Source organism: Anser anser (assembly GCF_964211835.1).
Source record: "Anser anser genome assembly, chromosome: 4".
Taxonomy (NCBI): Eukaryota; Metazoa; Chordata; class Aves; order Anseriformes; family Anatidae; genus Anser; species Anser anser.
This window is the reverse complement of record NC_139724.1, coordinates 45164978-45286873: the sequence shown is the minus strand read 5'-3', so window position 1 is coordinate 45286873 and position 121896 is coordinate 45164978. Positions and strand designations below refer to the sequence as shown.

The window sequence follows — 121896 nt, the reverse complement described above, 5'->3', positions numbered from 1 at the left end:
TTATTTCAATGCCTTTGCAAGTTGATGGGAATGGAAATACCTGTTCTAAACACAGAAATGACACACAATCTAACTGATATCTCTGTCTTTGTATAGCTCAAAAGGCTGTTTGCATGGGAACTTAAAATCAGATGGACTACTTCTGAGTTATCAGGAACGCGCACAGGACACCTCATGGGGCTCATGGCACAGAAGTCTCAGTTCCTTCCTTCAGGTGGGTCCCAGCAGGTTCTGGTACCTGCCTCACCAAAAGCCTGAAGGAAAGACACAACCTCACAACTAGGTTATCAGGCAGCATCTGCTGAACAGCCATTCACCATGATTTTCAGAAACATTCTCATAGTCTATACATGTTTAGATTTTGTTTAGAGACCCAGGTTTTATTCTTAGATTGGAGGTTACACAACAGTGCTTGAATGCATTACAGTGGGATTCTTCATCAGAATTGTTTGGAAATAAAAAGCTGTTTTTACTGAGAAGTTAAACCCAAGAAATATTTATACTAAAACTATATTGACACAAATAAGTACACTGCAGAAAAAAAATGAAAACAAAACCAAAACAAAACAAAACAAAAAAACAACGTGATTATGTTTTCCATACAGTTTTTGAGCCAAATCAACAGGAGAGCTGGCCTGGAGTCAGAGTAGAAATAGGTACCTTGTACCTGGCTTAGCATCAGTGGTACCCTGATCACAATTACACAAATGTGTTAAAACAGTGAAACTCATTTCCTTTTTACCACACAGCCAGGGAAAATACTACATAATTCAGGATGGTTCATCAAGAAATCATTCCCAAGAATCAAATAAAAACAACTATAATTCTCAAACAGAAAATATCACAACACTATTGGGCTGGAAACTCTTGAATTCAAACCAGATGCGACTCCCTTCCAAATCCCCAGCAATAGCTGCATCTCTTAACATAAGGCTTTTTAACAGATTCTCATAGCCAGCACAAACAGCATCTTCAGAACAAAGGGCAGTAACACTTCCCAGCAGAGTTTAACTGGATCCTGAGGATCACTAGCCTGAACGATCTGCTTTCCTATTGTCCACGCAGGCATTTCACCAGGCATAAATAACATACACCAAAGAGATAAGGAGCTAGGGGCAAAAACACAGAACAATACAGAATAATGAAGTTGCATGATGGGCTTGCAGACTTCGGTATATGCTTCTCCAGGTCAGAGGCTGTCAGTGATGGGCTCCTTTCTCTGAGGACGAATCTGCAAAAGTAAATGAATACAAAAGGTTTTGACATTGAGAAATACAACCCATTTATGATTAATTTCCCTATATTCACTCTCCCTCCCCCCTCTCTTGAAGCCAATACTGCACATCCTTAAAGCCTGTCATCAGCCCAACAGAATGACAGTAAGTATGAAGCAGCAGAAGAGTGCAGGGACATCTTACAATGCACTGGTAGTCTCTGCCTCTTAACTTCGATCTAGTCATGAAGATTCTTGATACAGAGCAAACAGTATGGGTCTAATCATAACCTACAGCCCCCATGTAAAACATTTCTAGACCTCCAGAAAGAACAGGTGACATTCAGCAGTGCTCATTAGGTATGCATTAGCAGTAGGTGTACCCAGGAGAGTACGTAAGTATGACAGAGGGAAGAACTAAGCAGTACTACAACTGTTAAGTAGGTGTCTGTGGTTCAGATACGTGTTTGATAGTAACTCACTCAAGCTAGGAAAACAAAATATGATTGAAGAAAGGAAATATACTATGGCCAATGTAACACATACTTCCTTCCTGATGTTTCAAAAGATTCTTGAAATGCTGTGACATGTTGCTGGTAGCACACACACCGGCACTCACAGTACTTCGCTTACAAGAGAAACATTAGGCGTGAAATACTTCCATCAGGGACCTGAATTTGCCTGGGAGAATTGCTCTGCAGCTACTACGCAGTAACCCCATCCTTCACTTCTGAACACACAGGGCTAACAATACCCAAATGTATAGGAAAGAAAACTTGATCCGAAAGGTCCACATTTGTAACAAGCCGCAGTACTATGTGAACTGGTGATTTTTGTTACACTTTTCCTTACAGGTAGTTTCAGAGCTAAAATTCATGTTGTTATCTGTTCACAAAAGCCAGGAAGAGCAACAATTAGCAGACTGGTTATTTGTGCATCATTAAGGTATACGTGGATAAAAGCTTCACACCAGATGTCGGAATTCACGTCACAATATAATTTTTTGAATGAAAACAAGAAGACTGGGATATTCATACACCGAAGGCAGCAATACAGTGGGGATGTCCTTCGATTATTATTATGATCCAACACAGAGTTCCCACGAGCAAAAAGTCTCTCTCCCCTGAAACAACATTTTGTGGTACCCAGCAGGTGTCAGAGCCCAGAACGCTTCACACTTAAAACACAGTTCTGTGTGTTTTAAACAAAGCAAGATCTAGATAAATCCTGGTAAGTTGTTTGACAGAAATAAAATGATTAAATCATGCTGCTGCTAAGATTATATATCCTGTTCCTCCTCACATGAGATGCTTCTGCCTGAAAACTAAAATCTCTGATCTCTATCTCAAGTTGACTTTTTTAAAGCAATCCATTTTTTCTTAAGTTTTTCTTTTTTTTTTTTTTTTTTAAGGAACTTCTCATGTTACTGGGGTTAAAAATTATATGCATACAAAGTGGCATTTCTTTAAATTGCACTAGCAAAAATCAAGTTGTATCCATAGAAATCCTGGAAATAATCACATATGCATTCCCAGTGGGATGGCAAGCTACTAATTAAATATCTGCCATGACTAGTTGGGAGCAGATATTTCCTAATGTAATGTGTGCACTGAAGATGGGCTAAATACCAAAAATGTTTAGGGTTTGGTTTTTTTTCTTCCAGGAAAATTAAGATGTCAGTTATTTTTTTTTTCTGTTTGGTTTTCATTGAAGATCTCCACAAATTATTTTCCAGTTTTACATTTTCCCCTCCCTACAGATGTCATTATTTTCAGTGGAAAACCCCACACTTCCCCCTCTTCTTCCAATTAGCTGTAATTATAACAACATTAGCCGCAAAGTGGGTACCTTGAGGGCAAAAATCTGGAAAGCAGCAGAGCGTGGAAAGGAAAAAGAGATGATATTATAATGAAAGTGGACACATCACGCTGCTTCATCTGCTCATCTGGGCATCCCCAGGGCTTTACAGGTTGATTTCTGCTTTTCCTAGGCACGCCAAGATGAGGCGGTGACCAGCTGCTCTTTCTTGCCTGTCTCACCGCCTCCAGAGCTACCCCTTGAACCGAGAGGCAGGAGAAGCACCCCGTTTTGGCTTCTCCCTGTGCCTGACGTAACTGGATCCAAAACTAAAATGTACAGTTCAGGAGAAAGAAACCCAGTAGTTGTATCAAATGTTCGGAAAGGAGTAACTGGGGTTCTTAAACACGTGTACCGAGACTCTTTCTGCCAAGAAAACAAATACGGTAAGATTGATTTTGGAAGTGAAAAAGACAAGACATGCCAGTAGTTGCAGCATGTAAAAGGGTTCTTGCTCTGAGTAGGCTTTCTGCAATAAACCTCTTTTCCAGAGAATTTTCATTAAAAAAAATGGGTTCAGGGAAAATCTCCAAAATCAATTTTTTTTTCCAACTGTCTTTTCAATTTTGTGCAGTTGGATAGGGAAGTCAACACTGCTTGCCAAATAAAGTGACATTAAGTACACTTGCTGGAATTCTTTCTGCCTTGCTCCTTAAAAAGGAAAAGGGAAAAAAAAAAAAAGTGGACACTAGCTCCAGCAACGCTGAGTGACAGAGCACAGAGAGATTTAGGAGCTAATGTCCCTCCAAAGGCAGTGCAGCTGGCAGAACAAGGCTAAACAGGAAGGATTTGAGCACATTTTAGGAGCAGGCTTTCCACAGAGGAAAATACCTGGGGAAGGACCGGCCCAGAGCAGACAGGAGGAGTTAACCTCTCGGAAATACATCTCTGGTACAATGAAACGCCTCCCCTCTTCCTTAACCTCTACCCACCTCCCACTGCTTCCCGTTACACGCTGCCCCTCTCCTTGTTGTGGCCTTCAAGCAAACACCTTTGTGGTTTTGGAAGTCAGGCGATTTCTCCTCACCTGGCCCCACAGACCAGCAGTGGCCCCCCAAGGACTCCCCAGCCTCGCCTGCAGAGCATGGCTGGGCACATGGCTGGTCCTGCCCATCTCTTCTCCTCACCTACTTCAGCTGGAGTATTTAATGTTTGTGAGGATATGAAGAAACATTTATGCCCACAGACAGACAAGCTGAGCTCTGGTACGAGTTATCAGAGTTTTCCAGTGGTTTAACAAGAGTTGCAACATGAAACTTGCTGATGCAAACAGGAAGAACAAGCTAGTAAAATCAGATCAATAAACTTGAATACAGCCCACACTCTCCTCTTTGCAACCGCCTGTTGGATATTTCTGGATTCAGTCTGAACCCCAGTGGTGGAGAACTGACCTCTTGACAAGACAGCCCCACGGAAGAGCGGGAAGAGAGGAACCAGGTCAAGCCCTCACCTCCCTGCGGCCACACAGAGGGCACACGGCTACATCCCGCAGCGCAGCCTGGCATGAAAACCACTCCAGCCCATGGGCATGCCTTTAGTACCTACTGCGTGGAACACATCCCCTCACTGAACACATAATCAAAACTAAAAACCTTTTCTCAACCTTTTGAAAATTATATATTATGCGGTTAATAAATCTTCACTGTCCCATGCAACCCCTGGCAGGTCAAAGCGTCTCCGAGCTCCCATGCTTACCAGTGCACTGTTTAACTTATGAAGCCCATCAAAACTGTTTCTAAGGTCCCAAAGCCACTATGGTCTGAATGGTTCTTTGTTAATATTTAAGTAAACTCCCTACAGCCAGAGATGTGTTTTTATAAAACAAGTTGAGCAGTCAACACAAAGTAACCCAAAGATTATTCAAAAAAAAAAACATTAAATAAATGATTTACAACAGCACAGATCTCTCTACCTTTGCTGCAAGTATTTGTGAGAGAGTCATTTTGTGGCAGCTTTGTGCCACAATACAAGTATTTCTGATCCACTAGACAGGCAGCTTTTAAAGAGACCAAAGCCAAACTAAACCACCTTTTTGTTTGTTTGTTTGTTTTTGTAGAGAACTACAATTATTATCAGTCAGGATAGTTATTAGATTTCCTTACAAGACAGGACCACTTTCTTCTTATCTTACGTACATAGTTGATAACCCTCATTGGTGCTCAAAAATGCTTTCCTTTTTCTGGAATACTCTCTTGCAAGCCAATTTATCCCAAGAAGCTCTTCCTCCTGTTTCTGGTTTTCCTACAAGAATTCTCATTTCTTTCAGGTCAGCAAAGCAAGAACAGTTCAATTACAGTTTACCTCATTTGGGCTTCCTCCTCCTATCCCATATCATCATTTCCCCTTAAATTCTGAGGTCTCAAGTCTTCTATTCTACTCTCCCTTTCTCAGCTGGGAGTCCAAATTTTAGTTATTTGTCTCTAAAGATTTCAGTTTCCCCTGATTCATTTCCTCATCCAGGAGATGCACATATGTTGTATCTTGCTACTTTAAGAGCTCTTTAGAGCCAGTTAGCATAGTTGGAAATGTTCTTTGCTTCATTGCCTTGTCCTTTGAGACTGACTATAATTTTCTTTGGGGGAGCATTAACTTCTATTAAAGAAGGTATTTCAAAAATAACTGTGGGGAACCATGGACAAATAAAAAAAAAAAGGATTAAGTAATTTAAATTGTGACTACTGAATCAAAAATATAAACAAAGGCCAAATATTATCCACAGTAGCTATTTCTGGACCACAATGTCTACAACCATTAGGGTATTTTATTTATTTATTTATTTTTACTTATTAAGGTGTATAGAGGAGTAAAAAATTTAAGTAAACACAATCATAAATGCATACCAAGATTACTAGTTGTGTTTGGTCACCTCCACATTACATGCACACACTCTGACCATCACACTGTCGTGTGCTATGTGAACAAAGACAGGGGTAAGATGCCCGAGCATGTTGTTATATGAGGCTCTGAACTGAATTCAAAGGCATGCTAACGCCATTTCAAGGCTGAGGACTGGTCTGCCAAGCCATGGCACCTGCTTCTGGGAATAACCGTCTCTATAGGGTAACTTCATGGTACTGCAAGGGCTATGGACCCTTCTTTTGCATCCACGCTAAATCCTTAAATGGCCCATAGACACTTAGCTGCAAAATGCAGAGAGACGTGACTTCAATTGCAGGAAGCAGGTGAAGGTGCTTGGAGCAGCTCCAAGGTGCATTCACCAAAGAAGCAAAGCATGTCACTGAACCTCACTTAGCTCCCACACTTCTGAAAGAGGGAGCTGATGCAGTCCTGCTTAGATAATAAGTAATGTTCACTGCTTCAAACTCTGAACAAACAGGTTGTTGGGTTTTTTTGGAAAAAAATGTATTTCATAGATTAGCAGTGGAATATTAAAATTATAACTAAAAATCATTAAAATATATTCATCAACATTTATCACACAATCTTCACAAACTTCACTTACACCTGTAAAAATTCCCCACACCGATGTTAGCATAACATCATCACAACACCACCACGGATGGACAACTTACACACGCTCCACCCCTCATCCCTTCACCACATTAAAACAACGCAAATTTGCCACAATTATTTCACTCTTTGACAACACTTCGCTTTGGTTCCACTTTGACCATAAAGCTAAACCACAAGGATTTCATTTAGATAATTACAATATCTTACTACAGTGGAACGAACACCTCTTGTTCATTCTCGTTTCGGAAAGGCTTAGTGGGAAAAGGGTAGAACATTGAGGCGTGCGGTTTTTGGCTGGTTGGTGGTGGTTGTTGTTTTGCCCTTTTCCTCTCGTCCTTCCTGTATTTTGATGAAATCATTTCCAGGCTAATTAGAAGGGTTTCATACTGAAAGTGCCAGATCCAAACTACCACACCACTGTGAATGTTCAGTGCCGGAGACAACACTGCTTCTCAGGCCTGTCTGTAAGTGATTCTCTGTCAACTAAAAAAACTTAGATGTGTGAGGAAAATAACAGACCGGTGTAGAAACCTTGGAAAACAGAGGATTGGATGGAGAGAAAATAGTAGGAAAGCTCTGTGGCGTTTTTATTATTATTATTTTAAACATATTTCAGCAATTATTCTTTCCCTATATCTATGGAAATAGATGTGATCTTTATAAGTAGAAACACAAACTAGGCAAGAGAGATGCAACAGCCCTTTAAGAAAGCCTTCTCTGAACAGCGCAGCAGCTAAGAAAAGTGCTGTCAGTCACAACTACAGAAATGGCTACATGAGAACCAGAAGACAGGCCATTACAGCTTCTTCCTTCCCATGGTGGTTACAGAAGAATCTGGAGAACCCAGAGAACCCAAATCAGGTGCCTAAAGCTAATGCATTCCTCCCCACAAGGGAGGAAAGAGAGAAGAAAGCACAATCTAGGTACAGCTATACAAAACCAAACACACACAAAAAATACCCTATGAATTCCTCCTTGGTGTCATATGCCTTTGCAGTCCCAATGACTTTATAGAAAACTAGATATCGAGTCTTTTGTCACAATTCTGGTTAGAGTCAGTGTAGAGACTCTCAGATTTGAGATTTTTTTTTTGACAGCATGTCATAGAAAACAACAGGTTTCTGATTCATTTTGTTTGTGTTCAGCTCTAATGCTACAACCTGTAATACATACCTTGTAATACATACCTTGTACTTATTCCTGTATGAAAAAATACTCAATACCAGAGGGAAATTTCTTCAGGTAGGGAAAGCTATGGGGTTTGCCCTAGAAACATCAATCTACCAAAACAGCATTTCTGAAGAAAACTGCCTCACACTATAAGTGGCTGCATGGGTGTTCAGAGTTTTTCTATAAAGAAACGCTAGCTCAGAAGAGATAAGATTTATTGGTCAGTTTATCACCTAATGAGGATATGAAAGCTGAGAAATGAGACTTGGGAATGCTGCCACACATACTAACTCATTTAAACTCACCCTTGCAATTTGCATTAGTCCAAAACAGAACAAAGAAATTGGAACAACATTAAGAATACTTTCTTCATGTATTCCTGGAGTTTCTGTCTTTAAAACCTTTCTTAAAATAAATGACTTGAAAATAGATTTAATATAGGTGACTACAACACATAAATCCTGGCTAGTGCATTTTAAATGATTGTAGAAGGTGGACTTCTCTGTGATCAATAGCTAATAAAAAAATCTCTATTTTATTATCAAAGATAAAAAGAGTAAGAGCCTGGAAGACATACAGACGTATACTATGCTCTACACAACATGATGATGGTACTAGCTGAGAATTCCTGTTGATGGTCACTAAAAGAGAAAGGGAAGAAAAAAGTCTGAGTTTCCTAAACACTGTTCCACTGTGGAGGAGGTATTCGGATGTTCTGGACAAGGAACAGTAATAGACAAAGCATGGATTTAAAAACTTTTTTTTTTCAGGGAGACAGAAGTCAAGTTACTATAATTAAGCAGTGCGAAAGAATTCGCTTTTCTTCATATTCCATAAGTGTACTGCCCTGGACCACAGCTGCAGTTGGTGGCTGGACTTGTTTCATACACTGGTATAAACATCCTCTCAGTATTCTCTGGTGCAATAAATCACTCCGAGTTTAAGTGGGAGGAACTACAAAATTAATCTCCTGGCCTCTCTTGCAGTCACAGCTCTACTTTCCCTACAACCACATCAGAACCCTCCAAGCAGTTGCCATGTATCTATGGGAAGCTCATCCTCCATTTTGGCAAGCTACGTTCCCACCCTACCCTCTCTTTTCTGCAAATGTGGAGGACAACAAACAACGGAAGAGTTCCTCTGTAGCCATCTTCTTCTAGTTACAAAACAGCTTTTGGTGAGGACTCCCTCCCACCCCATGTGGTGTCCACTTGCACCGTGACATGGCACCCAGATGGAGCACACATGCTCCCGCAGCACACACGAGTGAACCTTGCTTGTCCCCTTGCGCTGCACAGGATGATGTATTATTCCTCTGAGATGGCATCGCTACAAATGAGCCACGAGACATAAGAACAGAGCAAAACACAAAACTTTATGTGCCATCATCCCTGACTACTTTTGAGAAAAAAGGTGTGGCTTTGGGAAATTTCTGAAGACGACATGAAGGGACAGATTCCCACCCAGAATAACATCCCTTATTCTTTGTGCTCTCTGGCATCTGTCTTTTGAGCAGTCTGAACCTAGTACTTTAAACCACCAAGGAATTTTGCATGATTTCAAATCCGGGTACAAATACTAAGTGCTTTTTCTGGTTTCCAGCAGATAGCTTGCACCGACACTTCAGCAAGTAATTAATTTTGTCCATTTAAACAGTCTTATTTTCAGACCTGGCACTGTGAACTACCAAGGCGGATCAAGAACAGCAACAGGCATTTTGCCTTTAAAGTGAAATGACATCCTAAAACCTGCACTTTGTTACCAAGGGCTTCTAAAACCTGCTCCAGCCCAGCCCGCAGGTTCAGCCCATCATTAAATTTAGTCTTAGAGCAACAGAAGCTCTAAGGACAACTCTAAGGATATCTATTCTTTAGGACTCTTACTAGGCAGTTAATGAGGTAAATGTACGATCCCTTAATGTGCAATAGAGATATTTTACAAATTGCAATGAAGCTGAAAGCTCTAACGCAGATTGTATTACATTAGAAACCTCACCTGTGTTGCACATACACCAGCCTCAGCCCTCTAAGGCAAAGCTGTCACATAAACCCTCAACAGATAAATAGGCAGGTTTACTATATAACCCTCAAAGGCCCTTATTTTAAAAAATACATTTAAAATATGCTCTGTACAGCTGTTGTCTTACCATTTGCCTTGTGCTGCACATCTGGCGGAAACTGGTCAGGAACATACCACTGATAGTCTGGCTGCACAGAACAATAAAACATTATTACAGCAATATAGACTTCATAGACACTTCAAACAAAGGAACAGTGGCATGTTAAAAACATAATTGTGCTGTGAAGCTTTTTCTTAGTCATACAAAAGTAGTTTACAAAAATTTTATATTTAGCTTTATGTTTCCACTGATTGAGTCTTTCAGCTTGCTTCCTTTTTTGCAACATGGTTTAAATGCTGAACTGATTTAAAATATTGGTGTAAGCCTTTCTAGATCCCCCAAATCAAAACAAAAATTAAAAGAAACAAATCAGGTTTTAAAAGGGCTTTGTAGTACGCTACTGCTAAAATGGACCAGAAAATAATAGCAGAGATCACATTTTTAACTGGTTCTATCTTCTGTACTTAGGAAGCCCAGGGAAACCTGGCACACACGCCGACCTAACAGGTAAAGCTGTTCCAGTTTCGGTATGGGTAAACATAGTTTTTTGCGTGACAGGAATATCCTTTGAGTCAAGTTCTCTCCCTTCTCCCTTTCCACAGATTAGCATTTGTGTTGCAATTACATTAGCTGTTATCAAATAACTTATTGAAAATATTGTGGGATGGAAAGGTTCCCCATCTTCCTTCTAAGAGGATGTATTGGGAAGGTTATGTCCATGCAGGCATAGTTTTGTCCAGGGAAATCCTTTATGGCAAGCAACAGCAAGGAAGAAAGAAATATTGCAGCATAGTTTATACCATACACTGTGGTAAATAAGTAGCACATTGCCACTAAAGAAACAATTTTGGGACCAGACATTTCAGTTGAAGCTCTATTAAACCATCAATTTGGTTTGAGTACTACATGCAAGCTCATCAAATTCCAGGTAATTACTGCCTCAAATTAGTTAAACGGGTAAAACGATTCTTGTTTTGCAGAAATTGCTCTTGACAAAACCCTGAGTAGTCCCAAGGAGACTCTTACACACTTCAACTTGTAGAAAAGAAATTTCATTGACTTCTAAAGAAGTTCTGCCTAAATTAAGGCAGCAGGATGAAGCTGTAGATACAGAAACCAGATTTAACTTTTATGTATGCTGTCATTTGCAGTTACATAGCAGTAATTGCTATCCTACACTGTTAGAAAAAAGGAACTATCCTATCTTCACTTAAATAATAATGTCCACATGAATTACTAACTAATTCTGTGTTTGTGGGCAAACAAAACACACTTTGATACAAAGCAGACTGTGCTTTGCTTTATGCAGTTTTTCCACTGATGGCTTAAAATACACTTATTTGCATTGCTCTTCTGAGTTTCTATTGAATTTTCTGTTCTCTGATCCACTCTTCTTTTTCACAGATACACAATGCAAAGCTGAATGAATTTCAGAGACAAGAGATGTATTTCATGTCAGACTAAACAAAAACACTTCTACTGACAATGTAAAAGGAACGAAAAGGTGCAAGATATAAAAAGATTGAAAAAGCAAAAGCACAGACTAAACACACAGGATTACGTATGTTAACTCAGGACACTCATTAAATTCTAACACCTTTCTTCATTGCTAACAAATTGCTCAGGGAGTTATCAAAAGCTCAGAGCAGCAACACTGCACTCTCACAGGCAAAGAATTTCAAAGAAAACTCAGAATGAAACTGGGAGTTACAAAGCAACCAGTCAGACTGACCCCAGTGCTCCAGCAGGAATGGCAAAGTTGTAAACCCAGTGATCCCTTGCAGAATTAGAAACCCAGATGATGAAAGTTCAGGGAGAAGAGCCAAAATAATCTGGGACAGAGTCCAAATTGCACTGAAAAACATTCTGCGATACTTCCAACTCTCATAAACAAGCAGATAAGCACACTCATGGACTATAGAAATGACTCGTTTGACCACAGCTTTTCAAATGGATTTCTGCAGTCGAAAAGCCTTATACGTGTCTTGCAGAAACTAAGCTGTAATTTCACAAATAATGAACATCTTTTGATAGGCAACAGCTTTATAGGCAGAAATGACATTCACCAGTGAGAATAAATTTAAACATGGTTTTGAACAAGCACAGCCTACTTGTTAGATAACCCACAGCATTTCAAAAATGTCATTCTCTGAAGCAGTATTTTTCTTGAAATAGATAACTCATCCTGACTTAACCTGCCCTAAGGCAAAGGATTCCTCTGTATGCCAAGGAAGACAGGACCTTGTCGTGTGCCAGGAAAAAATTAAAGTTTCCCACTGTGTTATCCACGCTCAGATATAACTTCCACTTATGCTCTTTTTTTTTTCCTTCTTCCAACACACAGGCTTGCTTGGGAAAATTGCATTCCTAAAGCATTCTGTCTGAGTGCCTCACCCGTAGTAAACCTCACTCCTCATATAATCCCATTTCACATCAGAGTACCAGAAGGAAGATACTACTCAGCACAAGCAACACAATCTGGGGCTTCGCCCTTAGCGTTGAACAGCAGCGCTGTACACCCTGCCACTAGCTTGTCAGCGTGTGGGAACGTGTACGGGGAACGTGCGATTGTGCAGCCTGCCTACAGGGGTACTGCCTGGCGGGAGGACGGTTGTATTATCTGTGAATACAGAAACCGTAAGTGAAGCACGAAAGTAATTCTCCAGTAATAGAGCCAGAGACAGAAATACTCAGGGTAGGACACGGAAATAAGACATTAGTCAACAAGCTTTCTTCAGCTGAATAGAGGGAAGAGAACAGAATAATGCCAACTGCAACTAGATACCCAATTGTGTCACTGTCATTTACTTTGTATGCCCAGAACTGGGCTCCAGCTAGAAAAGGCTCTGCATTTACATGTATGTAAATTAATCTAAGAAACCAACAAGAATCCAATCGAACAACTTTATTTTTTTAATTAGAGAATGACCAGAAGCATCATGGAAAACAAATATATAATCTCTTTTTCATGTGGTTTTATAGATGAATAGTGTTTGCCAAAATAAATTTAAAATATATAAGAGTATATACTTAAAGTATAACTTATCAACCATATATTTAAATTGCTGCATTTTTTCCTCTGTGCACAGATTTCAGTGGATTATGCTTCGATTGAGACATGGCAGCACTCTGTGCAGTTCAGTACCAAAGACTCAGGAACAGCAAAGAAGAAAAGAACAAGCTTATAACAGAAAATCAGCATCTGGGGGAAGACAAACGTGGAAGAGAGACTGTACAGAGACCACCAGAAAGTCTCTTCCAGATCTAGGGGTAATTCTAAAACCAGTAAAAAATCTTGACCTGGCACCAAAACAAGCCAAAAAACAACAGATTTAGTTACTGATGAGGACAACAGTGTGATAGCACCACGTTAATTCTTCTGTGGTCATCACGCTGTGATAAAATCAGTGCCCCTGTGAAACGGGAGAAGGTGGGAACCTTACTGAGTGCTGTTGCTGTTCTTGTGCCCTGCGAGACATTGGATGTACTCGAGGATCTTGATAGTGAAGAACCAACCCACAGTTCCCATAATTAACGCATGGGGAGAGAAAGAGTGGAGGTGGGTAGCTGGGCCTCTCAGACTGTACCGGGAGGTCTTTTGTCTGTCAAAAATTAAGCAAAGCAAGAAAAAAAATGCATTACTAAGCAGGATATGACAACCAACAGAATATCCGCATACAAATTCATTGGTGAAAAGCAACAGGGAAGAAAATCCCCTCTGTCAGCATGGGTAACAATGAAGTTTAGCTTCTTCAGACTGTTCATGATTAAAAAAGTATTTAAGAAATTTGACTTTTGCCATGCCAGAGTCTTGACACCTTTTATGTTGAAAGTATCTTTTTTCAATATATGGCAAGCATATTTCTGCGTGCTTTCCATATTCAAGAGATTTTCATTACCCATTAGTAACATTCAATACTTTGAAGCAGAACTACATGTGGACAGGCATTTGCATAACAAGAAAAATAAATAATATTGGTAAAGGACCAAAGTCTATGGTCTTGAGATTTGGTTGTGCCTTTTCTTAGGCTTTCTGCGTCCCAGTAGAATTAATGGGAATTTGCCTAAGGACAGAACAAGGAGGAATGAAAGATGAGTCAGAACTAAATAATTTGACTTAAGAAAATAAACTAATAAATACACTGCATGGCTCCTCTCATATTTAAAGTACTTCATAAGCTTGTTTAATCACATCCCAAAGCAGGAAGAGACAAACAAGCCGCTCCCAAGTGTAAGCTCCCAGTGTCCCAACCACTCAGCAGCGGCTGCCTGCGTGTGTACCAGTGCCTCAGAAATTCCCTGTGATAAAGGCTACATGAAAAAGGAGGAATTGCAGGGGAAAATACTGTGGAACATCTGATGCACTGCAAATTCACACCCTACTGGTCTCTCTCATCCATCCATAGCCACAGATAACTCGTGGAATGGATTTGGGCCAGCAGATGAAGCTGAACACACAGGATAGCTTAAAGCCTGGTACTGAGCCTCCGTATATAGGTGAGCCTCAGGTACAACTCCACTAGCCTCCATCTCCTGTCTCAACTAGAATACACCAGCAAGTCCCAGCATCTGTCCTGCAGATGATAGCCAGTTATGTACGGCACCAATCCCCTGTCAAGGGTTCAAGATCTCTATGTTGCGAGAGTAAGTGCCCTTCTTCCTCCCTCCCAAGAGGGTAGGAGGAGGAAGAACGGACATGCTCGTTCTCCCAACATAAACAGCTTGAACCCTTCAGCCCCTCCTGTCACATCTAATGGCACTGGTTTTGGTGGCTGACAAGCAGAGGCAGAGACTGGGAGCATAAGAAATGGAGATAGTTCCTCACTGCTCCCGAGGGCCAGCATTTCATTTACATCTAACAACAAGGCACAGGTAAATGGAAACATACCTGCTGCTGTAACTGCTTTTCTAGTTTTTCTTTTCCCTTCACACAGGTTTTAATCTGAAAATAAATGAAATATTCACCCTGATAAATCAAATCCTTAAAAATCGCATCCAAAGCTGTTCCTGTCACTGCAATGCAGGGGCATATCACATAGAGCTTGTACCACCTGTAGGGCGCACAGTATGCATGCACTGCAGATAAATTGTTGCTCCTGGTCCAGAGAGGCTGGGGAGGAGTGGGAGAGGCCTGTTAGCCCCATTTATAGTCCCTCTGCTCACTGCCACTGCTGTGAGAGGTTCTCACAGCATCCACTGACTGACCAGTCAGGGCCATACAAGAAGTTTGGGGTTTTATGCTCTCTAGATGGAGCAAAAATATATAGGAAGATGTCTTTGATTACAAACACATCTACAAATGTGTCCTACACACACACCTTATTGAACCACCCAGGAGTGGGCTACTGGGTAGGGGAAATATAACTAAAAGTTATTTCACGCAAAGTAACAGATTGTCCCAGGTATTTCTGTATGCCTGGGATGGCCTGAATGGCAAATCACAGCATTCACTCTGGCACTGCTAGGTTTTGTTTGGTTGGTGGGTTTTTACACCTGCATGAAATGTTTCCAAGCACCTACAAAAGTACAGGTTAGCCTCAGGCACAACCGCAGCAGTGCCCTAGCATCAGTCAAGATGCCCAACCTGTGCTCCTCTACAACTGAAACTGGTGGCAGTGAGGAACACTGGACAGGCACCTTGCCTCTGACGTTATTGCAAGATCTTGCTAGTAATGATGAATGGCTTGGCTGAAAATAAGGCAACACCGCAGTTTCTGTTTCAAAACAAAGTTGGGGAGAACAATAAATCATCACAGAACATTTTGGTAATCAGCCATTCTTTTAAGACATTGCACAACTTTGTCAAGACAGGAAACCTCAAAATTTCATAATTTTTAAAGGGAGTTGAGAAAGCTCAAAATTTTGCATGCCATGACTTTGCTTTGGCTTCCTGAATGTCTGTGAACAGAATACTGACACTACTCTGAAGAGATAAAAAGGATGTTGCAACAAGAAATTATTCCAGAGGCTGCTCAGCTAATTTGGATGGAGACTTTTTTTTTTTCCTCAGTGATATTAATATTATTCTGTAATTCCATAGCAGAGGTCAGGATTCATTACAGACGCTTTTTATTTCAAAAGCTGGTTTGATGTTACAATTCTCATATCAAGTGCCAGTGAAACAATCAAGAGTCCTCTGGATTTGTTTTTGATTCCCCCCCCTCCATTTTAAGATATGTTTGAAGAGATCTTGCAATAAACACTCCCTTCATGTACTTAATTTGGAAGTTGTCTCTAATCATTTCTCATCTTCTTACTGCATTACTTCAGAATGATTTCATCCCAGGTGGTGACCTCACATAAAATCCAATGTCAATTAATGGAAGCCAGAAAGCCTTGGATTGTGTGGAGAGTGAGAAAATAAAAATAAAATACACATGTGCTGGCAATAGTGACTTTCTTTTGACTCATACCTGAGAGTTTAGTTTATTCAGTTGAGACTGTAATCTCTCGTTAATCTTCTGCAATGCTTCTTTTTCCTCATTAAGTCTTTCTCTGTCAGATCGCTCCTTTCTGAAGTCTTCTTCATATATTTGTACCTGCAATCATGACTATGTGAATTTCAGCAGAGCCACAACAGAAATTTTAATCCACTTTGTTGTATAGTTGCTTTTTAAACAACGGCCAAGCAGTGGGATGCATTCCAAAAGAATCCCTCTTTACAGTCCTGCAACCAAAAGATTTTCCCTCGCTTTTTTTTTTAAATGAACAGTACAAAATGACAATTCCACAGTGGCGTATCAATTGAAACAGTCCACAGCTTCACTGTTTGTAAATAGTCATAATTAAAAGGCTTACTGGGGAATATCCATTTTAACAATTATAAATAAGATACAAAATACTAAAGACATGGATCTTTTTAAGGGATAAACAGTAGTAGAGCAAACATTCTATGATTTTTTTTCCAGTTTTCTTTTCAATTACAAACATCTTTTACTCCCTCCGGTATCTCAGATGCAAGCAGTTAGCATTCTGGTGGAGACCCGAGGTGTTCACACAGCACAAAAAAATGACTTCTATCACACTGTCTGACAGAAGATTATCATTTTATCCAACCTAACGATGAGCAACTGTGATCAAAGAACATCCTGCCTTTTTCATAGCCCACTGAATACCACATGACAAGCTTAGCCTTGAGCCTACCTTGTTTTATGCCTTTGCAGTTGCCTGCAGATTTACCTTTTCTGATGGTCTAACTCTAACAAGAGTGTGGCCCAAAGGATTAAGCTGTGCGAGTAAGTGATAGTATTTAGAGCCACGGCCATATATTTATGACCGTAAGACTTGAACTAGTCAGGACAGTCAAGGAGTTTACACCTTGGCTGAAACACTGTGGAAAGAAACCTATAGTTCTTCAGCTAATGGGCAGGTACCCACCTTGTATGAAGCTGAAGGTTGGTGGCACATTCACTGACAGATAAGGTTGGATTAGATGATCTTAGAGGTCTTTTCCAACCTGAATGGTTCTATTATTCTATAACAACAAAAGCGCACTGGAGTGGGAACTATCATCAGAGCTTTCAGGAGTCCTTTCAGTTGGTCACTAAAGCCTGCCGACAGTCTACTTCCAAAGAATTTGGTTGCTGTGCCTCATGCTCTGCCCCTAGTGTAGACCCAGTTTTGTTTTTTGCTGGCAGCAGTATTATGACTACACGGAAGAAGAAATGTTAATATCTCAGGGAAACAAAAAAAAAAGTCAATGCAGGGCTCTATAAATTTGTATGACCTGCCTGTTGCAGCTAATTTTTGCAAGTTTTTTTTTGGATCTGACGGTCCCCCACTAGATATAACCCCCTTCCTGAATAACAGTGTGTAAAATGAACAAAGGCTTTCTGTGTGGCCGCGTGAAGTCTCAGCTCACAGCCTGTGCCTGAAGAAGGCACGAGCACTACTGACCCTCCAAAACAGAGGCAAAGCAGTCGTTTGCAGACATGTAGCTCTCTTGGACCCCTGTCCACCTATACGCACTTCTTCTTAGTGTTCCCTCATTTCTTCTCTCCTACTTCACTCTCTGCTGTCTCACCTCCCTACTGCTCCCCAGCTGTACAATTTGTTGAAGCTGCAAGGGAGCAAACTTTGTCACAGTTTTGTCATTATATTCTCTTGTCCTGAGAAATAGGGGGACATCTCCCAAGGCATGAATGCCTTTAACTCTTCTGTAGTAGCCAGGGATGGCCTGGTGACCGCCAAGCTCTGGTGAGGCTCTGTCACATTGTGTGTCCCAGGGGTCCCTCCTCCAAACAGTTAGAGCCTTCTGCTCCATTTCGTGCAGAAGGAAGTTTGGACTCAGTGCACTGATTTATACAACTAGAAAAATACAATCATAAAACGGTTGCCCCATGAGAATTCTGAAGGAAAGAAAAAAAAAAGAAAAAAGGTTTACTCTATTTTATTGTGTAGAATGAAATAACTCATTACTGTACAATCAAGTGCAGGATTTTATTCTCCAGCATGTGGCAAGCATTACATTAGAGAGCAAAATCTGGCTCTGCTGTCAAACGTGACAGAAACAAGTATTTTACTCCCATTGAATAAAATTCCCATTCTGATCACATCCATTTGTGTGTCAATAATGTTAGCCCTAACACTGTCCAGGATGACAGACCAAAATTGTTAGATTATCTGAGAAGTATCATGCTTTTAAACAGATTCTTTCATACGTAGAGTGCACAAAGCACTTGAATTGCTCAAAATGAAGATAAAAAAAATACGATTGTCTGTAGTGATTGGTATGCAGGTTATAGATTCAAATGTCTCGCACCACACTTTGAACAACTACAATACCATCACTAATTTTCCAAGACCAGCATTCTCTAGACAATTCATTAAACTTTCAACTTCTACGATATAAGGAGCAGAAGACACAAGCAACAAATTCATCAGTAACTCATGAAGTTTGGCATTCTCTCCGGAGGAAATTCAGTCCCTAGCAGGGAGCTGGCAGGACGCCTCCAAAAATCACAAGAGCCATTCTGCAGCTTGAAATCCTACACAAGAGCTTGCTCCAGTCTTTCGCAAGGAGTGAATTTCACTTTATGGACACTGCTGTGATGACAGCATCTTAGGAAACACCAATTTGAATGGACTACAACTCTTCCGTTCAAAAGTACTATATAGCAAGTCAGCCAGGCACTGTTCTTGGGAGAGAAGGCAAAATCGTGTGGCATGAAATTCAAGCCAGGCTTGCTTCCAGCCATTCTCACCTGCTGCCGGAGAACTTCAAGTTGGGTTCTCATGTCCTCAAGGCTGTTCTTGTCAACCCCCTCTGAAGGAGTCCCAGGAACAGATTGGTGCTTCTTTTGCAGTACATCCTTAAGGGCCTGCAACGTAAAACATCATAGTTACTGTACTGAGATCCACCACATCAGAAAGATTTATTTCTGTGTAAGTGTCCTCTTTAAGTAGAGTCACAGGCTTTTTTCATTCATTCATTTTTCATTCATTTGCAGTTGCTTCAATTATATACAGTGAATATTACGAATAACATCTATGTATGCCTAAGTCCAAATTTCCAAAGTGCCCACACTAGATCCATGAATTTGAGATGGTGTAGTTTAGAAGACTGTGCTTTTACTTAAACTATAACCGACAACTAGCTGTGGAAATCACAGCTGCAAATCTCATTCAGAAATGCCATTTTCCTTGTGCAAATCAGAATTCGAGAAAAACCAAGACCAGTGTCAAAAGACCAAACAACCCAAGAATGTTAAAGTAGCATTCGACTATGCCTATAAATGTTCCTATAGTAAAGTCGGACTGAAACACTTTTTGCACCACGAGTACAAATTTCTTCAGCTGGAACCAAAGTGAATACTCACATCGAGACGAAGTTATGTAGTCTCTATAACTTGTCACTAGAGGGAGTTATGTATACACACACTACACTGAGAATGCTCTTATACTATTTTTCAGTCAAATTCTGCTACATTTCTTTGCAGATTTTATTTATTTAATAGTGTTCCACAGCTGTCCCTTGGACTGGAATAGTTCTTAAAGCATTCTTACCACTTTCTGTCTATAACCACACTTACACATTTCTTATTTACTCTACCACAAACGCTCACATTTCAATTTCAGTGCTTTTCTGCATCTCTCACAGAACATATGGACTCAGCTAATTTCCTCCACTTTAGAAGGTTCCCTTCTTGCTAGTGGTCCCCAGCTCCCCCTGACTGGCCACGCACCACTTGTGTTGTAAGAGAAGGGAGAAAATAACTTAGAGAGGGAAAAGGGAGAAGGGGAAAAAGACAAGCAGGAAAAAAGAGCACCTAAGAAACCCAAGGATTAGTATTATGGACCTCATCTTCCATGAAGTATCAAAAAGGGGAGGAAAAATAGCACTTCCAACAAGGAACACAGAAGAGAAAAATCTGGTGAGCTACTGTCCCTAAGAACAGTGCAGAAGAGGTATACTATTGACAAAGTTTGTATTCCACGTCATAAGGCCATACCTAAATATGGGAGGATGTAGATACAAATAGATCACTGACTAATCTTCCTTTTGTCCCTTCCAGCCACTGCTGATCTCTTTTACAATATGACACTTCAGTGCTCTACACAAATAGCAAAACAAATAATAAAAACAAGTTTCACATCAGCTTTTAGGTTGGGAGTGGAGGGTCAGAAGACACAAGTGTCAGTGAAGTTTTTGTTATCATGATTCTAGGCAGTGAGCTGCAAGGTATCGTGAGCTGTATGTTACAAAAAAGTTGTAAGAGCTTCTTTCATTATAAAAATGGGCACAAGCAGAAAGGTAATACACAGTGATGCTGTGAGCAAGACTAAAAACTGTATTACCCAAGAAGGAGGATAATACAGCTCTGTGGCAATGGCAGGATGGCCACCAGCAAGGAACAAGTGAAAATGAGAAAGACCTCGCAGCTCACTGAGTTAAACTCAGCTTAACTTCACACAGTGTTAAATAATGTTCATTTAGAAATACTGAAAACTGAAACCTGAAATTGCAAGACAAGTAGCACAGAGTTTTTCTTACATATATATATATTTATGTATTTTTTTTAATCGAAAAGGAAACTGTATAAACTATATTACTGAAAGACAACCCACTTGGTTTTCAAAGTTATGAGAAGGATGTGGTCCATGCAACTAGCAATCCCTTAATCTAACCACACGAGTGTGCCAGGTTTGGGAAGAAATTTTGAAGAGAAAAGCCTTACAGACATGAGAAATGGGATGAAGTAAAGCAGAGTTTAACCTGATAATCTTTCATTTAAAAAAAAATAATAATTTTAAACAGATTTTCTTAATGGGGAAATTACAGCCTATCAGTCCGTGTTTGAATGACACAACTGAGATGGTGCTGAAGCAAAGTTATCAATTAAGTCAGAGAGAAATTTGTCTAGTACTTGAACTATAAGGCAAACAAGGAAACTGCAACAGGAAAGCCAACAGTCTTGGGATATGGCATTCCAAACTATTGCAACAACACTTTCATATGGCAAACATCAAAGTAGGATCAGAACAAGATCTACATTTTGGGTACTCTGGATGACCAGATCAATGCTGGATGAAGCTGGAAGTAAACAAGTTAATGTACTTAAAAACAAGTAGTAATATCTTCCATAATCTGGGAATTAAGCATCTTAAAATGACTGATATGCAAAACCATGCATATTAGCAAGCAGTTATATATTTAAGGGAACAAAAAACTTGGGTCAGTTTAGCTACTGTCCTGTACTGAAAATATGCTTGCTCCACATTGATATAGGTAAAGAGCAAGGGTAACAGCAGGAGTGAAGCAGATTTTTTTGATACTGCTATCGAAAAAAAAAAAGTATATCATCTGGCCAAAATAAATTAAATAAATAATTGAATAAAATTAAATGGATTAGATGAAATAAATAAAACAAATTAAATATTAAATAAATTAAATAAAAAAATTAAACCCAACTGAACTGGATGAAAGTGTCTAATAAAAGAAGGGTTACAGCTCCAGAACAGCTTTCCAACCGAAGTAACGCAGAAGGAGTTTAAAGTATTTTTGAGGTTAAAGTATTTTTAAGGTAGAAGTTTGATTTAGGAAAATTTGTAAGCACTTGAAGTCACTGAAACTGCAATAACAGGGCTACTAGACTTATAAGGGCACAGTCTTACATGCATTCATGAGATCTGAAGGATGCAATTACACAGGAAATCAGTAAAGCAACACTCATGTGAGAAGCTATGTTGCATAAAACTGATGTTTCATTTAAAAGTATGGTTTATTCACCTACATCTTAGTTCCAACAACACTGTAAGATTCTAAAAATAAAATAAAATACAAACAAGATATGTAATGAAAGTTACAGAAGTTTTTGAGCAAGTCTTGCCAACGCATTTCAGAATGAGCTAGAGATCATAAATTGCCAGATATTTTAATATGGCAACATTACTTTTTTGCCCTGACTTTCACACATTCTGGTCCTCCAATTTATGCTTCACTTAAAGATATACAGCAATGGTTACTGCAGTGCATTTCCTCAGGAAGCATTTGTGGTTCACCATGAAATACAGAATTGTTAGAAAACACCCACTGCTTTATGTGATCTTTTGATTAAACAAAGTTACATTTATTACTTTCCCTCAGTTAAAAAAAAAAAAAAATCCCGAGCTATTTTATGGCAATTTCCTCAATGAGATATACACACACACACGCACACCTACAAATATATATACACACTCATGTATGTATGCATGCATATAAGAAGACTGAAGCATATGTCTTGTGAAGAGAAGCCATTCTCAGACAGAACATATGTAAAACAACAGTTTTTAAACTGTCTGATTTTTTTTTTTATCATAGTGTTCCACTGGATGTGCATGAAAACAGCTTTGTGCCATTTCCCCTTTCCCTTTTGTTTTAAGGAGGGGAAACCTAGAAAGAACATAATTATGATAGAGAGAAGTTTCACAGAAGAAGCCAAAGATTTTCTTAATTTTCTTCTTTACAGTGCAAATCCTACAACCTGCCAAGAGCAGCATGAACAGGTATTAGCTAAATTCAGTTCTTGCTTCTTCCCCCAGCTCTCTGAATCTATGATCTATAGATTAGCAGTGATCGTTAAGTTTGCTACCATGGACAGATTGCTCACCCAAGGAGTGAAAATAAAGTCATCAGGTAGTGTTAGTGCTTAACATCAGAGACCCTAGAATTAAAGGGAGAAGTCCTAGTCTCTGGCTCAACTCTTGCTCATACCTTATTAAGACGACTTATTTCACACTCATAGTGTTCTTGTTTTCTTATCATTGAGGCGTTCTTCTGCTTCAGGAGCTTGTTCTCTTCCTTCATGTCATGCAGGACTTCACTGAGAACCTTTGTTTCTTTCTGGGATGCAAAATACAGAGAAATGCAGATGGAACCATTTTTCAAAAACAATTTTCAAATAATCTGCTGCCTGGCAGATGTGCTGAATTTTTGGCGTCCCAAACACAGCTGGGAAGGAAAGCAACAGGAAGACGGATGGTTAGGAAAACCCAGATATGATAAAGTCTGTTGAAATTGTTTTGACCACTCACCATATGATGAGATAGAGGCAACATACCAGAATAAATTCCTGCTCTCTTTAATCTGCAGTTGCATAAAGGCATGAAAAAGCTGGCAGGCCAAGGCAAATGGAAGTGTACAAATGACCATCCCAACCCTGCATTAGTTGCATCTACTCAATGCAACACCAGGGCTAGAAGCAGCTGGAGTCCTAGCCACCCCCAATATCATACAACATTGGAGACAAAACCACATCTCTGAATCATTCATCGTGATGGCTTTTCCCACTACTCAAGAGACTGAGGCAGGCCTCAGCCTGCTCAAGAATTACCAAGCTACCAACTGAGGCTTGAAACCCACTTTTTTTTTTTAAGCCCCATCACAGTTGTTGTCTTGAGCTCAACCCTTCTTAGTGTGTGCCTACACTGCTTCCATCCCAGCAACCACCATGAAGATGTTCCTATTTGCAACAGGACTAATACTAGTCTTTCAAGATGTTATTATACAAATTAGTAGGACAGATTTGCCAAATTAAGTTTGATTCACTTCTCCTATTGCTTTCAGCACAGCTATTTTCAATTTACAATGAGGGAAGCTAAGATTCAGATCAGAGCCTGAAGTAACTGGCATTGTGTAAGCCTCCCTCCTTTCTCTCCAGGGTAATGCATTCCTGGCTAGCTTGCTTTTGTCGAATTGTCTTAGAGAAAGCTGTTTAGATATTTGAAACAGAGTGACTGTTCTACGACAACAACAAAAAACCTCAAATATTCCTCTGCAGCTGCTTTATGTGATAAAGAAATGAGATCCAACAATCACACACACACGACACCGTACGCACGCTTTCTTTCTGTGCAACAGCCCTATCTCTGTGCAGCCAGCTACTAGGTATTTTCCCTCTGGGCTCACGAGAAGTGAATCACTGTGCACATCAAGCCACTGAAAAACACCCCTGAGAAACTGTCCCATATGCAGGAGGTAGCCTTATTTTCCTTTGTTCTAGACTACTTGGAACATTTCTGTAAGGAACTCTCTCAGGGGTTAACTCAAGTTGGCATGTCTCTGTATGCCTTAAGATATTAAAAAACAAACACACACTAAAATCCTTGTAGGTTTTTAGCTATATTCTGCTCTTTGCCATCCCCTTTTCCGCTCTCCTAGCACACATTCTCCTTCTCCGAAGCGGACAGCTTGGGGAATACAGACATTTATAATGAACCCAAACACAGTTTGTTTGGGTTTTTGAACCATCTGAATTCTTAGTCTTATTGCTTCTTATTCAACACTTAATCTTAGGTTTTATGGCTTCTTTACCATAAGTCTTTGATTACCATCTATGGGCACACAGTTGAGCCCAGAGAGAACAAAATAATTTAAATCTCCAAAACAGCCAGTTTTCATCTGTGGGCCATGGAGGACACGCAAACAGATAACTTTTAATTCACAACATTGTCAGTGTGACAGTCATACCTTCAGACGCACCAAAAAAGAAAAATAGCCCCATCAGACAAAGATGCTTTGCTGTTGCTGGTTTTCCCATATGGCTCATGGAAGCTACTCTGAATAAATAAATTTAAAAGGTCCTGTCAGGCTGCTGGATTAGATAAGCAATTAGAAAACAAACACCTTATTACTGTGCTCTGGCAATAACCTTCTGCAGCCTATGCCAGCTCCATGGCAATAGGGAGTGAAGAAGAACATTAAAAAAAAAAACCTGTTGCTATCTTCTAAGAAAATAAAATATAGAGAAAGATACATATATAATACTATATATATTTATATATATAAAAAATATAAAATAAATGCAAGTATGAAGAAAGTTAGATGCTGTAGAAAAAAATACAAAGCCCTACAAAATTAATCGTGATACATCTGTCAGCCTAGGTCCCTTCGGCATGCTGAACTTTAAAGCAACAGACCTACTCGTGTGTTTTCAAGCTGAACAATTTTAAGCATTTCTCTGATTTGTCCCTTGGAACTGCTTTTTCTTCACCTAGCCATGTGGGCAGCACAGCATAACTTGATGTGGATATTACAATTTATGATGCTCATTCAAAATTCTCTACTTTTAGCAGCTACATCTGCAAAGGTGTAGATCTCCTGCATCCTTGCAGGGCATCCAACAAGTAAAGAAGTTCAAAAGAAATAGAAGCACTTAGTGGCTGCCATATAATTTTTAGAGAAACTGCTGTTCTAAAGCTGGTATGCCAGGCAGGTTGACCTGTCCCCGTAAGAGATTTTTAGAGTATGTAGTTACCTTGTTCATTATTCTCGTATGTAGAAAAACAATTTGCGAGTGTACTGCTCATCGTTACCTTTCCAAAGAGTTACCTATTTTTCACAGCTATCATTTATTAAAAAGGTTGACAGTAAACATCTTAGTAATATGAACAGGAAGATGGATTGTCTAGCATTGACTGTATATTGAGGGCAAATACAGGCCGTGATTAAACAAGTTCATGACGTGGTTTGCTTTGAAGCATGTAAATAGGCCTATTCGTTGGAAACCAAGCACATGTTTACCCATGTTGTAATAGTTAAGCAAGTAAGACAAATGTTCTGCCTATGAAAATAAAAGTTAAGGGCTTTACACTTTTTTTTTCCTACAGCAGCTATCGTATATTTTATCTGAGAATGGAAGTGATGTGATTGCCACTTGTCTTCAGGTTTGTTTCACATTATCAAGTTTCCCATGAGAAAGGAGAACCTTGCCTTCAGCTGTCAGAGCAGCAGTCAGAAGCTCTTACAAGAGGTTATGAAGTGTGTGTTACCATGAAACAGAATGAGAATAGTTACTGTTCACTCTCTGGTGCTTGCCAGATGGGGCAAAGACAACCTTTTCTGTATATTTGGTATAACTTTGCTGATCACTTTGGTTGGTGGGTTTACTTTGGTGGGAATTTAGCTTCAGGGATCTGACTTTTTATTGTTGAGCATTTTATACGATATCTGCAGCTTTTCCGTTTAAAATTGTGGTAGCATTTTCTTTCTCTGACACAAAGAAATTCACCCTAAAAAGAATATTCAGGAAGAAAATATCTGAACTATGCACATCAATCTGCTCTTTATTCCTTCTCACACACACTACTGCTGTGTGGTCTGACAATTTCTACAGAAATGACTGCCTCACAATGCATAGTTCTCTGATCAAAGAGAAGATCAGCCACTGCTTTGGGCACAATATTGATGAGAACCCAGCACCACCATCTACTGGGTCTGCAACAGCCCATGCTGTGCACTTAGTAGAAGAGAGAGGAAAGACACTGGGTGACAGTGCACCCTCCTACCATTTCCTGTGACGGCCTGTCTCTGCCCAGGACTTGCAGCCTCTCCTTTTCTGGAGGATGCCGATGTCTCTCTTCCTCCAGCTCACTGACTCTCCTCTCTGACGTGTCCAGTTTTGTCTTCATTTCTGCCAGCTGAAAAGCAAATAATGTACCATGGTGGGCTGACGGTGCATCCTGAAAGGCACAGCACCCCAAAGGTGCTCCCAAATCCTTTCAACTCTCAGCAGATTAGTGTAAAGGCATGGATCTGGTTGGGTGTAAAGTGCCCAATCACTTACTCCTCCCCCCAAACCCTGCTGCTCTGTTTGTAGGGGAGACTCTTAATGATTTAGGGCAATTTCTCTCATGGTGTTAACTCAGTTGGCTCTAGCACTGATTTTGCTGCCAAAGCACAGCTACCATGGGGCTGTTCCTGCATATGAACTCTCCATTTTTAATGTTCTTTTTCTTTCCCTTTGCAACATGGACTGCCTCGGCACTAGTATGCTTCCAAAGCAATCTAGCCAGAGGCATAAAACTGTCCCATATTAAATGAGGAAGAGACATTTGAATTCTCTTTGCAAAAAAAAAGTCAAGGAAGAAATGATCCAGATCTCAGTAAAACTTACTGGAAAAAATTAGAGAGAAAATTTTCCTGATAAGCACATGAGACCACTTGGCAAACTTCCTTTTCATAGAAGGAAATAAGAGAAGTGTCGGTTTATGAACCAACTTAGTTTTTACAATACCAAGAAATATTTTAAGCAGCTAGCTTTGCTAGGCAGTTGATTATAATGTCTGCAGCTAATATGCCACAGAGCTGCAAACAATGAATGAAAGCTATGACAATGGCATCTTGTCAAAAAAAAAAAAAAGGTAAATAAGTATTTATTTACCATTTACTTTTTATATTATGAGTATTTTAATATAAAATTAATACTTTTGTGCGGAGCAGTTTCTCAAAGGCAAAAAGTCTCTCTTCTTACAGAAGGTGGCATTCATGGAAGACTTACCTGAGAGCTCCCCCATTACAGAGAGCCCTGGTGACTTTCTAGGCTTCCTAAGCCAGAATGAAAATTACCACAACAGATGGGACAACTAACAGACGTGTGACAAAGTGGATCAGTGGCTGGACACACCAGACACTGCAGGCTAATTTTCAGGTCATTCTGCTCTGAAGTCTGACCTTGTGGAAGGCATGAATACCTCTGCTGTCATGTCCACCCATGGTTCCCTACTAATTTAGACACAGCTTGCTTGTCTATTCTCTGCTTATTTGTCCCACTGAAGACTGCAAATACATAAACTTCACTTTTATGTAATGTGATTTTATTTTATTTAGGTATTTTACCTCTGTAAATGAAAGACAGAAGACAAAGTAAATATGATGATTGTGCCCACATGCCCACTCAAGGTACTACCACTACAGCTATGGCTGTTTGGTTTTTAAGCACAGACTTAATCATCAGATAGCATTCATATTCGAATAGAAGCAGTTAACATTGTTACCTGTTCTTCATAAAGCTGTTTCATAGTTCTAAATTGATGATCCCATTGTTTGTTCACCTCTAGAAGCTGTAATTATCAGGAAGAAACAGTAAATAACCCTCATTTCAACACTGTCAATATATAAGAGACTGATTCTCTAGCTATGAGTGTTCACAACCTCTTTGTTATCTGGACAGTCCATTTCAAGAAAAAGTAAACAGAAAATCCGGTGAGCTTTATGGCTCATGTGCCATTTCTATGTTATTTCAGCTAAGGCAGATGAATGTTCAGGAAGTAACATTCAAGAAAGATGCAAATATAAAATAAACTATAGGTGAATCATTTGCAACACTGTACAAATCCCAAACTGCAATTCCTAAATGGCTAAGGACGTTTTTGTTAGTTTGCTTTAAGTTACATAAGCATATTTGCAATTAGAAGGTCACCAGCTTCAAAACAGTGAATTGAAGACGCCTATCAACTGCAATTACAGCTGGGTGCAAACCCTGCTTGCCTTTTTCAGTACCACTAAACTGAGCAAACGTATGCATGGAAAACAGGGAAGATTGGCAAACACCATGCATAAAATTGGTATGAGTGAAGTCAATGTGTGTGCATTTTTATTGGAGAAGGCCAAATAGGTTTCCCAGAAGTGTTTTGATTTGTAGGATGCATGGTGACTCTTTAGGATGCTCAGAAATAGAATAGCTTCCAGTTTGCTGATACCTGTGGTAGAACTCCAGTTGCTACTACTTACAGTTATTCCTTGGCCTTTACCACAGTGATCATTATGAAAGTTTGCCCTTTGTGACATATAAATCTCCACTCTTATGGATTTATAACTGTGTTACAATATTTGGTCAACATTTGTTTTTAGGAACAGTTCTCCAAATGTAACTGCCTAGATATAGGAACTATAGGAACTAATTTAAACACAAGTTTAAGTGCTTGCATGCTTCAGGCTGTGAAGAAATGAGAAGTGGAAATTCTCCAGATAGAAATTTCCTCAAAAGAATGGGGGATGAGATTTCCAGAGAAGAAACAGAGCTCTTGCTGCACTGCCTGATGAAACCAATTGCTGCTTAAATACAGCGTAAATAATATTCAATGATTTCTTGCCATGGAAATGTTACTGAACTTGTAATGTCTATCTTAGGTTATAGCTGTAAAGGTTAAGGGTAGGTAAACTTAAGATTACCTCTCGTCTCTGTCTTTCCAGTGAGAGAATCTGTTGTTTCAGAGGATTGGCTAATAGAGTCTTCTTTTTGGTCAGTACTATGTGCTTCGACTAGACAAAAAAAAAGTTCAAAAATGAATACTTCTAGCATCCCCTCTTCAAGTCATGATTATCATATAAAACTCCCATCCACCCTGCCACCTGCAATGTAAAGAAAGTGACATAGCAACATTTTCTTATAGTGTATTTGCTATCAGTATCTTAACACCTGCCGACAGCAGATTCTGAAGCGTACATCTGCTTTAACCCTGCTTAGCCTGTGTTTCAGAGCCATTATGCAAACGGGTGGTGAAATAAACGAAATTAGGTCTCATTGCACCATCTGAGGTATAGAACACAAAACAGGCTTTTAATTATCTTACAGATGGTAATACAACTAAATAGTAAAAGCGCAAAAGTTGAGCATAAGTTAAAGTGGGCATAAGTAATTCCCTTCGTTTACAAGAACTAGAATAATTAGTAGTTTTGCGCCCGGTAAGTGTTTGCAGGCCTGCAGCAATAATCTTTAGCACAATGGGTTCAAAACAAGCAATACAGAAAATGAATAGGCTATTTGGAGCAATTAGGAAAATCGGTCCAATCTGCAATTGTTTGATTTAACTTGGAGTTTTGTCCATGAAGGACAACAGCAGCTAAGCCCTCGTTTTTGTAATGGCAATGACAAATATCATAATTTCCAAGAAGTTTCCACGAATTCTCATGAAGACAAACATGTGATATACATATATATATAAAAAGAGAACTGGCTTGGATAAAAAGCACACGTTCATAAAAATCCATTTGGTCAGATACGTGGTCAGGGATATTTTTTTTCTCCCTAGTCTGAATTCTAACCAATACATGAGAAAATGGGGAATAAAAGTGTGAGCACTTCTAACGTCTTATGTCTCCTGAAATTAATTTATTTTCTTCAACTAGAGAATTTAATGCCAACAATAATGAAGAAGATCACAGAATATTTCTACTGTGTCTTTTCATATGCATAAATCCTGGGCATGTATTCACCCCCAACCAGTCCTGCAAAGCTCTAATGTTGGAGCACTCAATTTCCATGTCAGAAAAGAATCCCTCTTCCTGTAGAAGTTCATCAACATGTTTAAATTAAAGTATCTGAAAAAATTACATGGTAGTCAGTGGAATTAGTCATGTGTTCAGGATCTGGGCCTTAGGCATATATTTAGGTGCAGAAAGAGTCTATTAAAATCAATATGACAACTCACAAATCTAAAAGTTACAAATACATTCAGCAAATTGGTTTGAATGCTGCTCAGAGTTGCTGGGTCACTAAAATGAACCACTTTCTACCTTTTGTGTAATAACAAATCAAAGTGACCAGATTACTTCTGGGTGGGAGGAAGAAGGGGGGAGGGGGGAGGAAGACTTTCTAAGAATTTCATATCTAAAAATATGTATTATTTCCTCTACTTTAAAGCAGCATAAATCATTCAGATGATTCTACTGGAACACACAAATGAGCCTATAACTGTCCATCTATAAAGTGACATGTACCTGCACCAGGTGAAGCCATGTCTGCTACACAAACAGCACATCAGAGGAGAGCCAAAACATTCACTTACTTCGCGCAGGTCTGCTGGAGCTTCCATTTCACTCACATCTGCCCACGTGCATCCAAGACGGCCTTGAGCATTTGTTTCACTGCGGGTCTTTGAAAGAGACAGCAATGAAACAGGTATTTTACGTCCCTTAAAGGAGTGGAGGGAAATGCACAAAGACGCAGAAGATACACAAGTGCTGCCCGTGGAAGCAGCAGAGACTAAAACCTAGGTGGTGGAATTCTGATTTTAACCTTTTCCTCCTTCCTAGCTGGGGCTTCCCAGAATGGTTCAAGCACACTGCCTATGACTAATACGCCAGGCAAGGCAGCACTCTGTGTACTCTAGATGCAAATTGCAGTCGACTGGCCAGTTTGCCCCTGAGAGAGGAAGTTGCATGTGTAAGGGAAGGAAGGGTACATTTTTCAGTAAATAAGACAACAGGGTTTTCTATCCCTGTTTCCAGTTGTAGCAAAGCACTTATGTAAGTATGGCAAGTATTAACTGACAGTAAGACAGCGTGAACTGCCATGACAGAAAAAGTTAGTGTAGTGAGTCATGCTTCGAAAAGAGCAATAGATAAGCTATGACAAAGAGGACACCCCTACAAAAGCCAGGATGTCTAGGGGAACACTGTAACTGGAAAACCGATTTACTTTCCTTGAAGAAGAGCTGCACAAAAATGCAGAATGCCACATTTTGTTCTTCTCTTAAGGACCTAGTACTTGCCATTCTAGTCACTTACCCTACCTGATCATGGACCTAGCTTTAAGGTGCTCAAGTCTTAATGCTTCAAACTTATGTCTTCGTTCCCCATTTGGAAAAAGAGGCTAAAGTTGCCAAGTTAAACTCACGGGAAAGATTAACAATTAAAAGGCGTCCACAGACTTTTCACATCCAAAATGAAGAGAAAAAAAGAAAAGCATGAAGCATTTCTGTCTTCAGCCATGGAATTCTGAATAGCGATGGATTTGAGAAGGAAACTTGAAAGAAAAATAATTTTCCGTATTGTGGAAAGATCCCTGGGTCTGAGGTCTTTTTTCAGTGAGGGCAGAAGTTGTTTACTTGCTCTTCAAGAAACAGAATTAAAGCTAGCTTGTGAAGTTTGACATACATAAATCTTCAGAAAATAACATAAACCTTCAGGAGATCTTTAGACAAACTAAAGTAATCCTGTGAAATGGTGGCATTTAATAGCCACATTCCAGATTTCTGGTTCACAATGTGTGACTAAGCAAATCCTGTTTTGCAAAAATAAAAAGCCCAGTTTGGAAGGAACCTACTGTTTTAAAATAATTGCACATGAAATATATCCTCCCCACTCTGTTGTTCTTCTTAATTGTTCTCTTTTATGGAGAGGCTGCAAAACTTGTGGGTTATAAAGAAAGAAGTTTAAAGACAGATTTTATTTTAGTAGAGGCATTTTAGATTCTACATGGGAGGCATTCTACCCATCAAGAAATAAAACGATTTCATCTGTACCTACACCAAAACCAGCCTTTGAATACATATCCCTTCCAGATGCAGCATTGGTTTAAAGAAGGGAAAAAAAAAAACAACTATCTAGGTATGGTAGATAATGCAGCAGCAATTCTGCATTTCTTGACATTTCTCCTGTGATTAATGTATGGTGAGAAACACATTCAGTTAAGTGTCATGCTGCCAAACAAACCTCTCCATCACCTAGGCAAAATTAAGTGAAACAGGGAGGACATCTTCTGGAAAACAGGCAGGCGATAAGGCCAACTTCTAACGAATGAACACATCACACTAAGTCAGAGAAAGTAGTGATAGTTAAACTGTACAATCCCTTTAGTGGGGAAGAAAGTGGAAACAATGCATTTTAAAAATGAGACTGAGTATTGTAATGGAGTTATCTAAAGTTGATGTCAAATCAAAGCTTATCCCTAAGGATTTTGAGGCTATGGGCAAAAGTAGGTAAAAGCCCTATCATACATGTGAGAAAACGGACCAACCGAGTGCTAAAGGTCATCCAGATGTTAGCGTCAGATTACAGAACAAATGACATCTCACCCACAACCTGTGGCTGTCACATCCGCTTCTGCAGCATCCATCAGCAGGGTGTCTGCATAATTTGGTGTTCTCACACACTAGAGAGTGGAAAACTACTTTCAGGACTGAAGTTACTGCATATGAAGAGTCAAGAGTCAGCTGCTGAAGGAGAGGCACTAGTCACGAGTGACATGAACACTACCTTTCACCTTCCCACAATATCCCACTGCCTCCTGCTATGCCTGCCACAGCCCTGTAGATGATAAACTCGTGGAAATAAGAGTCTGACTTGGTCTGCATAGCACTAACACTGTGCAACTAACTGATTCATTAAAACACAACCAGGAAACATCTGCATTTCATGTCTGCTCTCATGGGCAATGATTCTTAAGCCCGGACAACTTCCCTTACTGCAGTTCCTATGGTGAGCACAGCCCCATCCCCATTCCAGCAGCAGCCTAACTTTTGGGAGAAACAAAGTCTGAACCACTGCATTTATGGTCTGGCCTATAGGGTAAAACCAGCCCTGGTTACTGAGTTCTTTGACACACCACGCAGTGGGGTGCTATGTGAGGTGCAGTCCCCCACAGTGGGGACAGAAGAGCAAACTGAAAACACAGCCCTGCTTATGAGTCCTGACTGCCACCTGAGAGATGTTGGTGCTCAAATCATTCTGCAGAGAGGTTGAGGATTAAGTCCCTGAGATCACACAGTTGTTATCACTGATTAGTTCAAAACCTGGAAAGCTGGGTGGGCACTAGGACCCTAAGTCCTTAATTGTTAATACCTTAATGACCCTATTAACAACTACTGAGAGTAAATGATTATCTCTTGGACTGGAGGATTTGAAGCTTTCAGAGGCTATCATGGGATGTAGTACAGGGCTGTGATCTCAGAGGCTGCAGTAAATCTCAACTAATTCTCATTCTTTTCAAGTCCTCTTCAGCCACAATTAATGAAAATATGGCAAATGTTAATATTTTAATATTATTTTGTGAAAGGTATGGATTTCAGCTGAAGAAGCACCTTGATGAGAGCTGAAATCTGTATGGATTTTTGACTAGTTACATCCTGCATATCCACATTAAAAACAGTGACAAATTTTCTTGTACCATCTTGCTCTTAGCTATTGCTTTCCACTACAGGGATTTTATTCAATATGACAAAATAGAACTGACATCAATTACTCTTCAGTATGTAGCTAGGCAAACAGCGTTCATATGGATAATGCTAGTGCTCCTTCAGACAGTGCACAAAGTCAACTGCCTTTTAAGAGATTTATAGGAAATCCATCCAGCTCAAGGGCTAGAACATGCTGCTAAAGAGCAATGGCGCTGTTCAGTTGTGTGAGTAGCTTGGTGGGAGATAGGTATCTTGTTCCCTCCCTCGCAAGTGTTTTTCTGTTTCAGTTAGCACATAAGAACAGTACTATGCCATGGAAAGAGAAGAGTGTATCTGGAACCTGTAAGAACAGAAGAAAAGCCAATGAGTAGGGAACAAAAGTTCAAGCTCTTCAGAAGTGCTGGTCTTCTTCCAATGAAACCTGGGAGAGGTTGAAGTAAAGATGTTGTCTCTCTCTGGAGGGAGATGATTCTCACCCTCTACTCTGCATTCATGAGACCCCACCTGAAGTACTGTGTTCAACTTTGGGGTCCCCAGCACAAAAAGGACATGGACCTATCAGAGAGAGACCAGAAGATGGTCACAAGGATGACTGAAGGGCTGGAGCACCTCTCCTTGTGAAGACAGGTTGAGAAAGCTGGGGTTGTTCAGCTTGGACAAGGCCCCTGGAAGACCTTATATCAGCCTTCCAGTACCTAAACAGGGCCTACAAGAAATATGGAAAGGGATTCTCTCAGGGATTGTAGTGATAGGACAAGGGGGAATGGCTTTAAACTAAAAGATGGTGTATTTAGATTAGATCTAAGGAGGAAATTTTTCACTCAAAGGGTGGTGAGGCCCTGGCACAGGCTGCCCAGAGAAGCTGTGGATGCCCCATCCCTGGAGGTGTTCAATACCAGGCTGGATGGGGCTTTGAGCAACTTGTTCTGGTGGGAGGTGTCCCTGCCCATGGCAGCAGGGCTGGAATTAGATGATCTTTAAAGTTCCTTCCAACCCAAACCATTTTATGATTCTATGACATTCATTTTCTTTTGCTGAGTGAAAGCCACTAAATTTGTTTACCAGTCTACTGCTACACTATTAAGAACTTATTTACATGCTAACACTGCAGAAATCTGACACATGTATAACACCAGTCCTTGAAAGAAGGACTCTTCTGACAGCTATCAGACTTTGGAAGTAGAAAAAAGAATATTTTTAATGCATTTATAACAGGTTTGAAGTTGTTGAATCAAATATGCAATTGTAAATCGTTCAGAAAAGTCTAGTTCAAGAGCAGACTGTACATGCAGTCACAAAACTAAACGTAAGGAGACTGTTTACAAATCCAAGCAATCTTTTAGAACGCTCTTAAAGTTTTCCAGCCTGTAAAATATAACCAGACCATTTAAAGACTTGGGAGTAAAATCTGACCTAGTGCTACACAGCCACAGGAAGCTCAGAGATGGCAAAAAGACAGGTGAAGAGGGTGTCTGCAAAGTGTAGACAGGTCTGCGCAAAACACCTTGAAAGTAAATTTTGGAGGAAAACACAGACTTAGCACCGTTGTCCAAAAGCTTGCTAGGAGTTCTGCTGTTTGGTTAACACTGACACAAAAGCAGAGAAGATGCCCAGGGAGGATAGAAGCTGCCTGCTGTGCACAGAGGGAACGACGCTGGTGGGAGGATGTCCATCGGTGTGGATGAGGGAGCATGCTCCCCTGGAGAGACCTGGGCAGCTCCCGTAGCGGTGGACTCATACGGGACTTCAGAGGTGGGCAGGACACCCGACCACATACGTGCTGGGCACTGGCATGCAAACGAGCACTCTAACACTGCAGTAAAGGGTTTACAGGGGGAAATCTAGTCACTTGGAGTCCATGCAATTAAAAAACAGATTTTACTGTGGTGAAATCATTCCTACTTCAGCTATATGCAAAATCAAAATTCACTAAGTGTGATGATACAGCAGTGACAAACAGGTCAGCAAATGTTATAAATCCCAAACTAATGCTTACATGAATCTTAATTTCCCAGATTATTTCATCTCTTCCTCTGAAGTAAGTCTGTGTCATGCCATTTACTGGCCACACTCAAAAATCACCAGCAAACAGGCTGCAGGGAAGAGTCTCTGAGTGGAGAAATACAAACTTTGTAAACTCCTACAATATTTCTGCCTCCAACTTCTCCACAAATACATGTAAAACCAAATCACCACCAGCAGTGCATGGCGTCAAGTAACTTTTTACAATCTCCCTAAGATACAATTGTACAGACCTTTATCTAGCCAGGGTTCTTCATAGATTTTAGAGCACGTTTATAGGTAACGTGCACTCTTGTCATCTGTTTCTCACCCTTTACTTCTACTTCCACTCTTTCCCCAGAAAGTCACCTCCTTTGCACATTTCTTTTATCTATCTCAAACAAGAAAACAAAATGTTACGGCTCCTGCTGCTGGGCTGTGACACATAGCTGCAGCATCAGTCACCACTGAATACAAATCAACTTTTCCTCACCTTTGAGCACAGTTCAAGAAAACAAAGAAAACAACAGAGAGAACAAGCAGATTTTGCTTTCCAGAAGAGCAAGTGGAGTGCTGTAGCTTGAGAATTGATACAAGAATGATCATTTTCTTTCTTTGGACAGCTGATCAGGTCTGGCTCCTCCTAGAATGACTGACAGTTTCTCTTCTGCCTACGTGTACGGTAAAAATCCTTTCTTAATGTCCACACAAGCCATTCTTGTCCCTGGCTCACCCTGCTCTATCTCCATTATGATGGCAGATCAGAACATGATGAAATATACTAAGAAAACACTATATCGAGCAAACCTCCACCTGCAGGGAGCTTGAGTAAGCCTGAAACCTTCTGTAATGTCAGTGAATCATGATTTAAAACCTTTACATTCTCTGAAATAGCACGAGTTCTTAGTAGGACCTTTACCCTTCTTTTTCCCACCCCTCACACTCCAACACTCAATTTTCTCCTCCATCCTTCACAATCCTTTTTCTTTTCCTCCCTGTCCATACCCACATGCGAGCACATGAAGCTCATTATCCTAGGCATTTATGATTTTTGTCCATGCCACAGACAATGGTGACAAAATTAAACTACTCTTCCAAAATCATCGGGCAGCTCTCATCTTTGCGACAGACAGAGCTCGTCTTATCTTCCACTTCTGTTCACAGCTGTCTTATTTTAAAGACTGCAGTGAAGGGGAAAACACTTTTATGGCAAGCAGTTGGAGCACACTCAGGGAAGAAAGCTTCAGAAACTTCAGAGCATGGCTGCCAGGGATGGCTGGCAGCAAGCTGCGAGCCAGGAGCTCCTGCAGACAGACTGCTGTGAGTGACAGAAGTAAGCCCACCAGATATCCGGCACAGAAAAAAAGTCTTCCCAGGAAGCAAAAGGGACCAGGCAGGATTTGCTACCCCTTGAACTCACCTAGGTGACTCTCACAAGTGGCAGCACACAACCCCACCTGCAAAGGCAGAGTGAGCTGAACTGCTGAGAAGTCCTTTATTAATTTCTACTTGGTTTCTATGAAATTATGTCATTTCTACTAGCAGTGGCTTTGAAGTTCCTTCCCCCTCTTCCTCCTCTCCCTGTTTAAAAATAAGAATTATTTGTATTCTAAGAAGATCTGACATCTCTGAGTGTAAAAGGCTTGTAGTCATTTTGGGGATGCTTGCAATGAGATTGAAATCAGAGCCTTGGAACTCTGGCCAGCACTGAATCCTCTCAAAAGCATCAGCACCACCAGAAGTTAGAAGTTCTCATTTTTCAGAGAGTGCTGGATCTTTATTCTGGGAAAGGCTTTTGCTACAGTATTACAAAATAGGCACACACAAGATAACCAAAGCCACTTGTCACTTCTGAAAACTGGCTGTTCGGACACTGCGGTGAAACCAAGAACCACTAAGTTGCTTGCACTAAGTAAAAGCAAATTTTTCCCTGATGATGAGAAAATTGTAAAATCTCTTTTTTTGCTTCCTACCCTATCAGGTATCTGCCTGAAGATTTTTCAAATTTTGCTGTTCAGTTTCAGATTTGTAGAAGTCAGATTTACTCTGAGATGAACCTCAGTAAAAATTTGGCGGCTTTTGGAAAATCTGTTTGCTTACATTTTGGTCAAGCTTTCCTTTCGGCTTTGAAACATTTTCAGAAGTGCTCTGAAATCTGTTACTCTGCATTAAGCAAAACTGTATAAAACAAATGTTTTATTCCAGAAGCTGTTATTATACCAGCAGTGCTTCCTACATTATCCATTGCTTACCCTTTTCCGATTGCGGTTCACATGGTGAAATGGTAAAAAATGAGAAATCTTAGTCGAAGAATAACATCAGCTCCTAAACCAGAAGAAGAAACTAGAACTCTTCCTGTCTTGACCCAGTCCACGTGCTTCACCCAGACAAATGTGTTAAAAAGGGATTTTCCCTTGAATAAGCATGTCGGCCTCAACATTTTGCCTTGTTCAGTTAGGTACAAACTCTAACAGGAAAATACATGCAAATTTGAATGTGTTCCTTAATATGTGGGAGCCAGATAAAATTAGAGCAAGATGTGGCTTCAGAGTAAGTACAACATCACACAGCTTTCTGTTTCAGGATTTCCTTTATCCATTGTTTTCCATCATCACTAATGAGACTAACCACAAGGACATGGCTACTTAAGCATTTGCAAACTCAGGCCTGAAGATGAAAATCCAATTTCACGATACTATAATTGGATAACAATTTATACCAGTAGCAAACAGGCTATTTTGAGTTTTACAACATAGTCAGTGCAAGAACAGATAGTCCTTAGTTTTTTTTTTCCTTTCTCTCTTTGCACCCAAAACAGTTCAAATACTTGGAAGTCTGGTATTCTTGAGCTACAAACTGATCACGTAAAATATATAACCTCTGCCAATAATCCTTATTTTACTTTATGTTGACACACTGCTGAATTTAATTGCTGTTCTTCCTTTCCCATCTGATATTTTTAATCATCCCTCACTTCCCCCAGAAAACATCCTTCTTGTGTATAAAATCTTGATTAAGTCGTACATATACTGAAAACACTGTGCATGAGTACTTTTTAGTAACATCTGTATTTTGATGCATAACGTTCAGTCTAACTTATTTCAGTTGAATATAATCAGCTTTATATTTAAATTTGAAAATGAGATGCTGTTTTTATGTCATGAAACACATTTCTTTGATTTCTGATATTAAAACAGCAAGTTGCTTGATCCCTTTGGCCTTGAATTTCCCACTCTAAAAGGGAGAATAAGGAACTCTTTCCCTCCTGAGTCAGATAGGCAGTTTCACAGACTACAGCTTTGCAATCCTTGTTCACATATACTCCTGCTATACATTGCAGCAGTAAGTAAATGGTGTTGTAGAAGAAAAGGGGAATAAGCAAGTATATATGAATTAGAAATTGGTAATTGGTTTCGTCAGTAAAGATTTCATCATGTTTCTTTTTTTCTTTTTTGTCGGTAACTCAAACAAAAGTAAATACATTTCATTATAGTGAGAAGAGCTTAAATTAGTGTAAAATACTGATGCCATGCTAATGCCTCACCTCTTTTTTTCAGCTTAAAAAGAAAACAGTTTGTTCACCTAGGGAAAGTACATACAAGGACACAGGCACTCAGTCCCTTATATGAGAGCAATAGACCTTATGTGGGTGTCAGGGACCCCAGTACACCAAAAGGCTCTTGCAGCCTGCATGGACTTCATTGTCTCCTCACACTTTTTCCTCTCCAGGAGCAGGAAAACATAGCATCATGATAAGCCAGAATTAAACTCCTACAGATGAAGGAACCATACAGGGAAGGAAGTGCTGAGAATTAATTCTGTCCATTCTGCAGAGCCAGGTTTTCTCTCTCTGAGATATTTGCCTTTAAAACCACAATAAATATTTTTATGGAAAAAAAAATATTGGGAAAAAAAAAAAGGAAAGAAAGTCAAAGGAATTTGTTTACAGACACTTCCAGATAACACTTTCAAAACTGCTGTGAGCTCAAAAGGAAATGTCATTCTGCAGCATGCAATTCATACTCTTTACTCCAGGATAAATTAATTACAGAATGAAAATTAAAATGGCTCGCTTGCTCTGCCAAATAACTTCCTGATAGAATTCCCAACACTATAGTGAGGGATACACTCTTGTTTCATTATCATCTTTTTCCCAATTCCTATATAAAGAGCTTAGCACCCATTTTAAGTCTAGATCACCATCTCATTTCACAAACTGACATTTTCTGTTTCCTTTTTTAATACTATTTTAGAGTGTTCATAATCGAAAGGATAATAAATTTGTGTTTTGGAAAATAACATATTTAAAAAAACAATCTGGCACATGTACTCCTAATTTCTTATACTGAAGTTGCTGGAGCTTATCACAGTTGTCAAGCTGTCACTTGAAGTCCAAGTCAATAAGCACACAAGTGAAAACCTCTTTGACTTAAAAATACAAATAATAAATAGCCAACATATTCCTAGGGTGGAAATATCTTAAACTTTCTTCTTTAATCTATGTAAGCAACACACACACACATCTTCCAATGGGAAGTGCTTTAAATGCAAAAAGTATTAAATAAATAATACGGATAGAATACCACCATGATATTCTGAGGGAAACACTGAAACACCCTACAGAAGTGGCTGAGACAAGTACATCCTTTCTTTTCTCCCTCACAACCCCAAATCCGTTCCTGCATCTCCTATCAGAGAGGCTAACATGGGAACTGTGTGTTTCCACAGACCATTTGTAGCTTGCTGTTCTGACCAATAATTTCATAGCTTAGTGCTAGCCGATTCTGCTGTCAGATCTGTCTTCTGCTTCACCTTCTTATTCCATCGCTGGGGCTAGGAATCCCCATTCCTCCTCCTGGCTTCTCTTTCCCTGTCTCTAAACCCACTAGCCTGACCCTGTGGCATCTCCTTAGCTCCTAGCCCTGTGGCTTAGCTCCGTTTCTTGCCCTGAGGTCATGAGTCATTTTGGAAATGGCGGTTTACATGTGAAAAGAGCTATGTGTAATTCTGTATTTCATAGAAGAGAGTCATCTCTCCTTTACCGACTCATCAATTTCCTGTATCACGCAGAGGAGCACTGCCTTCAGAGATTTCCTTTTCCTCCTGGTGCAGTAACACAGGCAGGTAAGCGTGTTGTCCCTTCTCACAGGGTGCTGCCATTCACAGCTTCATCACTTCTCTCTTCCCACACCTCTATCTCCTTCCTTTCCCAGATTGCAGAAAAGAGGAATTTCCTTTTCACCTCCTATTGCATGATAAAAAGTAGCTTGCTGTTTCAGGGTAGAGGACCGAAACCTAGAACAAATTTCTGTCATGCTTATTAAGTGCTGCTACACTGCAAGCAACAAAGACCACCTTGGCAGGTGGCTTACAATTCTCCATTTATAATACCACAGAAACACAGGTTTAAGCTTGCATTTTTCTCCTTCAGTGCTTGCTTCTTATTTATCTAAATGCCTTTCTGGCCCTCCCAAAGATCTATCTTCCTCACATCTCTTCACATCCTCCATTAAATCAGAGCAATCAAACAGAGCAACCATAAGAAACATTAGTGCTGTTGGTGTGCAGTTTTGCACAGCTGGCTACACAGGATGGTACTTTGGATAATCAGCGGTTTTAGTTGACCTTTTAAAACACTATAAAAAGCATCTTCTCACTTTGTCTTCTTCATAGCAGAAAGTACTAGTATCAGAAAAATACATTGCAAATTCAGTTTATCATTTCAGAAATTAAAAAAAAAAAAATCCTGCATAACCAAGTCACACAGGGAATGTTGCCTGGATGTTCTCCCCTCACAGATAAACAATTGCAAAAGGAGTCTGTGTTTACCTTAAGGGAACATGAAGCTCTCTGATAGTTCGGACTTTCTTGGGCAACAGGTTCAGGGTCCTCATGTGATGTGAAAGTGCTACTCTTCTCTATCAGGTTTCTTATTTCAGCATCAAGCTCTTTACTTTCACACCTGCTTAGAAAGAAATAGCAATGTGATGCTTTGCAGAGGAACTTGAAGCGCAGAGAAAGTAAATTTGTCAGCTGTCATCTTAATGTGACAACAGACACAGCAGAGCTAGTCCTGCACTGAGCTCCTGCTACCTTCCTTCCTGGTGCATAGCGAGCACTCGAGCAGTCTCACACATGCAATCTGTAAGAGCTTGGTGGCAGAAATCCATTTAAAATATTTAAGCAAGCAGTCCTTATCAATTTTACTACCTTGTGTGTAGAAATCCTAGTCAACCCTTCCGGGGACTTTCTGAAGACTTCAATGCACCCTCATCCCCAACCACCCCCAGTTTCTAGAATGTTAAAATTCATTGATATCAAAAATGCTATCAAAATAGTTAGCTTGGTTTTAAACTCCAAAACTAGATGCTCAGTTAATGATTTATTTTTCACTGTACGCTTCATTTTCTATAGTATTTCATAATAGACACCTGACATGAATTTTCATTTTTTTTCCCCTGAAAGTTCCTATTAAAAACATTCATACCTTATAAAAATAGGTCTGTCCTGGATACTAAGATGATACTTGTTCTGTGGGAATACTGTTATCTTTCAGTCTCTGTTAAGGACACTCAGGACTTAAGTACACTTAATGGCATGCTCCAAATTTGCAGAAGTAGCTAGCAATTAGGGCTGACTCATTCAACACACCTGTAGTGGTGGAATGTGACTTTCAGGGCATAATCAAAACCAAACCGCCAAAACCCTAGACCCAACCTAAGTTTTCAAGAAACACTCATCTCTTTTGGTAATTTAGACTTCTATTTCCAAATCAGCTTAAAACAACTCTAAATGTATATAGTCCATGACCAGAAAGCCAACAGCAAGGCTCAGAAGTATTAGCAATCAGGAAGTAGCAATATTATATCTCAATTTAGGCAGAAAACACTAAGTTCTTCATTTGAACTACCAGACAATTGAAAGCAGTTAGAATTTACTGGTTAAATTTATCACAGTTCAGACAGACAATCCACAGGGATCGCACTGCAGGTTCTGAGGAAACTGCTGAGAAGCTAATAACAACATTATCCAATAAACAAACTCATCTATCCTAATCATAAGACTAAATAAGTGAAGTGAATTTTGTGCTGAGAGGATAAAACGACGCATTTTATTACACTTGCTATTTACTCACAGAGCCTTTAACAGAAATGTATTGCATTAAGCATGGATGCAAAGTCATCTGCAGAGGAATTACAGCAACATTCCAGCAGCAGGAAACAAGGACAAGGAAAACTCAAAAGGTTGGATTTGATTTGCTGCCCAGGAGCTGGACAAGCTGGAATTGCATTTGCAGAGTTGCCATGAACCCTGCCTGCACCATCAAGCACAGAAACTGAGACAGGATTATGCCGCGCGAGCCGGCAGCAAGTCGTTCTCAGTTTTAGTGCCCATCAAGCATCCTGCCTCTTCAAACTACCTTGTCTATGTGGAGCCACAGCATGGAAGGAAGAAAAGTTTTCATGGCAGGATATTTGGGTGTGTTTTGAGACTTACAGGACAGGAAATAGGACTTTTAGCCCTGTGAAAGGCCTTCATTCAGCAGAGCACATCACGTGAGTTTTCTTCTACAGAGAAAGATGCTTCCTCGTCCTAAGCTTTTTGTTGTTGTTTGTATTAAACCAACACGTTTGACAGAGTGAGTTCAAAGAAACAAAGCACCCAATTAAAAAGAGTACTGTATTTTGTCAGACCCCTTTGAAAGGGAATTACGGCCAGCTACAGGCACGCCGAGCAAGAGAAAGACTTCCTTGGTGCACGTTTTCATAAGCCTCATGGGCGTGCAGCAGGCTGCAGCTGCTCTGAAAGCCTGCGGTGGTTTCAAAGCCTCCGTGCTGTGGGGGCGGCGGACGAGCCCGTGTGGCACAGGCTCTGCATGGCAGCCTGTGGGGCTGGGCGTGCGAGCAAGGTCTGAGGCTGCTCAGCTTCCCTTTCACTTCTGGTTTGAGGGGATACGCAGGGCTTCAGGCACTCGCGGGACCAAGGAGCCACAAGTCTTGTCAACACAAATACTCATGAAACAAGAAGAAAACTCCGGAAGGAAAACAATGAAGCTTGAGAAGGAAATCCAGCCACCTTCTGTCTTGCTGAAAAACTGCAAAATCCTGGATAGTTCTACTTGCACTGGTCTTTTTTAATCAAATGTGTGCTGACCTTCTTGGACAGTAAGTTCTCAGGCATTGGCAAGACCAACAGCATGGCTTTGAGGCTTCACTTTTAAGGAGCTGTATAATGCCAACTCAGCAACATCAGTAACAGTCACCCTTTTCTCTCAGGCCTACTCCCCTGAAAAACAGCAGCTTCAGCTCATACAGACTCCTGCGCCTGACCTAGTGTGAGACCTGCTTTGCCCAACAGAGTTGGATATACTCTACACAGAGAACTGGGGGCTTCAAAGGCTTGGAAAGTTTCAGCACAGTAGCAGGCACCTGTGGTGCAGTTTTAGGAAAAGTGCATTAAATGATATTTGCATAGTAAGGGAGAAATTGCTGCAACTGCCCCCTTAGAAGCCCTAAAAATGTGGCAAGAGTAGGGGAGAGGTTAAGTAAAGCGAGGTTACTGCGCAGCATTGAGGGATTTAGGACATAGCTGTTAAAACCACAGGCTGATATTTTCAGAGTGAGCTGTCAGAACTTGAGTTTTTTATCTGCTTGGACAGCCAACCATCAGTGAGAGATAGCTGCTCTTCTCTTCTCTTGCTCCACACACCTCCTGTGTGAGATCAACAGAGGAGCCAACTTACTTAGCTGAGAGAAAAAACTCTCGCCTACGAGTGGATTCTCATAAAGACTATTCATTGCTCATTGCCCAGGGTTGCAGTCACATGTCCTGCTCCAAAGAGCTTAAATGTACAACACCATCCACTTTCCACCTTTAACTACCTCTCCACTGCAAATCACCATCCTTAACTGCTGGCACAACCCACACACCTGGCTGGGTCAAAGTAGTCAGCTTAAATCCTTTAAAGTGAAATAAAGCAGTTAGAATAAAACAACCGCTCAAGAGAAAGGAGCAGTTCCTAGGTGCAGCTCTGAAGAAAGTAAAAGACGAGCAGCAATCTCTGGCAGGAGTGCAGGAGTGAGCACCGAGGCAGGCTGCACTCATCTCTGCTGCTGGTTCAGCCACAGCGAGAGGAGATGTCTGACCACAGCCTCCTGAGATCAGAGCATGAATCAAGCTGGGAAATCCCCCGTAAAGTTGGTGGGATGGCTTTAAATATTTCTTTGCAGCCAGGAAGTGTTCATTGCTTTGCTCCCTGCAGTTTGTCTTACTTCAGGCTGTACCTGGTATTCACCTCGGGCTCTTCCCTTTCTGTCTCTGTGTTCTTCCCATGCTTAGCAGTATCTGGGCAAGAGAAGGAGCAAGAACCAGTAGTGCCAGTAAAAAAGAAAGAAAGGGAACCACAAAAGACTCCAACCCCTACAAATGGATTGCTGCTCTGTAATATCCACGTGCTTCAACATTGTCATGAACGTTGGAAAATTATTTTGCTGGCTAGGTTCCTCAGGGCTTTGGTTTTGCCCCCTCAGCTTTTAGACTGAGGTGTTTTGATCATATTTTAAAAGAATATTAGCCACTTTGATATTTAGAAGGGTACATTTATTGTGAGGTATGTAAAATGTTAATCATATCTGTAGTACAGTTCCATTTTACAGACCATACGTTCAGAGCACACAGATGATGAGTGCTTGAATATCTCTTTGTGATAACAGTGATTAGGAGCTACCACAGAAGACAATTCTTGATGATTACCTGAGCTTCCCCTGGTGAGCTCTAGAGGGCACACAGCATTTAACATCCACAGAAAGCAACTTCCAGAACTACTTTTGGTTTTGTGAAGTTCACAGACATGTTTCTGAACCATTACCATCCTTATTATGTTTCATCATTGCCAACATTTTCTAAAATTGGGTATTTTGGTTTTCACTAATTATGCTTTTTTAAGGAAAGAAAAAAATAACCTTTTGGAAAAGTCATTAAAATGAAACCCAGTCAAATTTTAGAGATGCATGCTTTGTGAAATCAATCATTAGAGAATATTAAAAATTTCATGCACTGATATAGGGCAAAGTATATCCCTTCTATGTGTAAAAACTTTCTTAAGTATAAAAATAGGAAGAAATAAAAATACACAATATCCTATTTACACATTGTACTACAATTAAAGCAGAAGCTAATTAAAAATTTAGAATATTAACTCTTTGTAAATTTTGACTGACTTCCTCAGTTTCCTCTGCTGAGATAATTAAAGCATTTGACGTGGAAGCAGCACCTACAGATGTAACAAAGGCAGCTGGTTGCTCAATGTAAATTTTAGCAGCTTGCAGGAAAAGGAGAGAGCACATCTGTGCTCATAATTTCCATATAATATATGAAAAGTAGTAGTCAACATCATTCTAGCTGTGTCCTCCAAGAATAAGAAATTCCTTAGGCCTGTTCTCTTCCTTTTGAAAATTGCCATACCCATTCAGGATTTCACTTGTTGAGATCAGCTATGCATCAGATTAAAGATATTTTCATTTCCCTTTTGTATCCACCTTGCTGCCTTTAAAGCTGCCTTTACTCTTTTTGCTCTATGATACATCTCTGTGCTATTTTAATTCCTAGGCTTTTGCTCTATGATACATCTTTATGCTATTTTAATTCCTAGGCTTTAACAGCTTTTTGTGGTTAATTATTTATAAATGGTTGCATACTTTTTATAGCAACTCAGTGTCTCAGCTGGGAGCCAGAATAAAAGTGTGACCAGCATATGCTTTGTACATGACTGGAACTAAAATTCCCATGTAGATCAATGTCATGCAGCTAAAAAAAAATAAACATGCTATTTTGTCCTCAAAGGGTTATGCTATGAAGCCGTGGTTATACGTGCACAGCGAGTTTTATTAAATTATGCGTTTAACAGCCAAAGCAAAAACCTATCTTTGGCCCAAAACTATCACTAAAGCCAGAGCACGTTATGGAACCAGAGAAGAAACGTGAGATGTGGAAACCAACAGCTCCCAGCAGAGCCAAGGGCATTTTGCAGTTAGGCTTCTCCAGGTCAAGAGAAGAAGCACGAGGCAGAACAACTCCACATTAACACACGTTTCCATTACAGAGCAGCAGCCATTTCCAGCTCCTGAAGGCCTGCTCCACGGTCTTTTGATCAGCCACACGCTTTGGGCTTGCCACAGCATAGATTCATGGCCAAGAAATAGCTGCTTATCCAACAGCTGGGTAGGAGCCCTGTGCAGAGTCCCAGCGGTGCTGTCGATACCATTTGTGAGCTCTTGGCTCTCCCTGCATTTCATTGGGAACCAGCAACAGCGGGCACACCTACAGCATGTCTCAGTGCATTTACTGCCAAATGCTAATTCAGTACTAAATGCATATAACTACTTAAAATAATAATTTCAAGGCTGGTTGCTGGAGTCATTCACCTGTGATTGGTGAAAGCACAAATATATACCATAAGCAATCGTGGAAAAAGGTTTTAAGCCAGGATTTACAGCCAGATGCCAACACCACGGAGTCATATTTTGACGGGAAATGAATTCCAGAGTCTAGGGGTTAAACACATGCTTCATCCCCTTGGGTGGGCATTTTGGACCTCAGATTCTTGCTTCGCTAAGCCTAAAGAGCAGATCCATAGAAAGAAGTCGATTTCTTCATTTGAATTAAGGAGGACAAACTGGTTCAGATAAATTTAAAAATCATTCCCTCCAGCAAAGGAAAGCCATTTCAGCTAATATTTCCCCAATTTATGATAAAGCACTTAATTCGTTTCAGAAAAAGGCCTTTACAATTTGAGAAAGAAGAGACCTGAGTTACATAATTTGTAATCTAACCCATGCTAGGAATATATTTGAAATGGGAATAGAAATCAGGCATATAATTTTTAAAGACTGTTTACTGCAGAACTAGGTTATTCTGCTATGTTGCATATGATTTTAAAGGGTTTTTGCTCTCTTAATTTGGTTTTGTATAATTCTTAGTTTTTTTTCCCTCTAAATACCTTAGGATTTTTATATTAAAATCTTACCCACCTAAGACTAACTGACAAAGAATTTCTGGTCTAACAAGCAATGGGATGAACAAAGTTTTGCCATGAAAACAACAAGTCTTTTGTTACAGATTTTTTTTTTCAGCCTCTTGAACTCTTGCAGCTTTTGTAAGCCGTTAACAAACCACCAGTTCCTGAGCTGACAAACAACATTTACAATCGTGCAGCTCCCTAAGAATCGGTGGTGCCTTTCCACTACTCAACACCCCGCGAGCCGATCTCCCGAGCCTAAACTCTGAGTGGAATCTGAGCCAGATCTCTTAAAACTGAACTGCATTAATTCTGCGTTCTGCCTCACACCCCCCATGGTAAGAGGTGGTTTATTAGTCACAAAGCATACTGCACCAGTGCAAACACAAAAAGAACACCTGCCTTTGTCAACTGCGTGGATATAATTTAAAAATAAAGAGGGAAAAAACCAACAAAAATAGCTTCTAGCAATAGCTTTTTTTCAAACTATTTCCAACTTCCTTTTTTTAACTCAAATTTTACCCCCTAAAAATCACCCAGTATTTTAAAAGCATAGCTGGAAACCCAGCCACCAGCAGCGGCTGAGACCCACCTAGCAGAACTGCACTGTCTCTAGAATGAGAGGTCCCAGATGCTGTGGAAAAAAAGTGCTGGCACTGTTACTCGGGAATTAAGTTTGAGATTAGAGATAATCTTGCCCCAGTCCCAAGAAGAGAGCTCCATAAGGCAAGGTGCATGATAGGGGGTTAAAACATGTACATACTGAGACTACAGCAGAGAAATGCTTAAACTTTCGCTCAAATCTGATGCAGCCAAAACATCTGCCTGTCACCCCATAAACATCCCTACACTTCTGTTCCCTTTACGACAAAGGAATGGAGCTTTTAAGGAACATTTAATAGCCAGCAGCTGTTTGGCTGTCAAATGCCACATCTGGAGAAGCTGTGCCGTTAATGTGAACAGAAACAATTATTCTTTAATAGTTTTGCTTAATTTTAAGAATTACACAAATCACAACAACAAAAGAGGTGCAGTGGAAACACATCTGGTTTCTCAGAAAAGAAGCCAAAAAAGGGCGCAGTGATTAATTAAAGCTGCATCTCTAGTTTGTTCTGTCTCACTGAAGGAAGAAGTAAGGCTACTGATATCCAGGTACTTAGTGCTTTTCCAGCCTTTGGCTATTCCCCTCAACAAATATGGGACGTGCAAAAAGATGGCAACTAGCTGGTTCACATCAAATGCCATTAGATGTCAGTTATCGCACAGCTCTGCGTCCCTCTGTGCGTGAAGGTTCCTGCTCTTTGGGACTGCATTTCAATAGTGCCTCCTCACTTCTGTACACCATAGCCTGCACATCAAGAAAAGAACATCATTCCCCTTTCACTTGGATCTTCTGCTTAATTACACTACCAAAACCATAATGAAATTTCTTCCTGATGGACAGAATTTGGGATGAGTTCAAACCCCTGGAAAGTCAATGAAATGATTTTCACTAATTTTGCTGGGCTTTAAACGAGCTGTGAGTGAGTTACTGCTTCTCCAAAGAGACAGTCATCTGTAACTGGAGCACCCAGACTCATCACCCAGGGCTCGTGCAACTGCGTGTGGATCACTGGTGCAAAGGGAATTGAGGTTTTGCCATGAAAATCAACAAAATGGAAAGCTCAGCCAAGCAGAGCCACCGACTAGCACATGCTTCCTGGAGCAGATGAATTCCTCCACTGACATGCACACATGCAGAAAGATGGTGGGAGATGGCAGGAAAGCATTGAAAGAAACAAAAACTAAGAGTTAACAACAAGAAGGAAGACAAATCTAAAGCAGAGCAAAAATAAAGAATGTTTTCAAGTGCCTGCACTTTTCTTATTAAGACCAATAGCCAGAAAAGCTTGAACCCCTTTTAGGACACTCTCCTAGCCCCAGCAGGCACCTTTTTGAAACAGTCACCCTCCCACAGCTCTTTCTAAGCTGGCTGCGCACTCCAGCGTGAGCACCAGGTGTCTATTCAGACCCTGCATGCGCTCATTTCTGTGGAAAGCTGCAATCCTGATGCAGTTATATGTTTGAGGTTTTTAACTGGTGCTTTACACCACTGATCTTTCTCTTCCTGAATCAGGCATCACCACAAACCAAACAAGACCTATGCACTGCCCCTTTTGCCTCCGAGCTCACCCTTGGGCAGGATGTGGATGCGTCACCAAGCCTCACAGATCTGGGTTCACAGCTGGGCTGCACCCTTGGAGGAAAACAAGTCCGTGATTCATTTGGGTCAGTTTCACCCCTGTGGACCTTCGCTATTGTCAGTTACCTACTAAGGGCGCAAGCAGAACAAACCGGAGAACACCATTAGGAAATTCAGCCAGGAAATTTAACTTACAGTAGCTGATGGAGGACAACCAGCCCTGTTAAGTCAAGCCAACTTCTTGCCTGTGGTAGCTGTTAGGCAGCCAAAATGAAACAGAGGAAGCTCGCTGCACAGCTGTCTGCATCGCAGATCCAGGGCTTGAACTGCCAGCAACTGGCACCTGGTCTCACCAGGGATGCCAGCACCAGGAGGGAGCCTTGACACCTCCCTCCCCTCACAGAGACATGCTAGATTCAAACTACACTAGCACCACAATGTCTTGAATAAATGGGAAATCCCAAGGGATTTCAATATCCAGTTATTTCTCAATAAACTAACTGGAACAAAAAATGCTCCTTTCAGGAAGAAAGAAGGGTAGAGTACTACTCTGTAAACTTCACAAAACAATCTACGCTTTCCTTAATTTTTTTTTCCTCTCTCACATACGCACATTATGCTTAATTCTAAAGCTATCTTTCAACCATTCTCAGCTACCTGGATTATTTATTTATTTATTTATTATTTGGTCAGAGTTTGTCTTACTGAATACAGCTGTTCATTGAAACATTCAGCATCATTTGTTGTCTTAAATCTCCTCATGACTCACCAACAGTCTTAGAAACGGGTCGTCACAGTCACAGACTCATTGAAAGCTGTTAGCAATATTGTGACCTCTCTATCTGTATAAAGTATCTCTCCTTCCTACAGTACCTCTTTTCCTGCCATTATCAGTAGAACTAGTATTACTCCACAAAGAAGCAACCAGCCCAAGGAGGCTGTGAAATCTCCATACTCAGAAATATTAAAAACTTGCCTAAGCAGGCTGAGCAACCTGACCTCAGCCCTGCTGGTCCAGGCGACCTCCGTGTCCCTTCCAACCCACACTATTCTGTGATCCTGCTCTTCTCAGTACAAAAAAATGCCTATGTTTCACTTGTTTAACCAGAACTGATACAGACCTCCGCAGGACAGATTAAAGTAGGGGAAAAAAATGTATTAGTCTGGGTCTCTGAAAGAGAAATTGACTGACAAATGCAGAAAATACTTGATTGTATAGTTCCAAAGCATAATGTAAATTAATTTAAAAATAAATAAATAAAGGGAGAAGCTTCTCCACATAGAGTTAAGATATTTTAATACCTTTCCATCTCACCACACTGATGGAGACACGATTCAAGGAGATCCTCTGCCTCTTTATTCTTCCTTTTGAGCTGCTCAGAGTGAATCTGTTAGAAACAGAGGGGAAAAAAAAGTACACTTAGAGGGAAACAAAAAGGTTAATAATCTAGGAAGAACAATTTAATTGCATGATCACAACAAGAAGAGATCATAAGATCTTGCCTGCATTCCTGTTTTCTTCTTCACATACAATAAATGGCTTACATGTAGGCCAGGAATCTACTTTCTCCTTCCCACCATCATCTCCTCTTAAATCCACCACTCTAGCAGGGACAGTTTTGCAAGGGCAGAAGGACTATCACTCTCCAGCTGTGGTAGCAGGAATCTCCCCAAGGAGCAAAGCTGTCAGTAGCCACAAAAATACTGGAAGTGTTGTGAAAGGCTTTTATTATTATTATTCATCCTAAAAGAACCAACTATTTTAAATACTCTAGAGTTCACATATGTCCTCAGATTGACCTGAAAATTCATATGCTTCGTGGAAGTGTACAGTAAGACTATTACTCCAAATTTAAGAGAATGAGTAGTGAGCCTGATACAGATCACTTGAAGAGAAAAGAAAAGGAAGCTCGTGTAAGTTATTGTGCACAAGTGCATTGTTCAAGAAGTATACAAGCTTCTAACAAGCTTCCCTCTCTTCAGGGCTAGTTACTGTCTAGCACTGCATTTCCAAAGAGAAGAAGGGGAAAAAAAAAAAAAAAAAACACCCTTCCCAGAGAAAAGGACACACATTGGGGTAACACTAAGTAGTTCATGTATAAATAATTCCTTCAGATGAGAACGTGAAATAAGCAAACTGTGTATGTTGTGAAGTACCATAACCTCTACATCACAAGCTGGAGAACAGATCGTACAGGGACTGAGCCAATGGCACAGGGACTGAGCCACTGCCACCTCACCCCCAGGAGCCATTCTGCTGCCTGTGCTGCAGGCCAGGGACAGCACTGGGTGAGTTTCTTCAGGATACGTGGGACACCCCATCAGAAAAGGAGTCCAGAAGTGTTATTATACACTTTAGATCAAAGTGTCAAAGCAATTGCATTATTATAGTTGTTGGAGTTAAAAAACTGGGAGATTAGAGCTTCCTCTTGACCTAAGAGATTTCATAACGCCTGGTGGAAGGATAACAACGTCACCACTGGAATAAAGCGGGAAGCGATCAAGAGTGGAACCTGCCATTTATAACCAAATAAGTTTTCAATTACAAGCCATTCTCTTTATTGGTAACATCAACTTAATGTGAAACCACAGCTGAACATTTTATAGAAACCATGCTGCTTCATCTACATGCAGAGCAGAAATGTAAAATAAAAGTTTGCCAGGAGAAGATCTGAGGTGTTTGGCATTCCACCCCTGCTTAATTCTCCTTTCCAGCAGACATTTCACACATTTTAAATGCATCTGGTAATCACTAATTACAAGGATCCTATTAAGAAAAAATGTAAATTCAGTTTCATATGCAACTTGATTGTCTGAGTTTTATGACTGTCTGTTTAATCATAACAAACACATGTTGAAGTATGGAAAGCTGTATTCATTTGATTTTAATGGGAGCTGCAGACATTCGGTACTAATAAGAATTAAGCCTTATTTCAGGATGCCTACACTTGGCGTTTAGGTGTCTAGCAAAATACCAATTTTGAAAAATGTTGACCTAGAATGAACACTCCCAACCTCCATCTAAAGAAAAAATAACACTAAACCAAATCTGGTCTGAAAAGGAAAAAATGAAAAATAAAAAAAATAAAAACACACAGAAAAACCCACCACCACCACCAGAATTCAGACCACTATTTCATCCCTAATGCATCCCACTGGGCTTAGACATTTCAGCATCCTCAGACCCATATGCCAAGTTACGCACAATATGACATCCCCCATGCTGAAAAAATAAGCCGTGTTAAAGCGATGCAGGTTAGAACTGACAATAAAGAGGATTCCTACACTGGTAATGTTTATGCAACAACAAGTGAAGAAAGCTTTGGGGAGGAAAAAAGTGAAAGATTCCTTGTGTGACTTGCTGGTTCTGCAGCAACAGATCAGTGCAGGGGGACGTGCTGGGGAGTGCTCTGGGCCCTGCGCTGGCTGCTCTGGGTTCTCTGTGGCCCTGCCCTGCAAAAGAGCTGTTAAAGCTGACAATTCCCAAATCAGTGCTTGGCCCAGCTGAAGACCCAGCTATCACAGAGCAGCAGTTCTCCAGAAGTCCTGCTGCCACCACCTGCTGGGGGCGGGGGGATCCCTCCTGCATGGCTTTGCAAAGTCCGTGGTACACATCTCCTGACTCTTAGTCATATGCAGATTTTGCTGCATGCCCCACAGCGCCGGGCACCCTGATTTAATGCATGTTTTCACAAGCGGGTCCAGCTACCAGAAGTCATTTCATTGCCATAGCACAGGAGTCCATCCTCCCTCTTCTGAACAGTCCAAGCTGTGGGGAAAAGCAGAGCTCCCTGCAGTGAGAGCTGGCGCGATGCACACAGCAGAGCATGGCCAACCAAGCAGCACTGCAGCACGGCCACCTGCTTTGATTTGCCTTTGCTATTCTCCAAACGAGTTTTGGAGACTGTGTTGATGCCACGTAACGGCATTGCCTTTCATTTCTTACGGCTTTGTGCTGAAACGTGTCAGTTCTGAAAGGCCTTTAATTCTTTTTTTCTTTTTTTTTTCCTTCAAATCATTTTTGATTCTTCACAACAACAAAAAAAAAATTACAGCAATGAATCCAACCTGTGTTGGCAGTGCAAACTGTGCTACATCTAAATCTACAGTTACAAACCGAACAAGAGGCATCCAGGTTATTGTACAAAACATGCACGTTTTCATAAAAACAATACAAGCTTTTACAACTACAGTATGCAATTTAATGCTGTAGTGTTTTTATTAGATCAGACAAATTGAAGCCAAGCTGGATAAAAATTCAGCTACTTCAAAGAATTAAGGCTACGTAGAAAATAGGGGGGGTTATAATGGTCATGTAAAGGATTGCTCAGAATTACATAAATTTTCTGCTTTCTGTCAAGGCTTTTAAGAACAGGAATGCTCTGAAGTAAAACAGGATTTGTTTTGCTCACAGATTTATGTGTTTTAGCAACAGTTGAAGATGTATAGTAAAAAGCATACAAAATTCCTTGGTGCTCTTCTACCAGACTTATCAGTGCTCCAGTGATAATCCAAGCCTTAAATGCTTCCTAAATATATGTGAACAGGACAAAAAAAAACTCTTTTTGGTTGGAGTACTAATTTGTATTAAAAACAAGGAAGTTTTCCACATGCAGAAAACATACTTGGAAAGAAAAAAAAACCTCCCCACAGAGCAACAAGAACATTAATTATTATAAAATACTAATTATATTAAAATAAAATAAAAAAGCCACGTAGGCACTCAAACTGAAGCTTCAAAATGTTATCCAAAGCCCATTTCAAAAACATCTGTATCGTGAACGTTAAACCTGCACTGCTCTCACTTTGCCTCCTGCCACATTCTTTTTCTTTCTCCAAATCCAGTGCTAGCTTAAGAGCATCCTATCTTCCTCAACCTTCACTCAATTTTCCCCAAACGCGTTTTGTAATTCACTTGTTCCTCTGTTGTGCCAAAGCAATATTTTGTGGGGATGCAGTGTAAGATGAATCTCAGAACTGAGCAAGCCTAAAGGCCTAAAGGCAGAAAAGGGAAAGAAGATTTTGTCAGGTTTCCCCACACACACACCCTATCCAATGATTCAATTTAACTAAACACCACCATAAACTGACATATTGTCACAATGGAGGGAGCAGAAAACAGCTAGTATGCCAGAAAAAAATGAAGTAAATACTAGCAAACTAGGCACAAGGAACAAACCCAAGAATAAGTTACCTTTCCACTGAAACCCATTTTTTGTAAAGCAAAAGATCCAAGACTAACCGTCACAGACAGGCCAAGTAAAATTACCTCATTTAAGTAATACCCAGATTGCAAAATAGCTCCAAAACAAAGTGGAACATATATAATCATAAATGCTGTTGATAAACAAGCCAGCAGGTTACACATTGTGTGTGGCTGTTGCGTAGGAGGAGTGGGGGGGAAGAAATGGATTATTACTGTAAATGTGATCAAAATGGAAGAGCAACCGAAGAAACAAATAAGCATTTGATGAAAAAGATCCTAAGCAACATATACTGAAACTAAATCGATACAGGAATAGAGCCTTCAGGATTTTTTCTTGACCGATAACTCTGAAAAAGTCAAAAATACAACATAATATTTCTGTGACATCGTCCTCCCTAGATAGTCCCAGGTTTAATACTCGTAAATAGCACTAGTGTTCAGTGCAGCCAGCCTTCAACCAGCTATTACATGTCTTCCTGCTTTTGCATCCACGCTCTTTGCTGAAAATGCAGCTTCAGTCATGTAAATGCAGCACAAGAAAACCCACAAAGACAGCAAGATCTGCCAGTCCTCTCCTCCCCCCGTTATTTCCTGATAGTGCTGAAACTTCAATATTAGACAGTTTCTAATCAAATATTTAAAATCTAAAATTGTAGTTGTGCAAAAAATAGAAAGTTGTTAGGTTCTTTAGCTGTCTTGCCCAATTAGATTCAGATAAAATGAAACTGGTACCTGCACTGTGTGATGCAGGGAGATTTAACACTGAATACTTAAAACTGATCTCCCCATTAAGTACAATTTTCCTTGGTTATGGTAGCAGTAGAGTCAGAAGAGCAAACATCCCCAAAAACCTAATTCACAAATGCCACAAATTTGTGATATCCAGAACTTGATAAACACTCTATTTAATTTCTTAAAGTAATCTCAAACTGTGCAACAACCGAAATAAATTAAGACCCCGAAACAACCGAAGGCTGTTGCAGTGGACCAGACTGAGGAATGAGGCAATTAAAGGCTGAACGCACTATTTCTACCCAGAACTAAAAGCCTGGTTTTCAGCACGACGTAGATGGGACTCTGGAGAGGCTCTGCACTGCAAGCTGTTTGGCTGCAGTCCAGGAAAGGCAAACGCACAGCGCAATCTCTGCATTCGCTGTCTCGTACGGGAGGTAGCAGGCTGGCTTTGCACAGATAGGCAGCATCTGCCATGCAGCTCTTTGGTCTTACAAGTGCTGGTCCTCCACAATAGGGTGTCTGAAAACGTTTCTATTGACACACACAAACTAGTTGAAGTGTTGGGTATAAATCCTGTTTTTAACTACATGACCTGGTTAGAAAAATCAATACATCACTTTTTTTCTTACGTTAAACCAGAAAGGAAAACATTTTACAGACAAGTTATTTCTTTGGAAATTTGTCCATTTAACAATTTCTAAACATCTTCAGATTTAGGTGTAGTTCACAAGATCTTCAAAGTGAGAAAAATATTCCCAGGTGAGTATAAACCCCTTCAAGTAGAAATCAATGGCACAAATATTACCGAAAGCAGCCAGGGTCATGCCCAGAGCACTTTAGCAAAGCTCAACATAAGTCATTCCACACAGACGTCTGCACAGATGAATCTACAGCACAGAAGACAATTTGAAAGGCCTCAAAACATACATTCCTTGCCAAAAATATTATGACTACAATTATAATGTGCAACAGTCACATAAGAAGTGACCAAGAGAAGTCAAATATCATCAAGTTGTCAAAGCCATGCACGACATACCTCAATGTTCTCAGTGCTTTCCTGGATTCCTACAGAGTCACCTTCTTCCCTCCCCTTCCATCACTGGAAACCATAGAAAGAAGAAAATACTGCTAACCTCTAATTATTACAAGGTTATGAATTGGTGTGTGTGTGTGTGTGTTAAGCTTTTCTGTTTTGGAGTGATTTACAACATACTAAGAAGTTGCTAGAAGATATATGATGATGTCTGCAACCAAAAACATTGCCTAAAAATCAAAATCTCAACATTTTTCTTCCTGTATTTGAAAACGAATTTTAACTTTCTGTTATTTGAGCCTCTCTGATATTTATATGCAGCCTATCACCGATTTTCAGATACTGCACATATTTCTCCTGAAAGTAAGAAAAATGAGAAGCCTCATTTCTTTACTGGAAAATGTTAGGTTTGACCAACTCCCATCATTGCACAAAGACCTGGGGGCAAAGGCAATGATACTTTGAATGTATTTATTGCCCAAAGTCTACGATGGGGAATCATTGTTAATAGAATATGAATTATTTTATTAAAGATGTACAAAATGCACTGATGAAATAAAATAAAGGCTTCAGCAATAAATGTATTTGATTTGTTTAAAGGTAATTTATCAAGAAATCACAGATCTGTCAAGCAGGGAACTCTGCCAAATATGAAGTTCTTCAGAAGAACACATATAAACCAGGCATATTTCATGCAAGAGCACTGCAGGAAGCCTTCCCAATGGTACTTTACTCCTGTTCTGTATCTAGCTTCAATTAGCATGACAAATTATTTGAGGGTGGGCAAGATGGGAAGGAAATACTTAGCTGTTTGTTAAATGTCAGCTCTAAATTATGCAGTGAAAGAAATCTTTTTCGTTATTATTCACTGTCAAAGTATGGACAGAAGTAATTCCAAGAGATAATATGCAGAAGTAGAAAGAAAAAATGCTGCAAGATAAAAGCAAAGATTAATAAATATTATATCCATCGATAGTGCCAGAGATGATTTTCTGAATAATTTTCAATGGATGTCTCCCAACAGTACAACTGTGATGTGAAGGGAAAGAGAAACAATGGAACTTCCTTGTGCAATCCAAGCCAAGAGAGAAAAGATTTAGGATCTATTAAGTCCAGCGACTTTGGAAACAGATCCGTGGAGTACAAATAGGTAACTTGCCACGTTAATAGACAGATCACTCCAAGGACAGGGTCCACGTGGCTGGGAGGGAAATGAGTTTCTGAGAAAAGTATTGAAGATACAGGCAGACCTACCACAAAAAGTTGTACAGCTGCAAGAGCAGAAGCTTAACACTGAGAAGGTAAGAATCTGATTCAGATGAGGAGCTCAGCTCAGATTTATATAAATTTCACACTGTCCACCTAAGCTTCAAAATCTCAGAACAAAATAAGAAAGAAAAAATGAGCCTATAGAAAACTAGGAACGATCTGACAAGCCCATTCCATTGCAAAAAAAAGCTTGGCACAGTTTGGCTGGCAGGAACACAAGTGCTAAACAGCTCTCAGAGACCTGTGAAATGCTTGTTTCTTTGTATACACTCTACTGTGCCCACACTTCTGAAAACGTGGTACTCTCACTGCTGGAAATTAGAACTCTGCCAGCAGTATGTCTTGGTGCACTAAGGATCCAGCAGCATGTGAAGGGAAGACGACCCTTTACGAAACTCTTTCCCTGGTCTTCTGAGTGGGTTGCTGTGAGCATTTTTTAGTTCTCATAGGTGTACTGACAACTTTTACTTTGGTTTGAGAAAGGGGAACTGGAGCAGAGAGTCCTACAGCTATCCTAGTGTAATGGTTGTGCAGGCCCTCTGGCAGCAAACACCGCTGGCTCTGAAGACAGAAGGGTTAATTCTCACTGCAACAGCTACAAGTACTGCAGCTTTATATTTTATCAGACAAGGAATTAAAACACAGAGAGAAAAAGCATGCGCGTAAGTTTGCTTTCTATTCCTTCTACACAAGCCTCAATAGTCCTCACAGCTCACTCTGTTTATGCCTATTAACCGAAAATGTACCGCTTGAAATTTCTAATGCTGTGACTCCAAGTATTCCTTATTCAGGGTTGAAATGCTTCAAAACTTTTTCTGGGATGCAGCATTGATGACAATTTACAGCAACATGGCAAGCAAAAACCACCCAGCCCAGAGCCCTGGACCACCCTCAAATGCTACATGGACTACAGAAAACAATTTGTAGCAGATGTGGATAAAGGGCCTTTCTGTTTCCTAATCACAGACCAAGCCAAGGGAATCCTGTGGCTGCTCATCAGGGTCGGTAGCACAGGGCACATCCCAAACTCTATAGAACAGGTAAAATTTCCTAAAGTTTCAGCAGAAATGTTACCCAAGGAAGAAGTGTGGGTCAAACCCAACAGATATGCACCAAATCTTTTTTTAACATTAGATTTACCCTAAAGTAATGGTTTGGCACAGCCCAAATGCTCTACATGGCAATAATGCTTTACTGTTTCTGTACCATTCACTGTCCAGCCTTGTACGAGAAAAGAGAGTACAAGAACTCTGCTATAGCAGAGTATAAATGTGCATAAAATCACATGATTTATACACAATTATGAAGAAAATAAGAAGTAAAAAAACCTCGTAGAATACCAGGTTTGGGATTTTAAATCTTTTTTGGTAGATGAAAAAGAGGCACATGATTTCATCCTGAGGCTAGGCAGGGACACAGCGGTGCCAGCTCCGAATGCAGCAGTTACTCACCATTGTCAGGCGAGGTGCTCATCTCCGTGTCTGCTAGGTTAGAAGGTACTAGTCTCAATAAAGGCTCTCTGAATCAAATGACAACTAAGCGGTTTGGAGGCAAATATATATCTATCTCAAGGTTTAACCTACACCCCAGGCTTAGGGAAACCCCTTTCTTAAAGTCATTCTAACGGTGGGGACGCATTCATATCTCACAAATAAACACAGCCCACGCAGCTCTACTTGAAAGCAGTGCTTGCAAGAGACCACAGAGGATTCCCTCTCGCTCTTCAGATTACCATGGAACAGTGACACAATGGTACGCCCACTCGCCAGCAAGAGGCATGCAGTGGGAAAAGCGGCGGTCTAGCACGGTGGAAAAGTTGTATCAGCTCAAAAGGTATATAGCACCAGTATTAATCTAGAAGTAGAATAATTTACTGTAAGGAGGAGATAGGTCAGGGACCCATTTCTAGGAATGCATTTTAATTAGAATTTATTCTAAAGGTTTCCCTGCAGAAATAGCGCTCGGTGCAGCCAGCCGCAGGCTCCTCATCAGCAGTGACATTCAGCTCTCTAGCCAGCCAACAAGCACCACGTTCATTATCGTATCTGATTTTCTCGCTGAGGAAGAGGGCGTAGAGAGGTGGAGACTGCACAAACGTCTTCCCCTCCGCCCAGACAAGAAGTGATGTAGCATTTTCAGGAGCACACTATTCATTTCAGGCTGTAGCCCATTGCACCTAGGAGCTCATTAATCAAGTTTCGCAGATGATAAAAATTAACACTGTCATTCTGTTATCTAGAAATGAAAGATTCATTATAAGTATGTTCAGAAAAGGTTCATCTTTAAGCATGACTTGTATTGGTTTCAGTTTTTACGACAACAAAACCTGCGCAGCCGTGCACCAAGGAGAGGATACCTTTCTAGCATTTTTAGGAGGCTGCTGTTGTCTTCTGCACTGGAGATACCAGTGATTTAACTGCCCTGGAAGCATTTTCATCCTCCTAGCAGAAATATCACAGTTGCTCAGCAGAGTAGGGTATATCTTTCTCTGTCAAACCATTTACCCTCTGCCTCTCACATGCACACACACAATAATCATTTGCAAATTCGTGTCCAATTCCCTGTTGAAACAAAACTATTTGCAGCAGGCATTTGCAACTATAGCAGAGGAGAACAACAGGCTAGGGTCAGGATGTGGGAGACCAAGGCTCAACTCTTTCTCCTGCCTGAAGGGAGTTTAACTGTGTTTGCACCTCCTGGATAAGTGTTTTAACTGCTGGAGTTAGAGCAATTTCTCTATTCTTTTGCAGTAACAGTCTTCACTGTGTGTGAAGTATTTGCTGTTGGTTTGTTGGGGAAAATGTTAATGACTTTAGCTTGACGGTTCAGACTTTCAGACTTTTGCCAGAGTTCAGCTTTACTGTCTATCTGGTTAAAAAAAAAATTTTTAAAAGCTCTAATATCTTCCTCCTCTCAGAACAGCAGCCTACTCACTCAGCTTTACATCAGCCCACTTTTTCTTGCTCTGATCACTAGTTTAGTTATATATAAGTGCTTATAAAAAGCAGAACAGCCTCCTCAGGGGAGGTTGAAAGCAACCCACCAGCAAAAGCTCAGTAGCAAGCCGTTAGAGCACTATCTTTGAGACAAATGACATGTACCCAGATCCTTCCAAGCAGCAAAAGAAATTGAAGCCAAGAGATACGCATCTGAGGAGAAATGCTTCTTCCACCAGCTAATGAAGTAACAAGGGAATAACATCTCTTCTTCCTCAGTAATGCCTTCACAAAAAATACAGCAAATCTAGCCTTCTACGTTTTTTGGCTTTCTCTGCACTAAAACACAGCTTTTGACTTTGGACTGACCAACATGCTTAATCGCTATGGGACTGGACATAGTTCAGTGGGTTGTTGTTGTCATTTTGTTGACATATGTCAGCTAAGCAACAATGATAGAGCTAAATTAAATCTTTCCATGTGTACTGTTCCTGCATTTAATATCCATCACCTGTTCAACTGCACTGCTGTGGTTTCTTCCAGAGAGACCAGGAGTAATCAGATCTCTTCTAGTCCAAGACCAGGTAAAGCTGGGACAGTTAAGCCTTAAAGATCAGGTGCCTTCTTATCTGGAAGGCTGAAAAAAAAATAGAAGTAGCCAAATATGCCACTCCTCAAAGAAAATGTAAAATGTTTACAAACATTTCTAAGTCATTCCAAAGAATCCAAGATGAAAATGTGGGCTTTTCCCATCCTGTTAATGCCAGTTTAGCAGCCACCTTGGCTCACACAGTCTGTTTCATTCTGAACTCTGAATAAACACTAGTGGCATGAACATAATGCCATTTTCACCACCACAAGGTAGGCACAACAAAATGTTTTGTGGAGGCAGAGAAAAGTAGTCAATGGAAAAATTGAAGGGGGAACCCTTTCTCTTAACCTCCAGTGGAAAATCATGGGGGTAAAGCAGAAATCACACATGCATCTTTTTACCTGACCTCCCTGCTCCCCCATTCAGAAGAGGAAAGCCCCTTTGGCTACATCATAACGTGCCTGAATAATAAAAAATTCATTGCTTCTCATGCATACCCAAGCCACTTATCTATAGAAAGTCCAGATTGGATGGCTGCCATTCAAATTATTTTATCGTCCACTAAAGAACTGTTCATGTAAGGGCTTTCCATATGGGAAAAATAAGGAAATGAGTTAGAGAAAATTTAATATAATGTAAAGACAGCAGCTTAAAGTACCGGATCCTAGGTGACTTGTAAAGGGCTTAATTGCCATGTAAGTATTATTGAGAAGACATCGCTACAAGGAAGAACAGAGATTGGAAAAAGAAAAAAAAATCAAAGTGCTCAAAACAGTTTAGAACTCTGCTATTCTGGAAAAGAAGCTGAATACAGATCTGCCATACAGGAAGTTTCTGAGACTTAGTTTTTAAGTTTATACTTTGATACCACACTTAGGGCATTAAGAACTCATCCTGCTGAACAAAGGCAGCTTGCTGTTGTCGACATCAATGTTACTCACTGGCTGTCTACAGCTGTCCTCCTCTTTTTGGTGCATGAATGAGAACCACTCCCACGCACTTACATTTTTGTCAAGCTAAAACACTCTTCTGCTTCACTCACAGAAATAGATTGGTTGCTATCATCATTTTTATTTGTATATTTTTTAAACAGACTCAGATGCCCCAAATCAAGAAGCAACAACACAAGGCAGTCAGTCCTAGCTGTCATGTTTTTGATGAAAACTCAGTTAATGGTGTGGGTGCATCTTGTCCACACTTGATACAGAGTTGAAATACATTTTTGTGCTCACAGAAGTGACCTTCCTGGAGAGGAACATACTGCTAGCCAGTTCTAACCTAAATGTTAGTGAACAGCTTTGATTTAGGTTTGGACTCTGTCGGGTTTTGCCTGAGATGTACAAGAAGTCAGAGCACTTCCCACCGACTCTATTCCTGCTCCTTGTGTGGCTTACTGCTTAGCCACAAAAGAAAGACCACCCACAACAAATTCTCCCTTCCTTATGGAAAAACTGGAAAGGCCACAGCTACTTTATGAGGTCTTGGATGGTGATTCAATCAATTCTTTATTATTACTCAAATATATTTTTATGGATTTTCCCTATTTCACTGGATTTTCATGAAGAAGTTCAGGAAGTTGATACGTTAGCAAGGTAAGGAGAGATGACAGCAATGGTCTCACTTCCATCCAACCACACAGCTCTTTATTTGTAAGTCAATTGCCACCTCAGATTATGATCGAGAGGGATGTCAGTGCTCCTCATCCCCAAGTCCAACATCTTCCCTGTAAACTTCTACTGCAAGTGTACAGCCTGGTCCTTTTTGAAATCAGTTGGTATGCTTCCATGTTTTTCCAATGGACCTGGTCTTTCACCTCCACCTCTACAACACTGAGAGCAGTAGCCAGAAATTGAAAACAGGCTTTAAAGCAGGCCAGGAGAGCATTACTTCCCTGACATTTGTCAGTTCCATGACCTTTAAGTACACAGTTTAGCATCAGGGAAGTTTGAATACAAATCCCTTTTTCTGGCCAAAATGTCCGCCTTTTTCCCCAGCTGGTTGTCCACCCATTGGATTCAGCCATTGCGGTTTTTCTTACTGAAATATTGCAGTGTTTAAATTTTGTCTTGAAGTGGAATTAAACCTGATTTTAGGCAATGTCTGAATCCTCCATGAAAAGAATTTCTCTGTCTACATAAGCTTCAGAAAGCTTTCTTTCCTATCCACACAGAGTTTAACCTGCTTCCCAATTAACAAGAGAGAAAAGTCAACTCTGAAGCCGTAATAAGTTTCCCACACTACACATCACTGAAGTTTTAAAGCAACATCTACTGGTTTGTTGGAAACATGACTTTACCCCACAGGGACCGTTAGGTGTCTTTTGGATGAGACAAAGCATTTGCTTCCAGATTCAGGGGCTGCCAAAAACTGCAAGTTCACCTGAAACATTGGATGCCTCCAAAGTAAAGTCCAAGGACAGACTGCAAGACATTCAAGGCTGAGCTGAAGATAGTGGAAAAAATGAAGGATTGTCACAAACACTATTGCTGCCCACCCTAAGGGTAAGGCACACACTCATTATGCTATGCCATGTTTCTAAAATAGATCATACAAAAGTGTTTTAAAATGACTAAAAAATACTTAAATACTTAAAAAAAAAAAACTAGCCACTCTTCACTGCGTTTGCTTGTTGCTCTGTACACAGGGATCATCCTGAAATTCAATCACAACAGAGGTTTTGGTCACATTAATTAAAGCATTATTGGAACCTGATGATCATGGTTAGGAAACTCTAGAAAGATACTGAACAGGGCAATACAGAATAATATCAAACAGTACTGCACAAAAAAAGCCCCTCCATTGAACAGTTGATAATGACAGGCTAAGCTTACTAACATCACTCTTATAGGTTGTAAATTGTCAACTGAGCAGAACACATACGAGAGCTTGAGTTAAAAAAAAAAAAAAAAAAAAAAAGGAAAAGGAAAAGGAAGTAAGGTCTGATGTACCCGGTAAGAGCTAGCTGTTTGCTATTGCCCAGATAGCTTAATAAAGGAAGATACCTTCTCCTGGGCCATGCTTGCAGCTGACCAAGGGCAAACAGTGGAAATAAAGGCATCTCATAGGAGGTAGCCTGGTTGTTGGTGGACAGGAAGAAAGGCACTTTGCAGCAGAGGAGGATGGTGAATGGTGACATGTCCACTACATTTCAGATGAGAATTGTACTCTTTCTAGGCTCTCTGAAAGACCTGATGACCTTTTTTTCACAACCACTAATACTCATCATAACAGACAGAGGAAGTCCCCTGTCCCCCCCAGAAAGCATATGAATCTAATTTTCCCTTTTTGTAAAATCAAGAATAATATCTGCTTACAATTTCACTATATGGTTTTGCAAGACATACAAGTGTGTGTGGTAAAGCTAATACCCACATTAGAGGGAGAGTTCTCTCACTGTTAGAAGCCAGATCCAAACATTTCTAATACAGCTCCCCATAACATATGCACACAGACAACAACAAAAAAATCTATCAAAGCAAGCATTCCCATACATCACCCTACAAGAAAACTGCCTTAGAGCTGTTTCCTGTTACTAAAAGAAAGAACTATAAAAATGAAGGAACTCCTGAACTTAGGTTGCTATTTCCACCTCATATGACCTGAATTTTATGGAAGCCGTACCCCTGTGCTATTCAGATTTGCTCATAAAACATAGACAGAGGCAGTGTATAAGCATTGGGGAACAATCAAGAGCAAGGTAAAAAATTCTTTGAACACTAAAGAAAAAGGTTGTTAAAATGATTAATTTTTTAAATGTTGTAAGGAAAAGCCATTTGCTGTAGTGGAGATAAGGTTGCTTTTTTTTTTTTTCTCCTCTAAGAAAAAAAAAAAAAGCCAAGTGCTTGGAGCACTAGGAGGCTATAGCAAGCAGTTTTACTTCCTCTATGTACTTCCCCTGCAATCATGACCTAAAAAAGTCAAGTACAGATTACTTTACAAAGTAAGGATAAATATATTACCTATTAATTATAACCTCACTCTAAACCTTTGCAATACCTCTCTGAGCATCCTATTTTTCAAGAAGCCTTAAATCACAGTAGAGAGCAAGTTAGTCCAATAAATGTTCCATTACTGTCTTACAAATGCTAACAAACATTCAGCTTTAGTTCACCATAATTTCTCTAAAAGGCATACTGAACTTCTACAAATCAGACAGATTTAATCTATATGAGAGTATTATTCAAACAAGACAAATGGAGTACTAGTTTCAAAATTTGAACCCCAGATCCGTGTGGGTGTTGCACTGTGGTGGAGCTTAGCAGCAGCTTCTGCTCAGCATCACGTGAGACAGTCTAGGTCGCTGGACCGACCCTAAGACAACCTCAGCTGCACTGTGTAAATGGGAAGCCCAGTGTTACTCATTTAGGACCTTCCCTGGAGCAGCCTGACCTGTACTGGCCAAGCTGGTCAGCTCTCAGACCCAGAGTGACTCCAGACTGACCCACCTGAGTGTATCTGCACCACGCTCCTCTGGTTTGCGATGCAGGGTTTGAGTTTTTCTATCCTGTGGAGCAGCCCGGCTCTTTTGGTCCTGTTGCCCTAAGAGGACCATAGCTAAGCAAATGAGACATTTTAGATTATTGCTATAAAACTCAGTCTTTAGCACCTAAATACCTTTGAAAAAAGGTAAAGCCCAAAAGTAGTTTGGGGATTGAGCTGTCTCTAGTCTCCCATTCATCTCGGCAGATGTTCCTCACTGTTAGAAAATGACTCCTGAGGTTATGGTTTCAGAGCAATGCCCCTTAAAAGCATTCTTCCTAAGGAAATCCCCTCACCTTCAGCTAAGGCTATTTTTTTAATGTTCTTTCTCTAAAAGCATTAGTCAAAGGCTATGGGAAATTGTACAACTTTGTGGCTTTTATTAACTTATTTCCTTTACAGCAATAAGCTGTAAAACCAGTAGTGGGACTCTTTTTAAATTCAAGTGTTACTGTGGGGCCTTCAGCAACATCATGGTTCCTTTTCAATGCTTAATAACCACCGCATCTCTACATGTAACCACCCCCTTCCATATGATAATGAAGATATTGATACGACTTGCTTTTAAATGGTGCACTGGGGGGTGGGGAGGAAGAGGTATTTTAGATAACTTAGAAATTGGAATTGCTGAGTTCTGTTTAAATGACAGATAAAACTAGAAAGGGTCAAGAATATAATATGCGTGTGTGTGTGTGTATTTATATATATGTGTGTGTGTATATATATATATACATATATATATCTCATAGAGTGGCTCGGGTAGGAAGGGACCTTAAAGACCATCTAGTTTCAACCCCCCTGCCATAGGCAGGGATGCCACAATATAAATATATATTTATATATTATCTATAAATATTTATATATATAAAAATAAAAGGAGGTATTTCCAAGTCTGGAAGCAGCAGAGAGCAAGCCATCTCATGTAGCACAAAGGTAGATGTCACCAGCAGGACAGGAGAGTCTGTATTACAGAGCCTGTAGAAGCTCTCAGGTAAATACTGAAAATAAGGAAGGAAATCTGGAGCTGAAAGGGGAAGCAAATCAATTGTCCTGTGAATACACCCGAAATGCCTGCATATCTGTATATGCATGACATGGCTGGACTAAAGGCTATTGCAATTTTAAATTTCCATCTCCTGTATGCACACACAGTCTTGAAAGGTGATTAATCGAGTCGCAGCATCACTCCAGATCACAGAATGTGGTAGATGAGGGTTTCAGAAGATGGCAACTTAAAGCAACATGGGCTAAAACAGCAGTAATACAGACAGAGATACTCAGATCTGTAGTGAAAAAAATTCAAAGCATTTTTCCACGCCAGAGTAAAGAAGAAATCAGAGCAATTAAATTTTGAATCCAAACATACACAAAACCCCAAACCAGATCATGCTTCTTGCTGAACAGATCCTAATATTCATTACTGGGAACTCACAAGCTTTTATGCACTGTTTTTGGGGTTTTTTTTTGTTGTTTCTCCCCACAGCCCAGCCCTATAGATCTTCAGAGATTCATAACTGCTGAGTAATTTTTTCAATTTGAAACATGTGTTGATCTATTAAACTTCTAACCTGCTTACTTCTTACTGGAATTGCCATTAATCTCCAGTTTAATAAACAAAACTGACAACAACGTTGCTTGTTTAACCTACTACTTCCGCAAACCTCTCTCTGTTTCAAACTACAACCTACACAATGGAACAGGATTATATTTAGCAATAATACAATTTAATAGTTGGAATCCCCTTCAGCTTGAAGCAAACAGAGGTAGTGACTCATTACATAGCATTTTAAAAAGGGGATTTCCTGCTGAAGTAAAACACCGATGAACATGACAAAAAAAACAAAAATCAGCTAAGAAAACAGTAAAGAGGAAGACCAAGGATCCACTAGGGAGGCAAAATGATTAGAGAATAAAAGCAATGGCTTTTATTTCAACTGGATGTGCATGAACTGAACTGGATTTGTTATTCTAAAACTGAAACCAGAAGACACGCCGAAATTTGAGCCGTCGCTCTGAAACCCAGCTGAGCCAACGCAAGGCTGCTTTCATCAGTCAGCAGCGGTTTTGTAGTTTTTCACTTCATCCTAGATTCTGGCAAAGACAGAGCGGCTCTATGCGTCACCTACAACACCAAATCCGACACAGAACTAGCCTTCGTTTCAACTATTGCACAAGACGACAGAGAAATGGATTATCAAGAAGCAAGCCGTTACCCAATATCTGGGCTCCCTTCCATGAGTCAGAGTGGAGCAGTCTAGCGCTTTCAGTAAGTATGAAGGTCATTTTTGCAATTACTGTTTCTAGTAAAGATAAACTCCCCCACACACAGTGAAAGCAGGAGGGTGGTTACGAACTGCGTGGGATGTTTCATATGTAGGCTGTGAGAGCATGGGACACCTTCTGCCTTGGCTACGAAACTCCAGGAATCAGGATTTCGAATAACTGTGTGATGGCCCAGCAAGTGAGGCTCCCACAGAGCACTGGCACACCAGTACATTTGCACTGGTGCCGTGTTACGGGGAGGAAGATCACCAGCAGGCCGAGGATGAAACACAGGGTTGTTCTGCCACTAAATCACGCTGCTACCTCACCGAGTCACACTGCCTGTCTACTTCCGTGCAGAACGCCTAAGAAAGTCGCACAGCTTCACATTCGTACTATACAGAGTCCTCTGACTGCTGCCGAGCATGGTTGTGTTTAGCTATCGTCTTTGTACCGAGATTAACTGCATAACTTCTACTTCATCACTACAGAGGTGGCAACAGGAGGCAATACCAGAAAGTCACACCACCCTCTGCTTCTATCAGCGCTGAAAAACTACGTAATTGATGATTCAAAGGACTCACTTTCAAATGGTAGAGGGAACAAAAAATTAAAAAAAGGTAAGCAAGTACATGTTAATTAAAATGAAAGCAGTATGAAGCACATCAACAGCTTTATTTCATAAGCAGCTGCTGTAGAACTGGGCCAACACTTCCACCAAATTGTTTGTGAAATCTTAATGACTACTAAATTAGAAAAGCTCAGACACCTCTCTTTGTAAAATTGTTTTTCATTCACAGGATGCTTTTGAGAATGGCTTTTTATTTTAACAGGCCTTATTGGACTGACTTCTAGATCCAGCTATTAAAAACCTCTTTTTTACTTCTTCTCAGGTGGTTCAATGCCTGCATATAGAGAAAGACATGGAAACAAAGAAAACTAGCAATGGAATCAAGGACATGAGTTAAAAGCCTAATCACACAACCCCACAGAAGCAAGATGGCCTGGGGTGGCTAAGGAAAGGACAGGGAGAATTAAGAATGGAATGCAAGGAAAAGAAAAGCTGTGTGTTTAGACGAAGCAAAAATCAATACAGCTGTGCTTGGCTGAAAGAGAATCCATAGCATTTTCTCAAAGACAAGTTTCTGGTGCCTTCTTCTCAGTCAGCAAAGGACCAAGCTAGATACACATTCATGGTTTTATAAAAACACTGATAAAACATTCTGCTGGGCATGAAAGGAACAGTTAGTCTTGTACATTATTTTTTTCCAGCATTGCTCTCCAACCACTCTTCAGAAGATTTATCTTACTATATTTCCCACACTAAAGTTTTCTCACCTGTAAGCCTAGGTAAATTGGTTATAAAATTTCTTTAAAAAAAAAGTTGTTTTTATTGAATTACTGTTTTCAAAAACTCTTCTGCAGATACATACTATTTACAACACTTCGACTGGGTGCAGAATTAAGTTTCTAGTAAAAATGAGAAGAGGACAAATACTGGGGCCAAAGGGAAGGAGGAGGACACACAGCTACTGGCCTTAGATCAGCCAGTATCCAGATGACTCAGGCACTCTAGCTTAAGCAACAGCTAGCCTTTCCTTTGCCCCTCTTCACACACATAGGACAAGTACTTCAGCCCCCACTTGCAGAGGAGTACACTGAGAACAGAGGAGTACACTTCCAGGCAAAATGAGGCACAGGGGAATACTGGAACCTGCTGCCCATTTGCTCCCCCCTCCACCCTGTACACCACGGGGTAAGCTGGGCACCCCGGGGTAAGCTGGGCACCCCGGCCTGCTTACCCCCAAGCAAAACGAGAGTCAGGTGTCAGGGAGGAACAGCCTCAAGGACATCCTTTGGTGCCCTTGCTGCATATTCCTCTCAGGCAGTTGCTGAACTGCTACAGAGCAGCACCCAGGGTCAGCATCCTCCTCACCTCCACCCCTTGTGCAACCCCTTGCAGGGGCAGCTCAGTCCTCCCTCATTCTTAGTTAGACCTGCGAAGAGCTTCAATCAGTAAGCCAGCATTCTTCTGAAAACATATCCTGTTAAGAAGGCCCCAACCATTACTACAATTTTGTTAAATCATGTAATCCAGATGGGGGATAACTGTTCTCTCCCCTCTCCACCCCAGCCAAGCGAAACAGACTTTATGTTGGACAAAGATGACATCCGTGGATTGAACGCCCACGTGCCTGCCCTCCAGGCAGCATCTCACTTTGCAATCCCAGTTGTCTACCTGCTTCAGAGTGCTTTTGTAGCATAGCTTCTACTTGCTTGTTCTTCTCCAGGCTAATATTACTGCTTCACTTCTGGAGAACTATTGCAACTAGTTTCAAAATTCATCTATAACTAAGCATACGTGTAAAAAAACAAGGAAAAAAAAATAGATGGAGAAACCACCCACACTCATTGGCAATCTGCTCTGGGATCAGAGCTCCCAGTAGTTCTTTCTCTCCCGTGGTGCCTAACCAAATGACAGAGCTTGTGGGGAAAACTCACAATCAAACCAGCAAACTGAATTGACCAAACACCAGATATACATCCACTAGAAGGAGCCTGAGTATATTTGTTTAACATCAAATATAAAATACACCATTCGTGACAGAAACCAATATAATTTTGCAACTTGCATTTTTTAGTTCAGTTGGGTTAGTTAACTCAGTAATGTCATATATTGATTCAAGTGAAGGGAATTCTGTTGTTCTTCAATCCTCCTATTTTGGTATTTTCCCATGCCTTTATTTAGCATTTAAAATATTTTTGGTATACTTAGCATGTAAGACAAATAGCTAGAGGGATCAGGTTGAGGTTTGTATCTCCAGAGTTTGCAGCAGTTTTCAGAATTGTACTGAAGAAAACATCTAAGTTAACCTTAAAGCACTGCAGGAAAGGGAAATTCATTATGAAATACATTACCTTCACAGAAGTTATTAGCATTTATTAAGAAAATAATGGATAAAAATAATTCCATTGAGACCATTTTATATAGGTCAGGTATGTTTTTCAGGGTATTAACTAGGAACCAGATACTCATCATTCTGTCAGCCCAGTCAATTGCATTTTATATAACAAAGCTACATCTTGTAATCACAGAGGTCAACACATTGACTGTGAAGATTAGAAAAATAACTTGGCACCAAATTGTCCAGCAATAACAGCAAAGAACAAACAAAATGCTGCCTATGCAAGACAGAAGCAAGAGAAGCAGAAATTCCAAAGGCATATTCAATGAAACCACTGAATAAAAACAATGAATCTGCTATTTCTCTTATTATTTTATGATCATAATTAAATCTTACTCTTTACTAAAAGTTATTTCTATTTTAAAGAAGGGCCTATAATAGATTTTTTTGTTTGTTTTAAGCAGGTATGTCGCATGCACACAGGACTGCTATTTCTGGCATGCAACAGTGACTTCACTCAGCAAAACATTCATTTTCTCAAATGTTTGCATGCAAAAGAAATGACAGCTAGTTTTACCACTTACCTTGTTCTCTCCACCGCCCCAGTTCACCTCCTCACCTATGCACACCTGGGCTTTCAGCACCGTTGGGAATGGCCTTCTCCAGCCCTCTCCTCTACCCTGCAGCTGTCCTGCATCTACAGGATGGTCCTGAAGCCACTGAACTGAAAGGTAAAGGTCACCGTTGAATTCACTGGAGCAGAAACAAGCATCCAACTCTTATTTTTCATGACACTCATGTCTTTCTGAGAAAAAAATGCAACATTCAGCTCATCTCTCTCACAGATTAAAGTTCACTGGAAGTTCTCAGGTTCTAGGAACAGCTTTAGTGGCACATAGCCAGGGAAGGTGAAACTGTAATAGACTTTCAAGTCTGCCGTGTTTCTAGATTTCAAAGCTAAACAAGTGAAAGGCAGTTACCATCTTACCTGGCTCAGTGTAAAACATGAAAAAAATAAAAGAAAAAATAAAGAAATAGTTGAGAAAGCATGCCAAAGCGCTTTGAACAGTGAAATATGCCTTTTGTGTGGGTTTGTGCTGGTCTGTAGTGGGTTTGATGTTTCAAGGAAAAATGAAGCTAGAATGTCAGTTACAGTTCACAGGACCTACTTATTACAAGTGCATTATTTCTACCTCTTTTTGCTGAGAATACTTCATCAGAGGAACAGTCTAATTTGAAGTCCTGTTGAATTAATTACTAGCTGAGTCTACAAGGGGATGTTGTTTCAATTGACTTCATCCTTTCGCCCTAGGAAGAAAAAAATAAATAAAAATGGTCTGACAAAAATCAAGAGACAAAATGCTGTTTACAGAGACTCCACTTTAACTGCTGTTTGCAAAAGATCAGCTAACTGTTTTGGTACTTTTTGTTCCAGAGTGCAGCACCGGGGGGTCTGATTATGTAAACAGAGAATTCAGTAAGAACAGTAATTGTTTTCAGGTGTTTTGTGAAGAGTACTGTATATAACATCAATCTAAAAAACAGAGAAACAAATGTACTATTCTGAGGAAAGATTAATTCAATTAATTTGCTGCATCAGTTCTTAAACCTCAGTTTTAAACCTGAACATCTGGCTTATAAGGTAGCAATTCCAGAAAATGTACTGAATGAAAATCCAGCAGTCACCATGAAAATCTGACAAACCAAGTATCATCTTTCAGTTCTCTGCTGTCCTTAATTGCCAAATAGCATCTTGGTTGTGTATTTATTTTATCCTACTAACTAAAAGTTACAATGCCAGTCCTGGAGGAGAAAAACAAACAAGGAAAACCAAAACAAACAAACAAGGCAAAACCTCTAAACTGGTGCAGAAAGGTAAATATATCTCATGTGGAGTATGTGGACAACTTTTTGTCAAATAAGCCTTTCAGTTTATTTATGCCTCAAAAAAGAGGTAAAAAGGAGAGTTATAGAAGATTCTGTAAAACATCCCACAAGGTGTCACTAGAGATGCATCATCCAAAATCTTACTCAAACACCCTCCCCTACCTTTGCTAGCTAAGATAGCCTTCCCCATTCCCATGGAGAATGTTATGGACAGCTTTGAAAACACAAAAAATAAAAGACAACATGTGGACAGAAGCATATTTACTTGTGCAACTCTGTGCTTTAACTTGTGGCCTATTAAGCATCTAGGCAATAATTTGAACAGTGAATGAACCAAGCAAACATTGATCAATAGGAAATGCAACTCGACTTAGGCATCAGCTTTCAATGAACTGTCTCGAAATGTGCAACAAGATAGGTTTTACACAGGAGTCAGCAGAAGATGCATTGCCCCTGTTTTCAGACTCCTAATATAGAAAAAGGGACAAAATCAATTACCAGATCTGCCGCGGTTCCCCATTAATACTAGGAAAGATGTCGTGTTTTATTTTCTTCATTAAGTTTTATACCCATCTTTTAACATTCACGCCTAACCCTGAATGTCACAGATGTCTTTCAAATACCTTTTATCTTCAGATATGATGGCATGATAGGATCTCCATTTCCAGTTATTGCTTAAGGCCCTTTCTATCGAGTACTGTATGAACAAAGTATGAATGCAAAGCTAATGTGCTGGACAAAAATTACTCCCCCTCCCTGCATTCCCCCATTCCACCCCAGATTTCCCTATCTAGAAAATTATAAACCACTTGAGAGATGTGTATTAATATAGAGCAAGTCAGAGAGCTCAAGTAGAAGTTACATTTCAGTATCTAATTGTTTCTATGCTATTAAAATTGAAGCAGATGGCATGTTTACTCACAGCTGAGCAGCATAGAGGTATATTCATGGACTTAGTCTCCTGCCCCAAAAAGGGGCAAGTACACCAGGTATAATGACTTACATTGCTTATTGCCTGGCAGCCAGTGCACTGTACTTAGTTAATTGCTGCAGAAAGTGGTCATTTCACCTCATCTCTGTGCTAAATGTCAGGTTCCAAAGGATGTCCTAAGCAACGCAAGCAGTCAAGTCTTATGTGCTCAAGCTATGATCCATAGGACTCATCTCAGTTGATTCATTTTTATTTTTTAAGGGACCATCCCTTGTTTCTTTGAGAGAATCCTTCAGATGACTACTTGTCCCTTATTTCATTCTGCACAAGAACCAGGAAGATTGAGACAATCTATCAAATCTTTGCAGAGTGATAGCAGGCAACGTAGCTGCTAATGAACCTTGTCCTCACTACAGAAACCAATCTGGACAGAGAGACTCTTAAGCAAAAATGAAACCAGAAAGGGTGCAGGTTTTTTTTGTTTTTGTTTTTGTTTTTTTACCCTTTTTTAAATAATTTGAAATCATCAAAAATTAGGAATATAACTGTAATTAGTTTAGATATGAGAAATCCTTCACGAAGGACAAATACTGGCTTTATGGAGCAAAAAAAATTTAGTATATATACATATTAGTATAACAGTATTTGATAAAAACGACAGCAAGTAGAGCACATATATCGATATTGTTTCTATTACACAGTATACAGTTAATACAAGAACACAAAATGTGACTGCTGACAGGTGCACTCAGTGCACTCAGGTGTTTTATCTGGTTGATTTGTACATTGTAACCATGATAACACTAGTAACAGCCTATAATATGTCCAAATACAACCTGTAAGTAGTAGTCATCTTACACTTCCTAGAATAAGTAAAGAAATTATTTTGCATGGATGAGCATAAATAAGAATATTTAGCATAAGGCCTCACGAATTTTATGCTGAAGTTGTTTCTCAATATCTCAGTCATCTGTGAGACAAATGAGGCGGAAACCAATAATTGCAGCACAGTTTCTAGGAAAAAATCAAAGGAGCATTTGTGATTGCTAAAATATATTAAAAAAAGGGAAGCAAGAAGATGACTACTGCAAAAGTAGTGAATGCAATTTTGTAGAAGCAAAATTGCCTATAACCATTCACCCGGAACAAACAACTATGTTTTGTAACCTATTTATAGCTGATGAATTAACTAAAGGCTTGCTTTCTTGATATTTTCTTCTTCAACCTCAACATTGCGTAAGTTTACTTTGGAAGTTTTACTTGGGAAGTTGGAATGCCAAATGCTAAGAAAAATAGCATTTTTGTAATACGTCTATTAGAATACGCTGTTTTGCCTTATTTTTCATGTGGCTATCACAGATTTCCTTTAAAAATAGTTGATTACTGTAAACTCAGCAAGTTCATCTGCCTTTTTTTTTTTTTTTTTTACTTAATCATGAAAGGTTTTGTTTGTTTTTGTTTTTAAATGCACTTCTTACCTGTGCAAGTTTTTAAACAGGTATGCACTCCCAGAAGCAGAACTTCTAATTTTATTGTTTTGTGTGTGTGTCTCTCAAGCACATTCTTGGTTATTCTTTCAACTTAGTGGTCCTTGAGCCCTCTTTTTCCTTCCAATGTATTTTACTTCCACAGAATCTCAGTCACTTTTTATTATTTTCCTCTAAAACTCTCTATAGATCTAGCCGATTCTTAGAGCTCTAACTGCTTCTGCCTTGAAACCAGCGAGTTTATCTGGGTCAGTTTTGCTCTGGACCATCTCCAGAAACTGGAGCAAAAGCTCACTGAGAATTAGCTACCCCACTATATACCTGCTTAAAAAACAAGAAATCACACAGCCAAATAAAAGTAGTTTCTTACTTTTTTCAACCTTTTCTTTTTTTAACCCCCCCCCCCCCCGCCCCAAATGGGGCTCAAAGACGCAGTTACTTCTGCAGGGACCACCTCACATACAACTTGCCCTGAAGGCACCACGATCCTCACCTTTCCTGTGACTTGGATGCACAGGGAGGCCGCCAGCCTCACACCGAGGGGGACACAGAACATGAGTAAGCAGCCAGCCTTGGGCGAGGACTCCAGAACAACGTGCTAAAGTAGCAGCTACCTGCAAGAGCTGAAACAGAGGTACAAGCAAAAGAGTCTTGTCCATTTTATGCTTCCTAAAGGACCGTGGTTTGACTTTTGTCTTGGGCAGGCATGCTGAGCAAGGCAGTTACCTGACCAACATACAAAGACAACGCTGGCAGAAAAAATGGAGACCTGCTAGTAGGGCTATGCCCAGCCAAGGAACAGAATAAATGTTCCTTGCCATCTGCAGACTTGGCCAGAGGCCCAAATACAGCTAGCAGTACTGAGGAAAGACTACTACGGAGTCTCTGGCCTATAATCCCTGTAAAAACATTTTTAAAGATCCCCCAGAATATTCACTGGATTATTTATTTTTAATTTTACTTATTGCACTTGACTTTGGACCTAGAGGACAACTAAGACAGGCAGGACAGCAAAAGTAAAGACGTACAGCTTGGCTTGATTTATACTAGTGTTCCTATCGCTATCTGCAACGTTGCTACCTCATCAAGCTCAACCCAACCTCTTTACACCTCATACCTAGCCCTGAAAGCATTCAAGGTGTAAATTGGCCAGAAGTAGCCAAACAATTAAGCAGAGAACATATTTTACAAAGATGTCTGCTTTTATTTATACTTGTATGTTTTTAGTTGGTAAGAGTACCATAATGATAACAAATGTGCCCACAGCAAAAACAAAGTCAAACCACTGGACAGCATCCCCTTTAGGGGTACCTTCCACATGAGGCCAGGGGACCTTCTGGGGACTCCAGAATTTATCGTACTGACTTCTGTACTCTTTTTGCTTCCCACCTGTAAAGTATCTTTAATCCACTTACGACTTTATAAACATACGTCAACAACTCTTTGAAGAACTTTATAATTTTATATGCACAGTACACACTGTAACAAAGTCAACTTTTTCCTCATGGTTTATGTGGCCTAGAATAGCTAGGATTATTGTTGTCCATTACCCAGCTCTTTTATATATATAAACAAAAATATGCTATTTATGTCCTGTAATAAACCATATCACTTTCCTATATGTACATATTTTATGACTGAACACAATTTATACAACCTCATGATAGACATAGCTCATTCTAGCTGAGTGCCCACAGTTTAGGAGAACTCTGGGAATACTTTGAGAAATGTTGTCACATGCCCCAGTATTCATGAAGCTTTAATCTATATCACTATAGTAAGACGTCTTACAACTGATCTTGACAGGTTGCCAAGTTTGTTTCTCTACGCAAAGGTAATTTTTGCCTAAAAAACAAACAACAAAAAACCACAACACATTGAAAGCAATGTTTCCCCACTCCCTTTGAGATTTTAACGGCTATTTTTGTGTATAACATGTTTTAATGAATACCTGTGGAGACTAATAAAAAAATAGGTCACTTTGAGACCCTTTACATTTGAAAAGCTTCGTAAAACAGAAGTTTTCCAAAGGCAAGAGGCTGACTTCCAGCTGTTCCTCTCAAAAAGAAAAACTTAAATCATTTCAGATAAGACTTGACCACAATAAATAAAGCCAATTACTGTTGGATTGCTTATGCAGTTGATCTTCAGCCACTCAACAGCTCTAACTCCCTTGTTGAGGTTTCTGTCCCCACAAAATTTCAGGCCATGGCTAAGCCCAGAGGAACTCATACCCCACATAAGAGGGTGTCCATCCCATTTCCTGCCAAGAACATCCTCATTCTGCAGGGCAAATGTCATTTTAATGTTCCAAAATTTGATGTAGATGTTTACATTGACAAAATCTGTAAAGCATTGGCTTTCATTTTTGGTATTTTCCAAAACATCACTGCTATAGTAGCCTTTTTAGAATTATCACAGAAACCCCAAAGACGAAAATAAGGAAATTCTTTATTAAATTCCTTGTCACACGCAGCTTTCACAGGGAACTGAAATAACAGACCCAGTCTTTATTACTCCTATGAGAGAGAAAGAGCTATGAAACCAATGCATTTCAAAGCACCATCTCACAAATACACAAACCTAACACCTCTCTCATTGTTCCTTCCTACCATTCAATTCTACAGAGAGGGGAGCTCTATCAACCCCCTACCACCTCCTATCAGCAAATACATGCTTTCAAAAGCTTGTAACAAATCCCTTTGGAGTAGGGTCCCTAGAAGAGCAAGCTGGGGATCACTTTTGGTGTACAGCAATAGTGCCATCTACAGCGTGAGCTATGCCACAACACAACCATATGGACTTAACTGTAGATGAAATGTGTTCAGACATTTTTGTAAAAAATTACTTCTCAAGTCTGAACAAGGATGCAGCTTGAATATGATATTTAGTAGGATGTATTTTAATACTTTAGCTATGGATAAGCTATGTTTTCTTGCTATTTGTTCTTAGGTTGCATGAGCTTTAAAGACTCTTCAGCTATGGACTGAACATAATAATAGCTAAGCCTGGTGCTTAGCAGATGTGTCTATGGAATCCAGATGCTTGAGACAAAAGGTGAGAAGCTGAAGAGCATGAGATTTCTATTGTCACACGCATACAAGACTCCAAGAAGAAAGTTACTGACCTTTTTGTAAATCATAGTTCAGCTGCTTTCTTTACAATCAGCACGTGCCAACGTATATCTTATTTGAAGCAAGAAAATCACCACTCCCAGTGCAACTGGCACATCATTAAGAAGCCTCTAGCTTCTTATAAATATGCAGAGTCAAGTTCAGAGATAACAGTCTATAGTACAGGCAAGCTACCATGAAGAGAGCATAAATAAGTACCCGGAAGCCTGTGCTAATTCAAGGCTGGGGGAAAGGGAGAAAACGTTTTGTTTATGCAATGTCAAATGATGCTGATATATTTCAGTTCTGCCTGCCTTGGCCTCCATCATACATCACTGCACATCCCTCCATGTTATCCCATCTCACCACCTTCCCTGTCATTATGGCTGCACCCAGATCTGATGCCAAATATGTGCCTGACAGCTGCATACACTCCTCTTAGTGGATCTCCAACTCCCATAATATATGCAAACCTTGTGTTAGAGAAGTGCAGGGGTGTCAGTAATTGCAAGGTCTTTCCATATGCAAGCCAAATGTAACCAGTGCAGTCAGCAAGGTCTTTCCAAGAGTGCAGATGGCCTAAAATAAGAATGGGAAATACAGTTCATACATCTGATAGTCAGACTTTTTGAAATGTCGAAAAATGCAGCACAGTTTCATTTCACAGCCACAATTCATTGCATCACCATCTTAATCTGTACAGAACAGATAAGCAGGTCACTGGGAAAACCAAGGAAATGCTGTAGGGAAAGCAATAGAGCATGTGAAAAAGTAAAACAAACATATAAGGAGAGAAAAGGAAAAGAAGTGAGACAAAAGGCAGAAGTCAAGTCTTGGCTTTCCCCTAAATGCATGCACTTATTAGGAGAGATCTCAAGCAACAGATAACTGCGGAGTTCAGTGTCTCTGAAGGCACAGAATCAGAATAACAGATCACAGAATGGTTGAGGCTGCAAGGGACCTCTGGAGATCATCTATTCCAAGCCTCCTGCTCAAGCGGGGTCACCTACAGCATGTTGCCCAGGATCACATCCAGGTGGGTTTTGAGTATCTCCTGAGAAGGAGACTCCACAACCTCTCCGGGCAGCCTGTTCCAGTGCTCTGTCACCCTCACAGCAAAGTTTTTCCTCACGTTCAGAGGAAGCTTCCTGTGTGGCAGTTTGCGCCCGTTACTTCTTGTCCTGTTGCTGGGCACCACCAGAGGAAGTCTGGCCCCGTTGTCTTGGGACCCTCCCTTCAGATTTGTGTATGCATTGATAAGATCCCCTCTCAGCCTTCTCTTCTCCAGACTAAACAGGCCTAGCTCTCTCAGCATTTCCTTGTAAGCCAGCACTGCTGGCTTATGGTTAACCTGTGGCCCACCAGGACTACCAGGTCCTTCACAGGGCTGCTTTCCAGCAGGTCAGCCCCCAGCCTGTACTGGTGCAGGGGGTGATTATTCCCTAGGTGCAGGACCCCACACGTGCCCTTGTTGAAGTTCATCAGGAGTCTCTGCCCAACTCTCCAGCCTGTCCATGTCCCTCTGAATGGCAGCACAGCCCTCCAGTGGATCAGCCACTTCTCCCAGTTTGGTGTCACAAGCAAACTTGCTGCGGGTGCACTCTGTCCTTCAGCCAGGTCACTGATGAGTAAGTTGAACAGGACTGGACGCAGTAGCAGCTGCTGGGAACCCACTGGTAGGTGTCACTGGACTATCAAAAAGCAGAGTTTAGAAGGTAGCCCTCACACAAACTAAAATCTGTAATTCAGCCTTGTCACTGAGTGAATCCAACACAGCCCAGTGAGCAGACTTTTTGTCCTTCACAGCAGAATCTGGACCCAGGGGAGGGGGGCACGACGACAACAACTTAAAATGAAGAGTAGGCAATTCACAGGCTTGTTAAAGCTGATTCCTAGAGCAGAGCATTTCCAGTACAGTTCGATTTTTATTATTATTACTACTCAGCTCTATGTTATGTATTCAGAATTTCATTATAGGTGCACATTTCCATGCAAAGAGGCTGCATCCATCTAGATACCAACTCAGTACATATTTGTTAGGACTCTTGAGTTGACACACGAGAGTTGAACCCCCTTCTCCACATAGTCTGCAAACAAATCTGTTCCACAAGAAAAAACACGTAAGGTGCAACTAACCAATAACCTCCCCAGTACTCACACTGTTAGCCTTTCATCACACCTCTGTTGAATGCCTTACTTCACACTGTGCTGCAAAAAATAGTCATTCAGGTTTGTTTTGTACTGGAGTTTCTGTTGTTCATAAACACTATTTCTTGCTCTGAAATCAGCAGGATTTTGGTACTGACTGTCCACCAGCAGGGGTCCAGCTGTCTGGGTATTGGTACGTAAAGTTTGCAAATACTCTTTTTGTAAAGATTCAAGAACCCTTAAGGCTCTTTTGGCACTCTTCCAGACTTGACCTTTGAAGCAAAGTCTTTATTGTTTAAGACAATCACTGAAAATAGGATATAAATCAGTAAGTTCTTGGAGGTATGACCAATGTAAAAAAACACCTTTAATATTTATAATGAAGAGCTTCATTGCAGTAGTGACCAAGATGAGTTTTGCTAGATAGACTCACAGCTTCAGGGAGCTCATTAGGAAGAGTCCCAAATGAGTACATTCCAAAAAGACAATTAAGAAGCAAAGTTACGTTAAAAACTATCTAAAAACTATCAACCTTTCTATTTTACAGGCAGACTCACTGTTCCTAAAATTGGAGGCAACTTTGCTACTGTAATATCATCAGCAAGTATCTGCCTGCAAAACAACTGGCTTTCACAATATTAAAAATAAAGCAATCCAAAGTCCTTTTCCCCCTCCAGGGAGACAGATGTGAAAGTCAATGCACTTCTGCTTTATTTATTCAGTCAAGTACTCATTCTTCATTGCTGGAAAACACACTGTAACCTTGTAGACTTTCTGCTTTAAAAACCTGTTGAAGCTGAAATTTAAATTAAAAACATGCATCGATGATTATACTGAAAAAATAGCTCTGATGTTGTAGCAGTTAATGCACATACAGTGGAATATTTTCCAAGCATATTTACTGGCATAAATGCAAGTAACCAGGATACCTATTTCAGATGGAAAAACTAAATGGATTTACACATCAGTTACAAACAACTGAAAAAACTGCTAGCCGTCTCATGTTTAGCAAAGACAAAGAGAATTTTTGATATCTTGCCTTCAATTTTAAATGACATAATTAAAAATGTTCCATGGTGGAAAACTAGATAGTCTAAAAAAAAAACCTAGAAATTATATATTACTATATAGTAATATTGCAAATAACAAGTAGTATATATTATACGTGATTGGGTTGGTTTGGACAAATATATATAATTTGTTTGGCTTTGGTCAAGCTCCTCACAGGCCTGTCTTCTGTTCTGCTGTCAGGAAGTTTATTTAGAACTGCATAAAAAGAGAGTAAAGGGAGGAGATGGTCTAAAGAAGAAAATGCATGTCATTAAATCTGGAAAATGCAGGGAAAAAATCATCTGCAGTCTGAAAACTTAGAACCTTCAGTTTTCAAAGTTGTACTGGGTCGGCCTGGGATGTTAACTTTCCCTGCAGCAGCCCATATAGTGCTGTGCTCTGCACTCATAGCTAAAACAGCAATGGTATCACACCAGTGTTGTGTCTGCTGCTAGGCAGTGCTGGCACAACATCAGGACTCTCTCCAACCCCCCTAGGGGTGGGCAAAGATGTGAGAAAAGAAACATCACCAGGGCAGCTGACCTAAACCAACCAAAGGGATATTCCATCCCATGTGATGTCACACTCAGCAATAAAAGGTGGAAAAAGGAGGAAGAAAGGAGGGGTGGGCTCTCGTTGTGAAAACGTCTGTCCTCCTCCCAAACACCGGCTACGTGTGTTGAGGCCCTGCTTCGAGGACACGGTCAAGCATCGCTCATTTGTGGGAAGTAGAGTAATTTCTTTCCTCTGCACTTCCACGTAGCCTTTACTTGTTTTGTTTAGTTTTCCCTTTCCCCCTCCCTTTCCCCTTTCCTTTTTTCCCCTTTAGTTAAATTGTAAACTGTTTAGTTAAATTGTTTAGTTAAATTGTTTAATTAATAATAATCTTTCCTTAAATATTATTTTTTTCTTCCCTTTAATTAAATCATCCTTATCTCAACCCGTGAGTTGTTCTTTCCTTTACTTCTTCCCCTCCTCATCTGAGGAGGGGGAGTGAGAGACCGGGTGTGCTGTTCAGCTGCCTAGCATGGTAAAACCACCACAAAAGTATGAGAATACACATTTATATTCACACATTCTGAAATCTGTACAAGGAGACACGTAACCAAAGGCTCTTCGATTCTTGCAAACAGAACAACAAAAAGATATAGCTGTAAGGAAAAAATAATATTTATTCCATGAGGCACTGTTAAAGCCTCAGCTGAAATACTGCCCACAGTTTAGTCACGCATGGTTGGAAAAGATTAGAGATAGCGAAGAACCCTGAGCAAGGGCATAGTAGACTTACCTGACATGAAGAAACCTTGCCTTGATTATTTTACAAGAAAGAGTGCAGCCATTAGAAAGAGCAAGCAAAAACTAGAAGGCCACAAACAGAGTTAAAAAATAAATAAATAAAAAATAAGCTAACTGTGAAAGGAGTGCTGATCAAAAAAGTCCTTTAATATAATCAAAATATGATGTCATCTTAAAATAAAATACAGTCTACGCAAGCATTATGAAATAATAGTACATACAGCAATTGAACCCAGCGACCTGCACTGCTGACATATACTCCCAGGCAAACATGTTAGAGGCACCGTATAAGATTGCGTCACCACTTTCTCATACAATATTTTAAATATGATTGCTCTTCTCCCTTCCTCCATGCTAACTTTGTATGATGGTAATAGCGAATATTAAAAGTTAAACGCAAAGAGAAATTTCACAACAGTAAAAATTCCAAGAGATGCCATTTCAAAGTCACATCATAACTTCCTGATAACTTGGGGAAAAACACTACACTCGTAAGGTATTAACACTTTAGTATCTTTGTTAGAACAGAGATAGTACAGATGGCTAGATTTTTAACGTAAAAGTAAAAAATGAACAGAACTATAAGTATCAAAGTAAAATTACAGAGGGTTTAACTGTATTATACCAAACAAGGATCAATGAAAAACGAATGAAAACTTGAAAAGATCCCTGTGGAATGGGACCAGAAAAATTATAGGCAACTGCGACACATAACTGCAGGAGTTTATTTTGGATGAGGACGGCCAAAATATTGTGGCCAGTGTATGTAGAAGAAATGGGCTAAGGCTTTCTGAATGTAAGCAAGCTTTTTGAAATCAAGAAACTTAGTCTTTAGCAATTGATCTTAATTACGTGTTTCTATCCAGGTGTTTAATAAAAGGACACCTGTAAAAAAATCTGACTATGCTCAGCAAGTCAAGAAGTCCTCAGTTAACAGCAGAAGAAGCAGGCGGACTGCCCCTGTGCTGCACTTGCAGCGAAATTTAAACGTGTAAGTGATTTCACAGATTTCACAGATTTCTAGGTTGGAAGAGACCTCCAAGATCATCTAGTCCAACCTCCGACCTAACACTAAGTACTCCACTAAACCATATCACTAAGCTCTACATCTAAACGTCTTTTAAAGACCTCCAGGGATGGAGACTCAGCCACTTCCCTGGGCAGCCCATTCCAATGCCTAACAACCCTTTCGGTAAAGAAGTTCTTCCTAACATCATTCCTAACATCTAAACCTCCCCTGGCACAACTTTAGCCCATTCCCCCTCGTCCTGTCACCAGGCACGTGGGAGAACAGACCAAGCCCCACCTCGCTACAGCCTCCTTTAAGGTACCTGGAGAGAGCGATAAGGTCGCCCCTGAGCCTCCTCTTCTCCAGGCTGAACAACCCCAGCTCCCTCAGCCGCTCCTCATAAGACTTGTTCTCCAGGCCCCTCACCAGCTTCGTTGCCCTTCTCTGGACTCGCTCGAGCACCTCGATGTCCTTCTTGTAGCGAGGGGCCCAAAACCGAATGAACACAGTACTCGAGGTGCGGCCTCTCCAGAGCCGAGTACAGGGGGACAACCACTTCCCTAGCCCTGCTGGCCACACGGTTTCTGATACAGGCCAGGATGCTGTTGGCCTTCTTGGCCACCTGAGCACACTGCTGGCTCATATTCAGCCGACTATCAACCAAGACTCCCAGGTCCTTCTCTGCCAGGCAGCTTTCCAGCCACTCATCTCCCAGCCTGTAGCGCTGCTTGGGGTTGTTGCACCCCAGGTGCAGGACCCGGCACTTGGCCTTGTTGAACTTCATACAGTTGGCCTCAGCCCATCGGTCCAGCCTATCCAGATCCTCCTGCAGAGCCTTCCTGCCCTCGAGCAGACCGACACACGCACCTAACTTGGTGTCGTCTGCAAACTTACTGAGGGTGCACTCGATCCCCTCATCCAGATCATCGATAAAGACATTAAAGAGAACTGGCCGCAGTACTGAGCCCTGGGGGACTCCACTAGTGACCGGCCTCCAACTGGATTGAACTCCAGTTAAATTTCACTGGATTGCAACAGCGGGCGTGCTTCTAGCCACGCGTGCCTTTTTCCAGAGAGAAAGCCGAAGAAATTGGCAAACCGCAGCCGGCTGCACCCTGAGGGGCAAGGGCAGAGCAAACCCCGGGCTGGCACAGCCGGGAGCATCCCTGCAGAGAGCTGCAACGTCCCTGACAGCAGTTTTGTTCAGGGGGACCCGGGGCCAGGTGGGACAGCCTCGGCTGTGCCTCCCGCTGCGCGCTGCAGCCTCTCTCGCCTCCAGATCGGTCACTGTTCTCTGCAACGTGCCGTGCCCTGCAGCACGCTTTCCCCCTCTTTTTCTGGGGGAAGAAACGCCTGACTTCCTCTTACACGTTTGGTAGTTGTGGGTAGGGAAAGGAGGAGAAAATACAGGGCGCTCTGTGTACGAGTGCCTTCTCTTCCTTACGGGGAGGCAGCAGGCCATCCAGGCACTGTTCCATCATCCCCAGTACAACTGCCTGCTTTATTCTAACCTGGCTCTCCGCAAGAACGCGGGCTGAAGTTCCCAACAGCCTGATGTGCTCATGCAGCAACATGGAAGCTGCTCTGCAAGCTCTGTGCATTTACTTTGGGTCAAACGAAGCCAAATACCACTTTGTCCCTGTAAGCGACCAACAGAGGTCACTGACGTCTGTCGCTGGGGCTGGGGCCCCACTGCACGGGCAACCCCGCTGGCTTCAGCAGAGACCCCTGCATGACGTCAGGCAGAATTCTGACCCAAAATTGGACTGATTTCGGTCACACCGAGACTAAAGGTCAGACTGATCTTAACCATGTCCTTCAGAGTTTCCTTTAGGAGTATCTTTTCTGTTAAGGGAAGTGTCCCTGCAAATGACGTATAAAATTGACACCACTTCAGCTGCTGGCATTTTTAGTAGAGTTTTGGGATTTCTTAGCTTTTCCTTAACTTTACTCTTTAGCTGCAATAAAGTTCATTTCAATGAACTCATTGCACCTTTGCTGAGCAGCTGCTCTTGCGATTGCTGCTACAGCTACTTCATTCCCCTCCCCAGAATCAGAACCCGGGGCTTTGGGCTTTTCAGTGTTTATTGTTCACTTAGTTCTTCCTTCGTGCTTCCACGGTGGGCACGAACAGACGTGTCCCCCTGCGCAGAGATGGGGGGCAGCCGGGGGGCTCCCCTCTGCTTGCCTCTCCTCTTCCAGCCGCACGCACGGGCAGCGACGGGACCGAACCGGGGCACGCTCCTGGCCTCTCCCCCTCGGCGGGGAGCTCTCAGAGCTCTGCAGGGCAGGCAGCACAGCCCCAGCCGGACCCCAGCACGCTCCCACAGCCTGCTGGCACGGCCCCGCAGCCCTGCGCACACACCCGGGCACCTTTTCCACCGCCTGGCCCAGGCCTGGGCTCCGCATCCCCTGCTGCCCCCCCCCCCAGTGATGCACCGCCCATGTCACAGCAGGCAGGGGGTGCCCCATGGCACAAAGGGGCGGGGACGGCCTTGGCCCCGGAACGCTGGCCCCAACGGCAGCTGGGCAGTTGGGCAGCCCTGCGATGGCTGCCCGTGCTGACGGGGAGGCTGCTCGGCTGCCTGCTCCTGCGGCTCCAGCCTCCGCTCCGGACACAAACTCAACCAGAGGAATTCAGCTCCTCTCTCCTCTCTCCTCAGGCCCTCACCTCAAATGGCTCTCAGCGCCCTACAGGACACTGGCCGAACTAAACCACCGCACGCTCCTGGCCGCTCCTTTCCAGCACTGTGCCGGACAATTGTCCACGCCCTACAGGACAGGTAAGATCGCCCCAACCCACACCCACCGCTGTCTCACAGCAAGCAGGACGGTGACACGATCGGGCCAGGACAAGAGTGACCGCTCCATCAGGACGACAGGACACCGACAGCCTCGGTGAGACGCTAGAGACTCGGGCAAACAGGCAGGGGCTGCCCGTGGTCACAGGGGGATGCTGCTCCGTTTGGTGCTTCTTCTCTTTCAGCCAGAAACACACAGCGATGGGACCAGACCATGGCACAATCCTGGCCTTGCTACGCTCGACCACTCAGCTGGAAGGAAGAGCTGCCAGCTCTCTACAGGACAGGTAAGATCGCCCCAACCCACACCCAACGCTGTCTCACAGCAAGCAGGACGGTGACACGATCGGGCCAGGATGGCAGTATTCACTCCATCAGGATGACGGGACACCGACGGATGTGGTGAGACGCTCGAGACCCTCGGGCAGAAAGGCAGGGGCTGTCCGTGGTCATAGGGGGATGCTGCTCGGTTTGTTCCTTCTCTTATTAAAGCCAGACACACACAGCGATGGGACCAGACCACGGCACTCTCCTGGCCTCGCTCCCCTTGAGAACTCAGCAGGAGAAGATGCCAACACTCTACAGGACAGATAAGGCAGCCCCAACCCATTCCCCACCACGGTCTCACCTCGCTCAGTGGGAACGTGACACGGCTGAGCTACAACCAACATCTCCTGGACATCAGGAAGATGCGAGTTGGACGGCCTTGGTGTGAGGCTGGGAGAGCCTCGCGCAGGGAGGCAGGGATGGCTTCCAGTGCTGGCAGGGGTGGCTGCTCGGTTTCTCGCCTCCTCCTCTATTACAGCTGGACACACTGACAGTGACGGAATGAAGCCATGGCACACCCCTGGCCTCTCTCCCCTTGAAAAGTCAGCTGGAAAAGCTGTCAGTGTTCTCCAGGACAGGTAAGATCGCCCCAACCCATTCCCCACCGCTGTCTCACAACAAGCAGGATGGTGACATGATTGGGCCAGGACGGGAGTGACCGCGCCATCAGGATGACGGGACACGGACAGCCTCGGTGAGATGCTAGAGACTCGGGCAAACAGGCAGGGGCTTCCCGTGGTCACAGGGGGATGCTGCTCCGTTTGGTGCTTCTTCTCTTTCAGCCAGAAACACACAACGATGGGACCAGACCACGGCACAATCCTGGCCTCGCTGCGCTTGACCACTCAGCTGGAAGGAAGAGCTGCCAACACTCCAGGACAGGTAAGATCGCCCCAACCCACACCCACCACGGTCCACAACAAGCGGGAAGGTAACACGCTCGGGCCTGGACGGGAGTGACCGCTCCATCAGGATGACGGGACATGGACGGACGTGGTGAGATGCTGGAGACCCTTGGGCAGAGAGGCAGGGACAGCCCATGGTCACAGGGGGATGCTGCTCGGTTTGTTCCTTCTCTTATTAAAGACAGACACACACAGCGATGGGACCAGACCACGGCACACTCCTGGCTTCTCTCCCCTTGAGAACTCAGCTGGAAGGAAGAGCCGCCAACGCTCTACAGGGCAGATAAGCGATCCCCAACGCGGTTGGGCTATGGTGGGCATCTCCTGGCTGTCACGGAGATGTGAGATGGACGGCCTTGGAGTGAGGCTGGGAGAGCCGCACCCAAGGATGCAGGGGCTGACCCTGGCAACCGTCTGGGGCTGCTCTTTTTGGTCATTTTCCTTTCTCACCCCAGCACAAACCCCCGAGCACACCAAGGTCTGCCACTGTCCTTTCCCTCCTCTGCCCAATCCCTCCGCGGCCACTGAAGGCTGGTGCAGCTTTCTACAACCACAGCCACCGGAGGAGCAGGAAGCACACAAGGACCCCGTCTGACCCCGGCCATGGTCCTACAAGCACACCAATGGGCCCCGCGGCTATGGACAAAGAGCTCGGCACACCTCCGCACCAACCCACCCCACCCCACCCCACGTCTCTCTCAAACATTGCTCAAATAAAGGTTCTGATTCACAACCTCAGCGGCTGCTTTTTCCTGCCCTTCTTGGGGAAACCTCGGGAGGCTTTGCCTTTTGCAGAAGGAGCAAGTGCACCAGCCTCTGCTTCTTCAGATGCTGGCATCAAGATAATTTCAAAGCAGATTAAGTGTCCTAATCTAAGACCAGATTCTGCAGGCGTTTCAGAAAAGTGTTTAACGATAAACACTTATGCAACTCTGGAGGAGAGTAGTCCATCAAAGATTTCTAGGTTGGAAGAGACCTCAAGATCATCGAGTCCAACCTCCGACCTAACACTAAGTACTCCACTAAACCATATCGCTAAGCTCTACATCTAAACGTCTTTTAAAGACCTCCAGGGATGGTGACTCCACCACCACCCTGGTGTTGTGGTTTAACCCGGCTGGCAGCTAAACACCACACAGCCGTTCGCTCACCCTCCCCCCTCCCTCTCTGGGATGGGGGGAGAGAAACGGGAAAGTGAAGCCTGTGAGTTGAGATAAAGACGGTTTATTAAGACAGGAAAATAATAATAACAATAATAATAATAATAGTGATAATGGTAATAGTATTAACAATAATAATGTGTAAGAAAACAAGTGATGCACAATGCAATTGCTCACCACCCGCTGACCGATGCCCAGCCTATTCCCGAGCAGCCGGCCCCCCCCACCCCGGCCAGCCACCCCTATATATTGTTTAGCATGACGTCAGATGGTATGGAATACCCCTTTGGCCAGTTTGGGTCAGCTGTCCTGGGTCTGTCCCCTCCCAGCTCCTGCTGCACCCCCAGCCTGCTCGCTGGCAGGACAGAGCAAGAAGCCGAAAAGTCCTTGGCCTGGTGTAAACACTGCTCTGCAACAATTAAAACATCAGCATGTTATCAGCGCTCTTCTCATCCTAATCCAAAACATAGCACCCTACCAGCTACTATGAGCTACTTAACTCTGTCCTAACTGGAACCAGGACACCTGGGCAGCCCGTTCCAATGCTTAATAACCCTTTCGGTAAAGAAGTTCTTCCTAACATCCAACTTAAAACTCCCCTGTCGCAACTTTCCCCCATTCCCCCTCGTCCTGTCACCAGGCACGTAGGAGAACAGACCAACCCCCACCTCTTTACAGCCTCCTTTAAGGTAACTGTAGAGAGCGATAAGGTCGCCCCTGAGCCTCCTCTTCTCCAGGCTGAACAAGCCCAGCTCCCTCAGCCGCTCCTCATGAGACTTGTTCTCCAGGCCCCTCACCAGCTTGGTCGCCCTTCTCTGGACTCGCTCGAGCACGTCCATGTCCTCCCTGTAGCGAGGGGCCCAAAACCGAACACAGTACTCAAGGTGCGGCCTCACCAGAGCCGAGTACAGGGGGACAATCACTTCCCTAGACCTGCTGGCCACACTGCTTCTTATGCAGGCTAGGATTCTGTTGGCCTTCTTGGCCACCTGGGCACACTGCTGGCTCATATTCAGCCGACTATCAACCAATACTCCCAGGTCCTTCTCTGCCAGGCAACTTTCCAGCCACTCATCTCCCAGCCTGTAGCTCTGCTTGGGGTTGTTGCAGCCCAGGTGCAGGACCCGGCACTTGGCCTTGTTGAACTTCATACAGTTGGCCTCAGCCCATCGCTCCAGCCTATCCAGATCCTCCTGCAGAGCCTTCCTGCCCTCGAGCAGATCGACACACGCACTTAGCTTGGTGTCATCTGCAAACTTACTGAGGGTGCACTGGACGCCCTCATCCAGATCATCGATAAAGATATTAAAGAGGACCGGCCCCAGTACCGAGCCCTGGGGGACTCCACTAGTGACCAGCCTCCAACCAGATTTGACTCCATTCACCACAACTCTCTGGGCCCGGCTATCCAGACAGTTTCTAACCCAGCGAAGCGTACGCCAGTCCAAGCCCCGAGCAGCCAGTTTCTTGAGGAGAATGTTGTGGGGAACGGTGTCAAAAGCCTTACTGAGGTCAAGGTAAAACACATCCACAGCCTTTAAGTACACGCATCCAAACACCACGCCAGCAGTGCCACATGCTCAGGTCCTCTTCCATGAAGCCTTCTGTTACGCCTCAGATGGACATATCCCGGGCTGCACCTAGAGGGCCCCTGCGCTCAGTACCACAGATGTCCTACAACAACCCTCTGAGTGTTGCAGGGAACTGCAAGCACTCTGTTCATTATATTCACATTTTTAATGTCTACGTCGCATTGTGATAGCCCATAACAGAACCAAGCACCCTCAATAGAAGCATAGCTCTCTGTCTACTCAAACTATCCCGGTACGTATTTCTACAGTTTAAAAACATACCCATAAACAAATCCACCTGGTGCCCTAAGAAACTAATCCTCCACATAAACAGTAAAATTCTGCAGGGAAGTAATTTCACATGATTTTTATCCCTTTTTTCTCCCCATCCCAGAGGAAGAACTCTCTAACAGCTGCACAGTCACTGGAGTGGTTCATTCCCTTCTACTCACTGCTCTTCATGTTTATGCCCTCTGAACTCAGCTGAGACAACTGCATCAAGACCACCTCTCTGACGCTTTTTTCTGGTCCATTCATGTTTTCAGACTCACGGCTTCACTTCTATGCCAGTTGCTGGCATCATTTCGTCGTAAACTTAGAGGCATAGATCCTTACAGCTGAGAACAGTAAAAAAAAAAAAAAAAAAGTAATTCGAGCAAAGAAATGTTATTTATTTGTTTCAAAATGTACCTGAAGTTAAAACAGATTAGACAGGAGCTTTGCAAAAGAAGCACTTTTCCTCAGCAAACAACAGCTGATAAATGCTCTCAGTTCAGGGAAATCAGCTTGGTTATCTTTTCTATTCACCAGAAAGATCTAGAAATTATATATTACTATATAATAATATTGCAAATAACAAGTAGTATATATTATACGTGATTGGGTTGGTTTGGACAAATATATATAATTTGTTTGGCTTTGGTCAAGCTCCTCACAGGCCTGTCTTCTGTTCTGCTGTCAGGAAGTTTATTTAGAACTGCATAAAAAGAGAGTAAAGGGAGGAGATGGTCTAAAGAAGAAAATGCATGTCATTAAATCTGGAAGATGCAGGGAAAAAATCATCTGCAGTCTGAAAACTTAGAACCTTCAGTTTTCAAAGTATGTGAATACACATTTATATTCACACATTCTGAAATCTGTACAAGGAGACACGTAACCAAAGGCTCTTCGATTCTTGCAAACAGAACAACAAAAAGATATAGCTGTAAGGAAAAAATAATATTTATTCCATGAGGCACTGTTAAAGCCTCAGCTGAAATATTGCCCACAGTTTAGTCACGCATGGTTGGAAAAGATTAGAGATAGCGAAGAACCCTGAGCAAGGGCATAGTAGACTTACCTGACATGAAGAAACCTTGCCTTGATTATTTTACAAGAATGAGTGCAGCCATTAGAAAGAGCAAGCAAAAACTAGAAGGCCACAAACAGAGTTAAAAAATAAATAAATAAAAAATAAGCTAACTGTGAAAGGAGTGCTGATCAAAAAAGTCTTTTAATATAATCAAAATATGATGTCATCTTAAAATAAAATACAGTCTACGCAAGCATTATGAAATAATAGTACATACAGCAATTGAACCCAGCGACCTGCACTGCTCACATATACTCCCAGGCAAACATGTTAGAGGCACCGTATAAGATTGCGCCACCACTTTCTCATACAATATTTTAAATATGATTGCTCTTCTCCCTTCCTCCATGCTAACTTTGTATGATGGTAATAGCGAATATTAAAAGTTAAACACAAAGAGAAATTTCACAACAGTAAAAATTCCAAGAGATGCCATTTCAAAGTCACATCATAACTTCCTGACAACTTGGGAAAAAACACCACACTCGTAAGATATTAACACTTTAGTATCTTTGTTAGAACAGAGATAGTACAGATGGCTAGATTTTTAACGTAAAAGTAAAAAATGAACAGAACTATAAGTATCAAAGTAAAATTACAGAGGGTCTAACTGTACTATACCAAACAAGGATCAATGAAAAACGAATGAAAACTTGAAAAGATCCCTGTGGAACGGGACCAGAAAAATTATAGGCAACTGTGATACATAACTGCAGGGATTTATTTTGGATGAAGACGGCCAAAATATTGTGGCCAGTGTATGTAGAAGAAATGGGCTAAGGCTTTCTGAATTTGAGCAAGCTTTTTGAAATCAAGAAACTTAGTCTTTAGCAATTGATCTTAATTACGTGTTTCTATCCAGGTGTTTAATAAAAGGACACCTGTAAAAAAATCTGACTATGCTCAGCAAGTCAAGAAGTCCTCAGTTAACAGCAGAAGAAGCAGGCGGACTGCCCCTGTGCTGCACTTGCAGTGAAACTTAAACGTGCAAGTGATAACTCTATAGGTTACCCATTACACAGGATTAAGTACATGAGGACTGAGCAAATGCAGAGGCAGTTGAATGGTTTCCTACTTTTGAAGGTGGAAGAGAACAGAGCGGCACCTGGAGTTTTTACATCCTTGTCTAAACCTTGCTTTCTGGAAGCCTTTGCAAAATGGGACCACACGAGAGAAAAACAAAGAATTAAAGTTCTGCAGAGTATCTCCAAGCCTTCTCCCCCTGCACACACCCCCACATACCCTGCGTGTGTTCTGCAGAGTATCTGCAAGCCTTCTTCCTCTAAACGCACACACACCTACAAGCCTTCTCCCACTACACACCACATACGCCTGCCGTCCAGCTACACAGCGCTGCTTCAGAAACAAATACCTGTAGACATTACTGAAGCTCTGAAATAGTTTCTTTTGATACAGCCTGAAACACTCTTCAGCTGGTTGCTTTTCTTTGAGTGGGAACATTTCAGGTTGGGGTTTTTCCCTTTTCCACCAGCAAATGACAAATTGACAAACGGATGATGTTTCAGGCAAAGGTTTTAACACCTTATTTCTAGAAAGAATGAGAAAAACAGGGCTGTCTGTTTTGAAGAAAAATTGAAAAATACAGGGAAATAAGAGCTTTTCATAGAAAACTTTGTATTCCAGGAGAGGCTGGTGTATCAGTAAGATTCAAGTAACAATTTTCAGGCAGCAAATGTCTTTCAAGCCTTCATTTGAGCTTCAAGCACCCCACAGTGCACAGACTAGGACTTTACTTGTATGCCTACTAAATTTCTAGAAGCTTTTTATGTATGCATGCATGTGTTACCTGCAAATATTCTTAGACCTTCTCAAAAACTATTCTGGCTTGTAGAATAGCACTGCAAAATGGAGGATACCTCAGCTTGACTTGAAGGACTGTCTGTCTCTATTTCTAGGAATATAAGAAACCAGGTTTTACTGCTTTGGATTAACCATGTTTTAGTTGTACTCCCTGTTGTAGCTGGAAAGTTGGGGCAAGGGGGAGTGTTTCACAGAATCATCTACGTTGGAAGAGACCTCCAAGATCATCTAGTCCGACCTCTGACCTGACACTAACAAGTCCTCCACTAAACCATATCACTAAGTTCTACATCTAAACGTCTTTTAAAGACCTCCAGGGATGGAGACTCAGCCACTTCCCTGGGCAGCCCATTCCAATGCCAAACAACCCTTTCGGTAAAGAAGTTCTTCCTAACGTCATTCCTAACATCTAAACCTCCCCTGGCGCAACTTTAGCCCATTCCCCCTCGTCCTGTCACCAGGCACGTGGGAGAACAGACCAAGCCCCACCTCGCTACAGCCTCCTTTAAGGTACCTGGAGAGAGCGATAAGGTCACCCCTGAGCCTCCTCTTCTCCAGGCTGAACAACCCCAGCTCCCTCAGCCGCTCCTCGTGAGACTTGTTCTCCAGGCCCCTCACCAGCTTCGTTGCCCTTCTCTGGACTCGCTCGAGCACCTCGACGTCCTTCTTGTAGCGAGGGGCCCAAAACCAAATGAACACAGTACTCGAGGTGCGGCCTCTCCAGAGCCGAGTACAGGGGGACAACCACTTCCCTAGCCCTGCTGGCCACACGGTTTCTGATACAAGCCAGGATGCTGTTGGCCTTCTTGGCCACCTGAGCACACTGCTGGCTCATATTCAGCCAACTAGCAACCAAGACTCCCAGGTCCCTCTCTGCCAGGCAACTTTCCAGCCACTCATCTCCCAGCCTGTAGCTCTGCTTGGGGTTGTTGCGCCCCAGATGCAGGACCCGGCACTTGGCCTTGTTGAACCTCATACAGTTGGCCTCAGCCCATCGCTCCAGCCTATCCAGATCCTCCTGCAGAGCCTTCCTGCCCTCGAGCAGACCGACACACGCACCTAACTTGGTGTCGTCTGCAAACTTACTGAGGGTGCACTCGATCCCCTCATCCAGATCATCGATAACGACATTAAAGAGAACTGGCCGCAGTACTGAGCCCTGGGGGACTCCACTAGTGACCGGCCTCCAACTGGATTGAACTCCAGTTACATTTCACTGGATTGCAACAGCAGGCGTGCTTCTAGCCACGCGTGCCTTTTTCCAGAGAGAAAGCCGAAGAAATCGGCAAACCGCAGCCGGCTGCACCCTGAGGGGCAAGGGCAGAGCAAACCCCGGGCTGGCACAGCCGGGAGCATCCCTGCAGAGAGCTGCAACGTCCCTGACAGCAGTTTTGTTCAGGGGGACCCGGGGCCAGGTGGGACAGCCTCGGCTGTGCCTCCCGCTGCGCGCTGCAGCCTCTCTCGCCTCCAGATCGGTCACTGTTCTCTGCAACGTGCCGTGCCCTGCAGCACGCTTTCCCCCTCTTTTTCTGGGGGAAGAAACGCCTGACTTCCTCTTACACGTTTGGTAGTTGTGGGTAGGGAAAGGAGGAGAAAATACAGGGCGCTCTGTGTACGAGTGCCTTCTCTTCCTTACGGGGAGGCAGCAGGCCATCCAGGCACTGTTCCATCATCCCCAGTACAACTGCCTGCTTTATTCTAACCTGGCTCTCCGCAAGAACGCGGGCTGAAGTTCCCAACAGCCTGATGTGCTCATGCAGCAACATGGAAGCTGCTCTGCAAGCTCTGTGCATTTACTTTGGGTCAAACGAAGCCAAATACCACTTTGTCCTTGTAAGCGACCAACAGAGGTCACTGACGTCTGTCGCTGGGGCTGGGGCCCCACTGCACGGGCAACCCCGCTGGCTTCAGCAGAGACCCCTGCATGACGTCAGGCAGAATTCTGACCCAAAATTGGACTGATTTCGGTCACACCGAGACTAAAGGTCAGACTGATCTTAACCATGTCCTTCAGAGTTTGCTTTAGGAGTATCTTTTCTGTTAAGGGAAGTGTCCCTGCAAATGACGTATAAAATTGACACCACTTCAGCTGCTTGCATTTTTAGTAGAGTTTTGGGATTTCTTAGCTTTTCCTTAACTTTACTCTTTGGCTGAAATAAAGTTCATTTCAATGAACTCATTGCACCTTTGCTGAGCAGCTGCTCTTGCGATTGCTGCTGCAGCTACTTCATTCCCCTCCCCAGAATCAGAACCCGGGGCTTTGGGCTTTTCAGTGTTTATTGTTCACTTAGTTCTTCCTTCGTGCTTCCACGGTGGGCACGAACAGACGTGTCCCCCTGCGCAGAGATGGGGGGCAGCCGGGGGGCTCCCCTCTGCTTCCCTCTCCTCTTCCAGCCGCACGCACGGGCAGCGACGGGACCGAACCGGGGCACGCTCCTGGCCTCTCCCCCTCGGCGGGGAGCTCTCAGAGCTCTGCAGGGCAGGCAGCACAGCCCCACCCGGACCCCAGCACGCTCCCACAGCCTGCTGGCACGGCCCCGCAGCCCTGCGCACACACCTGGGCACCTTTTCCACCGCCTGGCCCAGGCCTGGGCTCCGCATCCCCTGCTGCCCCCCCCCCCAGTGATGCACCGCCCATGTCACAGCAGGCAGGGGGTGCCCCATGGCACAAAGGGGCGGGGACGGCCTTGGCCCCGGAACGCTGGCCCCAACGGCAGCTGGGCAGTTGGGCAGCCCTGCGATGGCTGCCCGTGCTGACGGGGAGGCTGCTCGGCTGCCTGCTCCTGCGGCTCCAGCCTCCGCTCCGGACACAAACTCAACCAGAGGAATTCAGCTCCTCTCTCCTCTCTCCTCAGGCCCTCACCTCAAATGGCTCTCAGCGCCCTACAGGACACTGGCCGAACTAAACCACCGCACGCTCCTGGCCGCTCCTTTCCAGCACTGTGCCGGACAATTGTCCACGCCCTACAGGACAGGTAAGATCGCCCCAACCCACACCCACCGCTGTCTCACAGCAAGCAGGACGGTGACACGATCGGGCCAGGATGGCAGTATTCACTCCATCAGGATGACGGGACACCGACGGATGTGGTGAGACGCTCGAGACCCTCGGGCAGAAAGGCAGGGGCTGTCCGTGGTCATAGGGGGATGCTGCTCGGTTTGTTCCTTCTCTTATTAAAGCCAGACACACACAGCGATGGGACCAGACCACGGCACTCTCCTGGCCTTGCTCCCCTTGAGAACTCAGCAGGAGAAGATGCCAACACTCTACAGGACAGATAAGGCAGCCCCAACCCATTCCCCACCACGGTCTCACCTCGCTCAGTGGGAACGTGACACGGCTGAGCTACAACCAACATCTCCTGGACATCAGGAAGATGCGAGTTGGACGGCCTTGGTGTGAGGCTGGGAGAGCCTCGCGCAGGGAGGCAGGGATGGCTTCCAGTGCTGGCAGGGGTGGCTGCTCGGTTTCTCGCCTCCTCCTCTATTACAGCTGGACACAGTGACAGTGACGGAATGAAGCCATGGCACACCCCTGGCCTCTCTCCCCTTGAAAAGTCAGCTGGAAAAGCTGTCAGTGTTCTCCAGGACAGGTAAGATCGCCCCAACCCATTCCCCACCGCTGTCTCACAACAAGCAGGATGGTGACATGATCGGGCCAGGACGGGAGTGACCGCGCCATCAGGATGACGGGACACGGACAGCCTCGGTGAGATGCTAGAGACTCGGGCAAACAGGCAGGGGCTGCCCGTGGTCACAGGGGGATGCTGCTCCGTTTGGTGCTTCTTCTCTTTCAGCCAGAAACACACAACGATGGGACCAGACCACGGCACAATCCTGGCCTCGCTGCGCTTGACCACTCAGCTGGAAGGAAGAGCTGCCAACACTCCAGGACAGGTAAGATCGCCCCAACCCACACCCACCACGGTCCACAACAAGCGGGAAGGTAACACGCTCGGGCCTGGACGGGAGTGACCGCTCCATCAGGATGACGGGACATGGACGGACGTGGTGAGATGCTGGAGACCCTTGGGCAGAGAGGCAGGGACAGCCCATGGTCACAGGGGGATGCTGCTCGGTTTGTTCCTTCTCTTATTAAAGACAGACACACACAGCGATGGGACCAGACCACGGCACACTCCTGGCTTCTCTCCCCTTGAGAACTCAGCTGGAAGGAAGAGCCGCCAACGCTCTACAGGGCAGATAAGCGATCCCCAACGCGGTTGGGCTATGGTGGGCATCTCCTGGCTGTCACGGAGATGTGAGATGGACGGCCTCGGAGTGAGGCTGGGAGAGCCGCACCCAAGGATGCAGGGGCTGACCCTGGCAACCGTCTGGGGCTGCTCTTTTTGGTCATTTTCCTTTCTCACCCCAGCACAAACCCCCGAGCACACCAAGGTCTGCCACTGTCCTTTCCCTCCTCTGCCCAATCCCTCCGCGGCCACTGAAGGCTGGTGCAGCTTTCTACAACCACAGCCACCGGAGGAGCAGGAAGCACACAAGGACCCCGTCTGACCCCGGCCATGGTCCTACAAGCACACCAATGGGCCCCGCGGCTATGGACAAAGAGCTCGGCACACCTCCGCACCAACCCACCCCACCCCACCCCACGTCTCTCTCAAACATTGCTCAAATAAAGGTTCTGATTCACAACCTCAGCGGCTGCTTTTTCCTGCCCTTCTTGGGGAAACCTCGGGAGGCTTTGCCTTTTGCAGAAGGAGCAAGTGCACCAGCCTCTGCTTCTTCAGATGCTGGCATCAAGATAATTTCAAAGCAGATTAAGTGTCCTAATCTAAGACCAGATTCTGCAGGCGTTTCAGAAAAGTGTTTAACGATAAACACTTATGCAACTCTGGAGGAGAGTAGTCCATCACAGATTTCTAGGTTGGAAGAGACCTCAAGATCATCGAGTCCAACCTCCGACCTAACACTAAGTACTCCACTAAACCATATCGCTAAGCTCTACATCTAAACGTCTTTTAAAGACCTCCAGGGATGGTGACTCCACCACCTCCCTGGGCAGCCCGTTCCAATGCTTAATAACCCTTTCGGTAAAGAAGTTCTTCCTAACATCCAACTTAAAACTCCCCTGTCGCAACTTTCCCCCATTCCCCCTCGTCCTGTCACCAGGCACGTAGGAGAACAGACCAACCCCCACCTCTTTACAGCCTCCTTTAAGGTAACTGTAGAGAGCGATAAGGTCGCCCCTGAGCCTCCTCTTCTCCAGGCTGAACAAGCCCAGCTCCCTCAGCCGCTCCTCATGAGACTTGTTCTCCAGGCCCCTCACCAGCTTGGTCGCCCTTCTCTGGACTCGCTCGAGCACGTCCATGTCCTCCCTGTAGCGAGGGGCCCAAAACCGAACACAGTACTCAAGGTGCGGCCTCACCAGAGCCGAGTACAGGGGGACAATCACTTCCCTAGACCTGCTGGCCACACTGCTTCTTATGCAGGCTAGGATTCTGTTGGCCTTCTTGGCCACCTGGGCACACTGCTGGCTCATATTCAGCCGACTATCAACCAATACTCCCAGGTCCCTCTCTGCCAGGCAACTTTCCAGCCACTCATCTCCCAGCCTGTAGCGCTGCTTGGGGTTGTTGCACCCCAGGTGCAGGACCCGGCACTTGGCCTTGTTGAACTTCATACAGTTGGCCTCAGCCCATCGCTCCAGCCTATCCAGATCCTCCTGCAGAGCCTTCCTGCCCTCGAGCAGATCGACACACGCACTTAGCTTGGTGTCATCTGCAAACTTACTGAGGGTGCACTGGACGCCCTCATCCAGATCATCGATAAAGATATTAAAGAGGACCGGCCCCAGTACCGAGCCCTGGGGGACTCCACTAGTGACCAGCCTCCAACCAGATTTGACTCCATTCACCACAACTCTCTGGGCCCGGCTATCCAGCCAGTTTCTAACCCAGCGAAGCGTACGCCAGTCCAAGCCCCGAGCAGCCAGTTTCTTGAGGAGAATGTTGTGGGGAACGGTGTCAAAAGCCTTACTGAGGTCAAGGTAAACCACATCCACAGCCTTTAAGTACACGCATCCAAACACCACGCCAGCAGTGCCACATGCTCAGGTCCTCTTCCATGAAGCCTTCCGTTACGCCTCAGATGGACATATCCCGGGCTGCACCTAGAGGGCCCCTGCGCTCAGTACCACAGATGTCCTACAACAACCCTCTGAGTGTTGCAGGGAACTGCAAGCACTCTGTTCATTATATTCAGATTTTTAATGTCTACGTCGCATTGTGATAGCCCATAACAGAACCAAGCACCCTCAATAGAAGCATAGCTCTCTGTCTACTCAAACTATCCCGATACGTATTTCTACAGTTTAAAAACATACCCATAAACAAATCCACCTGGTGCCCTAAGAAACTAATCCTCCACATAAACAGTAAAATTCTGCAGGGAAGTAATTTCACATGATTTTTATCCCTTTTTTCTCCCCATCCCAGAGGAAGAACTCTCTAACAGCTGCACAGTCACTGGAGTGGTTCATTCCCTTCTACTCACTGCTCTTCATGTTTATGCCCTCTGAACTCAGCTGAGACAACTGCATCAAGACCACCTCTCTGACGCTTTTTTCTGGTCCATTCATGTTTTCAGACTCACAGCTTCACTTCTATGCCAGTTGCTGGCATCATTTCGTCGTAAACTTAGAGGCATAGATCCTTACAGCTGAGAACAGTAAAAAAAAAAAAAAAAAAAGTAATTTGAGCAAATAAATGTTATTTATTTGTTTCAAAATGTACCTGAAGTTAAAACAGATTAGACAGGAGCTTTGCAAAAGAAGCACTTTTCCTCAGCAAACAACAGCTGATAAATGCTCTCAGTTCAGGGAAATCAGCTTGGTTATCTTTTCTATTCACCAGAAAGATCTAGAAATTATATATTACTATATAATAATATTGCAAATAACAAGTAGTATATATTATACGTGATTGGGTTGGTTTGGACAAATATATATAATTTGTTTGGCTTTGGTCAAGCTCCTCACAGGCCTGTCTTCTGTTCTGCTGTCAGGAAGTTTATTTAGAACTGCATAAAAAGAGAGTAAAGGGAGGAGATGGTCTAAAGAAGAAAATGCATGTCATTAAATCTGGAAGATGCAGGGAAAAAATCATCTGCAGTCTGAAAACTTAGAACCTTCAGTTTTCAAAGTATGTGAATACACATTTATATTCACACATTCTGAAATCTGTACAAGGAGACAGGTAACCAAAGGCTCTTCGATTCTTGCAAACAGAACAACAAAAAGATATAGCTGTAAGGAAAAAATAATATTTATTCCATGAGGCACTGTTAAAGCCTCAGCTGAAATATTGCCCACAGTTTAGTCACGCATGGTTGGAAAAGATTAGAGATAGCGAAGAACCCTGAGCAAGGGCATAGTAGACTTACCTGACATGAAGAAACCTTGCCTTGATTATTTTACAAGAATGAGTGCAGCCATTAGAAAGAGCAAGCAAAAACTAGAAGGCCACAAACAGAGTTAAAAAATAAATAAATAAAAAATAAGCTAACTGTGAAAGGAGTGCTGATCAAAAAAGTCTTTTAATATAATCAAAATATGATGTCATCTTAAAATAAAATACAGTCTACGCAAGCATTATGAAATAATAGTACATACAGCAATTGAACCCAGCGACCTGCACTGCTCACATATACTCCCAGGCAAACATGTTAGAGGCACCGTATAAGATTGCGCCACCACTTTCTCATACAATATTTTAAATATGATTGCTCTTCTCCCTTCCTCCATGCTAACTTTGTATGATGGTAATAGCGAATATTAAAAGTTAAACACAAAGAGAAATTTCACAACAGTAAAAATTCCAAGAGATGCCATTTCAAAGTCACATCATGACTTCCTGACAACTTGGGAAAAAACACCACACTCGTAAGATATTAACACTTTAGTATCTTTGTTAGAACAGAGATAGTACAGATGGCTAGATTTTTAACGTAAAAGTAAAAAATGAACAGAACTATAAGTATCAAAGTAAAATTACAGAGGGTCTAACTGTACTATACCAAACAAGGATCAATGAAAAACGAATGAAAACTTGAAAAGATCCCTGTGGAACGGGACCAGAAAAATTATAGGCAACTGTGATACATAACTGCAGGGATTTATTTTGGATGAAGACGGCCAAAATATTGTGGCCAGTGTATGTAGAAGAAATGGGCTAAGGCTTTCTGAATTTGAGCAAGCTTTTTGAAATCAAGAAACTTAGTCTTTAGCAATTGATCTTAATTACGTGTTTCTATCCAGGTGTTTAATAAAAGGACACCTGTAAAAAAATCTGACTATGCTCAGCAAGTCAAGAAGTCCTCAGTTAACAGCAGAAGAAGCAGGCGGACTGCCCCTGTGCTGCACTTGCAGTGAAACTTAAACGTGCAAGTGATAACTCTATAGGTTACCCATTACACAGGATTAAGTACATGAGGACTGAGCAAATGCAGAGGCAGTTGAATGGTTTCCTACTTTTGAAGGTGGAAGAGAACAGAGCGGCACCTGGAGTTTTTACATCCTTGTCTAAACCTTGCTTTCTGGAAGCCTTTGCAAAATGGGACCACACGAGAGAAAAACAAAGAATTAAAGTTCTGCAGAGTATCTCCAAGCCTTCTCCCCCTGCACACACCCCCACATACCCTGCGTGTGTTCTGCAGAGTATCTGCAAGCCTTCTTCCTCTAAACGCACACACACCTACAAGCCTTCTCCCACTACACACCACATACGCCTGCCGTCCAGCTACACAGCGCTGCTTCAGAAACAAATACCTGTAGACATTACTGAAGCTCTGAAATAGTTTCTTTTGATACAGCCTGAAACACTCTTCAGCTGGTTGCTTTTCTTTGAGTGGGAACATTTCAGGTTGGGGTTTTTCCCTTTTCCACCAGCAAATGACAAATTGACAAACGGATGATGTTTCAGGCAAAGGTTTTAACACCTTATTTCTAGAAAGAATGAGAAAAACAGGGCTGTCTGTTTTGAAGAAAAATTGAAAAATACAGGGAAATAAGAGCTTTTCATAGAAAACTTTGTATTCCAGGAGAGGCTGGTGTATCAGTAAGATTCAAGTAACAATTTTCAGGCAGCAAATGTCTTTCAAGCCTTCATTTGAGCTTCAAGCACCCCACAGTGCACAGACTAGGACTTTACTTGTATGCCTACTAAATTTCTAGAAGCTTTTTATGTATGCATGCATGTGTTACCTGCAAATATTCTTAGACCTTCTCAAAAACTATTCTGGCTTGTAGAATAGCACTGCAAAATGGAGGATACCTCAGCTTGACTTGAAGGACTGTCTGTCTCTATTTCTAGGAATATAAGAAACCAGGTTTTACTGCTTTGGATTAACCATGTTTTAGTTGTACTCCCTGTTGTAGCTGGAAAGTTGGGGCAAGGGGGAGTGTTTCACAGAATCATCTACGTTGGAAGAGACCTCCAAGATCATCTAGTCCGACCTCTGACCTGACACTAACAAGTCCTCCACTAAACCATATCACTAAGTTCTACATCTAAACGTCTTTTAAAGACCTCCAGGGATGGAGACTCAGCCACTTCCCTGGGCAGCCCATTCCAATGCCAAACAACCCTTTCGGTAAAGAAGTTCTTCCTAACGTCATTCCTAACATCTAAACCTCCCCTGGCGCAACTTTAGCCCATTCCCCCTCGTCCTGTCACCAGGCACGTGGGAGAACAGACCAAGCCCCACCTCGCTACAGCCTCCTTTAAGGTACCTGGAGAGAGCGATAAGGTCACCCCTGAGCCTCCTCTTCTCCAGGCTGAACAACCCCAGCTCCCTCAGCCGCTCCTCGTGAGACTTGTTCTCCAGGCCCCTCACCAGCTTCGTTGCCCTTCTCTGGACTCGCTCGAGCACCTCGACGTCCTTCTTGTAGCGAGGGGCCCAAAACCAAATGAACACAGTACTCGAGGTGCGGCCTCTCCAGAGCCGAGTACAGGGGGACAACCACTTCCCTAGCCCTGCTGGCCACACGGTTTCTGATACAAGCCAGGATGCTGTTGGCCTTCTTGGCCACCTGAGCACACTGCTGGCTCATATTCAGCCAACTAGCAACCAAGACTCCCAGGTCCCTCTCTGCCAGGCAACTTTCCAGCCACTCATCTCCCAGCCTGTAGCTCTGCTTGGGGTTGTTGCGCCCCAGATGCAGGACCCGGCACTTGGCCTTGTTGAACCTCATACAGTTGGCCTCAGCCCATCGCTCCAGCCTATCCAGATCCTCCTGCAGAGCCTTCCTGCCCTCGAGCAGACCGACACACGCACCTAACTTGGTGTCGTCTGCAAACTTACTGAGGGTGCACTCGATCCCCTCATCCAGATCATCGATAACGACATTAAAGAGAACTGGCCGCAGTACTGAGCCCTGGGGGACTCCACTAGTGACCGGCCTCCAACTGGATTGAACTCCAGTTACATTTCACTGGATTGCAACAGCAGGCGTGCTTCTAGCCACGCGTGCCTTTTTCCAGAGAGAAAGCCGAAGAAATCGGCAAACCGCAGCCGGCTGCACCCTGAGGGGCAAGGGCAGAGCAAACCCCGGGCTGGCACAGCCGGGAGCATCCCTGCAGAGAGCTGCAACGTCCCTGACAGCAGTTTTGTTCAGGGGGACCCGGGGCCAGGTGGGACAGCCTCGGCTGTGCCTCCCGCTGCGCGCTGCAGCCTCTCTCGCCTCCAGATCGGTCACTGTTCTCTGCAACGTGCCGTGCCCTGCAGCACGCTTTCCCCCTCTTTTTCTGGGGGAAGAAACGCCTGACTTCCTCTTACACGTTTGGTAGTTGTGGGTAGGGAAAGGAGGAGAAAATACAGGGCGCTCTGTGTACGAGTGCCTTCTCTTCCTTACGGGGAGGCAGCAGGCCATCCAGGCACTGTTCCATCATCCCCAGTACAACTGCCTGCTTTATTCTAACCTGGCTCTCCGCAAGAACGCGGGCTGAAGTTCCCAACAGCCTGATGTGCTCATGCAGCAACATGGAAGCTGCTCTGCAAGCTCTGTGCATTTACTTTGGGTCAAACGAAGCCAAATACCACTTTGTCCTTGTAAGCGACCAACAGAGGTCACTGACGTCTGTCGCTGGGGCTGGGGCCCCACTGCACGGGCAACCCCGCTGGCTTCAGCAGAGACCCCTGCATGACGTCAGGCAGAATTCTGACCCAAAATTGGACTGATTTCGGTCACACCGAGACTAAAGGTCAGACTGATCTAAAGGTCAGACTGATCTTAACCATGTCCTTCAGAGTTTGCTTTAGGAGTATCTTTTCTGTTAAGGGAAGTGTCCCTGCAAATGACGTATAAAATTGACACCACTTCAGCTGCTTGCATTTTTAGTAGAGTTTTGGGATTTCTTAGCTTTTCCTTAACTTTACTCTTTGGCTGAAATAAAGTTCATTTCAATGAACTCATTGCACCTTTGCTGAGCAGCTGCTCTTGCGATTGCTGCTGCAGCTACTTCATTCCCCTCCCCAGAATCAGAACCCGGGGCTTTGGGCTTTTCAGTGTTTATTGTTCACTTAGTTCTTCCTTCGTGCTTCCACGGTGGGCACGAACAGACGTGTCCCCCTGCGCAGAGATGGGGGGCAGCCGGGGGGCTCCCCTCTGCTTCCCTCTCCTCTTCCAGCCGCACGCACGGGCAGCGACGGGACCGAACCGGGGCACGCTCCTGGCCTCTCCCCCTCGGCGGGGAGCTCTCAGAGCTCTGCAGGGCAGGCAGCACAGCCCCACCCGGACCCCAGCACGCTCCCACAGCCTGCTGGCACGGCCCCGCAGCCCTGCGCACACACCTGGGCACCTTTTCCACCGCCTGGCCCAGGCCTGGGCTCCGCATCCCCTGCTGCCCCCCCCCCCAGTGATGCACCGCCCATGTCACAGCAGGCAGGGGGTGCCCCATGGCACAAAGGGGCGGGGACGGCCTTGGCCCCGGAACGCTGGCCCCAACGGCAGCTGGGCAGTTGGGCAGCCCTGCGATGGCTGCCCGTGCTGACGGGGAGGCTGCTCGGCTGCCTGCTCCTGCGGCTCCAGCCTCCGCTCCGGACACAAACTCAACCAGAGGAATTCAGCTCCTCTCTCCTCTCTCCTCAGGCCCTCACCTCAAATGGCTCTCAGCGCCCTACAGGACACTGGCCGAACTAAACCACCGCACGCTCCTGGCCGCTCCTTTCCAGCACTGTGCCGGACAATTGTCCACGCCCTACAGGACAGGTAAGATCGCCCCAACCCACACCCACCGCTGTCTCACAGCAAGCAGGACGGTGACACGATCGGGCCAGGATGGCAGTATTCACTCCATCAGGATGACGGGACACCGACGGATGTGGTGAGACGCTCGAGACCCTCGGGCAGAAAGGCAGGGGCTGTCCGTGGTCATAGGGGGATGCTGCTCGGTTTGTTCCTTCTCTTATTAAAGCCAGACACACACAGCGATGGGACCAGACCACGGCACTCTCCTGGCCTTGCTCCCCTTGAGAACTCAGCAGGAGAAGATGCCAACACTCTACAGGACAGATAAGGCAGCCCCAACCCATTCCCCACCACGGTCTCACCTCGCTCAGTGGGAACGTGACACGGCTGAGCTACAACCAACATCTCCTGGACATCAGGAAGATGCGAGTTGGACGGCCTTGGTGTGAGGCTGGGAGAGCCTCGCGCAGGGAGGCAGGGATGGCTTCCAGTGCTGGCAGGGGTGGCTGCTCGGTTTCTCGCCTCCTCCTCTATTACAGCTGGACACAGTGACAGTGACGGAATGAAGCCATGGCACACCCCTGGCCTCTCTCCCCTTGAAAAGTCAGCTGGAAAAGCTGTCAGTGTTCTCCAGGACAGGTAAGATCGCCCCAACCCATTCCCCACCGCTGTCTCACAACAAGCAGGATGGTGACATGATCGGGCCAGGACGGGAGTGACCGCGCCATCAGGATGACGGGACACGGACAGCCTCGGTGAGATGCTAGAGACTCGGGCAAACAGGCAGGGGCTGCCCGTGGTCACAGGGGGATGCTGCTCCGTTTGGTGCTTCTTCTCTTTCAGCCAGAAACACACAACGATGGGACCAGACCACGGCACAATCCTGGCCTCGCTGCGCTTGACCACTCAGCTGGAAGGAAGAGCTGCCAACACTCCAGGACAGGTAAGATCGCCCCAACCCACACCCACCACGGTCCACAACAAGCGGGAAGGTAACACGCTCGGGCCTGGACGGGAGTGACCGCTCCATCAGGATGACGGGACATGGACGGACGTGGTGAGATGCTGGAGACCCTTGGGCAGAGAGGCAGGGACAGCCCATGGTCACAGGGGGATGCTGCTCGGTTTGTTCCTTCTCTTATTAAAGACAGACACACACAGCGATGGGACCAGACCACGGCACACTCCTGGCTTCTCTCCCCTTGAGAACTCAGCTGGAAGGAAGAGCCGCCAACGCTCTACAGGGCAGATAAGCGATCCCCAACGCGGTTGGGCTATGGTGGGCATCTCCTGGCTGTCACGGAGATGTGAGATGGACGGCCTCGGAGTGAGGCTGGGAGAGCCGCACCCAAGGATGCAGGGGCTGACCCTGGCAACCGTCTGGGGCTGCTCTTTTTGGTCATTTTCCTTTCTCACCCCAGCACAAACCCCCGAGCACACCAAGGTCTGCCACTGTCCTTTCCCTCCTCTGCCCAATCCCTCCGCGGCCACTGAAGGCTGGTGCAGCTTTCTACAACCACAGCCACCGGAGGAGCAGGAAGCACACAAGGACCCCGTCTGACCCCGGCCATGGTCCTACAAGCACACCAATGGGCCCCGCGGCTATGGACAAAGAGCTCGGCACACCTCCGCACCAACCCACCCCACCCCACCCCACGTCTCTCTCAAACATTGCTCAAATAAAGGTTCTGATTCACAACCTCAGCGGCTGCTTTTTCCTGCCCTTCTTGGGGAAACCTCGGGAGGCTTTGCCTTTTGCAGAAGGAGCAAGTGCACCAGCCTCTGCTTCTTCAGATGCTGGCATCAAGATAATTTCAAAGCAGATTAAGTGTCCTAATCTAAGACCAGATTCTGCAGGCGTTTCAGAAAAGTGTTTAACGATAAACACTTATGCAACTCTGGAGGAGAGTAGTCCATCACAGATTTCTAGGTTGGAAGAGACCTCAAGATCATCGAGTCCAACCTCCGACCTAACACTAAGTACTCCACTAAACCATATCGCTAAGCTCTACATCTAAACGTCTTTTAAAGACCTCCAGGGATGGTGACTCCACCACCTCCCTGGGCAGCCCGTTCCAATGCTTAATAACCCTTTCGGTAAAGAAGTTCTTCCTAACATCCAACTTAAAACTCCCCTGTCGCAACTTTCCCCCATTCCCCCTCGTCCTGTCACCAGGCACGTAGGAGAACAGACCAACCCCCACCTCTTTACAGCCTCCTTTAAGGTAACTGTAGAGAGCGATAAGGTCGCCCCTGAGCCTCCTCTTCTCCAGGCTGAACAAGCCCAGCTCCCTCAGCCGCTCCTCATGAGACTTGTTCTCCAGGCCCCTCACCAGCTTGGTCGCCCTTCTCTGGACTCGCTCGAGCACGTCCATGTCCTCCCTGTAGCGAGGGGCCCAAAACCGAACACAGTACTCAAGGTGCGGCCTCACCAGAGCCGAGTACAGGGGGACAATCACTTCCCTAGACCTGCTGGCCACACTGCTTCTTATGCAGGCTAGGATTCTGTTGGCCTTCTTGGCCACCTGGGCACACTGCTGGCTCATATTCAGCCGACTATCAACCAATACTCCCAGGTCCCTCTCTGCCAGGCAACTTTCCAGCCACTCATCTCCCAGCCTGTAGCGCTGCTTGGGGTTGTTGCAGCCCAGGTGCAGGACCCGGCACTTGGCCTTGTTGAACTTCATACAGTTGGCCTCAGCCCATCGCTCCAGCCTATCCAGATCCTCCTGCAGAGCCTTCCTGCCCTCGAGCAGATCGACACACGCACTTAGCTTGGTGTCATCTGCAAACTTACTGAGGGTGCACTGGACGCCCTCAGCCAGATCATCGATAAAGATATTAAAGAGGACCGGCCCCAGTACCGAGCCCTGGGGGACTCCACTAGTGACCAGCCTCCAACCAGATTTGACTCCATTCACCACAACTCTCTGGGCCCGGCTATCCAGCCAGTTTCTAACCCAGCGAAGCGTACGCCAGTCCAAGCCCCGAGCAGCCAGTTTCTTGAGGAGAATGTTGTGGGGAACGGTGTCAAAAGCCTTACTGAGGTCAAGGTAAACCACATCCACAGCCTTTAAGTACACGCATCCAAACACCACGCCAGCAGTGCCACATGCTCAGGTCCTCTTCCATGAAGCCTTCCGTTACGCCTCAGATGGACATATCCCGGGCTGCACCTAGAGGGCCCCTGCGCTCAGTACCACAGATGTCCTACAACAACCCTCTGAGTGTTGCAGGGAACTGCAAGCACTCTGTTCATTATATTCAGATTTTTAATGTCTACGTCGCATTGTGATAGCCCATAACAGAACCAAGCACCCTCAATAGAAGCATAGCTCTCTGTCTACTCAAACTATCCCGATACGTATTTCTACAGTTTAAAAACATACCCATAAACAAATCCACCTGGTGCCCTAAGAAACTAATCCTCCACATAAACAGTAAAATTCTGCAGGGAAGTAATTTCACATGATTTTTATCCCTTTTTTCTCCCCATCCCAGAGGAAGAACTCTCTAACAGCTGCACAGTCACTGGAGTGGTTCATTCCCTTCTACTCACTGCTCTTCATGTTTATGCCCTCTGAACTCAGCTGAGACAACTGCATCAAGACCACCTCTCTGACGCTTTTTTCTGGTCCATTCATGTTTTCAGACTCACAGCTTCACTTCTATGCCAGTTGCTGGCATCATTTCGTCGTAAACTTAGAGGCATAGATCCTTACAGCTGAGAACAGTAAAAAAAAAAAAAAAAAAAAGTAATTTGAGCAAATAAATGTTATTTATTTGTTTCAAAATGTACCTGAAGTTAAAACAGATTAGACAGGAGCTTTGCAAAAGAAGCACTTTTCCTCAGCAAACAACAGCTGATAAATGCTCTCAGTTCAGGGAAATCAGCTTGGTTATCTTTTCTATTCACCAGAAAGATCTAGAAATTATATATTACTATATAATAATATTGCAAATAACAAGTAGTATATATTATACGTGATTGGGTTGGTTTGGACAAATATATATAATTTGTTTGGCTTTGGTCAAGCTCCTCACAGGCCTGTCTTCTGTTCTGCTGTCAGGAAGTTTATTTAGAACTGCATAAAAAGAGAGTAAAGGGAGGAGATGGTCTAAAGAAGAAAATGCATGTCATTAAATCTGGAAGATGCAGGGAAAAAATCATCTGCAGTCTGAAAACTTAGAACCTTCAGTTTTCAAAGTATGTGAATACACATTTATATTCACACATTCTGAAATCTGTACAAGGAGACAGGTAACCAAAGGCTCTTCGATTCTTGCAAACAGAACAACAAAAAGATATAGCTGTAAGGAAAAAATAATATTTATTCCATGAGGCACTGTTAAAGCCTCAGCTGAAATATTGCCCACAGTTTAGTCACGCATGGTTGGAAAAGATTAGAGATAGCGAAGAACCCTGAGCAAGGGCATAGTAGACTTACCTGACATGAAGAAACCTTGCCTTGATTATTTTACAAGAATGAGTGCAGCCATTAGAAAGAGCAAGCAAAAACTAGAAGGCCACAAACAGAGTTAAAAAATAAATAAATAAAAAATAAGCTAACTGTGAAAGGAGTGCTGATCAAAAAAGTCTTTTAATATAATCAAAATATGATGTCATCTTAAAATAAAATACAGTCTACGCAAGCATTATGAAATAATAGTACATACAGCAATTGAACCCAGCGACCTGCACTGCTCACATATACTCCCAGGCAAACATGTTAGAGGCACCGTATAAGATTGCGCCACCACTTTCTCATACAATATTTTAAATATGATTGCTCTTCTCCCTTCCTCCATGCTAACTTTGTATGATGGTAATAGCGAATATTAAAAGTTAAACACAAAGAGAAATTTCACAACAGTAAAAATTCCAAGAGATGCCATTTCAAAGTCACATCATGACTTCCTGACAACTTGGGAAAAAACACCACACTCGTAAGATATTAACACTTTAGTATCTTTGTTAGAACAGAGATAGTACAGATGGCTAGATTTTTAACGTAAAAGTAAAAAATGAACAGAACTATAAGTATCAAAGTAAAATTACAGAGGGTCTAACTGTACTATACCAAACAAGGATCAATGAAAAACGAATGAAAACTTGAAAAGATCCCTGTGGAACGGGACCAGAAAAATTATAGGCAACTGTGATACATAACTGCAGGGATTTATTTTGGATGAAGACGGCCAAAATATTGTGGCCAGTGTATGTAGAAGAAATGGGCTAAGGCTTTCTGAATTTGAGCAAGCTTTTTGAAATCAAGAAACTTAGTCTTTAGCAATTGATCTTAATTACGTGTTTCTATCCAGGTGTTTAATAAAAGGACACCTGTAAAAAAATCTGACTATGCTCAGCAAGTCAAGAAGTCCTCAGTTAACAGCAGAAGAAGCAGGCGGACTGCCCCTGTGCTGCACTTGCAGTGAAACTTAAACGTGCAAGTGATAACTCTATAGGTTACCCATTACACAGGATTAAGTACATGAGGACTGAGCAAATGCAGAGGCAGTTGAATGGTTTCCTACTTTTGAAGGTGGAAGAGAACAGAGCGGCACCTGGAGTTTTTACATCCTTGTCTAAACCTTGCTTTCTGGAAGCCTTTGCAAAATGGGACCACACGAGAGAAAAACAAAGAATTAAAGTTCTGCAGAGTATCTCCAAGCCTTCTCCCCCTGCACACACCCCCACATACCCTGCGTGTGTTCTGCAGAGTATCTGCAAGCCTTCTTCCTCTAAACGCACACACACCTACAAGCCTTCTCCCACTACACACCACATACGCCTGCCGTCCAGCTACACAGCGCTGCTTCAGAAACAAATACCTGTAGACATTACTGAAGCTCTGAAATAGTTTCTTTTGATACAGCCTGAAACACTCTTCAGCTGGTTGCTTTTCTTTGAGTGGGAACATTTCAGGTTGGGGTTTTTCCCTTTTCCACCAGCAAATGACAAATTGACAAACGGATGATGTTTCAGGCAAAGGTTTTAACACCTTATTTCTAGAAAGAATGAGAAAAACAGGGCTGTCTGTTTTGAAGAAAAATTGAAAAATACAGGGAAATAAGAGCTTTTCATAGAAAACTTTGTATTCCAGGAGAGGCTGGTGTATCAGTAAGATTCAAGTAACAATTTTCAGGCAGCAAATGTCTTTCAAGCCTTCATTTGAGCTTCAAGCACCCCACAGTGCACAGACTAGGACTTTACTTGTATGCCTACTAAATTTCTAGAAGCTTTTTATGTATGCATGCATGTGTTACCTGCAAATATTCTTAGACCTTCTCAAAAACTATTCTGGCTTGTAGAATAGCACTGCAAAATGGAGGATACCTCAGCTTGACTTGAAGGACTGTCTGTCTCTATTTCTAGGAATATAAGAAACCAGGTTTTACTGCTTTGGATTAACCATGTTTTAGTTGTACTCCCTGTTGTAGCTGGAAAGTTGGGGCAAGGGGGAGTGTTTCACAGAATCATCTACGTTGGAAGAGACCTCCAAGATCATCTAGTCCGACCTCTGACCTGACACTAACAAGTCCTCCACTAAACCATATCACTAAGTTCTACATCTAAACGTCTTTTAAAGACCTCCAGGGATGGAGACTCAGCCACTTCCCTGGGCAGCCCATTCCAATGCCAAACAACCCTTTCGGTAAAGAAGTTCTTCCTAACGTCATTCCTAACATCTAAACCTCCCCTGGCGCAACTTTAGCCCATTCCCCCTCGTCCTGTCACCAGGCACGTGGGAGAACAGACCAAGCCCCACCTCGCTACAGCCTCCTTTAAGGTACCTGGAGAGAGCGATAAGGTCACCCCTGAGCCTCCTCTTCTCCAGGCTGAACAACCCCAGCTCCCTCAGCCGCTCCTCGTGAGACTTGTTCTCCAGGCCCCTCACCAGCTTCGTTGCCCTTCTCTGGACTCGCTCGAGCACCTCGACGTCCTTCTTGTAGCGAGGGGCCCAAAACCAAATGAACACAGTACTCGAGGTGCGGCCTCTCCAGAGCCGAGTACAGGGGGACAACCACTTCCCTAGCCCTGCTGGCCACACGGTTTCTGATACAAGCCAGGATGCTGTTGGCCTTCTTGGCCACCTGAGCACACTGCTGGCTCATATTCAGCCAACTAGCAACCAAGACTCCCAGGTCCCTCTCTGCCAGGCAACTTTCCAGCCACTCATCTCCCAGCCTGTAGCTCTGCTTGGGGTTGTTGCGCCCCAGATGCAGGACCCGGCACTTGGCCTTGTTGAACCTCATACAGTTGGCCTCAGCCCATCGCTCCAGCCTATCCAGATCCTCCTGCAGAGCCTTCCTGCCCTCGAGCAGACCGACACACGCACCTAACTTGGTGTCGTCTGCAAACTTACTGAGGGTGCACTCGATCCCCTCATCCAGATCATCGATAACGACATTAAAGAGAACTGGCCGCAGTACTGAGCCCTGGGGGACTCCACTAGTGACCGGCCTCCAACTGGATTGAACTCCAGTTACATTTCACTGGATTGCAACAGCAGGCGTGCTTCTAGCCACGCGTGCCTTTTTCCAGAGAGAAAGCCGAAGAAATCGGCAAACCGCAGCCGGCTGCACCCTGAGGGGCAAGGGCAGAGCAAACCCCGGGCTGGCACAGCCGGGAGCATCCCTGCAGAGAGCTGCAACGTCCCTGACAGCAGTTTTGTTCAGGGGGACCCGGGGCCAGGTGGGACAGCCTCGGCTGTGCCTCCCGCTGCGCGCTGCAGCCTCTCTCGCCTCCAGATCGGTCACTGTTCTCTGCAACGTGCCGTGCCCTGCAGCACGCTTTCCCCCTCTTTTTCTGGGGGAAGAAACGCCTGACTTCCTCTTACACGTTTGGTAGTTGTGGGTAGGGAAAGGAGGAGAAAATACAGGGCGCTCTGTGTACGAGTGCCTTCTCTTCCTTACGGGGAGGCAGCAGGCCATCCAGGCACTGTTCCATCATCCCCAGTACAACTGCCTGCTTTATTCTAACCTGGCTCTCCGCAAGAACGCGGGCTGAAGTTCCCAACAGCCTGATGTGCTCATGCAGCAACATGGAAGCTGCTCTGCAAGCTCTGTGCATTTACTTTGGGTCAAACGAAGCCAAATACCACTTTGTCCTTGTAAGCGACCAACAGAGGTCACTGACGTCTGTCGCTGGGGCTGGGGCCCCACTGCACGGGCAACCCCGCTGGCTTCAGCAGAGACCCCTGCATGACGTCAGGCAGAATTCTGACCCAAAATTGGACTGATTTCGGTCACACCGAGACTAAAGGTCAGACTGATCTTAACCATGTCCTTCAGAGTTTGCTTTAGGAGTATCTTTTCTGTTAAGGGAAGTGTCCCTGCAAATGACGTATAAAATTGACACCACTTCAGCTGCTTGCATTTTTAGTAGAGTTTTGGGATTTCTTAGCTTTTCCTTAACTTTACTCTTTGGCTGAAATAAAGTTCATTTCAATGAACTCATTGCACCTTTGCTGAGCAGCTGCTCTTGCGATTGCTGCTGCAGCTACTTCATTCCCCTCCCCAGAATCAGAACCCGGGGCTTTGGGCTTTTCAGTGTTTATTGTTCACTTAGTTCTTCCTTCGTGCTTCCACGGTGGGCACGAACAGACGTGTCCCCCTGCGCAGAGATGGGGGGCAGCCGGGGGGCTCCCCTCTGCTTCCCTCTCCTCTTCCAGCCGCACGCACGGGCAGCGACGGGACCGAACCGGGGCACGCTCCTGGCCTCTCCCCCTCGGCGGGGAGCTCTCAGAGCTCTGCAGGGCAGGCAGCACAGCCCCAGCCGGACCCCAGCACGCTCCCACAGCCTGCTGGCACGGCCCCGCAGCCCTGCGCACACACCTGGGCACCTTTTCCACCGCCTGGCCCAGGCCTGGGCTCCGCATCCCCTGCTGCCCCCCCCCCCAGTGATGCACCGCCCATGTCACAGCAGGCAGGGGGTGCCCCATGGCACAAAGGGGCGGGGACGGCCTTGGCCCCGGAACGCTGGCCCCAACGGCAGCTGGGCAGTTGGGCAGCCCTGCGATGGCTGCCCGTGCTGACGGGGAGGCTGCTCGGCTGCCTGCTCCTGCGGCTCCAGCCTCCGCTCCGGACACAAACTCAACCAGAGGAATTCAGCTCCTCTCTCCTCTCTCCTCAGGCCCTCACCTCAAATGGCTCTCAGCGCCCTACAGGACACTGGCCGAACTAAACCACCGCACGCTCCTGGCCGCTCCTTTCCAGCACTGTGCCGGACAATTGTCCACGCCCTACAGGACAGGTAAGATCGCCCCAACCCACACCCACCGCTGTCTCACAGCAAGCAGGACGGTGACACGATCGGGCCAGGACAAGAGTGACCGCTCCATCAGGACGACAGGACACCGACAGCCTCGGTGAGACGCTAGAGACTCGGGCAAACAGCCAGGGGCTGCCCGTGGTCACAGGGGGATGCTGCTCCGTTTGGTGCTTCTTCTCTTTCAGCCAGAAACACACAGCGATGGGACCAGACCATGGCACAATCCTGGCCTTGCTACGCTCGACCACTCAGCTGGAAGGAAGAGCTGCCAGCTCTCTACAGGACAGGTAAGATCGCCCCAACCCACACCCACCGCTGTCTCACAGCAAGCAGGACGGTGACACGATCGGGCCAGGATGGCAGTATTCACTCCATCAGGATGACGGGACACCGACGGATGTGGTGAGACGCTCGAGACCCTCGGGCAGAAAGGCAGGGGCTGTCCGTGGTCATAGGGGGATGCTGCTCGGTTTGTTCCTTCTCTTATTAAAGCCAGACACACACAGCGATGGGACCAGACCACGGCACTCTCCTGGCCTCGCTCCCCTTGAGAACTCAGCAGGAGAAGATGCCAACACTCTACAGGACAGATAAGGCAGCCCCAACCCATTCCCCACCACGGTCTCACCTCGCTCAGTGGGAACGTGACACGGCTGAGCTACAACCAACATCTCCTGGACATCAGGAAGATGCGAGTTGGACGGCCTTGGTGTGAGGCTGGGAGAGCCTCGCGCAGGGAGGCAGGGATGGCTTCCAGTGCTGGCAGGGGTGGCTGCTCGGTTTCTCGCCTCCTCCTCTATTACAGCTGGACACAGTGACAGTGACGGAATGAAGCCATGGCACACCCCTGGCCTCTCTCCCCTTGAAAAGTCAGCTGGAAAAGCTGTCAGTGTTCTCCAGGACAGGTAAGATCGCCCCAACCCATTCCCCACCGCTGTCTCACAACAAGCAGGATGGTGACATGATCGGGCCAGGACGGGAGTGACCGCGCCATCAGGATGACGGGACATGGACAGCCTCGGTGAGATGCTAGAGACTCGGGCAAACAGGCAGGGGCTGCCCGTGGTCACAGGGGGATGCTGCTCCGTTTGGTGCTTCTTCTCTTTCAGCCAGAAACACACAACGATGGGACCAGACCACGGCACAATCCTGGCCTCGCTGCGCTTGACCACTCAGCTGGAAGGAAGAGCTGCCAACACTCCAGGACAGGTAAGATCGCCCCAACCCACACCCACCACGGTCCACAACAAGCGGGAAGGTAACACGCTCGGGCCTGGACGGGAGTGACCGCTCCATCAGGATGACGGGACATGGACGGACGTGGTGAGATGCTGGAGACCCTTGGGCAGAGAGGCAGGGACAGCCCATGGTCACAGGGGGATGCTGCTCGGTTTGTTCCTTCTCTTATTAAAGACAGACACACACAGCGATGGGACCAGACCACGGCACACTCCTGGCTTCTCTCCCCTTGAGAACTCAGCTGGAAGGAAGAGCCGCCAACGCTCTACAGGGCAGATAAGCGATCCCCAACGCGGTTGGGCTATGGTGGGCATCTCCTGGCTGTCACGGAGATGTGAGATGGACGGCCTTGGAGTGAGGCTGGGAGAGCCGCACCCAAGGATGCAGGGGCTGACCCTGGCAACCGTCTGGGGCTGCTCTTTTTGGTCATTTTCCTTTCTCACCCCAGCACAAACCCCCGAGCACACCAAGGTCTGCCACTGTCCTTTCCCTCCTCTGCCCAATCCCTCCGCGGCCACTGAAGGCTGGTGCAGCTTTCTACAACCACAGCCACCGGAGGAGCAGGAAGCACACAAGGACCCCGTCTGACCCCGGCCATGGTCCTACAAGCACACCAATGGGCCCCGCGGCTATGGACAAAGAGCTCGGCACACCTCCGCACCAACCCACCCCACCCCACCCCACGTCTCTCTCAAACATTGCTCAAATAAAGGTTCTGATTCACAACCTCAGCGGCTGCTTTTTCCTGCCCTTCTTGGGGAAACCTCGGGAGGCTTTGCCTTTTGCAGAAGGAGCAAGTGCACCAGCCTCTGCTTCTTCAGATGCTGGCATCAAGATAATTTCAAAGCAGATTAAGTGTCCTAATCTAAGACCAGATTCTGCAGGCGTTTCAGAAAAGTGTTTAACGATAAACACTTATGCAACTCTGGAGGAGAGTAGTCCATCACAGATTTCTAGGTTGGAAGAGACCTCAAGATCATCGAGTCCAACCTCCGACCTAACACTAAGTACTCCACTAAACCATATCGCTAAGCTCTACATCTAAACGTCTTTTAAAGACCTCCAGGGATGGTGACTCCACCACCACCCTGGGCAGCCCGTTCCAATGCTTAATAACCCTTTCGGTAAAGAAGTTCTTCCTAACATCCAACTTAAAACTCCCCTGTCGCAACTTTCCCCCATTCCCCCTCGTCCTGTCACCAGGCACGTAGGAGAACAGACCAACCCCCACCTCTTTACAGCCTCCTTTAAGGTAACTGTAGAGAGCGATAAGGTCGCCCCTGAGCCTCCTCTTCTCCAGGCTGAACAAGCCCAGCTCCCTCAGCCGCTCCTCATGAGACTTGTTCTCCAGGCCCCTCACCAGCTTGGTCGCCCTTCTCTGGACTCGCTCGAGCACGTCCATGTCCTCCCTGTAGCGAGGGGCCCAAAACCGAACACAGTACTCAAGGTGCGGCCTCACCAGAGCCGAGTACAGGGGGACAATCACTTCCCTAGACCTGCTGGCCACACTGCTTCTTATGCAGGCTAGGATTCTGTTGGCCTTCTTGGCCACCTGGGCACACTGCTGGCTCATATTCAGCCGACTATCAACCAATACTCCCAGGTCCCTCTCTGCCAGGCAACTTTCCAGCCACTCATCTCCCAGCCTGTAGCGCTGCTTGGGGTTGTTGCACCCCAGGTGCAGGACCCGGCACTTGGCCTTGTTGAACTTCATACAGTTGGCCTCAGCCCATCGCTCCAGCCTATCCAGATCCTCCTGCAGAGCCTTCCTGCCCTCGAGCAGATCGACACACGCACTTAGCTTGGTGTCATCTGCAAACTTACTGAGGGTGCACTGGACGCCCTCATCCAGATCATCGATAAAGATATTAAAGAGGACCGGCCCCAGTACCGAGCCCTGGGGGACTCCACTAGTGACCAGCCTCCAACCAGATTTGACTCCATTCACCACAACTCTCTGGGCCCGGCTATCCAGCCAGTTTCTAACCCAGCGAAGCGTACGCCAGTCCAAGCCCCGAGCAGCCAGTTTCTTGAGGAGAATGTTGTGGGGAACGGTGTCAAAAGCCTTACTGAGGTCAAGGTAAACCACATCCACAGCCTTTAAGTACACGCATCCAAACACCACGCCAGCAGTGCCACATGCTCAGGTCCTCTTCCATGAAGCCTTCCGTTACGCCTCAGATGGACATATCCCGGGCTGCACCTAGAGGGCCCCTGCGCTCAGTACCACAGATGTCCTACAACAACCCTCTGAGTGTTGCAGGGAACTGCAAGCACTCTGTTCATTATATTCAGATTTTTAATGTCTACGTCGCATTGTGATAGCCCATAACAGAACCAAGCACCCTCAATAGAAGCATAGCTCTCTGTCTACTCAAACTATCCCGATACGTATTTCTACAGTTTAAAAACATACCCATAAACAAATCCACCTGGTGCCCTAAGAAACTAATCCTCCACATAAACAGTAAAATTCTGCAGGGAAGTAATTTCACATGATTTTTATCCCTTTTTTCTCCCCATCCCAGAGGAAGAACTCTCTAACAGCTGCACAGTCACTGGAGTGGTTCATTCCCTTCTACTCACTGCTCTTCATGTTTATGCCCTCTGAACTCAGCTGAGACAACTGCATCAAGACCACCTCTCTGACGCTTTTTTCTGGTCCATTCATGTTTTCAGACTCACAGCTTCACTTCTATGCCAGTTGCTGGCATCATTTCGTCGTAAACTTAGAGGCATAGATCCTTACAGCTGAGAACAGTAAAAAAAAAAAAAAAAAAAAAGTAATTTGAGCAAAGAAATGTTATTTATTTGTTTCAAAATGTACCTGAAGTTAAAACAGATTAGACAGGAGCTTTGCAAAAGAAGCACTTTTCCTCAGCAAACAACAGCTGATAAATGCTCTCAGTTCAGGGAAATCAGCTTGGTTATCTTTTCTATTCACCAGAAAGATCTAGAAATTATATATTACTATATAATAATATTGCAAATAACAAGTAGTATATATTATACGTGATTGGGTTGGTTTGGACAAATATATATAATTTGTTTGGCTTTGGTCAAGCTCCTCACAGGCCTGTCTTCTGTTCTGCTGTCAGGAAGTTTATTTAGAACTGCATAAAAAGAGAGTAAAGGGAGGAGATGGTCTAAAGAAGAAAATGCATGTCATTAAATCTGGAAGATGCAGGGAAAAAATCATCTGCAGTCTGAAAACTTAGAACCTTCAGTTTTCAAAGTATGTGAATACACATTTATATTCACACATTCTGAAATCTGTACAAGGAGACACGTAACCAAAGGCTCTTCGATTCTTGCAAACAGAACAACAAAAAGATATAGCTGTAAGGAAAAAATAATATTTATTCCATGAGGCACTGTTAAAGCCTCAGCTGAAATATTGCCCACAGTTTAGTCACGCATGGTTGGAAAAGATTAGAGATAGCGAAGAACCCTGAGCAAGGGCATAGTAGACTTACCTGACATGAAGAAACCTTGCCTTGATTATTTTACAAGAATGAGTGCAGCCATTAGAAAGAGCAAGCAAAAACTAGAAGGCCACAAACAGAGTTAAAAAATAAATAAATAAAAAATAAGCTAACTGTGAAAGGAGTGCTGATCAAAAAAGTCTTTTAATATAATCAAAATATGATGTCATCTTAAAATAAAATACAGTCTACGCAAGCATTATGAAATAATAGTACATACAGCAATTGAACCCAGCGACCTGCACTGCTCACATATACTCCCAGGCAAACATGTTAGAGGCACCGTATAAGATTGCGCCACCACTTTCTCATACAATATTTTAAATATGATTGCTCTTCTCCCTTCCTCCATGCTAACTTTGTATGATGGTAATAGCGAATATTAAAAGTTAAACACAAAGAGAAATTTCACAACAGTAAAAATTCCAAGAGATGCCATTTCAAAGTCACATCATGACTTCCTGACAACTTGGGAAAAAACACCACACTCGTAAGATATTAACACTTTAGTATCTTTGTTAGAACAGAGATAGTACAGATGGCTAGATTTTTAACGTAAAAGTAAAAAATGAACAGAACTATAAGTATCAAAGTAAAATTACAGAGGGTCTAACTGTACTATACCAAACAAGGATCAATGAAAAACGAATGAAAACTTGAAAAGATCCCTGTGGAACGGGACCAGAAAAATTATAGGCAACTGTGATACATAACTGCAGGGATTTATTTTGGATGAAGACGGCCAAAATATTGTGGCCAGTGTATGTAGAAGAAATGGGCTAAGGCTTTCTGAATTTGAGCAAGCTTTTTGAAATCAAGAAACTTAGTCTTTAGCAATTGATCTTAATTACGTGTTTCTATCCAGGTGTTTAATAAAAGGACACCTGTAAAAAAATCTGACTATGCTCAGCAAGTCAAGAAGTCCTCAGTTAACAGCAGAAGAAGCAGGCGGACTGCCCCTGTGCTGCACTTGCAGTGAAACTTAAACGTGCAAGTGATAACTCTATAGGTTACCCATTACACAGGATTAAGTACATGAGGACTGAGCAAATGCAGAGGCAGTTGAATGGTTTCCTACTTTTGAAGGTGGAAGAGAACAGAGCGGCACCTGGAGTTTTTACAGCCTTGTCTAAACCTTGCTTTCTGGAAGCCTTTGCAAAATGGGACCACACGAGAGAAAAACAAAGAATTAAAGTTCTGCAGAGTATCTCCAAGCCTTCTCCCCCT

At 43.4% G+C, this 121896-nt stretch overlaps 1 protein-coding gene across 3 annotated transcripts; it reads right to left on the bottom strand.

Annotated features, from left to right (window-relative positions):
* Positions 1-359: 359 nt before the first annotated feature.
* TNIP3 (TNFAIP3 interacting protein 3) lies at positions 360-91846 on the bottom strand. 3 transcript variants are annotated; one of them, XM_083834958.1, is made up of 15 exons: positions 91747-91846; positions 72194-72333; positions 51494-51579; positions 41823-41955; positions 30882-30968; positions 29266-29355; positions 28089-28154; positions 26601-26732; positions 23029-23157; positions 19037-19153; positions 16247-16372; positions 14722-14775; positions 13277-13435; positions 9861-9921; positions 360-1231 (listed from the first exon to the last, which is right to left on the bottom strand). In XM_083834958.1, the coding sequence occupies exons 1-15, from the start codon at positions 91829-91831 to the stop codon at positions 1200-1202; spliced, it is 1497 nt and encodes a 498-aa protein (XP_083691084.1). In that variant the 5' UTR covers positions 91832-91846; the 3' UTR covers positions 360-1199. The 3 variants fall into 3 exon arrangements, with proteins under 3 accessions (XP_083691084.1, XP_083691086.1, XP_083691085.1); XM_083834960.1 differs by lacking the exons at positions 72194-72333; positions 91747-91846 and adding an exon at positions 59886-59933; XM_083834959.1 differs by lacking the exons at positions 72194-72333; positions 91747-91846 and adding an exon at positions 59886-59903 and having other exon boundaries at positions 41823-41958.
* Positions 91847-121896: the final 30050 nt, after the last annotated feature.

Bases quoted from the DNA above. Each gene is read 5' to 3' on its own strand.
- TNIP3 (XM_083834958.1), bottom strand. From the start codon at position 91,831: ATGAATGGACCAGAAAAAAGCGTCAGAGAGGTGGTCTTGATGCAGTTG. The intron at 29,356-30,881 runs GTAAGTGAATGT...TTTTTTGTCTAG, and splicing joins CTCCAGCAGACCTGCGCGAA to TCGAAGCACATAGTACTGAC. The intron at 1,232-9,860 runs GTAAGACAACAG...TTACTTTTGCAG, and splicing joins TGTGCAGCACAAGGCAAATG to ATTCGTCCTCAGAGAAAGGA.